This window comes from Taudactylus pleione, unplaced genomic scaffold, assembly GCF_031769625.1.
Source record: "Taudactylus pleione unplaced genomic scaffold, aTauple2 ptg000178l, whole genome shotgun sequence".
NCBI lineage: Eukaryota > Metazoa > Chordata > Amphibia > Anura > Myobatrachidae > Taudactylus > Taudactylus pleione.
Window position 1 is genome coordinate 4,155,350 of NW_028284580.1, and position 144,179 is coordinate 4,299,528.

The following is a 144,179-nucleotide window of genomic DNA, read 5'->3' on the forward strand; positions in this document are numbered from 1 at the left end:
CCTTCCGCACACCCCAACTTCCCCCCCACTATGGGACACTGTGGCCCATGGGTGGGACAGCGGGACAGTCCCAGAAAAACGGGACTGTCCTGCTGAATGCGGGACAGGTGGGAGGTATGGACTCATCTCATTCCTCCAAATTTGCATACAGACCATGGGATCTTAAATGCTCCAACACTCTTATGACATAATAATGATATTCTGCTGGGGTTTGTGAATTAATGAGGATGTCATCTAGGGATATGACAAATAACTGGTCCAAGATGTCTCTGAAAACATTGTTTACAAAGAATTAAAAGGTTCACCTAGCATTTACTGGAGTGAGCAATTACACGTTTTTGTAGCATCCTTTTCAACACACTTTGACTGCTGGCTTCTATGGGTCTTATCACGGTGGCTGAATCACAGAAAGACACCTTCAATCAACACCTCACCTAATAAAAAATATCTGCTTGATGGTTTAACAAACGTTAGAACCACCATTGCAATCGAATGATCTAAGACCGATTCTGCGTATTTGGGTCTGATTGAGAGTTGTACGCTATTGCCAATGTATTTGCGATTCCATACGCAGCTGCTGTGTGAAAATATGCAAATGTTGCAGCTGCCGAGATATCTTTGTAAATCCAAGCATCTGCGTACAAAGATGCACCATCGGTCATAGATCATTCAATGCTAGCAGTCCTCTCTATGGTCACACTGAATGGCAGTGGGAAATTAGATGCCGGAGTTATGTTAACTAAACTCGATATCGCAGATGCAGGATGTGACATGCCCTGTAATGGTTACAACATGTCTGCGTTTTTAGCTAACACTCCCCGTTATCACCCCCAAACGCTCACTGTCAATCACACTGCGAATAAATACTCACTGTGAGTGACTACAGTAATGTACATTGACGCATGCACAGTGTGACTCAAATGCCTACGCAGACAGCCAATGATCGTTCAACTGCGAAAACATCGGCATAGCATACAACTCAGGCCCTTTGTACGCAGGTGCTTGGATTTGCAAAGATGCTTTTCAATACATATCTCAGCGGCTAAGACATTTGCTTATATCCGCAAGGCAGCTGCGGTGGCAATAGCGACAACTTAAGCCCATAGTTTGTAAAGCTGTTCAATTAGTCTGTATTGGATACTTTTTCTTATTTTGGAGACGTGTAATAAGTATACATTGTATAGTTTCAATGTAAACACAGGACCCTTCCATATATAATTAACAAATATCCAACCATCGCCATTTTAAGTGTTTATCTCAGAAAGAGACTTCAGTTGACAACAGATATTACTTATTTTTATTTTGATTTTAAGTATTTATTAAAGTGTGAAATGACAACAATTAGAGAAATGAGAATAAATACCATATTACATTACATTGCAAAGATATGTGTATCAGTTATCGATATTTTCCCAATATATTCCCACTTTAACACTCTTCTGTCTCAAGATAAATTATAAATATTCCTTAGCGATAAATTTATTCTACATTGACGTCACTACCCAGGAAAATGTTTAAATTGCTTAGGATGATACATTGTGGTTTCCTTGGGTTGAGGAATACAATCTAAACATATGCTCCAAACGCAGGATGATGAGTTTGGCTGTTTTTTTTCCCTTCAGCAGTCTCTGACAGAGCAATGAGAAGGAAACGGATATTAGATAAATATACTGTATCTTAAAGTATCCAAGAAAGAGTCCCTAAGAAAGGCTTACCTAGGACGTGTGCTCTTTGGTGTTTTGGAGTTAGGATCAGGCTGAGTCTCCCATGTGCTCCTCCCCTATAGATTAAGGGCCTGATTCAGTAGTGAACGCAACAGCGATTACGGACACACATTGAACGTCTGATTGCCATTACATAAGCGTATAAGTGCACTGCGCATGCACAGTAATCGCATTGCAATTACAGAAGCACAGAGCAATCCATCGTAAAGTGAGTGACAGGCTAAAGTGAGTTTGCAGGTAGTGACCGGGGGATGGTCAGAAAAACACAGGCGTGTCTATCTGTTTGAACGCCTTTTCATGGGTGTGCATAAATTAGCCCCTGCGATTGCACATGCAGCATGAGAACTCTCTGCGTGCGATGAGCTGGTCATACCTGCTGTAAATGCTGCGTGACTTACCGATGTGGGTGGATGGTACCGATGTTTGCGCAGAAGAGCGACATTGGACGGATATGAGAAAGCAGCAGTGGGTGTCTTTATGCTGGCTGAGCTTTGGCAGGTATTAGCATATATGCGTTCTGTGAAAAATGGCAGCTGCGATCGCTGCTAAATCAGGCCCTAAGATATCTAGAGCAGTGAAAATAAATACATAACAGTTATATATGTAAACAGTTGTAGTGTCAGGGAAAGGGAAAGAGGGGAAATGACGACTCACAGGCAAGGATAATTAATTAATTACAAGTAATGTTAACCACTGTTCCTGAAATGATAAGGGGAAATTTATGAATATATATTGGCAGTGGTGGTGCTCACTAGAGTTAGTAATGGGTTGTCAAAGAACAAAAGTAGAAAGAACTCTGTTTTGGTGAGCACTCCTTATGTAGGTAAATGATTAAATAATTAAATCTTAACTTTTAATAAATATATTAAAATGAAAGAGAAAAGATCATATCTAGACGAACAACATCAAACAAAGACCCACAAATATTACAATATTACAATAAACATATAAGACAAAATATACAAATTGATGCAATTAGCCAAAAAAACAGGATAATGTCACTGTGAAAGCATCATAATAGGTTAATCCATTCAAATTGGGGCGAAATATTCAAAACATTAGACATACATCACGACTGTATGAAAAATGCAGTATTTATACACAGTGTCCTTGTTATTATTGTAATTAAACAAGGCTAGTGTTGAATAGGAACCCCCATTCTCTGTAACTCTCAATAGCAGTATCTCACCTGTTCAACACTTAGACCTAGCCAAGTTTGACCCTCTATCATTTTGTTTCATAAATTAATAATAAACATAAAATATCAGGAAAGTCAGGGTATAGAGCTGCTATTCCTCATTCTGCTGCTCCTCACCTATGCAACATGCTATTTGTGAGGAGTGAGAGATTACCGGAGAGCAGTTTACCCTTAGAAACAACAGAATAACAGGGACGTTACTCAGATTTCATTTCTGCTTTTGGGTGTCATACTGTACGCATTGGACACTCAATGAGAGAACTACTGACTAGAGATTGTCCTCAGTTAACAGAGACAAAGCGAACAACACACTGACGGTAAACGACATCTGGATAATATAATTAAGCTGTATAAGGTTTTAATAGGTGTGTTGCTAACTTCTATTGTTACGTTCAGAAGTTGACTCATTTACTAATTTGAACCATAAACCATATTGCATGATGTTTAAGCAAATCACAGAGAATCATGTAACATAGGAGAAAACATGACAATTCAGCTCTGTATAGAGCATTTCAGTATTGGTCATTAAACATTCATATATACTGTGCTAGTATGATCTGCATGTCCTCAAACCTACACCAAAGCAGGTATAAGAAATTCAGTCGAGAAATGATATAGAACAAACTGTGCACCTGTTGTGTTAATGGAAGGCATTAATCAGGTACCAATTCACATAAGGAAGCACCCCTAATGTAAATTAAAAATATAGTCACTTGTGTTAATAGAAAACACTAATTAAGTGCTCATGCATATATGGGAGTACCCCAAATGTAAATTAGAAGCATATTTACAACCATTTAAATGCATGTGTGACACAATACAAGAAAAAAAAATATATATATATTTTTTAACCATATATAGTATATTCAAAATTGATCATTAGTAATACATTGATTATGCGCTGATATGGTCTACATACCCCACGACCAATATCACACAAACAGGGTTAAGATATTCGGCCTAAATTAGTATGGAATAAGCGATTCGTCTGCTGTGATGTTTTTGTTTAATTCGACACTGATGCACAAATGGGAACACCCCTAGTACAGATTGAAAGTATATTTGCAATGATGTAAATATCAGTGCAATATGTCGAACTGTGTTCACAAGTCACTATGTAGCTAAATATGGGGGGCTGATAATATTATGGATCCCTACAGTGCATTAGATAAGTGCCTGGTTATGAATTGGATCAAGAACAGAACTAAGCCGTACTAGAAATATTTTTCGTTATGTACAATATAAATACTGAAACTGGCATAACCATCATTGTATGCAATAAGTATAGACGTGATTCTCAATAATACAAAAAAAGGGAAAAGCACTAGCCATATAAAAATAGTCCCCTATTGCTGTTCTAATGGTATAACCTCTGTGAGGGTAATAATTCGGCTAAGATCACCGGAATATGGGGAGACATGAAGTGCGTGTGCGTCCGCATGACATAGGCGCACGCCTTCCTGAATCCCCCATTAAATTAACCACTATCAGTGTAATCCCGATCTGGGTACAGCCTTGTGGTGAAGATGCTGCGCCGTGCAGCCACAGACATCCATCGGTCTCGTCCGTCCCCGACGCGCATTTCGCCGCTTGAGCTTGATCACGAGGGTCTGTCGGTCGTAGCGGGTCTCACGCATGCGCACGAAGGAGCCGGCTCTCTCGTGCGCATGCGCACTAGAAAAACATCGAGGCGGCCGTGCAGTCGTAGACCGTATGGCCGCCTCTGAATGAAGGCCTGAGTGCTTGCAGACTTAAAACACCAAGTGATGTCCACCTGTCCTCCACTTCTGGTTGATCTACTTGATCAGGCATAAATGTTCTATTGGGCCTTTCCTTTTGGCTTTTCGAGCGTAGTAGGTTATGCAACACACAGCATGCCATAACTACCCAGTCAGTCTTGTCCACCCTCAGATGGATTGGTCCGTGAAAAATGTATAATTTATTGCTCAAAATCCCAAAAGCACTCTCCACAATGCGGCGAGCTCTTGACAGTCTATAATTAAAAATTTCCCTCTCTCTGGTAAGTGTTCTTTGGGGGTATGGCTTCCTAACATTCTCATGCAGAGCGAATGCCTCATCAGCAACAAACACAAACGGTAGTCCATGCTTATTTTGGTATGCTTAAAGTGTTTGACATCAGTTTGTCATAAAATGATGTCTTCTGAAAGGAGCCACCGTCAGAAGCTCGCCCATTCTTACCAATGTCAACATAAACTCATAATTAGCATTAACCACAGCTATCAGTACAATGCTAAAGAATCCTTTATAGTTGTAAAAAAAAGATCCGCTGTTGGAAGGTAGTGTTATTCTGATGTGCTTCCCATCAATGGCGCCTCCACAATTCGGGAAATTCCAGCGAACCTCAAATTCTTGCGCAATAGCTTTCCACTGATCCATAGTTGTGAGCAACTGTAAAAAACATATATATGTCAGTGTTTTCATTTTACATGACAATTTCATAGCATAAATACCTAAAAAAATTCATATAATATTTATTTTTATCTTCCAGCCATCTGCATTGTCCACACCAACTGAGGACTTGTCGCAAGAAAGTGGCATGTCAAGAGTCAATGTTGAAAGTGACAGTCTGAAAGGTGGAGCCTCTCTACGCCGCCAAAAGAGGGTAGTTCAGCCAGAAAATGAACTTCAACATGCAGTGGATTAACTAGGGTATTTGGAGCCCAGGGTAAGTTAAAAAATGGAGCCTCTCTACCCAAGTAGTAACACCCTTATACAGTACCCCCAATAATGCACCCTTATACAATGCTCCATATGCAGTGCCCTCAGTAGTGCCACTTATACAGTACCTCTTATACAGTGCCCCCAGTAGTACCACTTATACAGTGCCCCCAGTAATGCCCCTTATACAGTGCCCCCAGTAGTGGTCCCCCCTATACAGTAGTGGTTCCTCCTTTGCAGTGCCCCTTATGCAATGCCGCCAGTAGTGGTCCCCCTATGCAGTGCTCCCAGTAGTGCCCCTTATACAGTGCCCCAGTAGTGGGTTCCCCCTATGCAGTGCCCCAGTAGTAGTCCCCCCTATGCAGTGCTCCCAGTAGTGATGCCACCTATGCAGTGTTCCAAGTAGTAGTGGTCCCCCTATGCAGTGCTCCCAGTAGTGCTCCTTATACAGTGCCCCCAGTAGTGGTCCCCCCTATGCAATGCCCCTTATACAGTGCCCCAGTAGTAGTCCTCCTATGCAGTGCCCCCAGTAGTGGTCCCCCCAATCAGTGCCACAGTAGTGCCCCTTATATAGTGTCCCTAGTTCTCCCTATGCAGTGCCCCCAGTAGTAGTCCCCCTATGCAGTGCCCCAAGTAGTGGTCCTCCCATGGAATGCCCCTTTGTATTGTGCCCCCAGTTGTAGTCCCCCCTATGCAGTGCCCCTAGTAGTAGTCCCCCTATGCAGTGTCCCCAATAGTGGTCCCCCCTACGCAGTGCCCCTTATATAGTGCCCTGTCAGGTTTCAGCCTAGGATCAGCCATTACTCACCACAGCGCCGACTTCCCCTGACTTCTCTTGTGCGGTCAGACGTCAGGTGTGGTGGTGAGTGACGCGCTGAGGATTATGCCTTAGGTGCACTTGGACATCCATGTGCTGCCCCGTGACTTGGTTACCAAGGTTGCCATCATGGGTGCAGCCATGACAGTCTTCATCACCTGACTGACCCTTCGTCCAATGGTAGCATGGTTGTTGTCAGCTGACACTGTCCTCCAATGGACTGCTACAGTACCTTGGGGTATATTACTGGGCTCTGGACAGCAGGAAGTTGCTTGTACAGCATCGTTACTACTAGTGTTTGCTTGCTGTCACTACGTTCCAGGTTCCCTTATTGTTCTACTCTCAAGTCATTTCTAGTCACTCGCCTGTGCCAGCGGTGCATCTGATACCTAGCCTGTATACTGTACATCCTCTGAGTACAACCACAGTGTCACTCTCCTGTGTCAGCGGTGCATCTGATACCTTGCCCGCGTTCTTTGTGCATACTCTGAATACAACCACAGTGTCACAATCCGGTGAAAGTGATCCTCTGTGGAGGACGTTGAGCCGGGGGGTTCAGGTGACTGTCGGAGTGACTGTGGCAAGGTCTCCTATTTGGTTTTCCGCTGCACCAAGTGAGCAGGTCGCGGCCCTCTGGACAGGTACCTGGGAATGGCAGAAGACCGGAAACTATATTACGTTAAGTTATTGCTAGAACACTGGAGATACACTGGAACACAATTAGAAATCTTGATCACCGGCTTGCATGAGATTACTGAGAATGTACTAAGAATCACTAAGAAATCCAGGAGCTGACTAGCTCAGCAGCTCAGGGAGATGTGGACACAGGCAGGTACTGGAGTTTGCTAAATATGCAGGAAAACACAAACATATACTAGGGATTGCACATACAAGAGTAGAGTGGACTCAAGGAATATATTGGGAATGCTAGAAATGTGGTACTGGACAAAGGCCCTCATTCAGAGCCGCTCGTTAGCGGCAGTACGCTCGTTCCGAGCGATGTTTGCACATCTGCGCATGCGTACGCTTTTTAGTACGCATGCGCGAACCAGTCAGTGCGGCCGAAAATCGTTTGTACGCTATATAGCGAGTGCCTGCTATTTTGAGTGACAGAATGAGGCGTATGTGGGTGGTAACAGGGGAAGGTGCTTGAAAATGGGGAGTGGAGATCCGAACGCAGGCGTGCTTAAAGGTCAAAACGGGCGTTTTATGGGTGTGTATATTTAAAACAGCAGCGTCATTGACCACGTCACTGGGTTATTTTAGAGCCAGAACTGCTCGCAAATTTGTGGTAGCAAACACCAACCACAAGAATAGCGAGCAGTTCATACGCTGGTCGATGTACTTGATTAATCTAATAAATAGCGGACATGACGTATGGTGCGAGCGGCCAGGGGGCGTTTTTAACAAATAAACGAGCGTATGTTTTGCTCGTTCGTTCAGACTTAGAGGTGTGAACAGACTGCAATGTGCGTACGGATCATTTGAATAGCCACCCCTTGTTTTTAAACGAACGACCGCAAATAGCGAACGGCGCTGAATGAGGGCCAAAGGCCAAATACTGGGAGAGCTAGAAATGCTGGTACTGGGCAAAGGCAAAATACTGGGAATAATTATATATGCAGGTGCAGATTGCACAGACAAGACACATAGAGAGGATAGGCATACACTGGGAGAGTGCTAACTGCTAGTGCAGATTTGCACTGACAAGACACAGAGCAAATTGACACAGACATGTGCTGGGAGGACCAGCTGTGAGCTAATTAATACCAGCAGGTAATCTGACACTTCAGTGATACAGGGTAATAGCCACAGGAAAGCTGCAATAGAATTAGCAGCACATATACAAAGACACACAGGGAAGGGACATGAAACACTGAAGTACTGTGAGAAAGCTAAAGTCTCAGAGTAAGGTTTAGCATGGAAGCTAATACAGGAAACTGGGAAACTGTGAGCAGGCTGAAGCAACACGCTGAAGGATTTAGCAGAGAGCAACAGTGGGAGTAACACAGCACTTGGAATAATGAAGTTGAACAGCGTCTTCCTGGAGTTCTGGAGGCGGATTTATACCCAGGGGTAGCAGATTACTGGAGCACAGCATCAGCTGACTGAAATCATGCTACCATAGGTTAGGAGTACTGTCACATGAGAGGAACTGTCATGGCGGTGCCCATGATGGGAACTCCGATCCCCAGCACACACAGCCGACCATGGAAGCTCGCAAAAAGCACCTAAGGCAGAATACTCAGCCCACATCCATCACTGCACCAGACGTCTGACCGCAAGGAAGTCAGGGGAAGCCGGCAAGGAGGTGAGAGAGGCCGATCCTAGGCTGAACCCTGACACACAGTGTTTTTCTCCTGTGTCAGCGGTGCATCTGGATACCTTGCCAGCGTACTCTGTACATCCTTCAAGTATAATTACAGTGTCACTCTCCTGTGCCAGTGGTGCATCTGATACCTTGCCCGTACACTCAGTACAACATCATAGTTTAGAATCCTTGCTAGTGCTTCTTTCAGAAGTACACTTGCTTGGGCCTTATTGGTGTTATCTCCCTCCATTTCCCACCTGTATCGGATACCTGACCAAAGGGCCGTGACCTGCTTGCTGGTGCAGCTTAAACCCATATCCTGCTTAGAGGGGTTACTGGTGAACACCTCCCAGCAGGTTAGACTCCGCACCTTTGGTCAGGTCTCACCAACATCCGATACTTGTGGATGAGGCGTTCGTACATCCGGCCCCTCACCTCCAATTTCTCCCTCAACCCTGGACCTCAGCTTTCAGCTCATCAGTAAGAGATGCTCATGAGCCAGTTGTGATAGTGCCCCCCAGTAGTAGTCTCCCATATGCAGTGCCCCCAGTAGTGCCCTTTATATTGTGCCCGCAGTAGTAGTCCTCCCTATACAGTGCACCATGTAGTAGTCTCCCCTGTGCAGTGCCCCCAGTAGTGCCCCTTATATAGTGCACCCAGTAGTAGTCCTCGCTTTGCAGTGCCCAACAGACGTACACCAAAAAACACCTGAATTCCAGCTCCTGCGCCCACCTCCATCCAGTCCTCCGTCCTCCTGAGCCATCCCGCTCTGCACTATGGGAGAGACATCATGACATCTCTCCTATCACCCACTGCAGGAGTCGGAAGATGGAGCTCATGAGTGAGCTCCAGCCCGGGTCTGGCAGTGGGCGCAGCGCAGCAGTCAATGAGAGTCAGTCTGACTCTCATTGGCTGACAAAACTTGTCAAAAAAATACTATTTTGTGTCAGCACTGAATATGAAATCTAAAGATGTTTAAATACATGCTTAATGTTGCGAATATCATGGTACTGTATAGCTCATTTTGTATTTTCTTATTGTGTAACAGACAATGCACCAATTTACTTTATTCTGCAGCACTCCACAGCTAAGTCACTGTCTCTCTTCTGCCTCTGTGGGCTTCGGGGGAGGCTGTTGGTATGGGTGTCTCCAGCTTGTATGGGGCTACTGGCAACATGAAATGGGAGCACTGTTGTCCTCCCTCCTTGTCACTCACCTCAGACCATGGTCCCCCTGGGCTGCCTGGAGGTATCGGAGCCAGCATCCCTTGTTGTCTGATCCAGTCTTCTTGACATTCGCCCTTTTGAATCCGTCCAGCCTCCGATCCCACAATGCTCCTACTGTATAGGAGTGCTAACTAGCTGGCGGCTTCTCCTATTCGGCCTCTAGCAACCACCATCTTATTGAAGCTCACTCAAGTTACCTTGGGGGTGTGCCCCCCTATAAGACCTGGTCCAGTAGGCTTCTATCTCACATGATTGGGTGACCTATTTAAACCCCTCTCTCCTACAGCATTGTCAGATGCTTGTCTGCATTTGTGCTTAACAGCCAGGCTGATTGTACCGTAGATCTACAACCCTCTCAAAAGTGGTGGCTAACAGACAGACTGATATTCTGCAAAAGGTACAGGGATTGGACTGCTGAGGACTGAGGTAAAGTCATTTTCTCTGATGAATCCAATTTCAGATTGTTTGGGGCATCTAGAAAAATGCTTGTCCGGAGGAGGAAAGGTGAGCGCTACCATCAGTCCTGTGTCATGCCAATGGTAAAGCATCCATTCATGAGTGGGGTTGCTTCTCAGCCAAGGGAGTGGGCTCACAGCCATGAATAAAGAATGGTATCAAAACATCCTCCAAGAGCAACTTTTCCCAACCATCCAAGAACAGTTTGGTAATGAAAAATGCCTTTTCCAGCATGATGGAGCACCTTGCCATAAGGCAAAAGTGATAAATAAGTGGCTTGGGGAACAAAAAAAAATAATCAAAACTTTGGGTACATGGCCATGAAACTCCCCAGATCTTAATCCCATTGAGAACTTGTGGTAAATTCTCAAGAAGCAGGTGGACAAACAAAAACCCACAAATTCTGACAAACTCCAAGCATTGATTAGGCAAGAATGGACGGCCATCAGTCACTATGTGGCCCAGAAGTTGATTGACAGCATGCCAGGGCGAATTTCAGAGGTCTTGAAAAAGAAGGGTCAACACTGCAAATATTGACTCTTTGCATAAACTTAATGTAATTGTCAATAAAAGCCTTTGACACTTACGAAATGCTTGTAATTTTACTTCATTATACCATAGTAATATCTGACAAAAAGGTCTAAAAACACTGAAGCAGCAAACTTTGTGAAAACCAATACTTGTGTCATTCTCAAAACTTTTGGCCATGGCTGTAAAATAGGCAATGGGAATTGAGCAAAGATGTGTACAGGTGGGGATCATCCCCAGGTAAAGGCCCCCCATACATCAGAGATGGATTGCAGCAATCATGCAATTTGCAATCGATTGTGTATAAAAATCTTTCCCTTTTTCAATCGATTGTGGCAATTCTGCAATCGATTGAAATAGGGAAAGATTTTTATACACAATCGATTGCAAATTGCACGATTGCTGTAATTCATCTCTGATGTATGGGGGCCTTAACTCATGTACACAGTGGTGAATACCAAACTCAGAAGAGTGTCCTAGCAGAGTATGCAGACACAGAGCTGAATTGTCAAGTTACCTTATATTTCTCATATATGGTTAATTCAGAGGGGTATATTTAATAAAGTGCAGGATTTTAGAAGTGGAGATGTTGCCCATAGCAACCAATAAGATTCTACTTAACATTTATCTAGCACCTTCTAGAAGAGAATGGCTAGAATCTGATTGGTTGCTATGAGCAACATCTCCAATTCTAAAAACCCGCACTTTAGTAAATATACCCCAGAGTGTCTATAAACAAGAAATCCTACAGGATAAGAGTTTACTTATCATTATAGCCCTTTACTGGACAAGAATAAAATGGTTTTCAAAACTGAAATTGTTACAGAACCACAGAGGGTCTGATTCAGAGGTGGATGCATTTTAGGCACCCAATGTTTTAAATCTGCGCATGCATCCAAAACGCACTGTGCATGCTTGTTGATGGTTAACGCCAGGGGATACAGATCAGAATTACATGGAGATCCATGCAATTCTGTTAGGTGTTCTGGGCAAAGTACAAAGAGGTTTTCCTGCACAGAAATATTCTCAATAATATTTATTATTGATATTGTATTCTCTTCCTATACTTCCATATTGAAATGAAGTGAATAAAAACACTGGGGCCTGATTCAATAAGGATCACTATTGCGATCGCAGCTTCGTAATCGCACACAGGTCTGCTGCGAAAATATGCTAATGATTGCTATTGCAATGCCGTCACACTGCCAGCATAGACGCCCACTGCCTCCCACTATCACTATCTCACATCTGTAATACCTCACAGTCCTGCGTATACATCAGTAACATTGAGTACCATCGGCCCCTCATGCATAATTACAGCAGCCCTGACCTTACTTAGAAATTGTTAACCTCGTTGCACGCAGTAAGCACTCAAGTTGCGTATGCCACCGCAATGGCTAATTTTTGCACTCCCATGTAACAGCGTGCAAACGCCTGCGTTTCTCCTATGATCCTTAATGAATCAGGCCCACTGACCTCGGTGTCTGTGTAAATTATTTATTTCTTACTGTGTGTTCCCAGTATATCTATATTCTATTCAGGCTCCAGTAATATAATTGGATACAATTGGCAAATTATCTCCTATTGGAATATAGACTTGTTATATTTATAACAAAATTGTTGCTGTTTATAATTTATAATACAGTATAACAATATACACCAGAAGCTCTTTTCCATCTGCTTTGTGTGTCAATTAAAGTTATTTTCATCTCTCAGGGGTAAGGGTATTTAAGATATACAGTAGATCACAGTTTCTCAAACTCGGTCCTCAGGACACCAAACAGTACATGTTTTCCAGCTCTCCTCACAGAATCGCAAGTGAAATAATTAGCTCCACCTGTGGATCTTTTAAAATGTGTCAGTGAGTAATGAATACACCAGGGAGACCTGGAAAACGTGACCTGTGTGGGGTCCTGAGGACCGAGTTTGAGAAACACTGCAGTAGATGATACTTTTCAAAAACTGCTCATTTATTTTTATATATTCTCATATATGGTCACATAATTCATATGCATGTGATTGAATAGGAGATCTATCTTTTGTCCCCTGCATATATGATTTGTAGTTATATCACAGTATATCTTAAAACAAGAGATATGGTAAGAACTTACCTTTGTTATCTCTGTTTCTTCGAAGTCCATAGGGTCCACAGGGTTGACCTTGGGGTATAGGTTGGGAACCAAATCCGGGCACCACGCAGTTAAAGCTTTTAGCTCCCAGGATGCACTTGGGTCCACTCTCCCTATAACCCCACCCCAAGCCAGAGGCACCTCAGTTTGTAAGTAGCCAAAGGCCGGAGGAGGAGAAAAAAAGAGAGAAAACTGGAACACTCGATAACCATACTCACAGAAATGGGAGACGGAAAACCGGTGACCAGTCACACAGCCCATTTGAAGCCAGGTGCGTCAGGTCGGGCGCCCTGTGGACCCTATGGACTTCGTAGAAACAGAGATAACAAAGGTAAGTTCTTACCATATCTCTTGTTTTCTACTTCAGGGTCCATAGGGGGTCCACAGGGTTGACCTTGGGGATGTCCCAAAGCAGTTCAACCAAGGGAGGGGACGCTCCTGTGCTGAGAGGAGAATCCGCCGCCAAAAAGGAAGCATCCTGAGAGGCAAAGGAAAACAATGCCTAGAACCTTAAAAAGGTGTGGACAGAAGACCACGTGGCCACCTAGCAAGGCAAAACATCCAAGGCGCCACAGCGAGCCACCCACGAGGGTTACATGGCCCGAGAAAAAACAAGCAGCCACAACAGAAAGGTCTACCCATGGGTAGGCCCCTGAAGAAGACATACGAGGCCGTCCAGCCAACATATGGCCATAGGCCGGCCATCCTTTCCTGTTAAAACCAGAAATCTCAGACCACCAATAAGGAGTCCGATTTCCGTCAGGAACTTGAATGGACCACATAAATCCACAGAGGCCGGACCACAGTCAATGAGGCCACACCAGCCGAGAGGACAGGGGACTGAATGGCCGCACCATAAGTTCCAGAATAATATGGAACCTGAAAATCACTAAGAAGAAACACAGGGTGAGAGCAACTCACACCCTGACAAGATGCCCTCCAGAAGAGGGAGCCACATGAGAATGCTCCCAATTCCGACACTCACCTGGTTGATATAAACTCCCTGATAGAAAGAGAGAAAGCCAAAGCAATAGACCATGTAATGGCTATCACAACCAGCAGTTCCATTAACTTTCCCCGGAGTTAACGAAGAACCACTCCTAACTCCCAAGGAGTCCCTAGGGAGGACAAATGGAGGCATAATCCAGAAAACACTCCAAAGGATGAACTGGATATCAGAGCGGAGCAATTCCATAACCTAATCATACTGACAGTGTAGAGATCTGCACTGTCAGGAAGGCCAGGCCGAGGGTGAAACCCAAGCCAGCCGGAAGGAATGCCAGAATATCTGGAAATCCTGGACACCAGAGGATCGTATCGATAGGTATAATACCATAAGAATTATGGCTGCCACAGTTTGTGGTAGGTCCCAGCAAAAGCTGATCCATGTGCTCCAATCATTCCAACGATGACAAAGCCATGGAAGCCGTAAGACCACTGTAGGGACATAGTCAAAGACAAACCCCAGGACCCTGAGACAACAGGTCTGGGTAGTGAAGCATCAGGAATGGAGTATCGATGGAGAGACTCCGAAAAACCAAGTACCCCTGACATCTGGGGCAATCAGGAGCCACCAGCAGGAAAGCATCTCTGTCTCGATTGAAACGCTTCCCTCGAGGAAGAATGGAGACTGGAGAACACAGGTACGCAAATTGGAAGAACCCCTTCACCGACAAAGAGTCACTGAAGGTTGCTTCAGAATCCCCAGAGTTGGACTGTAACGCCATAGTGTGATAGAGTCAGAAGGCCATGAGTGTCACCTCAGGAGGGCCCCCCCCCTGCTCACCAGGAGATGAAACCTCTCTTGGGGAAGAGACTAGTCCCCGGGATGCACGTCGTAACGGCTGAGGACTCCCGCTTCCCAATGGAGAGCACCTGAAATGAACACTGTCGAGGTGGTCGGGAGGAAAACCCTCAGACAATGTCCGAATGTATGACATACCTGACATTGCCACCCAACGAACAGTATTGCTAAAAAGGAAGCTACTGTTCTGACCCTGACGGACTGAACTTTTTCAGGTTCACCGGGAAACAAGGGCTATGCCAGAGTGAAGGCCCAAGACAGGCTAAAGTTCCAACAAGTTAATTGACAGGGTGGAATCGACAGACATCCAATTGCACTGAAATGGATGCGAACCAGACACTGTCCTTAGCAAAGAATACCCTGGACGAGATGGTCATAGTCACCCGAAAAGGGACAGACTTGCCTCTGGGGAGAGCAGCATCATTTGAACAGTGATCAGACAGAAAAAAACTTGTTCCATCTGGAGATAAGCCAATTATGGAAAGGCCTGGAATGGAACTAAGCCCATTCCACCCTTCCAAAGGCAGACACTGAATAGTGGACCATGCATCCCAGAGTGGAAAGACATATGTCGACTGCGCAGTCATCCATGTACTCCTAATGGAAGAGTGGAGATGCCGTCTTACGCCAGAAGAATTCTCAGATTCTGAGAATCCAGCAGGGCTCCTAGGTGAAGAATACCCAGAGAGGGATGCAGGGAGGACTTTTTCCCCATTGATTAAACTTTTGCACCCTGAAGAAGCCACAGTCAACCTGACCAGGCTGTAAAGTACCCCGGTGATCCTGCTAAGAGCAGGAGGCCATCCAGGTACAGGAGCATTGGGATATACTGAACAGAAGAACTGTCAGAAAATCCAAAACGCTGGTAAACCCCTGTGGGGCTGAGAACAGTCCCAACAGGCAGAGCCCGAAAACCGTAAGTGCTGTGATACAGCAAACCTCAGTCCATGCTGAGGCAAGGTCTCTGTAAGTGCCCGTAGGCACGCGTCCTGTATATCCAGTGATACCATAAAGTCCCCAGGTTCCAAACATAGTATGATGGAGCATAGGGATTGCCTCCTGAGCCTAGGTAGCTTTAGGAACTGGTTCAGGGAATTGAGACAGAGAATAGACCAAAGAGGACCATTCAGCCACCGCACCAGAAAGAAAGCAGAACAACCAGTCCCTCGCTGAGAAAGTGGGGATGGCCCAATTAGCTCCGCTTACCCCAACAACTGTATAGCTTTCTGGATTCGTAAGGCCCTGTTCGGGTCCGAATAAGGGCCTGCGTACCATCACATGGAAATAGGCCGCCTGAGCAAAGAGAGGGCGTACCCTCCTACCCACGTAGCCGCGGCAACTAGACACTAGTACCGGGCGAACTGAGAAAATCGCCATCTCCCAGTGGTAGGCCTGTCTCGTCATGCTGACGATATATCCGTAGGTTCAGAAGCAGGATCGGCTGGCAGTCCAGGCCTGCTCGGTTGAAGAAACAGACCTTTAGGCTGACCCAGAGGACAAAAAGACTTAATAGACTTAGTCTGAGGCCCTGTAGTGGGCATAGCTGAAGGCGGGAAATTTGTACTGCCACTGTCAAGGTCAGGACCCAACAAGATCTACCCTATAGATGGTATCTGCACCTCTGCATTCCCAGAGCGCAGCCATAGGGTATTACGGAGGATACCGTCACAGCCGGAACTCTGAAAGTTAGGAGACTGGTATCCAATATAGGCATGTCCACCTATGACAACTGCATATATTACGTGAGCAACCAAATACATTTGAACCCCCGACGTGTTGGTGGGGAAAAAACATTACAAATGCATCAGCTCAGTATGCAATAGTATTAACCAACCATGCTATAGCCATGGTAGGATGGGTAACAACCCCTGAAAGCGAGTATACTGATTTCAGGCAGAGTTACCACCTACGGATCAGAAGAATCCGACCACGCAGGAATGGGATGCATAGTAACGTCTGTAATCTGACGAGTAACACGCCCATCCACCCCATGAGGGGCTCGTGATGACCCTCAGGGAATTTGGGACAGGAGGCCAAACACTGTTGTAATACCTCATAACTGACAACAGCCAGAGTCCCGCCATGCGATCCCCCCGCTAGTCAGCAACAGGGAACCAGAAGGCACGCAATACTGAGGGTGTATGATACAGGTGCAGGTCAACATTCACTCTAACCAGAATGGACTTGCCACCAGCCCAAAGCAGGGATAATAATACTTGAAATAGGCTTCCCCCCGTGTAAGAGGGAAAGAGCCCAAAACAGTATCCAGTTCACGCAGAGCCAACTGGGAAGTAACCACAGGGCGTCAACCACGCCAATTTGCGTTTCGTAGCAAACGACATCCACCCAGGGTGGCCGTGGGAATCCCTGCAAGGGGAATGACAGACTATGGTGGCACCAGGGGGATTTCATATACTGCGAAAAACCCCTGCAGGGAGCAGTAGTCTGTGTCACAGGGGAAGAGTGCAAGAAACTGCGAGATACCCTGAGATGAAAAGGGCATTATGGTGAAGTAACCCCCAGGTGAGGTACAACAATGGGGCCCACAATTGAGAGGATCCCGAGAAAACAAACCTCCCAAGGGGGTCGTGAAAGGGGCCGGCACCAGATGACGCCACACACAGAACCCTTTATGAAACAAATCCTCCGCACTAACACCTGCAGCACATGACTTGCAGGATAGCAAAAATGGGTGCAGTATAACGCTCTATCTCCTGGTCAAACATATCTGACCAATCTTGGCGGAAATATCAAGCAGTGCTATACTGGTCCTGACTGATGCTAAAATTAGCCGCAGGGACCCATTTTCAGCGTATGCAACACACAGTTCCAACGAAAATGTGGCAATGTGCAGCACGCAACAGTATGTGACAAACCTCACAAATATCAACGAGTATATAAATGTGAGGTCTCAGAACCACCCTAAGTACAGCTGTATTAGGGCAGATAAGGAAAAGGGATAGATATACACTGACAGGTGAGAGAATTAAATACAGACAGTCAGCACTAGCATAAGTCACATACCATGCAGATATATACATATATACATAAACATGTCATATAATATACTGCACTATTACACTGCATTCAACTTACCCAGATTCAGTGTCTGGGAAGGCTACAGCGCTGTGTACACTGACCTGATGGTGAGGTACGCAGGGGGACTGGACTCACTGCCATCTCCGGAGCTCTGCTGCTGCACCACAAGAAATGGCCGCTGGAGACCTCAGAAGAAGCGTGGCCCGCGGAGGAAGCAGCTCAGCGACGCCAGACTATACATACTGAAAGGCGCGCTGAGCTGAGGGGAGGAGCCGCTGTAACAGGGAAAGCTTCCTCCCCTGGCCGGCTATTAACCTCCCGGGACGCCGGCTCCCAGCGCCGATCAGTAAGTCCCTGGTGGTCTAGTGGACACACGGGGTATGGGGGGCCCGCCGCCACCTCCGGTCTGTCCCCGGAGACCGGAGGCACAGGACTGCATATTAAATGCGTGGATCACCGCAAGCGGTGATCCGCGACCTTACCTGCTCCCCGTAGATCCGGCAGCAGTCCTGGGCGCCCACAGAGTCCGGCTAGTACAGACTCTGGGGTCCCGCTGAGATCCCCAGATCTGTACTGGCGTCTCAGCGCCGGTGGGGTGACGGAGCGGCAGCTTAGACGTCCTATGGACAGTCCGACGCTGCCGCTCTGAAAGTCCAAAGTAAAAATTTAAAAAAAAACTCTGTACTTAGAAAAAATAAAGCTTAGGGGCTGCTAATCAGCTCCCCACTGCACTAAACGGTGACCCGACTCCGGCCGGGCACAACTTAAACTGAGGTGCCTCTGGCTGGGGGTGGGGTTATAGGGAGAGTGGACCCAAGTGCATCCTGGGAGCTAAAAGCTTTAACTGCGTGGTGCCCGGATTTGGTTCCCAATCTATACCCCAAGGTCAACCCTGTGGACCCCCTATGGACCCTGAAGTAGAAAGATGTGGTTATCCGTGGGCAAGAATTTGTCTTTGCCTAATAGTATGTCATCCTAATATTTATTTATGGCTAATAACCAATTTTCTACTAATATCTATGCGAGTTAAAATATGTCATCTGTACCAAACTCCTTGTATTTCTATATATATTCTCACTGATAGTACACATGCAGCTTCTTTACAGGTCTATATCTATATATAAGTGCTGAGCCTGAGAATTTTATTAGACTTTACTTATTCCACATACAGTACTGTAATTTTTGTAATTTACCCTTCAACTTGTATCGTATTATATAATCACCATGGGTAAATACTTAAGCTGCATACACACACAACGATTTAGTTAATGAACGATTTTAGTAAACGATTTTCTCCCTTGAAAAAATGAACTAAAATCGTTTACTAAAGTTGTTCATTTACTATGTTCATTTAAATATAATGAACGATTTTTGCATATTAACTTAATGAAAATCGTTGAGTTGACAAGTCTGACTGAACTACAAACTACAAACGTGAACGTGCATGAACAATAATCGTTCGTTTGACTCAGAAAGTGAACGATTTTTTCAAACGATTATTGTTAAACGATAATCGTTCAAAAAATCGTTGTGTGTGTGCACCTTAAAGCTGCATACACACACAACGATTTAGTTAATGAACGATTTTAGTAAACGATTTTCTACCTTGAAAAAATGAACTAATATCGTTTACTAAAGTTGTTCATTTACTATGTTCATTTAAATGTAATGAACGATTTTTATGAAGTACAAACGATTTTTGCATATTAACTTAATGAAAATTGTTGAGTTGACAAGTCTGACTGAACTACAAACGTGAACGCGCATGAACAATAATCGTTCATCGTTTGACTCAGAAAGTGAACGATTTTTTTATATCGTTTAACGATAATCGTTCAAAAAATCGTTGTGTGTGTATGCACCTTAAATCTTATCCCTTTGTAGTTAGGTCGTTTGTGTCTCACAATACTGAGAGGGGATTTAACAATCTAGTTTATTTTATTGTCGATCAATGTATTGATACTTGTGCTGCAATTTGTCACACTGCTGGCAAAACTTTTACTAAATTCAGTGCTATTATTTTTTGCTGTATTCAGCAGTTACTTTCATTTCCATTGTAGCTGATCAGTGTATTTGTATTAAGGCTGCAGTTCAAATGGGATGTAGTCAATTTACCTACGATCAGGATGCTGGCGGTCGAAATCCCGGCACCGGAAATCCCGACAAGCAGCCAGAACACTGGTGCCAGAATCCCGACATCAGTTGAGATTACAACTGCCGGCATCCCGATTGTAATAATAACGTGCTGGGCTAGCTGTTAGCCACGGGGTGGGGGTTAGGTTTAAGCACCATGTGGGGTTAGTGTTAGCCTGTGGGAGGGGGTAGGTTAGGGTGCGGACAAGGGGGGTTATGCACTACCATAGGAACTAAGAGGGGAGGGTTAGGTACTAACTAGGAGGGTTAGCATGCGGGTAGGGAGGGTTAAGATGCAGGAAGGGAGGGTTAGGGGGTGAAGGGGGGAGGGTTGTTATTTACCTAGCCCGTCGGGTTTCTGAGCATCAGAATGCCGATGTCAGTCTTTTTACATCCTGACTGCCGGTCTCCCTTACCTAACCCGCTCAAACACCACTGACAAAACTCTTATTAATTTACTGAGTTCAGCAAATATCAATGTTAGTGTAGCTGCCGGTCAGTGTATAAGTGCTTGTGTTACACCCTGCTGGCAAAGCTTTTATTGTTTACTGGGTTCAACACTTGAGTGGCCACTCATTCCTCCTCGGTCAAGCTGCCGCTCAGGTTATTCTGAGACTCGGGTGAGGCTCACAGAAAGTGGTCACATTGAAAATCAGTATTCATTTATTAGGATATTACACACACATGTAACATAGCAGACATAGCGAAAGCGCATTTCGCCGGTGTCTTGCTTCTTCAAGGCGTTTCTAGGTAGTGGCTATGGGTTTGATACAGAGATGTACGCAATGCTGATTTTTACGCAGTTCGAGTGATTGTTTGCCATTGAGTATCTGTCAGCCGTACTGCGCACATTTAGTGATTGGTTTGCGATTACACCCACACAAAGGATCCATTTGCAAAGTGAATAACAGGTAGTCAGCAGTTTGGAGAGGTAGTGATTGGGGGTGGCTAGGCAAACGCAGGCGTATCTGACCGTTTACATGCCATTTTATGGGTGTGCATAAATTTGCCATCTAGATTTACTTCACAGCATGAGAGCTCTCAGAGTGTCATGAGAGCTGCAGTGTTTGTGGCAGGTCAGACTTGTCGCATATGCTGTATGGCTGCCCAATGTTACCGCTGTTTATGCTGTTGTATGTCGTTGGATGGATATGAGAAAGCAGCAGCGAGCGTCCCTATGCTCGGCGATGATTTCCAAATGCATTAGCATATTTTAGTAACTGCGATCCGTGAGAGAATGCAGTTGCTTTAGCATACTTTTCTGAATCAGGCACATAATGTACTTAGGATTTGTTTTTTTTGTATTTTCTTTTGCAAAGGAATTAGTATAAAGCCGTAGATAAACATAACAATGCATGGCACACATCACTCTATTGGACCTGTCTATTGTCTTTTTACATTCTGCATACTTTTTCTAAATTTTGGCTCTTACTTTGCTTATATTGTGCTAGGTATTTAGGATTTGTATTTGTAAAGCAAAGGAATTGGTATAGATTCACAGATTAATCATAAGGATGCATAGCGTGGGTCACTCGTTTTGGGACTTTTTTATCCTAGATTGTGTACTTTAAAAAAAAGATTTGCATCTTAGTATGCTTATGGTTTACTAGGTACTTATGATTATTGTTTTGGCAAGGCTAAATCACAAAGCCAATGGTGTGATATACAGGGCTATTTGTGGACTCATCTATAGGACACAAACAAAAAGTATCCCACTGTGCAAAAAAACAGTGATGCTAGACCAACAATGGGGTTATCAAACCATACAATGGAATGGTTAATAAGCACATCTGTATTGGGAAAAGGAGTATTTCTTTAAGAAGTTAATTTGATAGATAAACCGGATCAGAGCTTTCAGCCGTGTATTTATTCTTGTTTTCCTTTGTCAAATAGGATTTCTTGCCATATTACACGTAATCACTATATTCTTATCCTCTTCTTAGCTTTTCCCCAAGCAGTACCAATAAAGTTTTATATACTTTTCTTTCCTTCAGTAAAACTGCAAAAGGTGATAAATTCTGCAACTTAAGATCATCTAAAGAAGAGCATGTGTCATCTGATTGTCTCTCCACTTTTCGGGGCCTCCAATGCTTCCCAGCTATTTACAGCATTAGTGTCTCTCAAAAGGCCTACAAGCCTGCTCCTCAGGTAATGTCATCTGTAGAATAGCTTTCCCAGCTATGTCTGGCCCTATGGCCTGCTTCAGACACAGACGCGTTGCAGATTCATCCACAAGTGGCTGGAGCCGCAGTATGCATGTGCCAAGGCTCCTATCGCAGTGTAGGGTTAGCTGCAGATCATTCTCTGGCCCTTGCAGCTTAGGTGTGGAGGGCATTCTGAGCAACCTTAGGGTAATTCAGATGCCTGATGGTCACAATGTGCATCCTATGCTGCATCTTCAGACGCAGGCAGCCGAACTGAGAAGCCAGCAGTGGGCAGCATTAGCATAAATCCTCAGATCCATTGCTACCAAAGACGCAGACCGCGTTCACCTCTGAATCAGGCCCCTAGTGTGGAAAATCACATCTACAATGGCCTTCACCTGACCATACCCCGGGCCTGCACTGCAGCCAGAGGGGACAGCAACAAGAAAACCATGAGATTGGAACTGCATGGAAAGTGTCGCACTCTGACTAATCAGCGCAGTCCTAGTCATTTCTATGGAGAATGTCCACAAGTGAAAAGTAGTATTGTCATATGATGCGCTATGTTTTTACTTTTGCCAAGTACCCTGGATATCTAAATGGAACAAACTAAACCTTTCCCATTGGCTTAAATTAGTAGTGTATCGGAGTGATTAGGCGTGCGAGTCCTGTGTGTGTGTGTTCAAAGTAAACATAGCTCTGTACTCTGCCTGTAAAATAAAGTACTTGTATTTAAAGGAAGTTATCCCAAAATATTTCACCCTTGTAAAATAACTGCAAAGTCGACCAAAGGCAAAAAGGATAGGCCATTGTGTAACAATCCTAGGCCTATAAAGCAATGCCTCCATCTTCCGCAGGTTCCCTAGAGAAGCTGCAGCCTGCACACACAGGTAACCGGCAACACCTCATCACACACAACACGCCCGGCTCCTGTACACGCCATGACTGCCTCCCGCTACTATCCAATCACTGCACTCCTGCCTCACAGCACTTTAACTCTGACTTTTAAGAGCTTCTCTGCTATTGGCTGTCCCCACACACAGCCCGCTGATTGGCTGTGCGCAGACCGATAGGCTGGGAGTCAGTCAGGAAGTGTTTGCCTGGGCTGTCTGCGCTCTGCTTCCGGTACGTCCGGTGCTACAGCTGCTGACCGGCCCGGGGCCAGCTAGTACCGTACAGCTAGCACGGAGGTAATGGCAGGGAGCCCGACAGTTGGATCCAGAAAAATAACACGTGTCCATGGTAGTGGAATAAAGTGTCCAGCGCAGTCCTCACTGACATATAGGTGATAGAGGCATTTACTTGCATCACTGGTCCAATGCTCTTCCCTTACCAGCTGTGCATCACGATTTCTGCTTCAACTCACTATTCACCGGACAAGTCTGTCATATGTTTAATTTCCCATATTAAATAAATGAGCAGCGTTGTTTTTCTTATGCAAAGCAAAAACCATACTTGTAATGTGTGTGTATCTATCTATCTATCTATCTATCTATCTATCTATCTATCTATCTATCTATCTATCTATCTATCTATCTATCTCTATGTGAATTTCATCACATTCATATCCGTTCATGTTTAATATAACAGACTGGTGACCTCTGGATCTAAGTCTAACAGCACCTGCTGAGACTATGGACTATAAGGCAACTGGAAAAACACATGTCTACAATATATTGATTATTTTTTGTTCTATACTATGTTTTGGAACAACTCCCCTCACCAAAAAACAACAACAACCTAATACTGTACCTACAATCTGCTGATCAAGTACAATACAGTACCCACTAGTGTAACTGATACAGATTGTAAGCTTCGGAGCAGGGTCCGTCTTACCTCTTTTTCTGTTATTACCCAGTCTTGTTTTATTCCTGTTTTGTTCCCATTTGTGAAGTGCATCAAAATATGCTCTCGTAATATAAGAAAATATTGTTGATAATGTTGGCATTCCACTTCAGCTGTATTGTTATTTCCCTCTTTCAGTTGGAAGACTGAATACTACAGATTTAGATTTTCAATATGGGGCCGCGACGGAAATCGGTGAAACCATGCAGATCAAGTGTTGAAGGTGCAGAAAACAACAAATCCAGCGATCCAAAGGATTACATGAATCAGCTGTCTCATGAAGTACTTTGTCATATATTTAAGTGAGTATGCTAATTAGTACACAGTTGAGTCACACTATTATGACCACCTCCTACATTTGACATGGGCAGTGCGTAGCCCATGAAGTACGTCACGTGTTGTGCGCTGGCTTGGTGGGTATATAAGATGTGCATTAGGCCGTTTGCACACATATTACTCGTTGCTGTCATTGGTAAAAGGGGCGATTTATCAGAGTTGCAAAAAGGGATGATTATTGGCATTCGGGCCAAGGGTGGCAGTATTTCTGAAACAAAGCAGTTTGTGAACTATTTGCGTGCTGCTGTACTGAAGGTGTATCGTGACTGGACAAGTGGCACCATTGCGAATAACTGACATGGAAACTGCGGAGCACCACGTGCCATTAATGTAAGAGGTGAACTTTGGCTACGAAGATGCCTGAGGGCCATACGACACGCTACAGTGGAGCAGCTCACTGTCAAAATGAAGCTGGGGGCCAGCAGATGTGTGTCTAAAATGACAGTTCAGCGAACCCTGCTGCGTATGGGGCTCCGAAGCAAACGGATGGTCACTGCACCTATGCTAACGTAGGTGCATTGGCGGAAAAGGCTTACATTTTCATACCTGTATCAGAAATGGATGTCTGCTGATTGGCGAAGGGTTGCCTTCTCCCATGAGTCACTATTCTGCTTCATCGAACGGATAGACATTGGCTTGTCAGAGAGACATCGAAGAACAAACACTCTGCAACCATTGTTGTGTTCGCTCTATGGATACTCCACCATGGACCCTCCAGCAGCTCTGGGATGCACTGCAATCAGCCTGGCTCAGGAACATGTGCCAACCTACCAGCACCTTATTGAGTCACTCCCAGCCCATCTAGCTGCTGTCCATGCTGCACACGACGGTTACTCTGGCTGTTAGCTGGTGGTGATAATAATGTGACACGACTGTGTATTTCTTGTTGATAATGTGACAAGGCACTTCTTTACTTACCTATTTTTAAAGATCGTTCAATACTGTATCTCCTAGATGTTAAGAGGATCAAATCAGTCAATAATATGACTAAATCAATTAAATGTTATAAACTTTTCTGTTGGGAAAAAAATAATTATATGTTCCCAACCTACATAATTATGAGCTGGGAATATCAGTTATCAGTAGTTATCGTGTATCAGTACAGTTTTGGTTAGCTAGTAGTCCTGCTTCTCTCCTTCCCCATTCACTACAGTAGAATTTAACTTTCTAGATTACTGTTGTAAACGCCTGTTTCCTTTATCACCTTTTTTTTTATTAAGGGTCTTTATTGGCTGTAAGCAACTAAGCCTAAGGAGTTTATTTGCTCGCCTCTCATTGAACTGCCTTTGGCTGGAGGTCCACCCTCCTTGCATGCAGAATATCTCCCTTGCTGCCCAGAACGGGACATAAGGGAGCTGCCTAAATACTTTACACCACAATATAGTGGTCCGTTACAATACCAGCAGTTTTACCCCCACCTGTCGTTACCATCTTCAGATGGGCGAGTTATCCTATCCATGGACATGTGTCCAGTACTATTGGGATGTGGACTGTACCATCTGCTGTCACTGCTTAATTTTAAGAGAACCAAGTATAACTAACCATGTCTCTACACAGTGTAGTGTGAATTGCTTCAAGTTACTAACTTGTGTGTTTATTAGACCTACTTTACAACAGCTACTTTGTATCAAAATATTTGTTACAATTGGGTACTACTTTAACTGATACAATATTTTAAAGACCGCTATAAAACTGTGCAGCTATTTAGCCTTTTTAGGGTATTATACAACTGTTCATGTTTTATTGGCACTGGAATTTATAATGCAATATAATTGTACACTAATGATGTGTATTTTAGTAAATACTAAGTGCAAAACTTATGATACTATATTATGTGGAATCAGGTATTATCCTTTGGATTTTAATATTGTCTAAATGGCAATATAGCTTTTTTTACTAAATTCTAAGGAGCGCTCCTTTTTTCTTGTTTATTTGCTAAGTTTCTAGTTCTAAAACTCGGCGCTTCCGATTGTGTTTATGCCCAAAATTTAAAAAGGTGATGCTTTTATTAATTACTTTATTAACCGTGTTTTGATAGTAAAATCATTACCCTTGTAAATATTGTGCATAAACATGATTGGAAGCACTAGGTTTTAAATAAGTAAATAAACCCCAAAGTCTTTCAGAAGACGTAAATTAAGGTGATGTTGTATGTGACATGATTGACAGGCATTTGATATGGTGACTAAGAAAATAAGCAAAAAAAAAAACAGGGTTGATTCAATAAAGCTTCTAAAAATTAAGTGTGGTCTTGGCTATAGCAACCTATCAGATTATATAATTTCTCTGTTGCTATAGACATCGCAACCACTTTTTTCATTATTAGAAGCTTATGCAAATATGCTTTTACTGAGATACCCCAAATATAAGCATTTTTCAGTTCACTGTGATTGTATGACATGCATTATGACTATTCTGTCAGAATTGTCACAGCCAGGCAATGGATTCTATACACAGTGCCATAACAGGGTGATATTCCACCATATGCCGGCATCAGGAAGAACAACACTGCCTGGAGCATCTTAAGGAAGCTCCTGGCGGCTCTAAAGACTGCATCCCCGAAGCATACTTTGGACACTCTGGGAAGCTCTGCAGCAGCTCTACTGGCTGGAGGCTGCTATTACAGGCACCATGCAAGTCCGACCGTACACACACCTCTAATTATGGCCCTATACATCTATACTAGCTGTTTCTTATTGCATGACCTTACTAGTGTGTGTATACAGATGTGTCCTCATACACCTTGAGCCTCAATATGCCAAGCGGTGCGAAATGCCCGATGAGTGAACCTGCAGGTCCCGTGTGACTCTGCTAGCGAATAGTGTCTTTTTATTACCCGAAACTGCACTGATTAATTAGCTATGCAATACTTTTATATCTGTGTGCAACAATATGCAGCACAATGGAATTTGGCGTGGAATAAGCTGCGGTCACTGGATCGTAGCACTTTGTATATTGATTCAGAGTAATTTGCACACATATAAACAAGTGTTGTGTGTCATATTAATCAGTACAGTCTTGTGGTGTGTCTTAGTTGTATTGCATTATGACTAAGACGCGTTTTCAGGCGAAAAAAATGCACAAAAAGATGTTCAGTACTAACATAGACTCAAAGGGTTTGCCGCGCCAAGAATGGCTGTTTGGCGAGACTGCAGCAATAGTGTATTAGGACACGTGTATATGGTATGCAATCAGAATGTCCCTGGTTACAATTTAACATTCAGAATGTCGACCACAGAAGGTCGGTATTAATGATGCTGACATGGTTAAAATGTCAACATTACAGATTGACATTTCTGTTAAGGTTAGGCATAGAAGTAGACTAATAGCACATTGTCAACATTTCAACAATGTTAACATGGTTAATGGACATTACAACCTATGTCGTCATAATGAATGTCAACACTGTAAACATCAAAAAAATATACCACACCTATATAGATATTTATATAGAATATATTTGTGATGAGAGCAGCCCATGTCTTCAGTGATGGTCCTAATAATGGTCTGCAAGGGGAATGAAACATTGATGGTTTAAAAGTTTGACTTGCACATTGTGAAGATTTGATCTGCTTTTTGTGATGTCGGGTACAGTGACTGGGTGGAAATAATAAAAAAAAATCAGATTTTTTTTTTTTTTTTTTTTTATACAAGCGGTGAGTGCCCTATTTCACATTGAACAATTACATGTATATAAAAATAGAAGGGTGACTCACCAGATTTATAACAAAAATTCCATGTTTGTTCAAAGTCCAACATAAAGATCGAAGGAAGGACCGAAATGTTGGACTTACTGTTTCCTGTAATGTTTGAATAAACCAGGATTTTTCGCTATAAATCTAATTTAATCATCAACGTTTCGGTCCCCTTGTGGCCATTTCTAAGACAATCACTTAAGACGTCTGCCGCTCTTAAGACAAATAAAAAAAATATATATATATATTATATTTTATTGTTTATATTATTACAAAGTTTGAGGGACTGATGCGGAATTGGTTTCAAAATGAACATTGATTACTGTTAAAAAAAAATATATATATTATTTTCGCCCATGTGCAGAAAAATACACATATTAACGCGCCTGGACCTTCATCAGCAGTTTATGCATCTAGTTACTATAAGTCCTAACCAACAGCATGTATTTGCACTTGCCTTTAAGCAGGTGCAAATGATCTGCTTCTTGACAGGAGTTATATACATGTTTCTGATGAGTTGTGTTTGTGTAAACAAGCCTTTTACTGTACTTGGCCAGCATTTGCACGTCCTTTCCCTAAGTGTCCTGTCGTAATAGCCAGATATGCAAAAGTCATTATTAGCGCCTATGCGTGCATTCTCTCTATGGGCATGTGCAGTGCGAATTTGAGCAATGTCATCTATGCAAACTAGTATAAATTCAGCTCTTTATCAAGCCCTGAATGTTTAGATATTAACATAATGTATGTGTTATCTGTGCAGATACCTGCCGCTGCAGGACATCATGTGCATGGAATGCTTGTCCCGGAAGCTGAAGGAAGCTGTGACTTTGTACCTGCGTGTCGTCAAAATGGTTGATCTTTGTGCTGGACGTTGGTGGGAGTATATGCCCACAGGTTAGTGCTTCAAAACACTTACATTAATAAGAATTTATTTCTCTGAGTTGTGTTGGTTGCACGTGTTTATTATTCTTATGGCTATACTTGGACACATTTAATATATGGCAGAGAACTGTGTGCACGGTATTGAAGCATTATCTTGTGTTAGAATGAGATTAGAAAACTGAAAGCAGAGTTTACATCTTGTTTGAATAACTCTTCACCTGTGGATTTTTCTGTGCTAGGGATTTGAATCCTGGTGCAGTTTTATGGATAACATTATAACATGATGATAGCTGGTTGAGACTCATCACCACCTGGCTGATGTGATTGATATACTCTTCAGCCAGGGAAGGCTGCCATTACATGGGTCTGAGGCTTCTGGATTCTCAGAGGTGGCTGAAAGAGGAAAATAATAAGGAATGGGATGGGAAAAAAATACATTCTTTAAAAAAGAATCTATAAAAATTGTGTTTTTGAAGTAAATAGGCTACGAACAAAAGGACATTTGAAAAGCAAAAATACAGAGCATTAAAATAAGATTGGTTAAAAAAACTAAAAGAAAAGGGGAAAAAACACTTTGCTAAAACAACTTGGTTACTTATGAATACAGATGTTTCCTTACACATCGTTGCTGCAGTTGAGCTAAAAAGCCCCTCTCGGAGCGCTAGGTCCCGTGAGACTCTGCTATGGTCGGGCGCAGCGGTGGCTCCAGAGGTGGGACTGCAGCACAGTCCAAAATTCAAATGGGGGAGCCACACCAACTGCCACCCCAAACGCGGCCAAACATCGCCGGCCGGGACTCACTGGCAGTTGGTGTGGCTCCCTTATTTGAATTTGGTCTGCGCTGCAGCCCACTTCTGGAGCCACCACTAGTCGGGCGTTTTTTTTTTTTTTTGCAGAAAATGCGGCTAAATCACAATAAGATGTTACTAGAACGCACCAGCAGGCTGTGCTGATTAATTTGGTATGCGACACTTGTAATTCTGTGTGTGACTGATTCTCTGAATCTGTATTCGAAGTGCTACAATGTAGCGGCCGCAGCTTTTTTCATTCCAAGTTCGGTTGTGCTTCATAATGTATAGGCTCAGTCGCACACAGATATACAAGTGTCACATATCAAATTAATGAGCACAGTCTGCTGGCGAGTCAGTCGCAACGCATTGTGACTTGACACATTTTCGGTAAAGAGTAGTACGGGATCTGGCGGCTCACTGACGTCAGGCAAGTCGTGCTGCGTGGCGTATTGAGGACAGATGTATGAGGAAAAATACATCTAGTGTCAAGTAAATAAACCTGATGTGGTTATGAAGGGAGCTCTTTTTTATGTAGCAGGGATGATTATAGTGAATGCTGTGGCTAGTGTAGTATAGACGGATTGGGAACTATATCGCTGCTATATCGTCCCGTTTGTTGGTATGATATTGGCCAGTGCGCGCTCCCATGGGATCGTACATCGCTCCTTCAGATCTTTCTGTATGTTCAGTTGATTTGGGGAAGTGATATATTATCCCATACAGTGCTATGTGGGTGGGGGAGGGGGCTGCCGGCATATCGGGTGGTCGGCCACCCGATCACTCCGTGTGTGGGGACCGCCCAATATGTCGGCCATTGGGTTGCCCGTCGCATAGCAAGGTGCATATTGCACCGTGTATGGGGGTCTTAAGGGGCAATTCAACTGTTGCTCCAATCAGGCGCATGTGTCGCGGGCTCGCAGATTTCTGCTCGCACCCTCCTGAGGGAACGAGCAGAAATATGTGTAAAGTCTGTGCTTTTGTGCATTGAAACAGCTGTTTGGGTGCTCTAACCAGGACTTTAGACTGGTTTAGCTGCTTTACGTGGCTAAACCTTATACATATGGGTGCGATAAGTAATGGGGCCCATGGCACTTAATTGAGTAACCCCCCTCCCCCCAAGATTCAATCAGTTCGCTGCGAGGCTCCCTTGGGTTGGCTGTGTGCATTTACGACAACTAAGACCTTGCTTATTTTTGCTTGCATCTTTGGGTTACGGGCAAAGGTAAGTTTCCTTTCCCCAATATGCAGCATAGCATTAACGGAGTGTGTAAGTTATGGTTTGTGATGTCACATAACATTAGTACAAACACATCTGTTTTACAATCAAGTTCAGGGATTTGTGAGTCAAGTTGGCAGTATCTTTAGGGTTGCAAGGGTAGGGGTAGTATGGATCAAGGACATTCCTTGCTAAGTACTGATTAGTCACATGAATGTGTTTACTTTTACACCAACAAGCAAAAAGTAGAACCTGTTTTGCGGTATAGTAGTATTTAAATAATATAAAGAGTGTAGTTTGCACATGTACTGTGGCCTTCCCTGTTTTGCAGGAGGGCATACAGCCTTTTCTACTCTCAAAGGGACATTTCCATGTTCGGTTCTTATGTAATCTCTAGACTTGGGCTTGTTTTGTACCTTCCAAGTTTTTCTCTGCACTTTGTACGATGCACATTCAATTTTAAAAACATTCAAACGCCTAAAATGACAGAAGAAATAAAGTCCCACACCCCCTTGATTAATTTATGAAATAAATGAGACTCAATGAAGAGAGAAACAGAAGAGTATAAATAAACAGTATAATCATAAAGTGTCAATAAGCTGTAGATGGAAACCCACACATGATTTACAGTAGGACTTCCAAAACTGTAATATGGGCTTAAAATGACAATCAAATATGTAATTAAAACTTGCTCAATCCAAAAATATTTGGTCAGATATGGTTGAACAGTATCTGTGACAAAAAATATCAGCCCTTTTAGAAGCTAAATGGTTAACCTTAAATGATAACTTATTTCTGAGTGGTTAGCTGAGGTCAATAAATAAGAAATTCTCACTTACTGCTCTCTCTTGCTTTAAGCGAGCGTTTTTTTCGGACTGCTCAGACCATAAAACATTGCAGCTTCTACCATATTGGGAAAGATCAGGTACATTACATTTTAATATTTTTTTTATCTCACTTAACTGTGTTTAAAAATTGATAACTTTATTTGCCAATTTTGCCAAAAAAATGTGCCTTTTTTTTGTCCTATTTTCATTTTAAATGGGAAAACGTCATCTTTCGATGTGTTATAGTACAGTTTGTTGGAAATGATAATGCATAGAACTTTATTACTGAATTATAACGTATGTCTGTGTGCCCGCATGGATATGACCTGCATATCCAGTGTGAACCTGTACATGATTGTACACCCAGAAAGAAAATACTACTCTCTGTATCTCAGGACAACACCATTCATTTGAAACTCCAAGTTTTATACATTTCCATATTGAGGTTTTATAATTATTGAAGTTGCTGCATATCTTCATGCTGTCTGACCAGCCAAACAAATACATCAGGTGATAATATGCAGTATGTTCCAGTTGCAGTGAAATAACTTTGGTGGTGTTTGGCTATTCCTATGGATAGCGTTCAATCTAGCACCCCACACCTGTGTCAACCTGTGCAGTTCCTCTTTCCTGCCTGGGGTGTCGCTCTCTGCTCTGGTGCTTCTAGCACTCTCAGTTGATGCAACAAGCTGCTGAGATACAGACCTAAGTGGCCTAGAAGCACCAGAAAGCGACACCCCATGCAAGAGAGAGGAACTGCACTAGTTGTGACAGGTTCAGGGTGCTAGAATCATATATATATATATTTGCTTTTTATTATAAATGGGAAAACTTTCTATTACAATGGTCTTATTGCACACTCCAGAACTATTTTAGGTCAAAAGCATCTCTTGTACTGTATGTCTTTATACAGATGGTGTAGCTAATTGCTACCTATTTGTCTCCAATTCTTTTAGGTTTCACTGATTCCAGTTTCCTGAAATTGCTTAAGAAGATGCCAGATATTGAGCAGCTTTATGGTCTTCACCCCAGGTATTTGGAGAGGCGCAGAGTTCGGGGCCATGAGGCCTTTAGCATTCCTGGTGTGTTAGAAGCTTTGCAGTCCTGCCCAAATCTCCTGGTGAGTGCCTCTTAAGCCTAGCCAAGAAATCACATTCTGTTCATGCTGTGAAAGTCATCTGTCAGTTCAGTTCATAAGTATTTACAAAGGAATATGCTGAAGATGTGCAGTGTTTTTGTGACAATCTTTAGTTTTTTTAATATTATGATACTCCTCTGAAGACTATATTCTACTTTTGCTCCTGTCACAGGTTGTCTTTCTGTGTTTTACGCTTGCATAAACAAACTTTCTGTTTAGCTTTCCTCTGTAATGTTGAATGGACTGGTATATATTTGTTAATGGTTTCACTGGTTAACTATGTCATCACCAGGGCGTGGAAACCTCACATCTCGAGCTTGTAGAAGCTGTTTGGACATACATGCCACAGGTTCATATTTTAGGCAAATTTCGGAATCGCAATGGAGCTTTTCCGATACCACCAGAGAATAAGCTCAAAATACCCATTGCTGCCAAAATCCAGACCTTACATTTAGTGGGTAAGCATTTGACGGTTGCAGAAATGATTGTTCTATATGCATTTTTGCTTTTCTTAGTTTAATAACTCATTGTCTCTTCCACTTGTGTAAAGGAGTCAATGTTCCTGAAATCCCCTGCATCCCATTGCTGCGCCATCTATATTTAAAGTGGGTACGCCTAACCAAACCTCAGCCTTTTAAGGACTTCCTGTGCATCAGTCTGCGAACTTTTGTGATGCGAAATTGTGCTGGTAAGAATAATTCAGGCACACTACCTAATATATCGTTGTACTGTACAGCTCTTGTACCTTGTCTGTCTTGGCATATTGCTAACCTTTAATCAGAAAAAAACGAATTTCTAAAATTGACGTGCTTCTTGTTTAGGACATAAACCTAGCTAATTTATACTCAAAACTTTTTTACCAACTGTGAATACTGCGTTCTTTTCTTTTTGTTTTTTTAGTTTGCTACTGTTATTAAAATGATATGGAGGTGGTTTAGCATTTTCTCATTGCCTGGATGTTGCATAGCTGTTTTGCAATGTAAAAGATGATGGAAAATGACATGCAGTACTTAGTATGAGTGATGTTCAACATATATTTTATATTTGTTTCTCCTCTTGTGCCTCCCAAACCACATGTTTCTCACATCTGCTTTGCAGGGTACAGTGCATCCGGAAAGTATTCACAGCGCTTCACTTTTTCCACATTTTGTTCTGTTACAGCCTTATTCCAAAATGGAATAGATTCATTTTTGTCCTCAAAATTCTACACACAATACCCCATAATGACAACCTGTAAAAAGTTTTCTTGATATTTTTACAAATTTAATAAAAAAATAAACACTAAGAAATCACATGTACATAAGTAGTCACAGCCTTTGCCATGAAGCTCAAAATTGAGCTCAGGTGCATACTGTTTCCACTGATCATCCTTGAGATGTTCCTACAGCTTAATTGGAGTCTATCTGTGGTAAATTCAGTTGTTTTGGACATGATTTTGAAAGGCATACACCTGTCTGTATAAGGTTTCTGACTTGACAGTGCATGTCAGAGCACAAACCAAGCATGAAGTCCAAGGAATTGTCTGTAGACCTCCGAGACAGGATTGTCTCGAGGCACAAATCTTGGGAAGAGTACAGAAAAATATCTGCTGCTTTGAAGGTCCCAATGAGCACAGTGGCCTCCAGCATCCGTAAATGGAAGAAGTTCGGAACATCCAGGACTCTTCCTAGAGTTGGCCGGCCGTCTAAACTGAGCGATCGTGGGAGAAGGGCCCTAGGGCCTGATTCAGAGCTGAACTCTCTGACCAGAGCGCTCGCTCTGAATCAGGGTGCTCCTACCTTTTTTTGGAGCGTCCTCATGTATGCTCGCATAGCTGTGGGTTACCACCCACAGCTATAGCGAGCGTCCATGATGATGGTCGCGATGGTCTTGACCATCACGACCATCGGGCTTGCAGCGGAGACCCTGCGGTAGGTTCTCACTGCCGCAAGCCCTGGAGTGATTTTGGCTCTATCAGAGCCAAAATCACTCCCACTGACATCACTAGTGATGTCAGTGGGGCCGGCTTGAGACGGTAGGCGTTCCCATGGGAACGCCTCCGTCTGGCAGGCACGCCCCCGGCATGCCCACCAAAGGGGGCGTACTGTCAATCAACATCGACAGCACGCCCCCTTTGGTGCGAGACCCGGAGCGATGGTGAGCCCGTCGCTCGCCGGGTCTCGCGCATGCGCACGACAGAGCTCCCTCCGTCGTGCGCATGCGCAGTGGGGAACATCGACCCGCTTGCAAGCGTCCTGCCGCTCGCGAGCGGGTCTGAATGACCCCCCTAGTCAGGGAGATGACCAAGAAACCGATGGTCACTCTGTCAGAGCTATAGCATTCCTCTGTGGAGAGAGGAGAACCTTCCAGAAGGACAACCATCTCTGCAGCAATCCACCAATCAGGCCTGTATGGTAGAGCGGCCAGACGGAAGCCACTCCTTAGTAAAAATCACATGGCAGCCCACCTGGAGTTTGCCAAAATGCACCTGAAGGACTCTCAGACCATGAGAAACAAAACTCTCTGGTCTGATGAGACACAGATTGAGCTCTTTGGCGTCAATGCCAGGCGTTCTGTTTGGAGGAAACCAGGCACTGCTCATCACCAGGCCAATACCATTCCTACAGTGAAGCATGATGGCAGCATCATGCTTTGGGGATATACAGTCAGGTGCATAAATATTGGGACATTGACAGAATTTTCATATTTTGGCCTCTATTCACCACCACTATGGCTTTGAAATGAAACAAACAAGATGTGCTTTAACTGCAGACTTTCAGATTTAATTTGAGGGTAATTACATCCAAATCAGGTGAACGGTGTAGGAATTACAATGGTTTCTATATGTGCCTCCCACTTTTTAAGGGGCCAAAAGTAATGGGACTATCAACTCAAAGCTATTTCATGGACAGGTGTGGGCTATTCCCTAGTTATTTCATTATCAATTAAGCAGGTAAAAGTTCTGGAGTTTGATTCTAGGTGTGATATTTGCATTTGGAATCAGTTGCTGTCGACTCTCAATATGAGATCCAAAGAGCTGTCACTATCAGTGAAGCAAGCCATCATTAGGCTGAAAAATCAAAACAAACCCATCAGAGAGATAGCAAAAACATTAGGTGTGGCCAAATCAACTGTTTGGAACATTCTTAAAAAGAAAGAACGCACCGGAGAGCTCAGCAACACCAAAAGACCCGGAAGATCCTGGAAAACAACTGTGGTTGATGACAGAAGAATTATTTCCCTGGTGAAGAAAAACCCCTTCACAACAGTTGGCCAAATCAAGAACACTCTCCAGGAGGTAGGTGTATATGTGTCAAAGTCAACAATCAAGCGAAAACTTCACAAGAGTGAATATAGAGGGTTCACCACAAGATGTAAACCATTGGTGAGCCACAAACACAGGAAGACCAGATTAGAGTTTGCCAAACAACATCTAAAAAAGCCATTACAGTTCTGGAACAACATCCTATGGACAGATGAGACAAAGATCAACTTGTACCAGAGTGATGGGAAGAGAAGAGTATGGAGAAGGAAAGGAACTGCTCATGATCCAAAACATACCACCTCATCAGTGAAGCATGGTGGTGGTAGTGTCATGGCGTGGGCATGTATGGCTGCCATTGGAATTGGTTCCCTTGTATTTATTGATGTTGTGACTGCTGACAAAAGCAGCAGAATGAATTCTGAAGTCTTTTGTGCAATATTATATGTTCATATTCAGTCAAATGCTTCAGAACTCATTGGACGGCGCTTTGCAGTGCAGATGGACAATGACCCGAAGCATACTGCTAAAGCAACCAAAGAGTTTTTTAAGGCTAAAAAGTGGAATTTTATGCAATGGCCATCTCTATCCCCTGACCTGAATCCGATTGAGCATGCATTTCACTTGATGAAGACAAAACTGAAAGGAAAATGCCCCAAGAACAAGCAGGAACTGGAGACATTTGCAGTAGAAGCCTGGCAGAGCATCACCAGAGATGAAACCCAGCGTCTGGTGATGTCTATGCGTTCCACCCTTCAGGCTGCAAAGGATTTGCAACAAAGTATTAAAAAGTGAAAGTTAGATTTAGGATTGTTTAGTTTGTCCCATTACTTTTGGCCCCTTAAAAAGTGGGAGGCACATATAGAAACCGTTGTAATTCCTACACCGTTCACCTGATTTGGATGTAATTACCCTCAAATTAAATCTGAAAGTCTGCAGTTAAAGCACATCTTGTTTGTTTCATTTCAAAGCCATTGTGGTGGTGAATAGAGGCCAAAGTATGAAAATTCTGTCAATGTCCCAATATTTATGCACCTGACTGTATTTCAGTGGCAGGAACTGGGAGACTAGTCAGGATAGAGGGAAAGATGAATGCAGCAATGTACAGAGTCAACCTGGATGAAAACCTGCTCCAGAGCGCTCTTGACCTCAGACTGGGGCAAGTGTTCATCTTTCAGCAGTACAACGACCCTAAGCACACAGCCAAGATATCAAAGGAGTGTCTTCAGGACAACTCTGTGAATGTCCTTGAGTGGCCCATCCAGAGCCCAGACTTGAATCTGATTGAACGTCTCTGGAGAGATCTGAAAATGGCTGTGGACCGACTCTTCCCATCCAACCTGATGGAGCTTGAGAGGTGCTACAAAGAGGAATGGGCGAAACTGCCCAAAGATAGGCCAAGCTTGTGACATCATATTCAAAAAGACTTGAGGCTGTAATTGCTGCCAAAGGTGCATCAACGAAGTATTGAGCAAAGGTTGTGAATACTTATGTACATGTGATTTCTTAGTTTTTTTTTTTAAATTTGCAAAAAAACTCAAAAAAACTTTTTACACGTTGTCATTATGGGGTATTGTGTGTAGAATTTTGAGGACAAAAATTAATTATTCCATTTTGGAATAAGGCTGTAACATAACAAAATGTGGAAAAAGGGAAGCGCTGTGAATACTTTCCGGATGCACTGTATATTTGTAACACTGTTTAACAATATTGAAAGCTCTGTGTATGAATCATCTATGTAAAATGTGTTGTTCAATCTTACATCTGCCTCTCTGTTGGCCCATTGCAGAAGGCATGCATTTTTGTGATATAACTTTTTCAGGTAGTGGCCGAACTTTTAAACGCAAAAAGGAAATGAAAGCAATATTTGTCTTAGGGCTTGCTTGCTTTGTGTTAAATGCATTCATTACAATCTAGGGAGATATAATTTTACCCCATTCATTATCGCTATGATCAGTGTTCTTTAGCACTTTTTATATGGCTTTTATGCTACATTTGTGTCCTCTCATTCTAGCAGTCTTTGTTTTCTTAAAAATTAAATAAATAAATACAAATATCATCCATCATTAATTTTCTAGCTGTCTTTTGAAGACTTGCATTTAAAGGTATCTTTCCATTATAGAAAATTATTGAATTAATGAGACATTATTTTGTCTTTTAAGTTTTGTTTTTTGTTATTTTTTCCTTTACATCTAAACAGTCCAGCAATAACATATTGTAGTAAAATCCATGTTGTTTATCTTCCTATTACATATGTTTACCTTTGATTTATTTTTATTTTTCTGTTGAAGGGCCCACAAATTCCTTAAAGTATGTACCACTGGTGACTGGTTTGGCTTCTGCTCGCAACCTAGAGCATTTAGAGCTTGTTCGAGTTCCTTTTCTAGGAGGACTTATCCAACACGTGGTGGAGGACAGCTGGCGGTCAGGTACATTTATACTATATTTCTTATGGTGCATGGAATTTGACTAGTGCTCCCATAATTTATAAAATTGGATTAGATGGTCTTTCTTGTCATTTAAATAGTTTTTACATATTTTTAATAATGAATCGCAACCAATATGTTTTAAGTGTAAGACGGCTGAATAAATTCAGATTATGGATTGCATTCCTGAACTAAATACACTACATTTGCCATATATATAACCTAGTCACGAGCCTGGTATTTCCCAGGGAATATGTTGTTATGGTATAATTCCATTCTTTATTTTCACTTATGTCTTTATTTTTTTCGAAGTTCTTTTGCACTTATTTTTCCTCAGCATGTGTCTTACCAAATCATTAATTACTAAAGGGGCTCTGAAATGCAGGAGGCAGTCTCAACTCTACATATCTCCTTGTGTAAGATAAATTGTTCTATCAATTTATTAAGCCAGTGGTTCCCAAACTTTTATGAATCGCAAGATTATCAGCATTGTTTTCACGGCACCCCTAAGCCAAAAGTTTGTTATTGAGAAATTCAGATTTATTTAATTTTTTTAGTAAAGTGAAGTAAATTGCGCTTACCTGTCATCCTTAGGCTCAGTTATGTGGTGCGGGACAGGTTTGTGCTTCTGTTTGTCCACATATTTACATTACATTAACCATAAATAATTTGATTTTGTGCTGGACCACCATCCTGAGGCACCCCTGCAAATGTCCCAAGGCACCCCAGGGTGCCACGGCGCACAGTTTGGGAACCACTGCATTAAGCCATTTACTGTAATGTATTAGACCGGCCTTCATTAAGTACACTCTATACTAGCCTATAGCAAAAAAACAAAGTAAATTCAATCAGATAGGTACAGTGACAGTTTTTTTTTCAGTTTAACACCTGCCGCAAATACAGTATGAAGACCTTGGTCAGGCTGGACTGTAATCAGTGACTCAGTATAGTATGTGTTATACTCCTTATGAACTGATTGATTGTGACAATAGCCACTCAGCATGAGCAGTCTAACCTGTCAGAGTCATTCTTTTATAATTGCATGTCATTTTATTCGTGTTTTGTCACATGGATCATTCAGTATGGGCACAAATGTACAAATGTGTGTGTTCATATTGGACATTATGAAGGGACTGCAAGTATATTGGTCTGATTGTTTGTTTATGACAGCTTTTTCTGAAAAGTGCTTGGGATGCAAGTATTGAAATCTTGTTGAAAAAAGTTGCAGTTGCTATAAGAAAGGGCCTTTATTATAAATAACAGCTTTGGATCCTGTTTGAAATGTGAATTTCATATCTTATACAGATAAATAAGTATGCCCTGTATACATCTGGACCTATTTTTAGTCATGGTGAAAGATCATGAAATTTGCAGGATTAAGCACCTGAAAACTTGTATTTTGTGGGGAGTGCATATTCTTTCAAGTGGTGGATATAGATTTAGATAGATTTTTATATATCTTTTGCATCTTGGACTTTTTGCAGGTGGGTTTCGGAATTTGCACACGATTGTGTTGGGAGCATGCAAGAATGCTCTGGAAGTAGATCTTGGCTACCTCATAATCACAGCTGCTAGAAGGTAAGTCTTCCACACGCTTTAGAAGTAAGGGTAGAGAGATTTATTATTTTTTTTCCAACTTGTAAGCGCCATGTTTTTAATAAAATTAAAAAAAAGGAAATGTGTGTATAAATGTGTGGAGGAAATGGGCACTCCAGTGTCCAATGTTTTAACAAGGGTACCAGGATATAGTAGATGCAGTGTAAGATATGCAATACGGCACTCCAATTTGTGAAACAAGTAAGTGCTCAGTTACTGTTGTTGGAAGTTGAGCATGTTTGTTTCTTATTTAATTGTATTTTCTTTTTGTTAAGATGTAATTAGCAAAAGCGGTGTTCTCTGTGAGACCATCTAGGGAGAGCCAACATAAGCACGTTGCAGCACTTCTCTCTTAGCTCCATCTTCTCTCTTAGCTCCATCTTCTCTCTTAGCTCCATCTTCTCTCTCAGCTCCATCTTCTCTCTTAGCTCCATCTTCTCTCTTAGCTCCATCTTCTCTCTTAGCTCCATCTTCTCTCTTAGCTCCATCTTCTCTCTTAGCTCCATCTTCTCTCTTAGCTCCATCTTCTCTCTTAGCTCCATCTTCTCTCTTAGCTCCATCTTCTCTCTTAGCTCTATCTTCTCTCTTAAACTTCCTTTTTTGAATACGTGTGTAAGCGTTGGTGTGTACTCTTATTCATTATATTGTGAACTGGCAATTTAGTTGTTTTCTTAACATTTTAAATATATTTGCATCTACAATAGTTATTATATTAAAGTATATCTTCACTTTACAAACCACAAAAGGAAAATTAGCCAAACTAAGCTCAAATATTAATGTGGTAGCAGCCTTATTTCTTTAATTATTTTTCTTTCAAATGTTATACCTTTCTATCAGTTGCAGCCTACAGTGTGGATGTCAGGTACAGAATATTCATGCCAGCACTGTAACCCTCTCTTTATCCAGTGTACTCACATGCACAACAGTTATGCACAATGAATTCCTTCCCAATAGTTGCAAGCTCATTGATGCAAATACACGGAGATATGACGGCAGAGATTTCTGCTGCCGTAGATTGCAGCACTAGTGACTCCTGAGGCACATATTGTCTTCAACAAAATGGAAGCCAGGGCTTCATACACAGTGTCAGTTACAAAATCAACTATAAATCTACGGGATCTCCATATAAATCTACGGGATCTTCACATTTAGGCCATGAGAAGCCAGAGGAAAACTAATTTGCTTTTAGAGAAAATTAAATAGAAAGTTTATTACAGTATATAAGTAAAGCAAATTAGCTAACAAGATTCTTGAACACGTACGTGTACTACTATCGTTGTACCATGCAGAGGTTGTATTTTCATATGTCATGGTATTTACACCGTAATTTGTTTTGCTGTTAAACAATGGTTATCTATCTTTGGTGGATTGCTATATTTGCATAGCCTAAAGCTGGATACACACTGATAGATATATCCATTGAACCGGCGATATATCTATAGTACATCACCGGGTGTGTACAGCGGATATGTCTGTGAACGTTGATCGCCCGTATACATGCTGCAGGCACCCGGGAGCACAACTGGTTGGGCAAATGTAATTGCCCGCCCAGTTCAGCTGTCATGCCCGGCACATCGGGCAGACGATTAATAAGTGTGTATACACTTACCAATTGTCAGATAGGTCGGCCCATCGACCTAATGTGTACCCAGCTTAACAGAGATGTAGTCATCTTACCTATCCTTAAATCTAGATTACATGAAGTGCGTATCCAACCTTCCCTGACCAAAGATGGAGTGTTTTCAGCACTGAAGATGGCTGAGCTTGAGTTTCCACAGTTTGAAACCTTACATCTAGGATATGTGGATGAGTTTTTATTACAGTGTAAGTGGAAGTTGTATTTTAAACCAATGTTTTGCTTGTGTATTACAGTAGTATGGTTTGGCTCTTTTTTTATACCATAGGTTTTTTAACAGCCACAACTTTGGGAGTTGGTAAATTAGTAATGCATTTATTTTACTGTTGTCTACAAAATGTATATTATTGTTTTCAAATGCATGTAACACTTAATAACAAAACCATAGTTTCACACACCTTTACGCCAAGAAAGCATTTCTATATGGATTTTACTTTAAGGACTGCTTATGATTCTTCTGTTCAGCAAGATTGCTCTGTTAGACTGCATTTCTGCAAACCAAGGTACTCTCAAAACTGGTAGTGATTAAAATAACATGTCAAGACTATTTAATTTGAATACGGTGTTAAATAGAGAGAGAGGGAGCGAGCAGAGCCACCAGTAAGAATCGGAGGCCCTTAACAAAATTTTGATCCTGGGCCCCCCTCACTGTCTAGTCTTGATGCCCTTGTAGCGTTTTTCCACCACCCTCCTACTATGTCCATTGGTTCCCATTGCGGCATTACCCCCCACACCATACGTTTCCATAGTAGCATTACCATCCACTTCCACAGAGGCAATAGATCCTGCATGGCATTTCCTCCTACGGTCCTATGTCTATAGGTCTCCACTGTAGCGTTACCTGCCAAACCCTTGTCCACAGGTCTCCATTGAAGCATTAGCCCCAGCGTCCGTATGTCCTTAATGTAGCATTATCCCATGACTCCCCATAGTATTCCAGTGATCTCCCCCAGAGGCATTATCCACTCCTTCTCTTGCAGAGAACTGCAGAGCATGTCTCAGAGGGGACTGATTATTACTCCCCCCTGCTGCACAGATCATTGGAATAGTGCTTTGCCCTTTCATATAAGGTACATGTTCTCTAGAACGCTGTTTGCATGGTGGTATGGGGCACAAAATGAGCATCTTATGTCGACTGTCACAGATGAATACATCTCAACCCAGTAGAGGGCCTGTTAGAGGAAATCAGTTGTGCACATTACAGAACTGATATCTATTTCTTATTCCAAGTCATGCTCTTCAGAGCAGCAGTGTGTTTATCAGTAGCAAGCTGTCAGCAATATTGAGGAAAGCATTGCATTGGCAGGCATGTAAAGACAGTCAGGTCAGTTAGAAGGCTGTACATGGGTAATTTGTATATTGTAATAATGGATAAAATATAGTACTCCATACCAAACTTAATAAGTCTGTGGATTTTATTTCACTTCACTGTAGGTTATATGATCTAACTCTTTTTGCTTGACTTTAGCTGCGTACATTAGTGATACTGTTTTTTGTTTCCTCAGGTAAAATGACAAATGCCGATCTAATGAAGTATGGCTTGGCAGATGTTGCTGAGAATCCCGGCATTATCACTGATATTGGAATGAAAGCTGTAAATGAGGTCTTTTCCTGCATCAAGTATTTGGTGATCTACAACTGCCCTCACCTTCATAATCCTAAAAATTGGATCACAGGTATTAATCACAAACTGTTCCCAGCTATTCTGGTGGTAACATTGAGCAGTGATTAGGAACTTGTAGGTCATAATACCAGTAGAACCTTCACAAGGTGGTTGAAGATGTGCATGGGGTTACCTTGCAGTCTTAATAGTAGTTTAAATATGGTCTAACATTGTATCTGAATTTGTCTTTGAGAAGGCAAAGGGGTATATTTACTAAAGTGAGAGTTTTTAGAAGTGGAGATGTTGCTCATAGCAACCAATCAGATTCTACTTAACATTTAACTAGCACCTTTTAGATTAGAAGATAATAGCTAGAATCTGATTGGTTGCTTTGGGCAGCATCTCCACTTCTAAAAACTCTCACTTTAGTAAATTTACCCTAAAGTCTAAAGTGCTACTGTTCAATATGCTATTAACAAAACTACACCCATTTTTAACTTTTCGGTCACTTCATAAAACGCTGCGTTAAGTCAAGTTAATGGCGGTATTTATTGCTAATGGCATTTTTCAATTGGGATATCCATTTCAGCAGTGCATGACAAATAAGGGGTTATTCAGTTTAGGTTTTAATCTTACCAATATTTATTCATCACTTTGGTTTTATTTATTTCAGTAATTTAACAGTGACATGTCTCAAAACCATATGGCATCTGTATCAGCAGTTTGTCATAACACCAAAACGGCTGGAAACCACTGCATTCAACACCCACAGTTTATGTTCCCTGGTATTATGGGACTTAACTTTATGTAGCAATTATTTGGATAGGTAAATAATGTATATATTGTTTTATTGAGGAAAATCTAATGCCTTCCTAGAAATTGTCCATCCACATTTACTACTTCCTCTGCTTCATTGAAGATCACTCCCGTTGGAACCGGTTGGTAGATCTCAGTTTGGTGCGTTGCCATGCCATAAAGCTGGAATCCTTCAGTCAGTTTGTTGAATTGCTTCCCAGCTTAGAATTTATCTCTCTGGACCAGATGTTTCGGGAACCTCCTAAGGTGAGTTCTTGGGATAGACAAACTTTACCTAGTTGACTGGTGATGCTATGAGCCTGCAGCTAACTCATCTTCAATGAGTGGTTAAGGTTGAAATCCTTTTGGCCTATAATTTGAGTACAGATTCATTTCACAGGTTGATATAAAGACTGTGGTGGGGAAAGAAATGAAATGTGTTACTTTGAATAATAATGAAGTGTGCTATGTCTGAAGTGCAAATTAGCTAGACATTGGTCGCATAGACAACTGTTTTTTTAATGTTCTCTGTATGAGGGCCATGCAGTCACATAGCACATACCTGTCCAATATAAAATTTCACCACCTTAGTATTCCTGGCCGCCTAACAACATTTATTTTGTTGCATTTGTAAGAGAATGAGACCTGGGATCTTTTAAGAGTCTCCTGTTAGGTGAAACCTCCCATGCTTTCCTGTAAGTAGATTGTTAGAAACAACTGTATTATATGTTAGAAGGATGTAAAAACAATTACCTTTTACCGTTCTGGTCAACATAATTGGCAAGCTAGAATTTTAAGTATATAATGTACAATATTTCCTGGAAAAAAAGAATGTAGTGAAACAGCTTTGGTCTATAGACACTTATGTTTGGCACAGAACAGCTAAGGATAAAACCATAACCATTTGGAAAGCAATAGGTGGAATTTCTAAACACAAGACCTCTAAAAGGGTACAAGCCCATATCCAAAGACTTTGACATTGCAGTTTCAACAGTGCGCAATGTTGTTAAGTTTCTACTCATGGAACTGTGAAGAACCTCTCTGGTTGTGGGGGAAAGAGGAAAATCGATGAGAGAAGTGTTCGAAGGTTGGTACGAACTGTGGAAAAAATACCATGTAAAACATCCAAAGGGCTGAAGGCTGACCTGGAACAATCTGGAGTGATGGTATCAACCCGTACTATACGCCGTACACTAAACTTAGAAGGGCTTTATTGACGAAGGCCAAGGAGGACCACACTCCAGGAAAGAAGACATAAAAGAAGTGACTGAGCTTTGTACCTAGACAAACCACAATTCTTCTGGGCAAATATTCTGTGGGCAGACACAACCTAAAAAGAGCTCTCTGGCAATGCAGACCAGCGATTTTGTTTATAAGCAACACAATTAACTTTTAAGGAGAACAGCCTAACAAACATTAAACATGATGGAGGCCCCATAATGTTGTGGAGCTGCTTTGCTGACTCTGGTACTGGAGGCCTCCACCATATTAGAGGAATCGTGAAAGCGGAGGATTACTAACTTAACATTTTGGAGTGAAATTTGCTACCCAGAGTAAGAAGACTAGGTTTAGGTTATAGATCATGTGTCCTCCAGCATGATAAAGACCCAATAGACACATCCAAAAGCACAAAAGAAAGCTTGAAAAGAAAAAAATGTTTTAACTGGCCAGCAATGTCCTGATCTCAATCCAATTGAGAGCTGAAATTTGCCATTAGGAAAACGAATCCTGCAAACATTCAAGTCCTTAAACAAATTGCAGTGGGAGAAACTACCAGCAGACTGGTGCGAGAAGGTTATAGATGGCTACAAGAATTGTTTGGTCATTGCTGCCAAAGGGCGTGCAACCACATATTAAGGAAGGGTGTCTTTAATACTTTTCAGGTCATATTTAGTATTTTGTCTTGAACATCACTACATGTAAATTTAAAATCTATTTTTTTTTTGGTTCATAACTTTGGACATACTATTAAAATATTCTTATATGAAGTTGATACAATTACATTTATTTCTGAAGATATTGTACAGGTTTCACTTAAAATTCAGGGGTGGCCATAATGTTGACCAGAACTGTGTGTGCAAATCGTATAATCCGTGATGAAATATGTATTTTTGATTTTTGTTAATTGTCTGGAGTTCCCTTTTAAGTATGAATAAATCAGTTGCTTTTGGTATATTATTTTTCTTGGGATTACACTAAGTTTAGTATGTCAAAGGATATTACTGTAGCTTTCATGCCATCCGACATCTTGTGTGTGGCATGCCCCCTCTGCTTACTCCTTTGTTGTTACAGTTAACATATTTTTTGGGACGTTGTCCTATTTACCCAAAACTGTATTTTCTATTTTGGGTGGAGTTATCCTTTAATGTCCAAATGTATTTAGAACTAACTGAAGTACTCTGTGTTGCCCCTGTTTATATCTTCAAGTTATTAAGTTAGGTGTCTCAGACCAATTGCCACCCCTCTGTTAAGTTTTCATCCAAATCCATCCAGTAAAAGGCCCAGAACAGGCTCCCTGGGTTAAAGTTCTGCCCAGCGTACACCAACGGGAGGTCCAACTGGGACCTCAAACCCCTAGTATGTCTTCTGTGATCCAATGTTACCACTCTGTGAAGGTTTCGTCCAAATCCATCCAGTGGAAGGCTCAGAACAGTAATATTTCTGGTCAGCATACAGTGACATCCCTCACTGCACCGACACCAGCAAAAAGGGGCGTGACCTCGACAGCAGGGGGCGTAGTCTCACAGTGAGGGGTCGTGGCCTCGCGGCCGAACCCCCGTTCTCATCACTTGGGGGTGGTGGTGGGCGTTTGCCAGAGGTGCGCACTGCCCTCTGTGCAGTGCCGGCTGCCTCACTGTGTCAGGAGCCGAGTGCTGCCCTTAATGCTACAGCGCAGCACCCGGCTACTGTCACTGAGGGGGGAGTCGGCTCCTTGGAGTCACCCCTCGGCTGGTGCCACCCGGTAGGGGCCCGCACCCCCTTGTGATGCCACTGCCAGCATACACCAAAGGGAGGTCCAACTGGGACACTAACCCCCTTAAAACCTGGTCAGGATCCAACTGGACCACCTCGCGTTGATTTCATTCCAATCAGTGCAGGGGTTTCCAGACAAACAGACCAATTAATTTAATATATTGGATAGAAACTTTAATTTTTCCAACATCATTTGTCATATGTCAAAATATTTCCTAAAATAATAATAATTCTTTCCTGTGTGCAGCAGCTTTACTGAGATTTGTTCCGAACCATGTAGTGGCCACCCTGTGCGTGCCAAGGCACTTTACTATTATTAGCTTAGAAACATAAATGTAACCTTTCTATTCCCAGTCTCCAGAGAACAAAGTTCCAGACACAAATGAAAGTATTTTTTGGAAGTCTCTATAGTTTAATTTTTTGAATGAAACAATTGTATATCTTTTTGTTGGTAACATGTTTTTGCATATGTTTAAGTGTAATTACCTACAGATGTGTCCTCGTACATCTAGCCTCTACGCCAAACAGTGTGACTTGCCTGAATTGAGTGAGCCGCTAGGTCCCATGCTACTCTGCTAGCATTGGGCATCTTTTTTTGCCAAAAATGTGTCTTAAGTCGCAAAGCGATGAGATTAGGACGCATCGGCAGACTGTGCTGATTCATTTGATATCTGCGTGCACCTGGACATGCATGTAAAGCACAATGGAACTTGGAATAAGAAAGCTGCGGGCGCTCTACATTGTAGCACTTCGTATACAGATTCTGAGTTTCAGTCGCACATTGATATGCAAGTGTTGCCTATCAAATCAGCACAGTCTGCTGGTGCGTCCATGTCGCAATGCATTTCGACCTAGATGCATTTTCAGTAAAATAGATGCAAAAAAGATGCTAACAGAGTCTCATGGGATCTGGTGAGACGAGAAGGGCTTTTTAGCGTAACTGCATGTGTAAGGACACATCAGCAAATGGTTGTCTAATAACGAACACATTTTTCTCATTATAGTTTTTCTATAACAAAGTAGATTAATGGACTATAAATAGTAAGTCTTATGTTGAAAACATGGTGGGGATTGAAGAAAAGAATGAATCATATTATTTAGACAATCTATTCATTACCGCTTCAGAATACAAGTAGGAAATAGAATCAAAAATTCCAACCATAGACTAATTAGGCATGTTTTAAAGGTTGTTCCACAGAAAATTAATATGTTTAAGCTATAAAATATTGCTTATAATTACTGTGATACGTTGCCTAGTTTTTGAAAGACTTTCTTACTAACTTAGGCCCCCATTTAGTAACGAGTTTTATCACCAAAACGAGTGATAAAACTCACTGTGTATGATAAATGTTGCTCCAGCCTATCAGCTCCCAACTGTTATTTTTCTAACAGTTGATAGTTGGGAGCTGGAGCACCATTATCATACACAGTGACATTTATCACTCGTTTTGGTGATAAAACTTGTTACTAAATGAGGCCCATATTTTGATCCGGAGGACTAATATAAGAGATAAGGTATTTTTGAACTGATCATTTATTTTTCTTATTTTAAGGGTTGTGCCCGAGTCGGTCTTAGTGCAGGGACAGGGATTGGTGTATCTTCAGCCCTAGTAAGCAATCAAAACTCGAACAATGAGAATGAAAATAACAACAATCACCAAAATAACAACAACAATCTGCAGCACAATAATAATCAACAACCACACAACATTCCACCTCCACAACAAGAGGAGGGGAATGACGAGCCAGATCTAAGGCCAGAGAACCATGTAGAGGAACAACATATTGCTGCTGAAGGTGAGATTTATCTGCATACTTATATATAATGTTGTAGATGATGGGTCACAATAATTTTTATTGTAATGTGTTCTAGTTGTTCCTTCATATACTATTCTATTTTGTCCTTAAGCCAAGGGACACTCAGGCTCACGTTGTGGTAATGCACCACCCACAGGAGGCAGAGCACTTGATCAGGAAAAGAACATGGCCCTTATGTCTCTATTTAATAATTACCAACACAAGGGAGCTCCATTTTGAAGTGCAAGAATGTCACGGCTATTGGTATTTTCCGGTGTCATTTCTTTACATAAAATTTCTACAGTCAGACCGTGTCTGAATCTGGGAGCATGGCAGGAGTGTGATGGGTCACTCCACTATTCTCTTCCTTCATGGAATTCATGTGTCTTTCCCATTACATATACAGATAAAGCAGAACCGTAGAACATAGAGAGATGAGAAGGAGTGTGCATCAGTAGCATTACAGCCCAACAGGGCTGCACACAAAATGTGCGAGTATAGTATGAAATTGGGCCGCAAGGGGGCGAATTACGGTGCCGTTGTCAGCGTCTCTATACCATTGCACCGAAAAGTTGTACCCTTCGCAGCTAATTGGATTGAGCCCTTAAAGTCCTGCACAGTATCGAGCACAGGTGCTGCGCTGTCTGTAATAAATGTACAAGGTGGATTCAGTATTAACTCCCCTTTTTGGTATAGGATTTTCACGGTATGGCTGCAATCACAGGTGTTAATGCCACTCGAGCAAAATTTCTCAGCCTGATACCACTGTTTATTATCTTTTTCTGTTCTTAAGATGTTACCCTCTCTCTGGAGCTGCTTTATGTTACACTTCAGCTCTATATACGATAACGTCGGCCCTCCTAACTAATGCACCTCTGATTGTAACTTCTGTTTCAGGCAACTGCCACTCACCTGTTCTCTCTCCAACTGTCACTTTTTTGCACCCCAGAGGATTTTGGGGCTGTAGTCTCCTGCAGCAGTTCTGTGATACCATATGACTGTGGAATATCACATTGTTGGTAACCTGCTTTTGCTAGCAACTCCTATAGGTGTTTCTGTGGCACCAGACAAACAGCGATTGTGTCACCTTCAAATTAAAATGGTGTTCCCACTTGTATGAGACTAGTAATTGCCACCACAATGTTCATTCACCAGCTCCTGGAACCACTTCTGGTTGGTGTGCTTGGGTACTGGCCGGAGGCAACTCGCAGGTCTGAAAGGCGTTTTTTTTTTTCTTTTTTCAGTCCATCCTCCTGGCCGCTCGCTAAGCTGTGGGTGCCAACCCACAGCTTTGGCGAGTGGCCAGGTGATGGTCGCGGCCATCACAACCATCGGGGCTTGCGACGAGACCCTTGTCTCGTCTGCCGCAAGCCCCAGTGAGCTCTCGTGATGTCAGTGGGGCCGCCCTCAAACGGCAGGCGTTCCTTCGGGAACGTCTCCGTTTGGCCAGCCACCCCCCTTCCCGACCTGCCTACCAAACGGGGCGAGCTGTTGATCAACATCGTCAGCCGTCCCTTTTGGATGCGAGCGCTGGAGCGAGTGATTTCTCGCTCGCTCCGGGACTCGCGCATACCGCCCGGCTATCGACCTGCTTGCGAGCGGGTCTGAATCAGGCCCAGAATGTCATCCTCACATTCACCCTGCTTGGAATGATGGAATGTGAGAGCCCTATAGATAAGTGCAGGATTTTGCTGATAATTCCCAGAGAACTTGAACTCGCAATGGTAGTATAACTCAACGAGGTATTTGAAATGTATGGCTCTGAGTTCATTAAAATGTTTTTCAATAAGGAAGAAAAAGGTGTCTTATGTTCAATTCCTTAACATTCCGTGGTGTCTTGTAAATAATAATAATACAAAAGGTTCCTTTATAAAAAAATTAAAATTTATGTCACTTGGAATGTTTTTCTGTTTTTCCCTTAAGGCACTTACTTGGAAGGTAAAATCATTTTATGTTAGATGTATGTCCTTTTCTCTTTATTCAGACTGTTATTCTCCTCCTGATGTTACTTGAAGGAAGGTGGTTACTATGCGCTGAAAATTTCTATTTATCTTCAAACGAATATCTCTTCCACCTTTTCTTTTTAATGTGTTCTCATTGGCGTATGCAAAGGGATAAGGAGAAAACTGAAAAGAAAAGGCACATCTCATGCATTAAACCTTTTTATTTTGTAGAAAACATTATCTTGATATGTTTTTATATACACTGACTCTGTTGGGAGTTTCTTTTGGTTCCTTGCTCAGATGTGATACTTTTTATCCGTTCAGTTATTATGCCTTGTTGCTGTACGTAAAAATTTATCTTACTGATTGGCGTAGACCACAGTCTGTGTCCTGCCATGCTCTGGGTGTCAGTCGAAGCTTGACTGAAGTAATGGCCTGTAAAGAAAAAAAGCCACAAGAAAAATTGCGTGCCCCTAAATTACGTGTCATGGATACATGAAAAACACTGTAAAAACTTTGTAAGAGGGTCTGAAGTAGGGATAGGATTTCTTTTGTTGGCCAAGTGCCTTTCTTAACTCTATTGTCAGTCTGTGTCCTCTTTTTTGACCCCTTGAAAAAATGTTCTTCTTCGTGTTCTATAGGGCTTCAGATGGAGACCTTTGGGGTGTAGGTGGTGGTTGAGGAACGGGCACCACGCAATTAAAGCTTTCAGCTCCCAGGATGCATCGGTCCATCCCCCTATACCCCACACCCGAGCCAGAAGCACCTCAGTTTCGTCGGTGCCCAGCCGATGTCGGGTCACCATTATGCAGTGGACTGCTTAGGATTCCCAAGAAGCTTTTATTTTAGGATTTATTATTTTATACTTTTCCTGTTGAGCGAGCAGCAGCAGACTGTCCACAGGACGTCTGCGCTGCCACTCCGTCACTCCTCCGGGCGCCGCAATGCCAGCTTCGGCTGGGGATTTCAGCGGGCATCCCTGGGTCCTCGCTAGACTGCAGCCCGGACACAAGGGGATAGGTAAGGCGGGTAATCGCTCACGGTGACCCGCGGATTGGCAGTCATCCCTCTGGTCTCAGGGGACAGACCGGAGGAGCTGAGAGTGAACACAGGCTTTGTCCACAGTGATCCACTAGACCACCAGGGTACATATGGAGCTGGAATACAGCGTCCCGGTAGTTAAAAAATCAGCATGGGGAGGTCAGCTTTCCCCATTAAAGCAGCCCCTCCCCTCAGCTCAGGGTGCCATTTCTCTGAGGTCTCGCTTCCATGAGCTGCTATCCTCCTCCGACCATGCCCCCTCAGAGGTCTCTGGCGGCCATTTTCTCCAGGCTCAGGCACAAAGGGAAACGCAGGGTCTGGTCCCCCTACATACCTCTTTATGTAGCGCTATCAGAATCTATGTAGTTGATTGTAGTGCCATTCTGCAGTTATATTGTATTTCTGCAGTGTATGTGACTTATGCTAGCGCTGCCTGTCTGTTTATTTATCTATACCAGTGGTTCCCAAACTTTTTTGAATCATGGCGCCCTAGAGTATCAGCATTGCTTTCACGGCATTCCTAAGTTTAAGTTTGTTATCGAGAAATTCAGAAAAAAATTTAAGAGAGTAGAGTGAAGTAAATTGTGCTACTTGTCATCCTTAGGTCCAGTTATGTGGTGGTGGACAGGTTTGCGCTACTGTTGGCCCACATATTTACATAACATTGACCAAAAATAATTTGATTTGGTGCTAAACCACCAACCAGAGGCACCCCTGCAAGTGTCTCAAGGCACCCCAGGGTGCCACGGCACACAGTTTGGGAACCACTGATCTATACTGTCAGTATATATCTTTCCCTTTTTCTGACTTTGCCCTAACATACAGGTGTATTCAGGGTTTTTCTCAGTACCTCACATCTCTACAATAAATGTATTGGTGTGGGTTGTCACATACAGTTAGTTACTGCACAGTGCCATATTTGTGCTGTGCGCTCGTGTAGCTTGTCCAAGCCTAAGACAGGATCAGTATATTGCATTCCGACTTGTATCCTACATACCCAGTGGTTGCATTATACCCAGTGCCATATTGTGTGCTATACTACTCTACAGCTATGTCTAGCAAAGGCTAGAGTAGCAAGCAAGGAACTGCGCCCATACTGCTATCACGCAAATTATGTGATGCAGGCTTAAGTGAGGAGGATTTGAAACAAGATGGGTTATGTGTTAAATGTTATACTCCACCAGGCCCATCAGGCCCCCAGCTCCTGCACAAGAGCCCCCATGGGCTGCCTTTCCTCAGGCGCTGGCTACTATTGTGGACCGCCTAGCGGTACCGACTGTAATTTCCCCTATGGGGCTACCACAGTAGGCCATAATTCCCCTTCTGGGGCTGCCACAGCAGGTTCAGGCAATACAGGTATCTCCTGTGTCCCTCTATGGGTAGATGTATTCTCTAGCTTGTTACAGAGTCTGGTGGCTACCTCTACAGACTATATTGCAAGGCAAGGCAAGAAGCCCCTACCCAGTAAGCCTTCTAAGCGCAGTGTTCACAAATACGTGCTATAGGCTATAGCACGTATTTTACCTGGGATTGAGCACTGAGGACTCACTTTTCAAAAGTTGCCGGGTCCCCAGGGACGCGCTGTGCTGTGGCCAATCCCGGACAGCTGGCTGCAGCACAGCGTGTCCCCCCTGCAGAGAAAGACACAACGCTGTCTGTTATAGCAGCCAAGGAGAGTCAGAGACTCTCATTGGCTGCTGCTGTGGAAAGCCGTGCTGGGATCAAGTGTCTGATCCCAGCATCAGCACAGCCCTGCCCGGCGCTGGGACAGTGTGTTTGTTCCCTGCGCCGGGTAAGCCACCGCGGCGGGTACCTGGTGAAGGATCTGCCTGGTCGCTTCCACCAGCGTCGGCTGTAAAGTCTCGACGAGAGAAGCTTGGCTCCTGGCGCAAGCTTAGCAGAGCTTGCTGCCCGGAAGCCAAGAAGCAGCGGTGGTTGTTTGGCACTGGACGGTCCAGCAGCCAATAGGAGGCAGACGCGACGAGCCAATTGCGGCTCGCCGCAATATAGCCCCGCCCACTCGGGGCGTCTTTTAATAGACACCGCTGAGCGGGAAACTTTAGTACGGTGGAGGAGTGAAGACCTCCCAAAGAGAAGTGCGTTGCGGCAACAACTATGCGGCCTCGCAAGAGGCCTGAAGACCGCGTGATCAAGGAGGAAAAAAGGAAGCCGTGGTGCCACTGGCCAGGACAGGCCAGCAGCAGAATTAAGCTGAGGACCGGAGAGGACTGCAGAGGTGGAAAGAAAAAGAGCTATCTAAGGTCCCCCCCGCAGCTTCTTCCACCGTACCAGTAGGCGGCCTTGGGCCATCTGTGTTTAAACCCTCCCTAGACCACCAGGGTTGTCGGGCACTAGGCCTGTGGGATAGGCCTGTGGATATATAGGCAGGCACAAGGCCCGGGCTACATAGGGGGCATTAGACCCAATTTAAGGTATCTGCCCCACAAATAGGTGTGAGTGACCTGGGCATTAGGCCCAGGTAACTAATGGGCAAATAGGTGAGCCACTACTGGGGGCAATGCATAGGGGGGATTAATACTGTGAGGGCAATGCATAGGGGGGATTAATACTGGGGGCAATGCATAGGGACGGATTAATACTGGGGGCAATGCATGGGGGGGGATTAATACTGGGGGCAATGCATAGGGGGGGATTAATACTGGGGGCACTGCATAGGGGGGGATTAATACTGGGGACACTGCATGGGGGGATTAATACTGGGGGCACTGCATAGGGGGGATTAATACTGGGCACTGTATAGGGGGGGATTAATACTGGGTGCACTGCATAGGGGGGATTAATACTGGGGGCACTGCATAGGGGGGACTATTACTGGGGGCAATGTATAGGTGGAACTATTACTGGGGCAGCGCATAGGGGGACTAAAGGGCATTAATGTGCAGCATCATTTGTAAGGGGTATTACTGCAAGGCATAATGTGTAAATGCCGGGCATGGCTGTGTGGCATAATGTGTAAAGGCCGGGCATTTATTTTTTGATAAATATGCATATCATTACCTAAAGCGTTATTCATAGGCTAACCATACTATCACTTTAAAACGGGACACTCATGAATTAATTACAAAGGTTCTGTGACTGGCTGACTTCATGCCTGGATTCACCAGGTTTTAATGAGCCACAGAACCTGTGTAATCCATGAGTGTCCCAGTTTAATGGGATGATATGGTAAGCCTACTTATTCACTATGGGTTTTCTGAACAGACAAGTCATATTACTCCACTACCAGATATCCACACCTTCCTCCAGGGTGCCTTCCGTATACAACCTCCCTTTGTCCCTCCAGTGGCTCAATGGGATTTGTCAGTAGTTCTTTGTGCCCTACAGGGTCCTCCGTTTGAACCTCTGGAATCTGTGGACCTCAAGTGGCTCACAGCGAAGACTATTTTTCTTTTCCGGCTATGATGTCCGCCAGTAGAGTGTCGGATTTAGTGGAGCTCTCTTGACGCTCCCCATTTCTGATATTCCATTAGCACAGGGCGCGCCCTGGTTTCCTTCCAAAAGTTGTTACTAGTTTCCGCATTAATGAAGAAATTGTAGACCTGGCCTTTCAATCACCAAGGTGAGGCCTCCTTGGATGTGGTCCAGGGCCCTCAGGATCTATGTGGACCGTACCAGTTCTCTTCAGAGATCAGACTCCTTATTTGTGCTCTATGGATTTCACAAGAAGGGATGGCCAGCCAACAAACAGACATTGGCTAGATGGCTTCGGATGACTATCTCACAGACTCGCACGTAGGCAGGCCTTCCTGTACCGGCTACCGTTACTGCTCATTCTACTCACTCTGTGGGTTCTTTGTGGGTAGCTTGCCGTGGCGCCTTAGCTGACCAGCTTTGTAAGGCGGCCACGTGGTCCTCTGTTGGTACCTTTCTGAGATTCTATGCTTTCAATACTTTTGCCTCTCAGGATGCTTCATTTGGGCGCCGGATTCTCCTCTCAGCGCAGGCGCATCCCCACTACTGAATGACTGCTTTGGGACATCTCCAAGGTGTCCCTGTGGAGCCCTTTGGACCCTGAAGAAAAAAATGAGTTATGGTAAAACTTGCCTTTGTTAACTCCTTCTTCGAAGTCCATAGTGTCGACAGGGCACGTGCCCTGACGCACCTGGTTTCAAATGGGCTATGTTTCTGGTCACCGGTTTCCCGTCTCCTCCTACATGAGAGTGTGATTCTTGTGTGTACAAGCCTTCCTTCTCTCTACTCCTCTGGCCTTTGGCTTGTCACAAACTGGGGTGCCTCTGGCTTGGGGGCAGGGTATAGGGGGTTGGACCAGTGCATCCTGGGAGCTGAAAGCTTTAACTGTGTGGTGCCCAGTCCTCAACCACCACCTACACCCCTAGGTCTCCCTGTGGACCCTATGGACTTCGAAGAAAGTAAGTTAACAAAGGTAAGTTTTATCATAACTTTCATTTTTTGTTTTTTTTCTTCTCTTTTGAACTATAGGCTTTTCAATTATTTATTTTTCCATTGCTCCACACTCTATGCAAATGATGGCCATCTGGAGTTTGTATGCAATTATCCCATTCTGACAATGGGATACATGCAGTCTGAGTACTATGGTCACCACTCTGTTACATGGGCAGGTATTAAACCTTCTAAAAGGATAAGAGGGAAACCAATCCGCAACGAATCAGCTTCTAGCTATCATTCTATAGAATGTTTTAGATAAATGAAGCTAATTGATTGCTATGGACAATTTCTCCATTTGTTCTATTTGGAAGATTTGATACCATTTCCCCCTTATCATATCACAATGTGGTCAATATTGAGGCGACACCCTCTTTCTCCTACTTTGTATGGTAGAACATGTATTTGTACCTTGCATATATCTTTAAACTTTTATTGTGTTTTCCTCAAATATGCAGCTCTGAACGATATGGAAGACGTGTCACAGGATGAAATTAGACCACCAGAACAAGAAAATGAAGTTGCAGCTCCAAATGTGGCCGTTATACCAATGGATGTAGATGAAGAACGAGCAGGTGTTGTCATGTTTATTTACATTTATGTTGCATTTACAAATAATATATGAAAAGTGTAATTAGCTTCTTAGATTACAAAGATGGCCCTGTCCACTTGATACATAAATTAGTAGAATAACAATTGTAATTATATCTGTAAAGTACATGAAGCACTATATGAATAAAATGATGATTGCTTGTGTGCAATGTGCATTTGGCTACTGCTAGACAACAGCCCAATCAGTCTATAACAGTAAAGCAATCATTGGTGACTTGCATCTCCATACAGTGTATTGAGGAGTACCTGAGTGTTGCACAGTGTGTCCTGCTCACTGCTAGAAAAAGATCTTAATATATGTGAGATAACATTTTGGGGCTGATCCTGATTTGAAGGGTTGCAGATGCCACTGCATGCCCTTCACTGGTGTACAGCCGAAAGTCTGAATGTACAGGGACACCCACTGTGAGCGTATTTAAGCACTCAAATACTGATTGGTGCGTATTTAGGCACTGTCCGGCATCAGCAGTGCATCCGACTCAATCAGCCCCTTTGTCCCATGGAGCTTTTATGTGTGGGTATCAATATATGTAAGTTCTATTATTCTCTTCTTATATTACTGTATGCAGAAACACATATGTTGTGATGTTGTCTATTGTTGAATTCCAATGTCATCCATGTAAAATAGTGTAGCACCTATTGCAAATCGCTAGCATTATAAGAAAAAAAAAGTCATTTATAGTCGCATAGTAGGTGAGTTTGTAGCAAATAGCACTCAATGAGTGAGCGGACAGACAGGATCAGATTTGAAAAATGGAGACAAGGGAAGAAATGTGCACTGGTGGCAGGGTTATTGCTAGGATGAGAGAATCAAGAAAGAGGTCCCTCCCAATGAGGGATTACAGTCTACGATGGAGGGGTGTAACAAGGAGGGGGAACTGGGACAGAGGGTAGGTGGTGGTGATCATAGGTGCTGAGTAGAGAGTCATGAGGGTTGCTAGGCTTGTATGAAGAAGTGACTGACTCTTAAGGGTTGAAGTTGTGGAGTCTGGCAGAAAGTCTGAGGGAGTAATTTCAGAGTAGAGAGGCAGAACCAAAGAAATCTTGGTGAGGAGGCGGTCAATGGAGGGTGAGAGGAGTGTGGACAGAAATGAGGTCAGAGATGTCTGAGGGAGCGGAGTGATTAGAGGGCTTTATAAGTGTGGGTGATTGTAGCAAAATTGCGTATTTTGCATCTGCACGGGCATAACTGCGCAGGGTGCGTAATTGGTATAGACATGTAATTTGTTGTTTCTTTAAATTGGTATAGACATGTAACTTGCCCTTTTGTTAACTTGGTGTAATGATACTCATGGTTGTAGGGTGGCAAGCCTTTGAACCTAGAGTGAAGAGAGGGTAGGAAGTCCTGCGTTCCTGCTTCAGTAATAATTGTCAATATGTGTATCTCACATAAGATAAATTACCTTGGAAAGTACCAGCCATTTGACCAGGCTCTGCCAGAAGAAGTCATTAAGAGCTTTGTGTATTGTTCCTGAACAGAGATCAAACCAGTACTGCTTATACCAGAGACACATTGTCTGCGAAAGGTGTGTATTTTTTCACCTAAGTCCAGGGGTATGTATATTGAGATAAGCCTTACAGCTAAACTTCAAAAAAGGGATGATAGGTAATTAAAATAACCCCTGTCCGAATGAGAGAGAGACCCCAAAGATCCAACCAGCTGGACAACCCTTTCTGAGTTGACAAGGGTTAAAATTACTTCAGGGAGGGGGGTCAGGAGAAACAGGCATAAAAACTGTAGCTGGCTTCTGAATCAGTGTTCTTACTGAGGGACTTTCATCAAAGGTACAGACTGAATCGGAGTTAGTCATTAGGGGCTGCCTGTCCCCCAAATCACATAAGATAACGGTGATTTGTGTATTTTCCTTTATTTTATTTCTGAAATTGTAAGTAACGTGTGTGCAACCTTTTTTTCTACTTCAGGGTACATAGGGTATCCACAGGATACCTTGGGGTATAGGTGTTGACGTCAGGCATCGGGCACCATAGAGTTAAGTTTTCAGCCTCCCAGGATGCACTAGGATCCCCCTCCTATACCCTGCCCCCGAGCCAAGGCATCTCAGTTTCGTTTGGTGCCCGGCCGGAGTCTGATGCACCTGTTTAGAGGGGGCTAGAATTGGCCCCTGAAGTTTTCTACAAGCAGCTGTGGCTGCTCATCTGGATGTACAGCATGGACAGTCAGTACTGACGTCCATGCTGTCTTCCCTACACCCCCGCCGGTACCAGAACGCCGGTACTGATCTGGGGATGCTGGTAGGCATCTGGGGTCACCGCCAGCAGTGACCCCAGATGTTTGGGACAATGGCCGGATTCAAGGGGGCAGCAGGTAAGCAGCGGGGTCCCGCGGTGGGTCCCTGCTGAGCACATGGTACAGAGTCCCCAGGCAGGGGGCTCCCTGGGGACTGGCTGCAGCGTGGAGCCAGGTTTCGGACCTGCGCTTCCACTACCCCCCTGGGACAGCGGACCGCAGCTGAGCGGTAGCGCTGCGTCGTCCCAGGGGTTAATTGCATGCCAGGGGAGTGCGCCTTCCCTGTAACACAGCCGGCGCCTCCCCCGCTGCACACAGCCCTCTCCGCTCTGCTGACTGGCCCTGTGGCAGTGCTCCTCCCCCAGGCCGGCCTCCTCGGTGGCCATATTTTGCTGGAAGCATGGTGAGCGCTGCTGGACGCTGAAGATCGGCGGCATCGCGGTCTGGGTCCTCCGGCATACCTCTACTCCGTTGGTTCAGGTCTGTGTATGCAGCGCTGTGTCCTACCAGGCTCTGTGTCTGCGTAGTTGAGAATCAGCGCTGATAGTGCAGGAATTGATTTCTTTGCATGGTATGTGACTTCTGCTAGCGTCTGCTGCCTGTACTTTCACTTTCTACTGTCAGCCTTTTCACTGTCCCTGTTCTTCTTCTGCTAAAGCCCTTGCGGTGCGGTGCTTGCAGGGTGGTTCTCCCACTATACTAACCAGTATCAGTGAGAGGGGTCACATACTTACCATCATGTCTGAGAGTGACTTTCCTCTCCAGGTTTTGTGTACTAAGTGTAAGGTACCAATAGCGGAGGGGGAGGGTAACGCGGAGGGGCTATTTCGGCAGTGTTATTTATTGGCGTGGCCAATTACTGTCACGGCTCCGGTACAGGAGCCGCCCTGGGCTTGTTTCGCCAAAGCGCTTAGAACCCTCATGGGCCAGTTAGCTCCGCAGCCTACCTTCCCACAGATGGGATTGTCCCAGCAGTCAGTGGTGTCGTCGCCCATGCAGGGTTTCCCGAGACAATTGATGGTACCCCACAGTCTCCCGATTTCCCCTCCTCAGGTCTCTCAGGAGCCTGCGTGGGTTAATTCACTGACAAGCTCTGTACAGCATTTGTCGGACGTGTTACAAGGGGAGTCTGTGTTGCGGCCTCACAAGCGGCCGGTGGCGTCTGTCTGCTCCTTATGAGGATGACGACTGGACGTCCGATGATGGGGAGATTCTGGATCTTTCTGACCAAGAACCTCCCCGTACTAAAGAGTCGGACGCTAACTCTAAGGTTTATATTCCTGGCCTTATTCGTGCAGTCCGCACTGCTTTAGTTATTGAGGATGATGAGCCTCCGGTGTCAAAATCCAAATATGCCTTTTTCAAGGATGTTAAGGGTGAAGCCACAGTGTTTTATCTTTCGGGACAATTAGTGGACCACTTAGAGGAGGCGTGGAAACATCCAGGCAAACTGTATCAGCCTCAAAGGCGTTTAGCAGTGGCGTATCCGTTTGCAGACAATTATTTTGCTAAGTGGGAATCCCCGCCACAGGTGGATTCACTTGTGGCACGCCTGGTCCGAAGTGCCACGTTGCCCATGCCCTCCTTAAAGGAATGCCACGGACCGTAAGGTGGAAATCTGCATAAGTCCGTTTAATCCCTTGCGCGGTTAGCCAGGCCGGCTATGGCCATTTGTTGGGTAGCCAGAGCTATGGAGCGCTGGGCAGATACTTTAGAGGCGTCTTTTGACTCCGACTGTTCGGATGATCAGACCCAGTTGATAGGCAATCTCAGGGATTCGGCCACTTAAATTAACGAAGCGGCTTTAGATATCAGTACCCTGACCTCATGGATTTCTTCTGCTGCAGTGTCGTCGCACCTTATGGTTGCGATCTTGGAAGGCGGACGCTCCAATTCAGGTACGTCATCCTTTCGGCCTTACAGGGCCCAGGGTAGGCCTAAAGCACAGTCCTTTCCCCGACAGGCTGGCCCCAAGAAGTCGGCCAAGCCCCGGAAGCAGGCCTGGAGTACCAGACGTCCGGGCCCTAAGTTCGATGACAAACCTGCGGGCTGACGGTCCTGGCCTCCCTTTGGGGGATCCCAAAGTGGGAGGCCGCCTGCTACGGTTCGCCCAGTGTTGGTCGGTAACCACGACAGACAGTTGGGTTTACGAGGTGGTTGCTCACGGGTATGCCCTCTCCTTCCGGCACAGGCCCCCGTCCCGATTCTTCACCACGGGTCTTCCATCAGACCGGAACAAAGCCACGGAACTGCGGAAGGTTTTGCACACTATGCTCCAGGCTGGAGTTATAGTGCCTGTTCCTTTTACCCAGAGGGGCCTGGGTTTCTATTCCAATCTGTTTTTGGTGCAGAAACCCAATGGGTCGTATCATCCGATACTCAACCTCAAAGCACTCAACAGGTCTTTGCGGCTGCCGAGGTTTCGGATGGAGACCCTACGGTCCATCATTCTGGCGCTGGAACCTGGGGATTACATGGTGTTGGACATACAGGACGCTTATCTGCATGTCCCTATTCTTTCGCGCCATCAACAGTTCCTCAGGTTTGCAATCCGCAACGATCACTTCCAATTCCGGGCGTTACCTTTTGGCTTGGCGACAGCACCACGTGTGAGGTTACTGGGCTCCATGGTGTCCGTATTCGACATGGTGGAATATGCCCAGTTTCACTCCAGACCTCTGCAGCAATTGATCCTGTCCAAATGGAATGGACTGCCTCAGAGTCTCAAATCCCAGACGATGGTGCTCACTCCGGAGGTTCGCCTGTCCCTTGCCTGGTGGTTGCAGACAACCAATCTCAACAAGGGTCGTCCATTTTGGGTGCCGAACTGGGTCTTATTGACAACGGACGCCAGTCTTCGGGGCTGGGGAGCGGTCACGGGTCCACACTTGTTTCAGGGCAGATGGACTCAGGCGGAAAAGGAGCTTCCGATAAACATCTTGGACCTCCGCGCCGTTTTCAATGCTCTCCAGCAGGCCCATCGGGTTCTCCAGGGTCATCCCGTGCAGGTCCAGTCGGACAACGCCACCACCGTGGCTTACATAAATCGGCAAGGAGGGACCAGAAGTCGGGCGGCACTCGTAGAGGTGTCCCGCATCCTGATCTGGGCGGAGTGCAATCTCCCGGCCATATCAGCGGTATTCATTCCGGGAGTCCTCAATTCGGTGGCCGACTTTCTCAGTCGCCAGGACGTTCATCCGGGGGAATGGTCTCTGCACCAGGACGTCTTTCAACTTCCGGTGGACAGGTGGGGTCTTCCAGAGATCGACCTCATGGCGTCACAGCACAACAACAAGTTGCCGGTGTACGGGTCTCGCACAAGAGACGAAAAGGCGTCTCTGGTGGATGCTCTGTCCGTCCGGTGGACGTTCCGGTTTGCTTATCTCTTTCCTCCGTTTTCCCTTCTTCCACGGGTAATCCGGAAATTCAAACAGGAAGGAGGGATGCTCCTGTTGATAGCTCCCGCGTGGCCCAGACGGCACTGGTTCTCAGACCTTCAGGGTCTGTCCGTGGACATTCCTCTGCGGTTGCCGCTACGACCGGACTACTGTCACAAGTCCTTGTCTTCACCCGGACCTGACTCGGCTGTCTTTGATGGCGTGGCTGTTGAGATGGCCATGTTAAGGTCCAGGGGGTTTTCCAGCTCTGTAGTACGCACTATGCTGAGAGCTCGAAAACCGTCTCCTGCAAGAATATACCATCGTGTGTGGCATACGTTCTTCCAAAGGTGTCGACCGAGAAGTTATGCACCTCGGGAGTTCCGTCTGTCTAGAGTGCTAGCCTTCCTACAGGCGGGACTAGACCATGGGCTTCGCCTTGCTTCTTTGAAGGTGCAGGTTTCTGCCCTGTCTGTCTGGTTCCATCGTAGGATTGCTACGATCCCTGATGTGCGCACCTTTATGCAAGGTGTTCTTCGAATCCAGCCGCCATTTGTTCCACTGGTGGCACCTTGGGATTTGGCGGTGGTTCTGAGGGCTCTCCAGGGACCGCCGTTTGAACCACTGGGCTCAGTGGATCTTAAATGGCTGACAGCCAAAACAGTTTTCCTTCTGGCCATCGCTTCGGCCAGACGTGTTTCTGATTTAGGGGCTTTATCTTGTAGACCCCCTTTCTTGATTTTTCATGGGAATAGGGCGGTGCTGCGCACTCGTCCTGATTTTCTTCCCAAAGTTATTTCCCGGTTTCATATCGACGAGGAAATCGTTGTGCCGGCTTTTAACTCACCTGACCTTTCAGTGGGTGAGGCCACTTTGGACGTTGTGCGGGCCTTAAAGATTTATGTTGATCGCACTTCTTCGTTTCGGAAGTCTGACGCCTTGTTTGTCCTCTATGGCTTCCGTAAAAAGGGTTGGCCTGCTTCAAAGCAAACTTTGGCAGGTTGGATCCGTATGGCAATTTCAGAAGCTTATCTTCATGAGGGCCTGCCGGTTCCTTCCTCTGTGAGGGCTCATTCCACTAGGTCTGTGGATCCTTCTTGAGCAGCTCGACGTGGTGCCTCTGCAGTCCAGATCTGCAAGACTGCCACTTGGTCCTCTGTCCATACCTTTGTGAGGTATTACGCGTTTGACACCTTTGCCTCTCAGGATGCTTCCTTCGGGCGGCGGATTCTCCTTTCAGCACAGGAGCGTCCCCACCCTTGAAGGATACTGCTTTGGGACATCCCCAAGGTATCCTGTGGATACTCTATGGACCCTGAAGTAGAAATATGAGATATGGTAAGAACTTACCTTTGTTATCTCTATTTCTACGAAGTCCATAGGATTCCACAGGACTCCCGCCCTGTCGCACCTGTGCTGCAGATGGGCTTTGCTCTGGTCACCGGTTTTTCCGTCTCCCTCTGGTGAGAATGTGATTCTTGTGTGTGTCCAGATCTTTTTTCTCTCTCTTCCTTCTCCTCCTCCGGCCTATGGCTTGGTACGTAACTGAGATGCCTTGGCTCGGGGGCGGGGTATAGGAGGGGGACCCTAGTGCATCCTGGGAGGCTGAAAACTTAACTCTATGGTGCCCGATGCCTGACGTCATCACCTATACCCTAAGGTATCCTGTGGAACCCTATGGACTTCGTAGAAATAGAGATAACAAAGGTAAGTTCTTACCATATCTCATATTATTTAATATTATAATCTTGTAACTTTTTAGAACTAAGCTTTGAAGGTATTCTTGAATTAAAACATTAATTCTAGTTCTGGAACTCTGTTTTTATGACCCACACGCCTGATGTTTGGCATGTTACCTATGTTTAAATATTGATAAGTTGTGTGTACAGGTGAGAGCAGAAGTTTGCCTTACGCTTTAGCGTTAAATTGGTCTTCTGCTGGTGGCAGATACCGGAGTTAATAACCACAAGCGCTGAGTTAACTGGTATAAGTCACGGGCGGCGAATCTCAGATTGGCGTATCTGGGGAGATCGGCCGGAGGTCCGTAACAGTGATGAGTTTAAACTGTATTATGTAAGTTATGGGGAGCCAGTGAAGCAGGTTATGCAGTTCCCAGATCAAAAGTCATTATGTAAATACTTCAGAGCAATGTTGAAAGTACTAGTATGTTGACAAAGTTAAAATGCTCCTTAAAGAATTGAACTGTATCGTTAGTATAATTTTAAGCATGCTGCTTTCACAGTATATTTCAAGTTATCTTAGCGATACAGTTAAAATGCTTTTAGTAACATTTTAACCTTTGTGGAATACTGGTGCTTGCCTCAACATAGGCCTTGTTGACATAATGATTGCCGATTACAGAGGGGGGCAGCCGACACAGAACAGCAGGATAGTTAATGAGATGGGCAGCAACATAAATTATAGGATACAGTGGGGAGAGGAGAGTAAGTGGAAGGCCAGAGGGGAGAGATGGTGCATGAATGAGTTTTGGTGGAGTTCATGTTGCGGAAAGGCCTTGTTGTAGAGATCTTGTGAAGGTTGAGTCGGCAACATTGTGAGATGCAGTGTTGGATCTTATATTTAAAATTCATTGGTCTGTTTGTTTGCTTGTTTGTTTGTCCGGTTATGCATTCGGACACCCCTGCACCTATTGGGATGAAACCAACGCGAGGTGGTCCAGTTGAATCCTGGACAGCTTTTAGGGGGTGGAGGTCCCAGTCGGACCTCCCGTTTGTGTACGCTGGCCAGAAGTTTGACCCGGGGAGCCTGTTCCAGACCTTCCACTGGATGGATTTGGATGAAAACTTCACAGAGGGATGGCTATTGATCTGAGATGCCTAACTTAATAACTAAGATTTAAACCCGGGCAACACCGGGTACTTCAGCTAGTTATATATAAACAAACAAGTGTGTTTCTATGTATGTATGTGTGTATACAGAAATAAATATATATATATATATATATACTGTAATTTGTGTGCTTGTGTACATAGAGCTATATATGTGTTGTAAATATTTTACGTATATATGTACATATTTATTCTGACTAGCACGCATTCTATGTTAAAAGCTATGGTAGAAACAATACTGAAGGGACAAGAGTAAGGGTTGTCCTGACATTTATCTGTTCTGCAGGACCCAGTGGTTTGCAACCTGTTGTAAAAGCTGCGCCAATCACAGTCCACGATTCTGATAGTGAGGATGAGGATGAAATTGTCAGTGGCCCAAGTGTTGGTAGCACATCTGTCACCTATCCCCACGAGGAAGATAAAAGTGACCAGGTGGCAGAATCCCAGGACAACTCAAGTGAGTATTTGGTAGATTTTTTAAATTTAAAACGTTACACTGAAGTTCTATGCTTCCTTCTGTACTTTCATAAAAGTAAAACTGAGGGTAGGTGGGGTATGAATGAACTGTACAGAAAAACAGGCATACAGTGGGAATGCCTGGATAATAGTATGCTGTCACAATAGGCCTGATTCACAGTTGCATGCAATTCGGTCTGCATATGGATCTTGCAGTTTTGGGCACCTATGACTGGAGGCGATGCAATTGCATAGATGCAGACAATTTTTAGTATAGACGGGGTTCTGCATTTATATTCATACATGGAGAAACTGATGCAGTTTTACCCACCGTATGTGCAGCACTGAATCAGGCCCAATGTGTCTGCTAGATCCAGCCCCTGCTTTACCAGTGCTTTCAGCCTAAAGTACGAGTTAAGAACAAATCGTTTATTAGTGTGGTGCACTGTGAATTCCATGGGTTTGCATACAAATGTTTTCATCTGTATTAGTTAGTATTTAGGGTTTGTCAACATTCTCAACGTCAACATGGTCCTAATGTCGACATTCATCATGTGGACTCTGTTGAAATGTCGACATAATTTCAAACACTCCTGGTGGTCCAGCGGTGACATACTTTGTTCCACAGCTCACGGGGTGTCTTTCGGGTGCGGCGATCAGCTAACAGGGAGTTCCAGCTGATCCTGCAGCGTCAGTGAGTAATGCTAACCCCTATCCCCCCATCCCCCTTCCACGGGATTAACCATCCCCTCCTAGGGCCGAAATCTCCCCTCCCCCTGCCGCCTAAACCTAAACTCCTATCCCCGAAGCCTCATCATAACTAGGCATTTCAGATGTCGACATTGTGAACATGTTGACATCATAACTGTCGCAACGGTAAATGTCAATATGATGGCTGCAACCTGTATTTAAATTTCTACTTCAGGGTCCATAGGGTATCCACAGGACACCTTGGGGTATAGGTGTGACGTCAGTCATCGGGCACCAAAGAGTTAAGCTTTCAGCCTCCCAGGATGCACTAGGTCCCCCTCCTATACCCCGCCCCCGAGCCAAGGCATCTCAGTTTCGTTTGGTGCCCGGCCGGAGTCGGAGGCACCTGCTAGAGGGGGGCTTAGAAGTGCCCCTGAAGCTTTTTCTTCATGCAGCTGTGGCTGCACATCTGGATGAACAGCATGGACAGTCAGTCCTGACGTCCATGCTGTCTTCCCTACACCACGCCGGTACTGATCCGGGGATGCTGGTGGACATCTGGGGTCACAGCTAGCGGTGGCCCCAGATGTTCCGGACCATGGCCGGATTCAAGGGGGACAGAGGTAAGCAGCGGGGTCCCGCGGGGGGGTCCCCGCTGATCACATGGTCCTAAGTCCCCAGGCAGGGGGCTCCCTGGGGACTGGCTGCAGCGTGGAGCCAGGCGACCAACCTGCGCTTCCACTACCCCCTGGGACAGCGGACCGCAGCAGAGCGGTAGCGCTGCGACGTCCCAGGGGTTAAATGCATGCCAGGGGAGCGCGCCTTCCCTGTCTCACAGCCGGCGCCTCCCCCGCTGCACACAGCCCTCTCTGCACTGTGCTGACTGGCCCTGTGTCAGCGCTCCTCCCCCAGGCCAGCCTTCTCTCTGCTCCTCGGCGGCCATCTTTTCTGAAGCATGGTGAACGCTGCTGGAAGCCTGCATTGGAAGCATCGTGGTCTGGGTCCCCCCGCATACCTCTCCTCCGCTGTGGTCAGGTCTGTGTATGCAGCGCTATGTCCTACCAGGCCCTGTGTCTGTGTAGTTGAGTGATCAGCACTGTTAGTGCAGGAATTGTTATTTCTCTGCATTGTATGTGACTGTGCTAGCGCTGATGCCTGTAACTTTTTTTCTAAACTGTCAGCTTTATACTGTCCCTGTTTTTTCTGCTAAGCCCTTGCGGTGCGGTGCTGCAGGGTGGTCTCTCGCCTCTTAAATATATAATTAGTGAGAGGGGTCACATACGTGGTGCCATCATGTCTGAAAGTGATTTTCCCCTCCGGCTACAGTGTACTACGTGTAAAGTACCGTTAGCGGAGGGGGAGGGTAGCGCGGAGGGCCTCTGCCGGCAGTGTTTGTCTATGGCGCGGCCTCTTACGGTTACTGCACCGTACAGGAGCCGCCCTGGGCTTGTTTCGCTCAAGCGCTTACAGCCTTAGTGGGCCAGTTAGCTCCGCAGCCCGCGTTTACACCGATGGGTTTGTCCCAGCAGTCAGTGGTGTCATCACCCATGCAGGGTTTCCCACGACAATTGGTGGTACCCCACAGTCTCCCTATTTCCCCGCTCCCGGTTTCTCAGGAGCCAGCGTGGGTTAACTCCCTGACGAGTTCTGTACAGCACTTGTCGGATGTGTTGCAAGGGGAGTCTGTGATGCGGCCGCATAAACGGCCGGTGGCGTCTCTGTCGGCTCCTTATGAGGATGACGAGGGGAGGTCTGATGATGGGGAGATTCTGGATCCTTACGATCAGGAACCTCTCCATGCTAAGGACGCTGATGCTAAGTCCAAAGTATATATTCCTGGACTTATTCGGGCGGTCCGCACAGCCTTGGTGATTGAGGACGAAGTTCCCCCAGCGGCTAAATCTAAGTATGCCTTTTTCAAAGATGTGAAGGGCGATGCCACAGTCTTTCCTCTTTCGGGTCAGTTGGTGGACCATTCGAGGAGGCGTGGAAACAGCCTGGCAAAAGATACCAGCCGCAGAGACGCCTGGCGGTGGCTTATCCGCTCGCGGATAATTATTTTGCAAAGTGGGAATCCCCTCCACAGGTGGATTCTCACGTGACCCGTCTTGTCCGTAGTGCCACATTGCCGATGCCATCCATGTCCTCCCTTAAGGATGCTACGGACCGCAAGGTGCAGATCTGCCTGAAGTCCGCTTATTCCCTTGCGGGGGGGGGGGGGCAGCATGGCCGGCTATGGCCATTTGCTGGGTTGCCAGAGCGATGGAGCGCTGGGCGGATTCATTAGAGGCTTCTTTTGATTCCGACTGTCCGGCCGAACAGGCAGAGTTGATTGGCAATCTCCGTGATTCGGCCACCTACATCAACGAGGCGGCCCTAGACATTAGTACTCTGGTGTCTAGGATTTCTTCAGCAGCGGTAGCTGCTCGTCGCACCTTGTGGCTGCGATCCTGGAAGGCGGACGCAGATTCCAAAAAGGGTCTGGAGGCGTTGCCGTTTACCGGAGAAGTTCTCTTCGGTCCGGATCTGGATAAGATTGTGGCCACACTGGCGGCAGCCAAATCGGCTTGTCTCCCGTCGGCCGCTGCTCCTTCTGGTTCTGGACCATCGTCCTTTCAGTCATCTAGGGCCCAGGGCAGGCCCAAACCACAGTAGTTTCCTCGACAGGCTGGCCCTAAGAAATCGGTCAAGCCCCGGAAGCAGGCATGGAGTACCAGACGTCCGGCCCCCAAGCCAGATGACAAGCCTGCGGCCTGACGGTCCGGGCCTCCCTTTGGGGGATCCCAGGGTGGGAGGCCGCCTGCTGCAGTTCGCCCAGTGTTGGTCGACCACTACGACAGACACTTGGGTTCTGGAGGTGGTCTCCCACGGGTACGCCCTCTCCTTCCGGCACAGACCCCCGGCTCGATTCTTCACCACGGGTCTACCATCAGACTGGAACAAGGCTACGGAGCTGCGGAAGGTATTGCACACTATGCTCCAGGCTGGAGTTATAGTGCCTGTTCCATTCTCCCAGAGGGGGCCAGGGTTTCTATTCAAATCTTTTTTTGGTACAGAAACCCAATGGGTCGTATCGTCCGATTCTCAACCTCAAAGCACTCAACAGGTCTTTGCGGGTACCGAAGTTTCGGATGGAGACCCTACGGTCCATCATTCTGGCGCTGGAACCTGGGGACTACATGGTGTCATTGGACATACATGACGCTTACCTGCATGTCCCTATTCTTTTGCGCCATCAACAGTTCCTCAGGTTTGCAATCCGCAGCGATCACTTCTAGTTTCGGGCGTTACCTTTTGGCCTGGCGACAGCACCACAGGTTTTCACCAAGGTGATGGCGGTCATGGCGGCTTCTCTGCGGCTGCAGGGAGTCCGCATGTTGCCGTACTTGGACGACCTGTTATTGGTGGCAGGATCTCCAGAGCTCCTGTTACGCCACTTGGACCTGACCATTGCACTGCTGCAACGGCACGGCTGGCTAATCAACTGGCAGAAGTCCACTCTAATCCCGTCTCGGAGGATTCTGCATCTTGGAGCCTTATTGGACTCGGGACAGCAAAAGATCTTCGTGACGGAGGACAAGATCTCTGCTTCACAGTCAAGGGTGCGCAGTTGTCTGCACAGCCGTCGGGTGTCCGTACACTCGGCGATGAGGTTACTGGGCTCCATGGTGTCGGTGTTCGACATGGTGGAATACGGCCAGTTTCACTCCAGACCTCTGCAGCACCTGATCCTGTCCAAGTGGAACGGGCTGCCTCAGTCTCTGAAGTCCCAGACGATTGTGCTCACCCCGGAGGTTCGCCTGTCCCTTGCTTGGTGGTTACAGACGACCCACCTCAACAAGGGACGTCCGTTCTGGGTTCCAAATTGGGTCCTGTTGACAACAGACGCCAGTCTTCGGGGCTGGGAAGCGGTTTCGGGTCCACACTTGTTCCAGGGCAGGTGGACGCCGACAGAAGCGGAGCTTCCCATAAATATCTTGGAAATCCGTGCGGTCTTCAATGCTCTCCAGCAGGCACATCGGTTTCTCCAGGGTCACCCGGTACAGGTCCAGTCTGACAACGCTACCACCGTGGCCTACATAAACAGGCAAGGAGGAACCCGCAGTCGGGCGGCTCTCGTACAGGTCTCTTGGATCCTGGTTTGGGCGGAGCGCAATCTTCCGGCCATATCAGCGGTCTTCATCCCGGGAGTGCTAAATTGGGAGGCGGACTTTCTAAGTCACCAGGACGTTCATCTGGGGGAATGGTCCCTGCACCCGGACGTTTTTCAACTGCTGGTGGACAGGTGGGGTCTTCCAGAGATCGACCTCATGGCGTCCCGGCACAACAACAAGTTGCCGGTGTACGGGTCTCGCACAAGAGACGAAGGGGCGTCTCTGGTGGATGCTCTGTCCGTCCGGTGGACGTTCCGGTTCGCATACCTGTTCCCTCCGGTCTCCCTTCTTCCACGGGTAATCCGTAAATTCAAACAGGAAGGAGGGACGCTCCTGTTGATAGCTCCCGCGTGGCCCAGACGGCACTGGTTCTCAGACCTTCAGGGTCTGTCCGTGGACAGTCCACTGCGGTTGCCGCTACGACCGGACCTTCTGTCTCAGGGTCCTTGTCTTCACCCGGACCTGACTCGGCTGTCTTTGACGGCGTGGCTGTTGAGACGGCCATGCTGAGGTCCCGGGGGTTTTCCAGCTCTGTGGTGCGTACCATGTTGCGAGCTCGGAAACCGTCTTCCGCGAGGATATACCATCGCGTGTGGCATACGTTCTTCCAGTGGTGTCGACCGAGAGGTTATGCACCGCGGGAGTTTCGTCTGTCTCGGATTCTCGCCTTCCTACAAGCGGGACTAGATCATGGGCTTCGCCTTGCTTCTTTGAAGGTACAGGTTTCGGCCCTGTCTGTTTGGTTTCACCATAGGATTGCTACAATCCCGGATGTGCGCACCTTTATGCAAGGTGTTGTCCGCATTCAGCCGCCCTTTGTTCCACCTGTGGCGCCTTGGGATTTGGCTGTGGTCCTGAGGGCTCTCCAAGGACCGCCGTTTGAACCACTGGGCTCAGTGGATCTTAAATGGCTAACAGCTAAGACTGTTTTCCTTCTGGCTATTGCTTCGGCCAGATGTGTTTCTGAGTTAGGGGCTCTTTCTTGTAGACCCCCTTTCTTGGTTTTTCATGGGAACAAGGCAGTGCTCCGCACTCGGCCCGAGTTTCTTCCCAAAGTTGTTTCCCAGTTTCATGTTAACGAGGAAATCGTTGTTCCGGCCTTTAACTCACCGGGTCTTTCCGTGGGTGAGGCCTCTTTGGATGTTGTGCGGGCCTTAAGGACTTATGTTGACCGCACTTCTTCATTTAGGAAGTCGGACGCTTTGTTTGTCCTCTATGGCTTCCGTAAAAAGGGTTGGCCTGCTTCAAAGCAAACTTTGGCAGCCTGGATCCGTATGGCTATTTCTGAAGCTTATCTTCATGAAGGCCTGCCGGTTCCTCCTTCTGTGAAGGCTCATTCCACTAGGTCTGTGGGTCCTTCGTGGGCAGCTCTGTTCTCTCTTTGTTCTGTTCTCAGCTTTGTTCTCTCTCTTCCTTTTCCTCCTCCGGCCTATGGCCTCTGCAGTCCAGATCTGCAAGGCTGCTACGTGGTCCTCTGTCCATACCTTCGTGAGGTATTACAGGTTTGACACCTTCGCCTCTCAGGATGCTTCCTTCGGGCGGCGGATTCTCCTTTCTGCACAGGAGCGTCCCCACCCTTAAAGGATACTGCTTTGGGACATCCCCAAGGTATCCTGTGGATACCCTATGGACCCTGAAGTAGAAAATATGAGATATGGTAAGAACTTACCCTTGTTATCTCTATTTCTACGAAGTCCATAGGGTTCCACAGGACTCCCGCCCTGTCGCACCTGTGCTGCAGATGGGCATTGCTCTGGTCACCGGTTTTCCGTCTCTGGTGAGAATGTGATTCTTGTATGTGTCCAGATCTTTGTTCTCTCTCTTCCTTTTCCTCCTCCGGCCTATGGCTTGGTAACTAACTGAGATGCCTTGGCTCGGGGGCGGGGTATAGGAGGGGGACCTAGTGCATCCTGGGAGGCTGAAAGCTTAACTCTTTGGTGCCCGATGACTGACGTCACACCTATACCCCAAGGTATCCTGTGGAACCTATGGACTTCGTAGAAATAGAGATAACAAGGGTAAGTTCTTACCATATCTCATATTATAAGACCAAGATCATTAAGTTTTAAAGCAAGATATTTAAAATGGACTATATGAGTGTAACTTATGAAATAAGGGTGATTGAAATGTTTTGTATTATTTCCAAAAATTAAATGCTGTAATACCATGTATATAATTAGCTGTGCACTACATTCACCAGGTATTATTATGTATATAACGAAGTGTCAAGGTGCTATTAGATTATATACTCATTACTCTAAAGCAGGCATGGGGAACCTCAGGCCCGGGAGCCATATAAGGCCCACGGAATCATTTGGTCTGGCCCTCGGAGCTTTTTTTCTGCTAGCCTCATCTGGTACCCTGCAGCTAGAATCTATGCAGCAGTGCCGTCTGGAGCATCCTTAAGACGGTTCAGATGGTCACACCGCTGCCATCACAGCTTCCCGGAGCATCTTCAGGATGCTCTGGACATTGCTATAATCACCAATGATTGTGACCCCACCCCCGTGTGATGTCACACAGAGGGGGCGTGGCCTGCGAATAATGTTCTATATTTAAAAATGACCTTCGGCAGAAAAAAGGTTCCCTCCCTAGGTGCACGATATGCAATAATCAAACCGAACAGATATTGGAAATTAGGAGCAATTCTCATTCTGAAATGTAGTGTGTACATCAGCGTTTTCCAACCATGGGCCTCAAAGGAATCGCTAACAGTCCTGATTTTAAGAATAGCCATACTTGAGCATAGGTGACTTAATTAGTACCTCAGTGATTTTTAATTAAACATCTCTGCTCAAGCATGGATATCCTTAAAACCAGGACTGTTAGTGTGCCTTGAGGGCTCGATGGTTGTGCACATTATCAGTCCGATTTTTGTACCTGATATTTCATTTGAAGATCTTTAGGGCAGATAATCCTTCGGATCGGAAAGAGAATTAAGTAGTGTGTACTGGAAATCGGATCTTCTCGGAATCGTTTCATCTCTCAGATACAAAATAAATGTGGATCGTTTCTCAAATCTTTATTGTGTACCTAGCTTTAGTATTGATGTTATACTTCGGATTCTCCTTTTATGGGAAGTGCTCACTCTCCAAATGCTGTAAAGTTTTACACAAGGTATTATTTGTGTATTTGTGTTGGTAGTTTTATATTATAATAGGGAAAGTTCTCTCCAGCAGTATTTGCTGGCAATCAGGGACAGAGGCTGATGTGAATGGCCAAATATTCCCTGTAAAGTGCTGCAGAATATGTATGTGCTATATAAATAACTATTACTATCTTCTCCGAAAGATTATATTCGGGGGATCGTGAAAATCTAGCATTTTGGACAATTTCAACATGTCGATTCCAGCCCTAAAATGATCGGAATCTGCAAATTGGATATTTGTAAGACGTTGTAGTTTCCCGATCCCCAGGGAAATTGTCGATCATCGACTCCGCGCATAGATGACTGGTGGAATTTCCCGGCAGATGTATGGCCCACATTATTGCTTGTAATATAACCGCCTTCCTGGTATTACTGATATTATAATCATGTATTCTATGATATTGCACTGTGTAGCAGTACAATGTGTCAATCTAATATGAAATTATTGATGGAGAAATTATTTTCTCTAAAACCTGCAGACTATTGGTTTCAAAACACTTACAATGTTCATGGTTAAGCCATATTATATTTCTGCTCCTAAACTAATAGCACACTCAAATTAATTGACATGCTATTCCTACAATTTATCCCTATACCAGTGGTTCCCAAACTGTCTGCCGTGGCACCCTGCGGTGCCTCAAGACACTTGCAGGGGTGCCTCAGGTTGGTGGTCCAGCACCAAATTAAATTATTTTTGTTCAATGTAATGTAAATATGTGGACAAACAGAAGCGCAAACCTGTCCACCACCACATAACTAAACCTAAGGATGACAGATAAGCACAATTTACTACACTTAAATACTTTACTTAATTTTCTTCTAAATTTCTCAATAACAAACTTTTAGCTTAGGGGTGCTGTGAAAACAGTGCTGATACTCCAGGGCACCGTGATTCAAAAAAGTTTGGGAACCACTGCCCTATACATTAAAGATTAGATCTGCCTGATACAGCGTTCATTGCAACCATCTATTATCAGTCCAACCTTCCCAGGGTGCACAGTATATCTGTCATAGGAGGACTGACTTATGCCTATTTGGAACTCCCTATTTTCAGGGAATAGTTTTATTTTCCTTCTCTTTCTCTCTAGCTAGTGTAGCAGGTTTTAAGTGAAGCTCACATTCACTTGAGAGGGTGCCACAAAAGTTTAGAAGACTGCATTTCTCAAGAGTTCTTACAAGGACAAGGGCACTAACTCTCTCAACCTTGGTGGGCTCGGCTAAATGCCATGTAACATTTTCAGAGGGACAATAAAGTTACCTTTGCACTACCTGTACCAATATCATAGAGAAGGTGGCTTCCCTTGCGATCTGTGTACCACATTCGCTACCTAATTATCCTGGGGGAAGACCAATTACCTTGGATAGTTTTTGTCCTAGTAACTTTATGGCCTAGATTGTTTTTCAGTCCATTACAGACCCAGAAAAGTTGAAGGTCTTAAGGTGCCTTGTTCCTTGAAACAACAGCGTTCCTCTTCCCTTTGACATTTAGACTCTGAGAGAGTATTTCTAACAACTTGATTTGGGCTCTTCCTCATAATATGAAGAATGATTCTGTCAGCATCCCTATCAGTGAACTTTCAGTACTCTTAAAACCAGAGTCAACTTCCGAACTCCCTTTAACTACTTAGTTTTTTTTCTGTCAAAACAAGCCCTTAAATTAGCACTTATCAAGAGAACTTGCAGATCCAGACAAATATTGATGGTGGGAGAAGGTACTAGCACTAATCTAGTCATTTGTGCTCCCCTCAGAACAGATTGTTGTAACATTCTGTTTCAGATATTCCTAAAATCATAGAAGACGTGCACTGTACTTGCGTCCTTCTCACTTAATTGAATTCACCCCTTTAAGTATCTCCATTGTGTTTTTATGACTGGAAGCTTACTTCTTTCCAGTTGTCTCTGCTGTGTGTGATTGATGTGACCACTTTCTCCTACTAATCACCTGACATTTCACAAAGGTAAGGGTTTCTTAGGATGGTTTCTTCCTTACATCCAAAGGTGGTGAGCACATCCTACATTAGCCCTGAGCTTGGTGTGAAGTTCTGATATCTCCAGCTTAGGAACAGTGCAATGCTTCATGCCTTACAATTTGGTCCACGGTTAGCAGATGTACATCTACAGTAACAAGGAATTCCGCAGTATTTACACTCTTGGAGGTTGCTATCCCCAGATGGATTAGGAGAACTTAGTTCATGGAGTGAGAACCAATGCCATCAACGCTATTTCCCCTTCCTGGGGTGTGTCATGAAGCTTTGGTAGAATAGGTCTGCAGAGCGATGACCTGTAGGCCCACTCAAAGCCGTAACGAGACTTTTGGGTGCCCTGTGCCAGAAAGAACATTGGCGCCCCCTCATTTTTCAAAGGGACATAATGCACCCAAAAAAGGGCCATGGCAGAGATAGGAGAGGCCAGGAGATGCTGGGGATGAAATAAGAGGAAGATACAAGCAAGAATGATAATGAACAGAAATTTGACAGGCCCAAACAGCGCCCCCTGACTTGTGGTGCCCTGTGCGATGGCACCGATCGCACTACCCTAGCTACAGCCCTGGTCCCACTACACTTTTGCTGGATTTTTTCATTTTGGTGCGGCTGTCTCAGGGTGCCTTCAGTAAGTAAGTCCCCAAGGTGGTCCAATTTATGGGTTGCATTGCCACTTTCTCTGCCTCCCTTTTATGCTTAAATTATATTCTCCAGTGAGTTTCTGGTTAACACAAACTAACCCACCCAGAAAGATTTTGTCGACCTCCTCTTTCAGTGTGCAGGTTTTTTATTTTCCTTGCTTAACTACAGATAAACTATCCAGAAGCAGGAAGGGCAGGGGTTTTGTTAGTGAGCGGACATCTGATAAATGGATTTAATTGTGAGTATGAAGAAAAATGCCTTGTGAACTGGCTGCTAAGAAATTGTAAGACTCTACAATAGGTTACTTTTTGTTTATACATTTTATTTTCTTATCAATTAATTAATTAATTTTCTTTACAGTTGTAAGTGGTAAAGGCAAAGCCCCGTTACGTAAGAAGTGTAATGTTGCAATCAAGAGTCCAATGGAGCAGACCGTGCCAAGTGAAGAAAGTAGCTGTGAGAAAGGGTGTCAAGTAACCAGCGAACAGATTAAAGCTGATATGAAAGCGGCCAGTGACCCTTCTGAGAGGAACAAAGGTAAAGATTGCTCTACTGAGGTGAGTGCAGCAGGCGGGGTCATAAATGCCAGTGACACTGACCCCCAAAATCTGGACAGTTATCAGTCTTTGAACGAGAGTCGTGATGCTGCTGAAGAAGTAGACTTATGTACATGCAGTAGATCAGTGGACTGTGAGCTCAGTGCTGATCAAAGGCAAGAACCTGGCACATTGTGTTCCCATTGCTCAAAAAATATGAATCAGGAACTGGAGTCACAAAGACGAAACAGTGGCAATTGTGAAGGACAGCAGCCCTCCACTAGTCAGACCCCTCCAGGAAATGGCTGTGAGTACACACTCAGGACTCCACAAAGTGGGGCACACAGGACTAATTCAGGTATAGGGCTGGATTCTAGTGCATCACCTGCATGCTGCCGGACAGAGCAGGACGTACAGAATTCACAGAGGCCTCTCACAAGAGCACGGACAAGGCTTTCTCAGGTGTCATTGATGTCAGATGGAGGTGAGTTCCTTACAATTAATGTTTTGGTAGATTGCTTTTGGCAGAGTATGTGATCTTTCCCATTGCAAAAGCCTATAATGCAATAGTTTCCAGAATTTTATTTTTAATAGCTTTTTTCCCCCCCAAGAATCAACACCAAAAAGTAGAAAAGCTGTGAAGAGGAAACGTACTGCAGATAAATCCACAAGTACCAGTGATCCAGTCATTGAGGATGACCATGTGCAGGTAAGTTTAACTTAAATTCAGTTAAGCTGTATAGATTCCATTGAACTCCAATCATTTTACTCTTTGTTGTAGAATGCAGCTCACTTACCATACAAATGTGCCCTCATACACCTAGGGGTAAATTTACAAAAGTGAGAGTTTTTAAAAGTGAGTTTTAGAAGAGATGCTGCCCATAGCAACCAATCAGATTCTACTTAACATTTAACTAGCACCTTCTAGAAGATGATAGCTAGAATCAGTTATGTGGTGTGAAGGAAACCAGGCACCAAACAGTCAACGTTTTACGGAACCAGGATGCACTGGGTCCTCCACCATATATACCCCGCCTCCGGCCACAGGTCCTCGGTTTTTCCGTTTGGTGCGACAGGAGACGCACCATTAGAATAGGCAGGACTGCTTAAGCAGTTTTAAGTTTTTTTGGGGGGGGTTTGCAGCAAGGCGTTGTATGAGCCGGCTGTGCTGCGACTCCATTTACCCCACGCCGGCACTGCGACACCGCTAACCTGTGTGGTCTGGTGATTTCGGCAGGGTCGCGGCGGAGTTTGCTAGCCGCGATGCCTTGGCCTTGACTGCATCCGGAGGTCACCGGGAAGAGAGGGTCCGGTTCTGTCTGCTTTCAACTAGACCACCGGGGCCATATCGCCTGATGCCGGGGACGGGCTTCAGACGCTTTCTGTTGCTGGGAGGCCAGCGTTCCCGTGGTTGTGCAGCATAGGGGGAGGTAAGCTCTCACCCCGGCAGTCCCTCCCCCGGCTCAGACGCCGGGCTATGGAGGTTTCACGCGTCTGGGTCGCTCTGCCCCCTTCTTTATATGAGACGCTCACTAACCACTTTTCATCGCTCCGTGAAAGCGGCTTGGTCTCAGGAGGTGTTGGGATCTCCCTGTATACCTCTACCACGGGGGCCAGGTATATAACACTCTATATCCTACCAATCAACATTGTTAGTGTCTTGAGTAGTTGATTCAGAGCCCAGTTGCAACTAAAAGTTGTATATGCATTGTATGTGACTTTGTGCTAGCGCTGCTGTGTGTGTATACTGCCTGTGTCAGGTATTTCTATCACTGCTTTTCTACTCATCCCTCTGAGCAGGTGTGGGATAAAATAAAAAAAGTAATGTTTTGCATTATTTTGTATGTCTAAGGCTAAAGGTAAACATGCGGCTGAGGCCCCAGTGTTGGTGTCATGTATATCCTGTCAGGCAGGCCTGTCACCTCAGGATTTCATTCAGGAGGGCTTTTGTGCTCTTTGTTGTAAAGGAGCACACCCATCCACGCGAGCCCCTGCACAAGAGCCACCATGGGTCTCCTTGTCACAGCTTATGTCGCATTTAGCAGACCGCTTTGCATCACCTATACTGCCTCCTACTGTGGGAGTTCCTTCACACATAGTATGGTTCAACAGTCTGCCTCTCTAGAACCTAGGCAGGTGGATAGACTAACAACCACTAAGTATAAATATAAAATTATTGACAATGTAGAGGCGCAAATTCAGTATATGTCAGCTCCAATCTCTATCCCGGTCTTGCCCAATACAAGAAAATATAATATACACAATGAATAATTTTGGAAAAAGATCAAAGAGCGCACACTGTATTATACCCACAAATCTATATATATATATATATATATATATATATATATTTATTTGGTAATAGTCCAGAAAAAACCTCCTAAGGATCACAAAGAATTCTTCTGTATGTCCAGCTGTTTTTCTTTTCCTCAATGGCGATGTAAACATAAAAGAAAACAGAAATACCAACTATGTGTAGATTGTTTAACAAATACTCTCTCCAGTAATAAATCACACATGGAGGCATATCCCGCATGCAGAGACTATATCCAAAGTGCACAATTATGTACCGAGACTTACATTCATGGGATGCAATCACCACATATAACGGTATCTTTATATTGTGCAGGTCAATCAAAATGGGACCACCCAAAGTGTATTTATAATTTCCAAATTAGCATACCCCACTCACATTAAAACATAGTAGTAAAAGCATATCAAGGTATCTTTTCCATCAAAGATACCTACCGTACTCACACAGGGAATATGTAGATTCCTCATATAATGATATCTTTTATCATAGACTCTTCACATATAATTCACTTCAATATCCATAAAGGGTTAAAACGCAATTTATTCCAAAAAAATATCCAATGAATATTAAGAAAAAAAAAAATGTCCAAATCTGGAATTTTCCGAAAAAACATCATTCTCTTAAAAGCAATTATGGTAATGATGACACAAAGATGGTATCAAATACAATCGTCCGGATCGATGCATAACCATCTAAATACCTTTAATACTTCAAGGATCTGAGAGATTCGTTTTTCCCAAATTTGCACATACCTCACATACAACGCGTTTCGAATGTATCTTTCTCTGCGAGTGGGGTACGCTAATTTGGAAATCATATTATATACATATATATATGTATGTGTGTATGTATACATATATATTTATATATTATGCATATATATTGATATATTTGTGTGTATAATACAGTGTGCGCTTTTTGATCTTTTTCACAAATTATTAATTGTGACAACCACTAAGGTTCAGGGCCAGAAGAGAGGTCTTTGGGTCATTCCGCCCAGCCTTTAGACTCAGTTGTATCGGATGTTGCATATGGTTCCTTCTCGGAATCTGTATATAATGAAGAGGATCATCATGCCTCTGTGGATGTTCCCTCTCTGGTAAGGGCGGTTAGATCCATATTAAATATAGAGGATAGTAAGGCACCCCCTAGGTCTAAAGCGCCGCTCTTTAGACGATAGAAGGTGGTTAAAGATGAGTTTCCCCAGTCTGAACAGCTTTCGGAACTCATGGCTGAGGCATGGAATAGTCCGGATAAACGGTTCCATGCTACAATGAGGTTATCCTCTTTATATCCATTTTCTGCGAGTGAATGTGATAAGTCGGAAGTTCCTCCTACAGTAGATGCTCACGTAACTCATTTAATTAAGAGTTCCACGTTGCCCATTCTGTCTGCAGTCTTTCTTAAGGACGCTACCGATAAGAGATTAGAAACTTGTTTGAAATCAGTGTTTTCTTTATCTGGGGCGATTTCACGTCCGGCTATGGCGATAGCCAGGGTAGCCAAGGCCATGGAGGAGTGGATGGCGGTATTAGAAGAGACTATGCCAGATGCTGCGAAAGAACAATTATCTTATCTCTCTTATGCGGGAAGCAGCATCTTACGCAGGGGATGCGGCATAAGACGCAGGAATCTGCATATATGGCATCTAGAGCATCGGCAACTTCGTTTATAGTTCTTAGAGCTCTCTGGTTAAGATCCTGGAAAGCAGTTATGAGTTCCAAGAAAGCTTTTGAGTCCCTGCCTGTTCGGTCCAGAATTGGATAATATAGTGGCTACGGTGGCAGCGGCAAAGTCTGCTGGGCTGCCATCAACAGCCACTTATAAGAGACAGTCTTCCTTTTGGTCCTTTCAGCTACAGCGGGAGGTTAAGGGACAGTAATTTTCCAGGCAGTCGAATTCCCGCAGAACGACCAAGCCACAGCAGGAAAGGAACTTGGGCTGCCAGACATCCAGCTGTCAAGCCAGACGAGATGATGGCGGTCATGACAGCTCATCTCAGACGACAAGGGATCAGAATACTTCCATACTTGGACGACCTTCTGATACTGGCACAATCTCAGGAGATTTTGCTTCATCATCTCCGGCTGACAGTGGCCTGCCTAAATGAGCACGGCTGGATTGTCAATTGGAAAAAGTCGTCCCTTTTTCCAACTCCGCAGATGATACATTTGGAAGCACTCCTGGGTTCTCAGGCGCAGAGGATATTTTTACCAGTAGAAAAGATTTCAGCTCTACATTTGCAGTGGGCAAATTGCTCCACAATCAAAGAATATTAGTCCAGTCAGCAATGCAGGTCCTGGGATCCATGGTTTCCACCTTCGACATATTGGAATATGCTCAGTTCCACTCCAGGCCCTTAAAACTATTGAGTCTGTCTCGTTGGAACGGTCAGTATCAGTGGATAAAGTCTCAGATGATCAGTCTCCTCATAGGTTCGGCTCTCCCTAGCATGGTGGCTTCAGATGGCTCATCTGAACTAGGGTCGCCCACTGTGGATCGGTGACAAATGGTCGCACTTTCCAGGGAAGGTGGACGTCTCAGGAAAGTCGCCTGTCCATAAACATCTTAGAACTGCGGGCAATATACAGGGCGTTGGGTCTAGCACGAGACCTCCTTCACACAGGCCTGTTCAGAACCAGTCCGACAATGTGACGGCGGTAGCCTACTTCAACCATCAGGGATTCAAGCGGAGTCGAACAGCCATGCGGGAAGTGGCAAACATTCTGACTTGGGCAGTATGTCATCTTCCAGCAATTTCGGCAATATTCATTCCAGGAGTCTTCAACTGGGAAGCAGATTTCCTCCGTCGTTAGGGCATACATGCAGGAGAATGGGCTCTCCACCCAGATTTCTTCCAGCTCCTAGTGGACAGGTGGGGACTGCCAGAGGTGGATCTCATGGCCTAACGGCACAATTACAAAGTTCCCAAGTACGGGTCCAGAACAAGAGACCTCCTCAGCTGCCTTCCTGGATGCGCTGGCAGTGGGGTGGGATTTCAGGTTAGCTTACCTGTTCCATCCAATATCTCTTCTGTCAAGAGTTCTCAGAAAATTCAAGCAAGAAGGTGACAAGGTGATTCTAATAGTTCAGACTTGGCCCAGGTGCCATTGGTTCACCGACCTGACATGTCTCTCCAGACACTCCACTCACACTTCCCCTATGACCGCATCTGCTAGTGCAGGGTCCTTGCCTACATCTGGACCTACCTCGTCTGTCTTTGACAGCTTGGCTCTTGAGTCTTCCATCTTAAGAGCCAAAGGGATCACCGACTCAGTGATTCATACGATGCTTGCGGCAAAGAAACCCTCCTCTGCTCGCAGCTATTACAGGATTTGGCATTCCTTTTTTCAGTGGTGTTCCCTCAGAAGAGTTAATCCTAAGGTTTTTAGGGTCTCTCGTGTTCTGGCTTTTCTCCAGGTGGGATTGGACCTTGGTTTCCATCTGGACACATTGAGAGTACAGGTTTCTGCGCTGTCAGTTTGGTTTCAGTGTAGAATTGCTTCCTTGCTGGATGTTAGAACATTTTTTTCAGGGTGTTCTCCATCTGCAACCGCCTTTTGTTCTTCTGGTGGCACCATGGGATTTGTCTTTGGTTCTCAGGGCACTACAGGCTTCCCCTTTTGAACTTTTGAATACAGTGGACCTCAAGTTGTTGACACTTTTTTTCTCCTCGCTATCTCTTCTTTTTTTCTCCTCGCAGGGTCTCTGATTTGGCGGCACTCTCATGTTGGCCCCCATATTTGATTTTTCACCAGAATAGAGCTAACCTTCGCACACGGGTGGGCTACCTTCCAAAAGTGGTATCCCGTTTTCATATAAATGTAGAAATGGTTGTATCGGCTTTCAAGTCGCCAGGGCTTTCTGTTGATGAAACTTCATTGGATGTGGTTCGAGCTCTTCGTATCTACGTGGATTGTACCAACTCCATCAGAAAATCAGATGCACTGTTTGTTTTGTATGGCTTTCACAAACGTGGTTGGCCAACTAACAAGCAGACTCTGGCTCGGTGGCTGCATATGACTATATCTCAAGTTAATACGCAGATCTCCCTGTTCCTAGCAGGGTAATAGCACATTCAATTCTGTCTGTGGGACCTTCATGGGCGGTTTCACATGGCACCTCGGCTGAACAGCTGTGCAAGGCAGCCACTTGGTCTTCCGTCCATACCTTTATCAAATTCAATGCATTTGATACTTTAGCTTCTCAAGATGCTTCTTTTTGGGCGGCGAATCTTCCTGTCTGCTCAGGAACGTCCCCACCCTTAAGGGAACTGCTTTATGACACCCACAAGGTAGTTCCTGTGGACCCTATAGATCCTGAAGAAGAAAATAAGAGTTATGGTATGACATACCTTTGATAACTCTTTCTTCGAGGTCCATAGGGTCCACAGGGCACCCTCCCTGACGCACCTGGCTTCTGTGGGATCTGCTCCTTCTTGTCACTGATTCCCTCCTCATTGTGTTTCTAGTGTAATGTGTACTTACATCCTTCTCCACTTTACTTCTTCTGTCAATGGGCTTGTTTACGAACTGAGGACCTGTGGCCGGAGGTGGGGTATATATGGGAGAGGTCCCAGTGCATCCTGGGACCGGAAAATGTTGACTGTTTGGTGCCTGGTTTTTTCCAAACCATATATCCCCAAGGTATTTCCTGTGGACCCTATGAACCTCAAAGAGAAAGAGTTTTCAAAGGAATGTTAGACCATAACTCTTATTCTTAAGCAAAAAAGAGCCTAGTCACCTGGGACGTGGTGCACCAAGCGGGGCTGTTTGGCACAACTGAAGCCACAGTGCGTGCAGACACATCTGTATATAGGATGTAGTTGACATCCCTGTGGTCAGGATGCCAGCGCTCATAATACCAGCGCCAGAAATGTGCTCTCTTAGCAATTTTGGCATGTATTCTCTTATTCCTATCAGGATCCTTTAGCTCTTGCATTACAGTAAGTAATATATTTGGTAACTGTGTCCACTAGGTGGCATGGTCTCTTTGTTCTCATAAACCAGTGTTGGCTAACCTTGACACTCCAGCTGTTGTGGAACTATATATCCCAGCATGCCCTGCCACAGTTTTAGAATGCCCTAATAGCAAAACTGTAGCAGTGCATGCTGGGTTATGTAGTTCCATAACAGCTGGAGTGTCAAGGTTAGCCAACACTGTCATAAACTGTCTTTCTGCTCTATGATCTGTAGTATTTTATGCAGATGGCACAGTATGTAGCAAATACTATAGGCTAATTTTGCAGCCTTTTTTGTTTTTGTAGGTGTTGAACCTTAAATCTAAGAACCTTGTGGGTATTACTCTGACTAACTGTGGCATCACTGATTTGGTTCTTAAGGATTGCCCCAAAATGATGTTCATCCATGGTGAGTGTATTGCTTGTGGGCATTCACCTTCTGATTTCTCCAAAATATATCTTGCAATCTTACAAATGAAATCATGTTTTATACTTTGTTTGCTGGAATGCCACTTTTCCCTGAAATCAGTGGTGAATACATTTTCTCTATATGCAAAATATTGCACGTAAATAACATTTCCTCTTGATGTGTGCATATGTTAAGCTGACTACACATGTTCACTGTGTGTGGCCATAATACTAACATGATGCACTGTAATCACTTACAATCAACAGACCACTAATACAGTCATGTGTGGGAACTGATCCTACTGATGCTATACAATTATTTTATTTACATGTTTATATGTCCAATGTACCTAGCTTAAGTAGAGAATAGAAAACAAGGACAAATAAAGGTCATTCCTGAACTTTGTTTTAATCTTTTCAGACAATAAATGATTTTATTTTAAATCTGCATGCTTGCATTATTTTTCAGCAACACGATGCCGTGTCCTGAAGCACTTAAAAGTAGAAAATGCTCCCATTGTCAATCGCTTTGATTATGCACAGTGTAAGAAACTTAATATGGAGCAAGTACTGGACCAGATTCTTAGAATGCCCCCTGAGAGGAATCGCATCATCTACCTACGTCCCATGCAGCAAGTAAGTCTCTTACAGGTGTCAGACAGAACTTTGAGCCATTTAAAAAAAATGCTCTTTTATAAAGCTGCTCTTGTGGAATAAATCCGAGAAAGAAATGTCCATATACAAGTGGTGCTTTAGGCTGAGGGCCTCGTTGAGAGTACTTCCAGCTGAATGGGACCGGTTTGCACATGAGCATTCCAGATTGAGGTACAAATGCAGTTATTGTGTGCATGCAGGGAGGACAATGTCTTTTTCTGCATGTGGCAAATAAATATTAGTAGCTTTATTTAAATGTTGCAATTTAGAATTCAGCTAACATGTCTACCCCTACCAGCTCTAAGATGTTTATTTACTAAGTGTCATGTTCTAAAACCTGGCGCTTCTGATCGTGTATATGCCTGATGGCAATGATTTTACTAGCAAAAGATGGGTAGTAAAAGCATTGCCTTTTTAAATTTTGGGCATAAATCCGATCGGAAGTGCCTTGTCTCAGAACCTGTCACTTAGTAAATAAACCCCTAAATCTGTCATTTTATTCAAATCTCCACCTTGAAAAGCACAACATGTTTTGTTAGGATGCAATAAAGCAACCACAGTCTGGACTTAATCAGTATTCTAAATGAGCCCTCTAAAAGACATGCCTGACACAGCACCCAAACACATTAATGCTTCTGTGCAAATTCTCCACAGAAACCACACCCTGCAATAAGATCTGCACATTTCAGTTCAGAACTTTGCAATTACCTCATAAACCAGATATATTTCTTGAAACCATGTAACCTAAAGAATGTTTTCTAAGCTTTTATACTCTTTACTACATTGTTGCACCTTTGCTTCAAAACTGTACTTTTGACATAAATCTATAAAAATCCTACATACCAAATGGAAAATCTATGAAATACAAAACCATAGATGTGATGAATGTAGATATGCACCATATATGTCCAGCTTTGCACGCATATGCCATTCACGCTGGCACATAATTTGGGGTTGGACTGTTGTAAAAATGTTGCTGGTGGATACATTTTATTGAGAACCTTGTATGGGTTAGTGGGTTATTTAGCATTTGGGATGGTTGTCTTATGTGGAATGATGAGGTACAGTATGTATTTGGACACTTGTTTGTTACCTAATAAAGTTGTCGTTATCGTGTAGACATAGGGGCACATGGATCAGTAACTAGATATAGGTTGCTGTCCAATAGAATGTGCAGTATATTTGCATATTAACTTTTTTCTAATTATGAAGACCCACCAGCAGTAGGTAACCTTACTGTTACTCAAAAGTAATAATACTCCTACCTTTGTAGTTACCCAGTGCATTCTAGAGGATTTACAACTCTTCTGTACGAGATGTGCATCTGCTTCATGTTTTTGTTTTCCCCCTCATAACTTTGATCGCAGCGGTCATGTAAGAATCCTTCTTAGAGATCCAAATCTCTGCCGTGAGTGATGATGGAGAAAACAGAAGCTGATGCAAGGTTCACTGACAGAAGTAGTGCATATGGTGCTGGTGTAAGTCGTCTTTCCTCTTTAGTTCTTCATGGCAGCCCTTACAATGGGTTAGCTTCTTTTCCAGGTATGTAGAGACAGGTAGTTTTCTAAATCACCCCTTGTGATGGTATATATGGGATTTCCTCCTCTTCAGTGTTTCCTGTCTCAAACACCAGTACAATGCTGTTGAACCATGGATGGGCTGGATACCTGGAAACTCCTATCTGCTTCTGCTAGTACCAAATTCACTTTGTGTGTGCTATCTTGCACACAATTTTATTTAAACGCTGAGGATGGTTCGACTGGAGCTTAATTAGGAACTGGATGGAGAGAGTTAGGGTTTTGTATTCCAATTACTCCTGCACAGAATACTTTGGTCAGTTTATGGAATCCTCAGTTGTCGCTCCCAGTTCACTCCCCTTTGCATTAGCCGGTATTTCAGGAGAATACTATGGTAAATAGTAAACAAGTTGTGACCTAACCTGAAGAGATAAGGAAATTAAAGAAAAGACTGATGGTGTTCCAGTGGAAATGACCTGAAGGGGTGATCCAACAAAGACAGCTGCTAGCTTGGATAGGGAATCTGAAGTTATCTTCAGCATTATAGTTTGCAGACAAGGAAATGCGAAGGTACCAAGAGTCTTCTCACAGCACAAAATCATGAGGGCAGGAAGAAGAGACACAGGATGAGAAATCTCAAGGAAGAGACAGGTTTTCCATTATTAACCAAACAAGAGAGTTTTCTAGTAGTACAGAAAAGTTTCTGAGTGCCTATACTTATTGGACCGTACTAGTGATGATGAACTAGTGTGTTTTCAGGACATGTTTAAATCCCTGCAGGCTGGTAGACATTCTGGTAGGTACAGGGGAGTGAGTTCCAGAGCGGGGGACCAGCACAGGAGAAGTCTTCAATGTGGGAAGTGGAAATCAGGGAGGAGGCAAAGCGGCAGTCAGAGGAAGAGCAGAGAGTTTGTGAGTCAGTGTGGATTGAGATTATTTTATATACGTAGGAGGGGAGAATTAGGTGCTTTGAAAGTGAGGCATAGAAGCTCTGGCTTCTATGATATAGCTCTACAAAAAAGCAGGCTAGGACTCTAGCCATACTTTTTCTAGCCATTAACAGATGGATACATGATCGTCTACCGATTCTCAGTTTGGTAGATGTGTTAAACGGACCAGGGATTCCCACCTGACCATCTACAATTTTGATGGAATTTTACATGAAGGTTGGCATATAGGTCAGACTAACTTTGGGAAAAATGTTAGTTCACAATATGCAATAGTAGCAAAACTATGGCCTTCAAGGTGGGGGTGGGTGCAACTGTCACAGACTGCAGGACACAATCAGCAGGGGAGGGCGATCTTCAAAATTGATCCACTTGACATGAAATGACCCATACGTGTTCTCCAGAAAGCCACTTTAATAATTGTATGATTATGCAGCATATGTGACTCGGTTTTTTATTGCCCTGTTGTTTTGCTTGGATACAGCCCATTGCAAGGGCTGCCATGTAATATTGAATCCGAAAATAAGTATTTTAAAGAAAAGGATTTATCAGTGAATTTAATATTTTTTTTTAAATATATATTTTGGTATGCGGGGTTCATTCATGCAGATGAATCTGACAGTAACTGAAAGCAAATAATGTGAGACTCGTGTCATCTATTGTCAAGTTTTTTAAATGTTAGTCCTTATTTTGTTGGCACTGTAAGGGTTACATTTATTTGCTCTGCAAATATTCTACTATTTTAATGCTAATTTAGCCTCAGGTTGTCCCATTGGTGTCCTTGTAAATTTAAATGGATTGTGACATAACTTGAGTATGGGGCCTAAATGTCCTTGTTTTCTAACTGAATCTGTTTGGTGGCATACTTAGTAAATAGGTTACGTTGTCATTCATAAAGGTTCAGTGCACACAATGACTCTCATCACTATGTGTAGACAACAAGTCAAATTACTGTATGCAACATTTGCCTTGTATGGCGAACACAATTCCAAGCTTCCTTCATCAATAATCTGCCATAGAAATGCAAGGGGCCCTTCTCAGTCTTACCCGCTAATGTAGGGCAAAAGCAAGACACTGAAGAAATCAACCAATAATATAAATATGATATTCGTTACAGGCAAAATATGTTATCTTAACTGGTGATCAGGTATTATGGCAGCCATTATTATGATTGAAGTGGATGATACATTTAATTGTGGTTTTCATTGCAAAGCTAAAATTGTTCCAGGAGGAAAACATGTAAGCCCCAAGAACAATTTGCTATATTCAAATATTTTTTTCATTGTAGTGTTCAGACTATAAAGTAATTTTAATTAAAATGAAAAGTTTGTTGTACAAGTTCTTTTAAAATATGTAAAATGGTCTTGTCGATTTCTTTAATGAGACGTTATCTGTTCATGTCGCACAATATTGGTGATGGATGTAATTTTGCCTAGTTATCCCTTCTTACCTTTTGGTTATAACAGATTGGTCAATTGGCAATTCAGAACACCAGCGATTGTTTCCATTAGACTAAACAGTGTTCTTGTAGCAGAGGAATGCATTAGAAATAATTTACTGCTGTCATCCTCCAAACGTGAGAATTTCACATAAATTTGAATTAATTGAAAGTGAGATGGAGACTGACATTATTCGCTCTAGGAACCAGTATGCTGTATTTTTAATAGAATAGGGAATTAATACTAAACTTTACACAGTTCACTGCGACACCTGTCAGATCATCAACCGTTATGTTTGTAGTGTTTGTGTATGTGTTGTGTCACTGTGCACTGCTCAATGAAGGTACCAGAAAATTACATTTGACTGAAACAAATGGGTAATTTTATTTTTCCATTAAAATGAAACGATACGGTGCAAATCCAAGGAGTATAAACTTTTACTTCTGCAGTAAGGTCTTTAATAAGCAGAACTGTGGTGAAAGCTGCTTTAGAATTGCTCTGTCATATGGAAATCTGTAACTGAAGCTGTGAGTGTGCTGTCAGTGAAGCAGAACTTTTATTGTTCATTTTTTTATTTTTTTTGCATTATCTTTCTTTCCAAATAGGTGGACACACTGACTTTAGAAAGAAAGATATTCAGTGGACCATACCCTTATCACATGTGCATCATACATGAATTTAGCAACCCGCCTAATGTTAGAAATAAAGTGCGCGTCCGAAGTTGGATGGACACCATAGCAAACGTCAATCAGTAAGTATCTCCAACCATGTTCTGCTCTCATTTCACTGTGAACGATTAGTACTCCATCCAGAGAGATGGAATGTTCTGTGGTCCTAATTTCCTCTTCCACTGCCCCGAGTGTTGGTGGTGTGGGGGGGAGAATGCTCCTGTTGTAGAGCTTCAATACAGTCATACTGTATAAACTGTTGCTCATTTAATAGTTGGACAAATGTGTTTATGTAATTCTCGGCTCGCTAGGTCCCGTGAGACCCTGCTAGCGGAGCGAGTCTTTTTTTTTTTTCTGCGACAATGTGACTAAGTCACAATTTGATGCGACTAGGACGGGCAAGCAGACACTGCTGATTAATTTGATAAGAAACACTTATTACTATGCGGCTGAGTCTCTGAATCTGTATACGAAGTGCTACAGGTAGCGGCCGCAGCTTTTTTTCCATTGTGCTTCATATACAGACTCAGTACAGGCTGTTTGTGAGTCCTAGTCACATCGCATTGCGACTTAGACGCATTTTCGGTAAGAAAAAAAAAAAGATGCCCAACGCTAGCAGTGTAGCACAGGACCAGGCAAGTCACGCTGCATGGCGTATTGATATAACCAAATTACCTCAATTATAATATTCTGTTATAATAATGTACTAGATACAAACTAGTGGAGTGTACCTAGCACTTACCTGTACTGCTATATTTGCATTTTAGGCACTCCACAAACCCATTGTGATTAGGTTATTTTATTTAGTCGTGTAAAATTGGATCAGTATGTTTTGTCGACTGTTAGAATGTCAACATGGTCATAATGACGACATGCTGACAATCCTCTGTACGGCTGTTCGGGTGGTAGCGGAGGTAGGTACCCTAAGTTGGCGGATGGCTATCGTTCTGAGGATTGCGGCTTATTTTCAGAAAACTGCTGTTGCTGCGGTAAGTATGTCCCTAATCCTAAACCTAACTTTAGGATTATGAACATGTCGTCATTTTGCATAAGTTGACATGTTATCTCGTCGACATTGTTGAAATGGTGACAGCTAACAGTTGACGTGAGTGTCAACATTTTGACAGTCAACGTGCTGATCGCATCCCGTGTAAAATGCTTTTGACTCAATGTGCCATGTACTTATTAATATAAGAAGTGAAATTGTTGTTTCTCTTTCATCCACTGGGGGTCACTGAACCATAGGAAATAGAACCTCCTTTAGGACATTCACACTACATATATTTCCATTTTCTACAATTCCTTTTTATACCTTCTCATCCTGCAGAGGATTTCAATTATTAAGGTGTCCTCAATACAACGAGAGAGATGTATAAAACCTACTAAACACTGGAAAACCGAACCAGTGGAGAAGATTCCCATAGCAACCAATCAGCTTCTACCTATTATTTTATAGAATACACTAGATAAATTATAGTTAAAAGCTGATTGGCTGCTATTTGCTTTTTAGAAGGTTTGATACATTTCCGCCAAGGTGTTTTTGACTCGGCAGCCTGTATCTATTGTATGAGTTAACCACTGCAGTGGTCACGTGGGCCAGTCATCCTTGCATGGTTGTCTACAATTTGCAGCAGTCTGAGGAGGTGCAGTAACAGTACCACCATCTGCAACACTGTTTCCGACAGTTTGATGTTTCCCGGGAGACTCCTTCACTGCAGACAGAAGTAGTGACCAAAAGCCTTGTATTGTTACCATGACATTGGAGAACTGCAACAGTGCTAGACCGAGCGCAAGATAAGTGCTGCATCCGTCTGTGCTAACAATAAGCTGTTTAATGGTTAAAATGTGGTGGGAAACGGTGGTCCGCTTCTGGTTGACACCTTGGACCTGCCAGTCTGGCTATGCTTGTGAGGTCAGTTTAAAACCAGGCACAGTCGTGGCCCAAGGGGGCCATTCTCCATTGTAATGGCTTCTGACATGCTGCACCCTTCACCCTGAGTGATTTCAGCTCTCTACTAAAAACAATCTAAAGCAAGCATTGTGTCCCAGCTCTCCTCCTCTGTGCCCATGAATGCGGGGTACTACACCTGGATAGTTAGTCTGAAAATATGCTGCTTACTAGAAACAAAATGCTGGTGCTTTCCTTTCCTCCTTCTGAGCAATTAGATGAACTGTTCTGCGAGAGACACTTTATTTCTGCATGTATACTGATGATGTGATACCTGCTTCACTGCCCCATATTATGCACTTTGTATCTATTTTTTTCCCCACCTCTTTTTTCTGTCATATTCAACTGTTCAGATGGGGTTATGCTCTGCAAAGGCTGCCCCACACTAGGCATGGTGACTGCTTATTTGCTGGGCTTTGCGAGGCTTAGGCTCTGCAAAGGCTGCCCCACACTAGGCATGGTGACTGCTTATTTGCTGGGCTTTGCGAGGCTTAGGCTGTGCAAAGGCTTCCCCACACTAGGCATGGTGACTGCTTATTTGCTGGGCTTTGCGAGGCTTAGGCTGTGCAAAGGCTTCCCCACACTAGGCATGGTGACTGCTGACTTGTGTGGCTTTGGAAGGAGGAACAGACTTTAAGTAGCATATAATTCCTCCTAATTTCGGCTATTTGTTAAAAATTATTTTAAACCAAGCACTGTGCCAGAAGTACAAAAGTACTTAAAGCTGAGGTGGATTACATTTAGTGTTGTGTTATTCTTTACAAATCATGAGTTCATTTGTATCTGTCAATATCTGGTTAAATGCTGTTCCATATCTGCCCTTTTTGGCTTTGGTTGTTTTTTGTATTTTGTTTTTTTTATTTAACTACCCTGTCGTGTTTGGGGAGAACAAGGGCTTTATCTGTGTGTTTTAAAATAAAATAATGAGAACTCAACCCTGGGCTTCTGTGGGAGACCTCAAAGTCGGTCTTATGAGGTCATATTATCAGCTACATGGTCAAACGTAAACACTAGGTGGGAATAACCGTGCTTCCTTACTTGTCTCTGTTACCCAAACTTTTAATGACTATACTTTAGATCCCTTCCCCAATAAGTTGGGCTGTTACAAACAGGCCTGTCTATGGTTAGAGGATTTCCTTTTTCAACAAATTTTTAATACATAGCTTAGAAATTTCCACTCATAAATACTATAGATGGGGTAACAAGGCCAGACATTTTTTAGCCACTATAGCAAGTCACGGAAATCCTCCACCCTGCCACTTAGTCACCTGTTACCAATTTTCAAGCCATTTTGTCTCTATTTAACACTTATTATTCTTCACTATATACCCCCCCCCCTTTTCCCCAGTCAATGGATCCTGAAGAACAGGGGATTTTATTAGATGAAGCCGAATGCCTAAACTCACTCAAGACCAACGTTACATGCTGGAAATTACTGACCAGGAACTTTGAGATATTATAAAATCCTTGCCTAGCCATAAGGCCTCCAGTCCAGATGGCTACTCGGGAGAGTATTATAAAATCTTACAAGATGATCTTTCCCCGCTCTTCCTGGATTTCTTTCAGGACATTCACTGAAATGCCCTTTCGATCTTTTAATGCTTCTCACACAATTCTTCTGCCCAAGCCGGAGAAGGACCCCCTCTTCCTTAGTTCTTATCGTCCCATTACATTACTGAATATTGATTTTAAGCTTCTCCCTAACATTATGGCAACTCTTCTACAGACAATTTTACCCACTATTTTGACTAAACACCAATTAGGATTTGTGGCAGGTAGACTGGTATTTGTGCAGCTTTGGCCATAATTTTCTCTAACCCAAAGACACTCGCGCTGTAAACATGCTCCTCAGCCTTGATACACACAAGGCATTTGATACAATTCTCTGGCCCCATATCTTTGAGGTTCTCTGCCATAGTGATTTTGCCACAGACTTTGGCTGCTTCGCTTTTTTACCATTCTCCCTCTACATCTTTGTTGATCAATGGTATATGTGGTATGCCCTTAGAGTTGGGTCGGGGCACCTTTCAAGGTTGCCCTCTGTCTCCTCTCCACTTCAATTTTGCACTTGATCCCCTTCATGCTTGCGCAAGGCCATCTCCCTCTATTATAATTTCTTATGCAAGGATTTTGCTCATGACTTGGTCAGTCAGGGGATGCGCCAATAGTTGACACAATTCCCAACCCTTTCTATCATTAATTTGGTTCAGGGACTTTTGAGATCACGCACACTACTGACTAACACATGTAACAAACTGTTTTTGAATGTGCATCATAGGACTTATCTGTTCCCTCGCAGACAGTTTAGAATGGGTCTCTCCGACTGTCATGTTAGCCCCAGACGCAACAAGGAGGAGGCCGACCTCTATCCCAGTATTTGGGAATGTCGTGATCCAAAGCTTTTGGAGGAGGGTAAGGTGGGAAGCTGAGACCCACTTGGTCAATTATGTGTCATTTTATCCAGAGAGCTATTCTAAGCATTTTTCCAAGCAGGAGGAGACTATTGCTTGCCATAAGTGCTGCGGCACCAAAGAGCGTATCTGTATACCTCAATACAATCTCAAACTTATCACAGTATGCGACCAACCCAATGGTATGAAACCCAAAATCTCTTGGTTGATCCTCCTATCACGCTGCCTGATGGGTGAGCACTGGACACCTCTCAATTAATTGCACTTGTATTTGAGTATTGTATATTTACACAAGATTTGAGCTCCATTAATCCCTCTATATTGTACATGTCCTATATTTGACTGGGTCTTAACTACTGCCGTCCTTTTGTTCTCGGATAATGAGCGCCTTTGGAAACGCGCTACGTATTGTTTTTCTATTACCTGTGCATGCTGATTGTTATGTTTGATTCCTGCACATATACGTTATGTTTTCAATGGTGTTTCTGCTTCAATGTAAAAATAAAAAAAAAATAATAATCATGAGATCTCTTGCATCATAGTACATTCAGCCAAAGCACTTAGCAACATAACAAAATAAGTTGATTTAGTGTCATCCTAAGTAGAAAAGTAAAATTTAGAGAGGATTCCAGAGAGCTGCTCTAGGCTTTATTGTGGAAATGTCAGAGTTTGGTCCTCAGTAGGGCCTAAATCTTAGTGCTCCTCCCTAGAAGGTACAGAGTCAGTGATGTATGGAAATATGCTTTTTAAGAGGAAGAGAAAAATCTCTTCATTTTGTGTTTCTAAACAATTACAATAATTACTCTGCAATGCATGGACCAAACAATCTTCTGTATCAGCTTGCACACAGATTGCAGATCCATTAAACCGTTGTGTTGTAGTTGCATCAAACCTAAGTGGAAATTCTTTAGATGTGTCCTCACTTACTGGTTGTCCATACGCCATACGGTACGTGACGTCCAGCAGGACTGGGTCGCTCCGAGAGAAGTAGCGCAGCCATATCTTAAAATTTTGTGTCTCGGACGCATCACAGATGTTACGAGAAACCACTCGCAGTGCACCAGAGACGCTGCTACTTTAACCACTCATGAACTGTACATTGGGTAAGCTAGCAATGTAGTTTTGACGCTTCTATATGTTATTAAATTATGCAAATAAAAATTACAATTTGAGAAAAAAAAGTGATAGGGGGCTATTTGGCACAAGTACAACTGAAACATCAGTAAAAAAATGACACATCTCTAGTTATTGTCCACTGCTAAAATCACTTATATTCCTATTCTTATACAGTAGTGTATGAGTATGGTATGGATAGATAATTTTTATGTTGATTATGTAGCAGCTGGTGCTTCTTGAGTTCCAGTTTGGTCTCTGCTTGGAACATTAATGCAGTGGAAAAGTGCTCAGAGCAACTCATAGAAGGCTTGCAGGAGGACAGATTATAGTAAACTGGCTTGGTCATGTGACTCTGTGTAATTATCCCAGTGCCATTAGAATATGGGGACAAGTGTGTACTGAAACATTTTGTTGGTTCAAAAACTAAAACCAATGTATTTGATCCATTAGAGACAGACACAATCATTGTGATTTGTCATCAGTGGCATGAATAGGACAGGTAGAATTTTTAGGAGGTTTATTTGCATGCTTCAGGGTCTGCGCTGATTTATTTTGGATGTGGTGACAGCTTCACATGTGGATACAAATATATTATGGTCATGTCTGTTCTCCTTAGACACAGAAAGGTGATTATTATCCCTAATCTAATCTCTTCATCAAAGTAGTACCTCTGACTTTGCACTGCCAGGAGTTGGCACAGAAACTAAAGTCCTTGGATTATCATTCAGCCAGTTTTCTACTCAGAGCATGGTCTCTCTGATAATGTTCTCAAATTTTTGGGGTTATTTTTTGTTAATATAAGGATTCTGTCAGACAACATCACAGAGGCTTTTATCAATCATCACAGAGACACCAAAAGCTTTCTTTCAATGAAGTCAAATTTGTTGGGTAGAACAAAATGGCATTGACCGTGTCAAACCAGGGTCGACAAAGGGAGGCCGACTAGTTTGTCAGGCAAGTCCCTCACCCCGAGCATGTTTCAGTCTCTTTCCTGTTAGCATGCTGGCTCCTGTTTAGATAACAGGCTAAAATTGAGTTCCTTGAAGGTCCAGATTTCTGTTTTCTTCCAAAGGAGGGTGGCACTCCTACCTGACCTTTTGCATCCAGTCTTGTGTCCTCTGTGTAGCTTAAATTTATTTTTGACAGTATTACAACAACTTCTCTTTGCACCACTGATAACAGCAAAATTAATTTTTTTCCCCATGGAAAATGTTTTTCGATTGGACATTTCCACGGCCTGAAGGGTGTCAGAACTGGAGCCTCTGTCTTGCAAATCTGATTTTTCACGAGGATAGGGCGTTTCTTATGTGATTTTTCATGAGGATAGCGCTGCGGAATATGTGTGCGCTATATAAATAACTGGTAATACATAAATAAAATAAAGGTGCTGCAACTTAGTCAGCATACACATCCGTAGGTGAAGCTTGTAAATTTCTCATGGTCCAGTGTCCCCCAGTTGATGAGTGAGAAAATGGGATTGTTATATTGGAGAGAAATCCTATTCTTTGAATGCAGTGGGAGACACTGAGCTTGTTCTAGTTCTGTTAAAAGGTTTCCTAGGTTAACTGTTTTATCAGGAATGAAGAGGTTTCTCTCTGTCTTTGTTTCTATACTGTGGGACTCAGTTAGAAATATAGGGCCTGATTCATTAAGGATCTCTATTGCGATCGCAGCTCCGTAATCGCACGCAGGTCTGCTGCGAAAATATGTTAATGATTGCAATTGCAATGCCGTCGCACTACCATCATAGAGATACCCACTGCCTCCCACTATCTCACATCTGTAATACCTTGCAAACATCCATAAACATCGGTAACATCTAGTACCATCAGCCCCTCACGCAGAATTACAGCAGTACTGACCTTACTTAGTAATTGCTAACCTCGTAGCACGCAATAAGTACACAAGCTGCATATGCAATCGTACAATAAGAAATGAGGTGCAAAAGTGCTGCCAATACATACAACTCAACCACTATGATAAAGTGGTAATAGTATTTAATACATAATCTAAAAAATTACAATACAATAGTAAGATCATAAGGATAAAATGCAGTCACATTTATATTATCATATATTAAATATTCTACACAGAATTGGCATATAAGCTTATAGCTAGGAATCAGCTTAGAATGAGTACAATGGCACAGAAACCAGCTGGAAATAATGTGTATCTCGTATAGCTACAGGGTACCTCCTAATGGCTATATTGAGAATACAAAGTATCCAGTGAACTAAAAGTCAAGTATTATTAGCCAATGCCTGCAAGGTGAAAAAATGTAACTGTCCACTACTGCCAATACTAGTAGTAACGTGGATATGTAGTGATTTCTCACACACCGAATACTGGAGGTATTCTAACAAGTATAGGCAATATATGTCATTCATACACAGATCAAATCACCAACCGTAAGATGGCAGATCGGTTTGCTGTAATAAATACGTTCTCTGGCAATGCAGTGGGATCACTGCTCCTGCCAGCTGTGATGTGGCTGTGTACGTCAGCCTCACATTCTGTCTCTCCGCCGGCTCTGCTGTGGACAGCCGCGCTTGTAGAGCCGTGGCCTGGCAGCTTGTTGCAACGTGTTATACACTGTGCCAGTAATTTCAATGATGTGACCAATATCCGGCAGCGTGGTCCGTCCTTATAGCCGCACTGGTATCACTGTTAGCCGTGGCCCGGCGGCTTAGTGTAGCATGTAATTGCAGTGAACTTGTAACTTGGATGGCATAGTCACTATCCGGCAATGTACCACGTCCTTAATACAGAATCTCCAGTATAGCAGGTAGTTTGCTGGAGATTCCTTACTAAGAACGTGGCAGTAATCACGGTGAGTGACAAAATATGTGGGTCCCAGGGACCCTCCACTTTAAAAAAAAAATAAAAAAAAAATGGGGTCCTACCTGACCATTTTTGGGTCCCATCATAATTTATGCTTTAGATATCCCCAAATGCCTCTCAGACCTCCCCTAACCCCTTACAAATGATGTCACACAGCCATGCCCAGCCTTTACACATTATTCCGCACATTAATGCCCTTTACACATTATGCCGCACAGCAGTTCCTGGTCTTTACACATTATGCCGCACAGTAATGCCCAGTCTTTACACATTTTGCCACACAGCCATGCCTGGCTTTTAAACATTATGCCGCACATTAATGCCCGGTCATTACACATTATGCCATGCAGTAATACCCCTTATAAATGATGCCACACAGTAATGCCCCCTATGTAGCCCGGGCCTTGTGTCCACCTATATACCCACAGGCCTATTGTCTGAATTTATCCCACTGGCCTAGTGCCCGAAAACCCTGGTGGTCTAGGGAAGGGCTAAATAACGGTGGCCCAAGGTCGCCTACCGGTACAGTGGAAGAGGCTGCGGGGGGAAGCTTCGTTAGCTCTTTTTTTTCCACCCCCACAGTCCTCTTCAGTCCTCGGCTTCATTCTTCTGCCGCTGGCCCATCCTGGCCAGCGACGCCGTCTCTTCCTTTTTTCCTCCTTGATCACGCCGTTTTCTGGCCTCTTGCGCGGCCACCGGAACTGTTGCCGCGACGCTCTTCTCTTCGGGAGGTCTTCACTCCTCCCCTCCACTGCCGTACTGAAGTTTCCTGCTCAGCGGCATCTAATTCAAGATGCCGTAAGTGGGCGGGGCTATGACGCGACGAGCCATGATTGGCTCGTCTCATCTGCCTTCTATTGGCTGCTGGACCGCGAGCCGTGTTTGGCTCGCGGCCACTGCCAAACAGCCACCGCTTCTTGGCTTCCGGGTAGCGAGCTCCGCTTAGCTTGCACCCGGAGCCAAGATTCTCCTGCCGCCACTTTACCGCCGACGCTGGTGGAAGGGACCAGGCGGTCCCTTCACCAGGTACCCGCCGCGGTGGCTTACCTGGCGCTGGGAACAAACACACTGTCCCAGCGCTGGGCACAGATGCTGTGCCGATGCTGGGATCATTCACTTGATCCCAGCACAGCTTTCCCCACAGCTGCCAATGAGAGTCTATCTGACTATCATTGGCTGCTATATCAGACTGCGTTGTCTTTCTCAGGGGGACACGCTGTGCTGCAGCCAGCTGTCAGGGATTGGCCACAGCACAGCGCGTCCCCGGGGACCTGGCTACTTTTTAAAAGTGAGTCCCCATTGCTCAATATCGGGTAAAATACGCGCTATAGCGTGTATTTGCGAACACTGTGTGGTACATTGGGACCTTCTTTTGCTGAATAATAAATGCACCCTGTGCCACCTTTACCAGGCCCCTGTGCTCTCAGTACTGCCTTTAGCCTGCCCCTCCCTGTGACTTGCTTTATCCCACTCCTCCCCGCTCAGAGCACACTTTTGTGTGTCTCCTGTGGCCAGCCCAGGTGGGAGGTCATACTAACCGATGTCAGTAGTTGTCCTGCCCCTGGCTGCCGAGATGAGCGGACATGGCATGCGTTACCCCCAGCAGTCATACACAGCACACTTAGCTGCCAAATCTCTGTCTCATTGTCTCACGCACTACTGTTGTCAGTGTGTGTCATTCAAAAGTTGTGAGACTGGCGGTATCAGAGTCTTTGATGCTGTCCGCCAGGATCATGGTGACGTGAGTCTTTATGTGGGCCGAAGTCACCTGGACGGCAGAGCTGGATTATCATTTCATGGGCCACTAGGCAAGTCATAGACCTGAGGCCCTTCCACCTTTGATACCGCCCCTGTAAACTAACCCGTCCTGCCCCAGTCTACCTGTGCCTCTATCTGTACCCCCTTGTTTCTTTGTGTACCTCTATATGTACTCTCTATGTGCCTCTAACTGTACAACCTTGTGCCTCTATCTGTGCCCCCTTTTGCTTCTCTATGCCTCTATGGGATGTGTAGTTCTACAACAGCTGGGGAGCCGCTTATTGCCCACAACTACCGTAATGCCTCTCTGTTCCCTCTTATCCTACTGCATGCCTCTATCTGTACTGTTAGTTTTCCCTTTCTGCAGTACCCTTTCCTTATTTCACCCTCTCTATGTTCTATCCTGGCCATTGTGTCCCCCCCTGCCGAATTCCCTGCTGTCTCTTCATTTCAGCTTCCCCTTAGCTTTGGTCTAATTACCTGCTCCAGTAGTGCAGCAGCAACCAGGGCCTCTTTAGTGTCCTCTCCTCCGGTCTGTCCTGAATCTGCGAATCATCCGGGTCTCCCAACGCTGACCTCCCACTAGTCAGTATCCGGCGAGGGTACAAGTGCCTTGCCCCACCCTCTCTGGGGTGCGGTATTTCATATCAATTCCCTCTGCGCCGCTTGATATCTCAGACTCTACAGTGGAAGCTATTACATGATCCACATTTGCTGGCGTACGGCAACCACCACTGCCCAGAGCACCTGCGCCGGGTGCTCCACTTCTCTATCCCCGATTGCAACACACAAGAAAGTGTTTTGTTTTTTTCCTTTCAAACTATCAGGTTATACTTTGTTTGGTATATGTAAATCCTAAACTGAAATGTGTTGCTGCAGCTTGTTATCCTTTTTGTTTTTTCACCAGTAATATGTTTTCTTTTTCTTTATTATCTGTTCTTCTTCTTTTTTCTGTAGAGAGTTAATTAAATATGAATTCTTTCCTGAAGCCACTAGAACAGAAGAAGATGCAAAAAAATTTACAAAGTATCCTTGGGGTCGGGACATTTACACTCTTGAAGGTAGGCTGCTTGTACAGTGTTTAATCACTTAACTGCAAATTTATGTAATTTTTTACCAAATAGCCCTCAATTTTTTAGTGTCATTCATATTTTAAAAATTAAGTGCATATTGGGTGTCTCACCACCCCCCCCCCCCTCCACCACCTTGTGTCCGTAGCCCGCCCACCTCCCCCTCTCCATCTCCACTAGCATTAATCCCACCCACTAGTGGTATTAGATTCCCAGTTGTGTAACCCCACCCCCTACTCCCCAATGAACTGTTATTTAACTAATTTAAAATCCCTCCATGTCCCAGTGCCAAAGTTCTTCAATGAGGCATCACGTTCCCATTCAGTGCCATTAGAGCCCTGTGATTATTACACACACACACGCACCCCCATGAGGCATTACTCCGCCCCCACCACCACTTGCAGAGCGCAGCAGAGCTTGTTTCATGGGGAACTGATGATCAGTCTCCACTGCTGCTGCTGATCTCTGCACTTGCAAAGATCATCCAAATAGTGCTTTGGGGAGAACTAGCTATTGTAGATGGCAGCGCCGATAATGATGTGCCACTGTCATTTACCACCCAACCCCACATTAATACATGGAGAAGAAGCGGTATCAGTGCACATAACGTGCGCTGATACCACTAAACCCCCATATCATCAGTTCATACTGTACATCTCCCCATTTGTTTCTGAATCAAACCATGTTCAATGTTTGGCATGGTATGGTACAGATAGGAGTTGGAAATACATTTATTGTTTTTGCATTTAGAGCAAATACTTTTTTGAAGTGTGCCAAGGCCAGCATCTGTGTCTACTACCGCAGTTTCACTGGCCCCGGCAGCGTGAATACACAGGACATATTAAGTAACCCGTGAGTTACTCAGATGGCCGATGTTCATGCAAATGATACGATACAGCATCTTCAATGCTGCAGTGGATCAGTGAAGTCGGCAGGAGGCGTCTTTGTACACAAGAAGCCTCCTGTGACATTAGCATATTATTGCACAGCTGCTGCGTACAAAGACGCAGCGCCTGTGCAGTAGCGTCCATCTCTGGATCAGGCCCTGAATTTGAAAAGATGAAGGTTTGAACTTCAAATTTGAGTTATTTGTGCCCTCATTGTTCCTCCAGGGGTTGTGGATGGTGCTCCATATTCCATGATCACAGACTTTCCATGGCTGCGCTCACTCAGAACTGCCGAACCAAATAGCTATGCAAGATATGACTTTGAAGATGATGAGAAAAGTAAGTTAATACATTGATCAATTAATTAGCTGATGCTTCTGTATCCCTCCATAAGTGTTTTTTGTGACTACTGTTGACATGCACTCTCCAGAGAGCCATATTGTTATTAAACATAATATACTATCTTTTCCTTTTTTCACCAGCTACCATATATGCACCTAGGAGAAAAGGCCAGCTTTCAGCTGACATTTGCATGGAGACTATTGGTGAGGAGATCTCAGAGCTGCGACAGATGAAAAAGGGGGTGTTCCAGCGAGTTGTAGCCATATTTATCCATTACTGTGATGTTAATGGGGAACCTGTGGAAGATGACTACATATAGGAAGAAAATGATCACAATTATTGTGTGCATTTGATCTCCTCTAGCTGTTTAGGCTGGAGGCACGGCAAGAAAGGGTTTGATCCTAATGATAATTAACATCATTTAACATTGGATCCCTTTGTCGCAAACTAGCCACCCAGATAAAGGTCAGGCAGTCATCGTTTTGAAGACCAGCAAAGACAAGAGTACACTAAGGCAGCTCAACAACCTCTTGTCCTTCATTTTCCCACTGACATTACGTCTTCCTATACGCTTGGTTACAATGTTAGTGCTGTTTTGAATAGGGCAGTGATTCAGTTTACAAAACATTTAAAATTTACTTTGCTACCATAATTTAAAAATGATAGTACCCATAGTCTTCATACATATGCAGTTCCCTTAACCATCTGGCTACCTACAGTAATTTTCATAATGAAATGTATATTGTATGATATCTATATTCTATAGCATTCTAGCTATGACATAAAACAACGGCGATTCTTCATTACATTCTAGTTACCGATAATAAATAGGCTTTCAGTTTATAATGACGGTAAACTATTAAGAGCTCATCAGGCAATGTCACGTGAAAATATATTGATTAAGATCAGGAAGACTGTGTAAGTATCTTAGTGGCTATGCTGAATGGATTCAGTGAGCCATTTAATAGATGTGGTGAATAACTGAGGGCTGAGGCCTTAAGATAGTGTCCAGTTTGTAAAATATTATTGGTCTTAAGTAACACACATACTAGTGAACATTTAGTTTTTTATAGTTGCCAGCGAAGAAGGATGTGTACAAATATGTCACCATTTGGGGCGTATCAGTACTGATAGTCCGATGGGTCACAGGTTTATTTGTTAAATGCAAAACAGACTATTTAAGCTTTTTTTTTTTTTTTAGTTATAAACTATTGTTTGCACTGAACTGAAGTGGCCATTTGCACGGCAAATCAGATGTAAAGGGGGACTGAAAAAAAGTTTGTATTTTTTTGTATGTTTTTCTAATTGCAGAGCAGATTGTAAAATGTGTCGCAGATGCTTTCTCTGGATTTTTAACTTTACCTTCTACATGCTCCCTAAAATAAAACAGCATTGAGTAAAAACTCATTGAACTGTTAACTGTGTTCTTGTGTTTTAATCCTGAATCTTCTATAAATATATATATATATGTATATATATATATATATATATATATATATAAAGATATATACAGGAACAGGACGGCACTCAGGCTTGTTATATCCAAATAAAGCAGACACTTCAACTGCGTGATTACTTGTCAACGTTTCAGAGCGTTGCTCTTTTATCAAGACACATAAAAAACAAGAACAGGGTACATACCTTTATAGACAAAACACCCATCGTGCAAACCTCCGTTGGCACGGCTCCCTGTGAACCCGATGACGTCATCAGCCCGCGACGCCAGCTGGCAGCGTCTCCATAGGTCCCAGGGAAGCCTGCCGATCACGTGACCCATCACTTTGGTTACTAAAAACAAACAATTACATTGCTAGATGCTCTACTAACGGCATGAGATTATTTCTATCTATTAAACCAATAGTACATTCTATCCATATTATTAATTACATCAATCTAGAATCTCATTCATTGACAACTGAAATGGTGAAATAATACAACTATCTAGTATCTGACTGTAAAATCTGTATCAGTAACGCAATCATGTACAGGTCTCCATCTATACTAAGTGATTACAACTCCATCATGGTAATTAGTAATGGACACCATTCTAACCTATATATACTGTATACAAAAAAACACAGACAGAAAAAACAGACTTGAACATGAAAACTAGAGCAGTGTATGCGATAAATTAATGTTGCTAGTGTGCAACTGAATAATTACAACTCCATCCATGGTAATTAGCAATGGACACTGTTCTAACCTATATATACTGTATACCAAAATACAGACCGAAAAAACAGACTTAAACATGAAAACTAGAGCAGTGTATGCGATAGATTACTGTAGCTAATCTGCAACCACATCAGGTGAATAAATTACCTTACTGAACGCATTATTAATCACAGGATCCTATGATAATAGATATAAAAATCTAAACTACTCAATACCATGTTCATACAAAACAGGAAAAAGAAAGTTGCTCATTCAATCCATAGGGTTGGACCGTGTTTAATGTGTAGATCCATCTTGTCTCTCGCTGTAATAATAGACGTCCACAATGAGCTTCTAGATTGATGTAATTAATAATATGGATAGAATGTACTATTGGTTTAATAGAGAAATAATCTCATGCCGTTAGTAGAGCATCTAGCAATGTAATTGTTTGTTTTTAGTAACCAAAGTGATGGGTCACGTGATCGGCAGGCTTCCCTGGGACCTATGGAGACGCTGCCAGCTGGCGTCGCGGGCTGATGACGTCATCGGGTTCACAGGGAGCCGTGCCGACGGAGGTTTGCACGATGGGTGTTTTGTCTATAAAGGTATGTACCCTGTTCTTGTTTTTTATGTGTCTTGATAAAAGAGCAACGCTCTGAAACGTTGACAAGTAATCACGCAGTTGAAGTGTCTGCTTTATTTGGATATAACAAGCCTGAGTGCCGTCCTGTTCCTGTATATATCTTTATTGTTACTGGGGAAGGGCACCTGGCAACGCTGTGGAATTTGTCTGTGGAGTTCCGAACATATGCAATCCATATATATATATATATATATATATATATATATATATATATATATATATATATATATCTGTAATTTTAAGGATTTTTGGGATTGTTTTTCTAAGATTTAGTCACTTGTTACACACACACACACACACACACACGTATAAATATATATGTATATCATGTGTTGAAGGTCATATAAGACAGGTCAATGTTCCCATAGTAATGGGTTCCGTGAGTTCATGAGTAACTATTAAACATCATATTTGTAAACTTTCAGTGGTCCTAAATGTAGCAGATCAAATTAACTTTTTATTACACCTAATGTAGGCAAGATAAGTGTACAAGTTACAGCGCTCCGGAGTCCCAATAACTGGCCAAATTCTGACTTTCTCAAATGATATGGAATCATGACAAGAATAATCCAGAAGAGACAAAGAAAAATGCAGACAATAGTGTAAATCAGCAAAATATTAATATAACCCAGTTATCAGACAGAATAATTGGAAAATTATGTGATTCCTTCAGAAGGTATGAAGAGGTGCTTAAGATGGAGATTAGAGTCCACTTCACATCCTTCTGAATTCAATGCATGTAAAAAAAAAACTTAAGGAGCCGGATTCAGTACCGATCGCAGCTGCGAATTCACACGGAATGCAGCTGCGAAAATATATTAATGCTTGCCAAGCTTAGCCGGCATAAAGACGCCCACTGCTGCTTTCTCATATCCGTCCAGTGTCGCTCTTCTGCGTAGACATCGACGCACATTGGCCAGACACGCTGCATTTACACCAGGTTTGACCAGCCATAGAAACTGTAAGTCTACACGCAATCGGTGAACTCTCATGCTGCGTATGCAATCGCAGTGGCTAATTTATGCATGCCTTCTTCTGACCACACCCCGGTCACCAACCCCAAACGCTGACAGCCTGTCACTCACTTTGCACTCACTTTGCAATGAATTCCTCTGTGCATCCGTAGATGCAGTGCGATCGCTGCGCACGCGCTGTGTGGCTTATACTCAAAATAATCACTCGATGTGCGTCCATCATCACACTTGTGTATGCTACTAAATCAGGTCCTAGGTACAACGTTTTTTTCTTCCCTCCATCTGTTATGTATGAAATTATTTTTTTTAATATACAATTACTAGCAACCCTCCCCTGCTTCCAACGGGAGCAATTTCATCTTGCCACAGCTCCCTACATATCACTACAGCCTCCTGCTTCTCACTACTGCCCCCTGCATTTCATCACAGCATCCTATATTTCACCACAGCACATTGCGTCTCACCTCAACCCCCTGCTTGTCACCAACGTCACCACAACCCCCCCCCCCTACTGGTGCCCTGCAGCTGGCTGGTGCCCTGCCACTAGAATGTGCTGAGAAGAGCAGGAGGATCATGGATGAGAGAATTGTATTGCAGCTACCGTAAGCGCTATCAGCAATAATGTCTCCGGGACTTGCGCACCTGTGCATATTTCAACAGTTTCCATGCACACCCCTCCCCGGCTGCCGAACATGGTGATGAGCAATATTCTCTTTGCACAATGTACCCTGTATTTCCTGGTCTTCGTGTTGATCTTCCTCGCGTGGTGCTCCTGTCCGAGAACAAAGCTGCATTCCATGGGAGGTGCCTCCTGTTCACCGTGGGCGTGTGGCTGAGCAGGAACATAATGCTGGAAAGGGAGCACTTCATGTAGGAGTGGGGGCTGGAGTCAGCCTGCAGGTTCAGCGTAGGATGGACATCGGAATCCGATGGTTGCTAATCGATAGTAGTGTTTTTACCATTTGATGGTTGCGGTCCAATCTTTGCCTCCATCAAATCTTTCTATTGTGTTCCAATTGTTGTTTTTTTTTTTCATTCCTGATAGCTATGCCTCCCCTGGCTCCTTTCTGTCTACTGTGCCTGCATCAGAGCACCTTCATGGGTTCGTTGGAGGTTGTCTCTCACTCTCTGTCTGCCTCAGACGTGACCCTGCTCAGCCCCTCACTCCCTCCCCTCTCTAAAACAGGGAACATTGTTATCTCTATTTGGCTAATAGGGCAGTATTCAGTTTGAGGCGAAAACCCAATGACGTCATTTTTGCCTGTTCTAATTATCCCCGTATTCAATTTCAAAGACTATTCGCCGGTGTGAAAAGTCTTTATAAAAAAAAATGGGGATAACTTTTCTCCACACAATAGGTGACGAAAAAAAGTGCAGAATTGGGGTTATGGGGTGCAGGCTTAAAAAAAAATAGCCTGCACCCCTAGGAATGGCCCCGAAAATGAATGTGTCTCAAAAAAAAGTTTTTTAAAAAAAATCAGGACACCCCAAAAAATTAACTTGCATTTTGAGGTAAAAAAAAAAACTAAAAATATGGGGGACAAAATCCTAAAGTAGCGAAATAGATTCCAGAGGGGTTCCCAAGTATGCTGCAGGTGTTTTCATTGCGGGTAGTAGTGGCAGGTGCATTTTTTAAGAATTTTAAAAATGCACTTTAAGGACTTAAAAATATGCTTGCACCCATTTTCATGTACCCCAAATTTGATGTAACTAGTTTGCAAAAAAAAAAAAACTTAAGTGCTATTCTTCACCTCTTCTTCACGGGCGCATTTATGCACCTGCCGCGGCTATTTAAAAACCCTACTTACCTTCCGCAGGCCAAAACGGGGGTACCCATAGTGATCCCCCCATGCCAGGACATCATTAGGGGGGTCCCTGGATGATTTCTCAAAAATTCACCATTTTTTTTTTCCATACTTACCTTTCCACCAGGTCCCGATTCCACAGCTTCTGGAATTGAATAAGCGAGCATGAGCCCGATACGTTATCCCCGTCAAAAGCTCTGATGTGGTGCAAAAAGTCCGTCATGCAAAAAGCTCAGACTTTTCGCACCCAATTGAATACCCCCCAAAGTCTCTTGCTGATTCAGCACCCTGGCCAGCAGCTTGGTGAAAGTTATATTTTTGTGACTTTGAGTCACTAAAATTGTCACTGCTTGGCTCTCTTTTGTCACAGATGAATGGTTCATAAACCTAAACCTTCCTCGACCAGTGCTGAGCAGAATAGTGAAAACCCCATTAAAATTTGTACAGTGGTTCAAGAGATGAGCTTGAACGAACAGGCAGACCTCTAAACCGGGAAATTTAGTGTGTGTGTGTATATATATATATATATATATATATAGAGAGAGAGAGAGAGATATAGATAGAGATGTACAGTATGTTGAATTAGCAGCTTTATATTGAAATTATGTAAAAAATGCTTCACAATACGCTATGTCGTAAAATGTAATGGAGTAAAACCAAAATGGCAACAAAAAAAAATTCTTCGCAAGAAAATAATCACACAAGAACTTCATATTAATGAGCATAAAAAATACATTATACCGAATAGCATTGGTGGCCAAACTCAGACCAAGGGACTCCTAAACAGTTCATGTTTTCCAGACCACTTGTGGATCTTTTCAATTGTTAACCTGTGCACCAGCAAGAAACCTGATGAACTGTTGGGGGCCCCTGAGAACTAAGTTTGGCTACCACTGATATATATAGGGTCGTTCACAGACATATCGCTGGTACACACTGGCCGACGGGCATATGATATATTGGCCGATCAAATGATCGGCCAATATATCTGCCACTGTGTACCCAGTATTGCGACTCAATATACCTCCACCGGGCCGCAACATCAGTAATTGTGCTGGTGATATTGGCGGGTCGTGGCTGAGTTTAGCTAGCTGCGACCTGGACTGCACCGGATGCTTGGAGATGTCAGGTAAGGCGATTCCTCACTTACGGGGAATTGCACGTGGCAGTCCTTCTGGTGTCAGAGACAAACCAGAAGCCACTGCTGTAAGGACCAGGGATTGTCTGCATACTTACTACACCAGCCGGGGCCCTATCGTCTGATGCCGGGGATCGGCAGCAGACATATCTACTGCCACAAGGCCAGCGTACTCAGTTGGTTAATGCAGTTTAGGAGAAGAAGGCACTCCCCCGGCAGACACTCTCCCGACCAGAAGCAGTCCCTACGAAGGGTATTGCGCATCTGGGTTGCTCCGCCTACCCTTCGCGTGCATGAGACGCTCATGGTCCATGCTCAGTGCACCCTGTAGCTGTTGGTCTCAGCAGGGTCTGGGTCAGTCTCACTGTATACCTCTCCTTTGGTGCTCTATGTCCTACCATTCCTTTGCATTGTTGTAGTTGATTTAGAACATATTGTAATTCTATTACAAATGCATTGTATGTGACTGTTGCTAGCAGCTGTATTGACACAGTCTTTAATTTCTGTCTGTCAATTATAACTATCACTGTTTTCTTTCCATCCTCTTGGGGTTGGAGTTTTTTCTGAGTACTTCACATTCAGTAAGATATTTGTGAAGGTGGTCACATTGCATTGATCCCTTTATACATATATATGCTAAGCGTAAAGGGAAACAGGAGTTCAGGTTTCATTTATGACTGTCAGTTATATCACTGCTATTGCTCCATTTGACCCTCAACTACCAGGATGTGTAGGGGTTAAATTGTACTTCACATTTACTTGTGAAGACTGAGCTGCCACCCCCCTCCTAATTAATTGGAGACACTCAGCTGCAATTAATCATGGAAATGTCTACTGAGGGGTGATTTAGGCTCTCTCTGAGTATACCCTTTCTCCTAGGACCAAGGTATATAGCACTGGAATCGTACCAACTTTTGCAAGATGATTCGGTGCCGACTTGTAAGTATATTTGTATGCATTGCACTTATATCCTACCAATGTGATTGCGATTTAGTGCTCATTTGCAAATATATTTATATGCATGTAGATCCTACCAAACTTATGTGTTTAGGTAGTTGATGTTAAGGCCCTTTTGCAAACATGCACTTTATGTGACTTATGCTAACTGCTGCAAAAAAAGTTTTTTTTGTTTTTCCTAACCCCCAACTACTTGGTGTATAGGGGTTAGAGAGTACTTCACAGTTATTTCTGTCTGTGAAAAGGGTCACATTGCATTGTTAACCTACACTGGTTGTAGGTTACTTGCAAGTATTTACCATGTCTCAGGATAAGGGTAAACATGAGACTGTTGTCCCTGTGCTGGATTCATGTAAATCCTGTGCAGTTGGCCTATCAGGATATCATACAGGATGGACTGTGGTTTCATTATTATACACCACAACAGTCCACCTCGCCAGCACCTGTTCAGGGGTCACCTTGAATGTCGTCCTGGTCTCAGGTTATGACGCAGTTAGTGGGCCGCTTATCAGCCACAGTGATTACAGCCTGCTATGTTTCCTCTTCCCATACATCCTTCCTGGATGGAAGGTTATGTCCACTCAGTTCAGAATCTGGTTCTTAGCATCTACTATATGCAGGTGTTACAGGCGAATAAGGCATCAGCCGTCTAAGCATATAGATGGACCGCACCATCCTTTCAGTCCACCCTGCTTGTATGCAGCTTTTAAAATTCTGTCCTAAGCTGAATCAGGCCCTATGTGCTTCCTTGTTTTGCATGATATCCACTGAGGTCTCTGCCTCCCCCCATGTCTGCCACACAATACTGATTTGATCAGTTTTATTATTGGCACTGTGGAGCACCCTAAGCTTTGGGCCCTCTCCTGCCCACAACAGACGATGATGGCTGTTGTGAGGAGGATAATGGAATATTTGTGAACAGTCCAAAGCTTGTGAGATTCCAAAGTCACAGGATAATGAAATAGTTTCTTGTTTTCTGATGTGAGGTGAGAAATTCAGACTCATTTCAAGTTCTGACTCGGTTTGGTAAATGTTTAATGGTTATAAAAACAACAATGTTTTCAAGGATTTGAGGGTGTGATCACTTGTGAATTCCACAATGTATAAAGATGGCTTTGTAACACTAACAACTGAATATTTATGGCTGTTGAAAGAAAATCCTTTATCCATCAATTTAGAATTTACTTTCTGTGCTGCCAGTTCCTAAGCCGAAATATCCTTCCACTTCAGTCATTCAGTACTTCCTATTGAGCATATCTGCTAAGCAACAAAATGGTTTATGGGTTTCAGATTTATTTAAGTCCAAGATTTTGTAATGTGCACAATTCTAGGTCTCACTGCTTTAAAGTTAAGGCTTATTTAAGAATTTTTTATAGCCTGATGCTGCATTAGATTTCCAAGTTTGCCCAATTACTAGCTTCTATCAGTTTTAGTCTTCTCACTGCTTGTGTAAAGCACCAAGTCAGTCCATCCAAGCTGTGTATTTAACAGTTAATAAGGTTTTGTTTGGGCTCATTAATGAAATGTAATACTACTGTATTACCATTCATCTTAATAACAGGGGAGGTAAAATTGTATTTCAAATTGCACCTAGCTTTATTGGTTGCAGCATAAAACACAAATACTGTGAATGCAGAGGAATTCTAATATTTAAATGTATGGCAGAGATGGATCATAATGTTTCACTGCTGTACATAATCTTTTTTTCAGGTGGTTCAACCCTCATCTACCTGTCCAAACAAGCTGCTGCTTCCTTACCTCTCCATCAGGCCCTATACTAGCTTTCATTTCCCTTCAGCATCCAATTCAAATTTCTAACGCTCAGCTATAAAGCCCTCAACCAATCCTGTCCTCCCTAAATCTCCATCATCCTCGTCTTCCACAATTCTACCCACTTAATTCCGCCAATGACTGCCACCTCTCCTCCCATCCGATTATATCCTCCCACTCCTGCTTCCAAGTTTTTGTTTGTACTGCTTCCCACCCCTAGAACTATCTAACTAACAGACTCTCCATCCAAAGCTTCAAATGGACTCTCAAAACCCACTTCTCTATTAAAACTTTCCAGCTCTCATCCTTACTCACCTCTTTGTTTCTCGCTCACTGTCGCTCTCCTCTTTCATCTCTGACTTTCTGTCCCTCCTTTTTAGATTGTAAGCTCTCAGCAGGACCCTCTAACCTCCTGTGCTTTTCTTTCTTGCATTAAACAATCATCTCCTCCCCATTGCCAACAGTGGCACTGAACCATTTGATTTAGCCAGCGCTGTATTTGTGGGTATTATGAATGCTTATGTAGAAATGGATGTATAGCTTGTACTGCAATGTTTTGTTCTGTCAGCTGATCTGCAGATACAGTCAGGTCCATAAATATTGGGACATTGACAGAATTTTCACATTTTGTCCTCTATTCACCACCACAATGGCTTTGAAATGAAACAAACAAGATGTGATTTAACTGCAGACTTTCAGATTTAATTTGAGGGTAATTGCATCCAAATCAGGTGAACGGTGTAGGAATTACAACGGTTTCTATATGTGCCTCCCACTTTTTAAGGGGCCAAAAGTAATGGGACAAACTAAACAATCTTAAATCTAACTTTCACTTTTTAATACTTTGTTGCAAATCCTTTGCAGGCAATTAGAGCATGAAGTCTGGAACGCATAGACATCACCAGACGCTGGGTTTCATCCCTGGTGATGCCCTGCCAGGCCTCTACGGCAAATGTCTTCAGTTCCTGCTTGTTCTTGGTGCATTTTCCCTTCAGTTTTGTCTTCATCAAGTGAAATGCATGCTCAATCGGATTCAGGTCAGGGGATTGACTTGGCCATTGCATAACATTCCACTTTTTAGCCTTAAAAAACTCTTTGGTTGCTTTTGCAGTATGCTTCGGGTCATTGTCCATCTGCACTGTGAAGCGCCGTCCAATGAGTTCTGAAGCATTTGACTGAATATGAGCATATAATATTGCCCGAAACACTTCAGAATTCATTCTGCTGCTTTTGTCAGCAGTCACATCATCAATAAATACAAGGAAACCAGTTCCATTGGCAGCCATACATGCCCACGCCATGACACTACCACCACCATGCTTCACTGATGAGGTGGTATGTTTTGGACCATGAGCAGTTCCTTTCCTTCTCTTCTCTTCCCATCACTCTGGTACAAGTTGATCTTTGTCTCATCTGTCAATAGGATGTTGTTCCAGAACTGTAATGGCTTTTTTAGATGTTGTTTGGCAAACTCTAATCTGGTCTTCCTGTTGTTTTTGTGGCTCACCAATGGTTTGCATCTTGTGGTGAACCCTCTATATTCACTCTTGTGAAGTTTTCGCTTGATTGTTGACTTTGACACATATACACCTACCTCCTGGAGAGTGTTCTTGATTTGGCCAACTGCTGTGAAGGGGTTTTTCTTCACCAGGGAAATAATTCTTCTGTCATCCACCACAGTTGTTTTCCGTGGTCTACCGGGTCTTTTGGTGTTGCTGAGCTCTCCGGTGCGTTCTTTCTTTTTAAGAATGTTCCAAACAGTTGATTTGGCCAAACCTAATGTTTTTGCTATCTCTCTGATGGGTTTGTTTTGATTTCTCAGCCTAATGATGGCTTGCTTCACTGATAGTGACAGCTCTTTGGATCTCATATTGAGAGTTGACAGCAACTGATTCCAAATGCAAATGTCACACCTAGAATCAACTCCAGACCTTTTACCTGCTTAATTGATAATGAAATAATGAGGGAATAGCCCACACCTGTGCATGAAATAGCTTTTGAGTTGATAGTCCGATTACTTTTGGCCCCTTAAAAAGTGGGAGGCATATATAGAAACCGTTGTAATTCCTACACCGTTCACCCGATTTGGATGTAATTACCCTCAAATTAAATCTGAAAGTCTGCAGTTAAATCACATCTTGTTTGTTTCATTTCAAAGCCATTGTGGTGGTGAATAGAGGACAAAATATGAAAATTCTGTCAATGTCCCAATATTTATGGACCTGACTGTATATCTGCAGATGATGGATGTTCATACACACTGAACAACCATCATCTGTCATCTAACTGTGGGTCCTGCTGGACAGGGGTAGCGCCGTGACTCCCTCCCCGCGGCCTCTGCTGCAAGTGTATGGTCAGTCAGCTGACCACCCATACACACAGCACGATGAGCAGATATATCTGCCATCGGCTTTGCAGCACAGCAACTCGATATGTCTGTGAACGTCGCTCAGACATATCAGTGGTACACACTGCCGATGGGCACTCAATATATTGGCCAATCAATTGATTGGCCAATATATCTGCTAGTGTGTACCCAGCATTTGTCTTGCAGTTTTATCTTGTTTTGTTTGCATTGCTTCTGCACTTTGTAAGGTGCTGCAGACCCTGTGGGGCTTTATATAAATAAATAATAATAATGGTAGCCTTAAAATATCCCAACACTAGATGTAGCTGCTGTACAGTAGACTTTATTTTGTTCAAATATTATAAATCTCCCTGATAGGAAGATGTGACCTTTTATAGAGCAGTGCAAAATAATTTGTGTAATTGAAATTGATATGTTCAACGCAAACAACAGAGACTTGCTGCCAAATATTCTGCAATAGTCTGGTTTCATTCTGTAGCTAATGTGTTTATTATTTTTAAACCAGTGGATTAGCTGCAGAACATCATACCTCCCGATAGTCCAGGAATTGTATCTTCACACACATCGATGTTTGGCTCGGCAGGATCATTTTCAGTAAGTTTAGCTTTAAAAAATGGTTTTAGGTATGGAACAATCGTTCTTCTATTTAATTGCAAATTGCAGCTGAAAATATCCAATAAATAAGAATGACCATTTGTTTTTAGTGAATTATAGCAGAGCTAAGCACAGATAATAAGGTAGAGATGCTACCCAGATGACTGAGGATGGGGGGTGTGGCATCCCATGGCACGAGCTTGTAGATGATTCGGCAGGGGCAAGGATGTCACTTAAGCAAACAAGATGCAAGGATGTTTTACTAATGATAGTACAGGTAATAACTAAGTAGAGATAATGGCAAGCTGAGTATTGTGAAATAGGCAATGCATGTGTTCTTAAATGGTTCCAAGTCCTGGTGCATGTATAGGCAATAATATCAGTAGCACAAATTCTGGCAAAAGCATTGTCAATGACAGTTCCAGATGTCTAATGCATAATGCTGGAAAGTAATAACAAATGATCAGGCAGAAGCGTGGCCTGTAGCAAGGATTGGTTACGCAGTGCAGCCAAATAGTAGCAAAATATCAGGAAGAAGCACGGTCTACCACATAGCAGGGGCCTGGTACACAATGGGAGCAGCAAACGTACTGGTAATCCAAAGTCAACATTGGTACACCAAGAAAGTTTCTGAAGAGCAGTAATCAGCAGCGTGACTAGAAACACCCATTATAATCACCTAGCCATGAGTGCTAGGTCGGGGCCGGTTTTATACCCCATGGAGTGAGAACTAGATTTTGTAAAAAGCTGCTAACAAACTTTTTCATGCACAGTCTGATTCCAGATGCCAGGGCAGAGAAGATTACCATGAATAACCTAATGGTAGTTATTTTCATTATTATGTATGAAAACAATGAAGGTAAAGTGTTGAAAATTCTAATTAAACTTTTACAATTACTTTAGATCATTGATCCAGTTTGGTAAATATGGTCTGTGTAAAATTTGTGGGATAATTTGGGTAGTACAGTACTAAGCAGGAGCAGTTCTTTTTCTTCATTTACAACCTCACCTCTCGGTAGCCCACATAACACTTGAGATTGGATTTCTTCTCAAGCTAGTAGAAACTTTTGTAGAGTAGATAAAGCGCTTTCTCTGCTCAGAGAATGCTCTATGATTTAACAGATTTTACAGCATAACTTTCATTCTAAGTACATGAATAAATAGGATATTGTAAGGCACTACAGTGAGATGCTATTGCAGTTTTGATGCATTATAAATTGATAAAAGCAGCACAGTTATTCTGTCTTTGTTGAATCTTTATATTATATATAATTTCTTGGAATTTTCACTGAAGATAGATGTTTTTTTCTTTGCATCACTTCCTGGGCATTGTGATGATGGTGTTATTAATCTTGTAGATCTTTGTCTCAATATGAGAGCTTCTACAATATATGAATACAGTATATTGGTGTAAAGGGACATGCTTTGCACACTGATGATGAAATAAAGAGACAAATATGCTAATAACCATATAATAACTATAAATTCATTGCAAAGGTTATTTTCTGTTTGAGTAATACAATTCATTTTTGTTATCTAAATTATCTGTGTTTGAAGTATGCAGGGCCGTAACTAGGGTGGGGCGACCTGTGCCATGGCACAGGGCACCGCAGGGCAGGGGGCACTGTTTGGGCATGTCAATTATCATTCTCACTTGTAGCTTCCTCTTCTTTTATCCCCAGCATCTCCTTGCCTCCCCTATCTCTTCCCTGGCCTTTCCCCATGAGGCCATGGCCTTTTTTAGGTGCATTATCTTATGTCCCTATTTGAAAAAAAAAAAGGGGGGAGCACCAATGCTCTTTCTGGCACAGTGCACCAAAAAGTCTAGTTACGGCTCTGGAAGTATGTATCACTATATTATTATTGTTATTGATATTTTTTTATTATTTGGTGCCACAAGGTGTATTCAGCATCATCCAAAAAATAGTCACTGGGGAAGGAACAACAGCTCTCAATGACACAGTATCCATCGTAGGAGAAAAGGAAAAGTACAGTGGTGGTAAAAATAGTGCAAGAGAAGAAGAGGGAGGAGGGTCTGCCCAAAAGCTTACATTCTGCAAGGATGTGGTAACCAGTTAGTGAACTGGGAAAGTGACCAGGTCGTTAGGAGAGGGAGTGATTAAGATGAGTGCAAGGTAGGCTTTAATGAAAAGGTGAGATTTTAGGGAACACTTAAACCTGGTGAGACTGCAAGAAACTCAGTGTGTGTTCCAGAGGATGAAGAACTGTAGGGAAAAGCTTGAAGGTGGGCATGGGAGAAAGTGATCGATCTGAGGAGCAGAGAATGAGTGAGGGAGGGATGAGAACACAGATAAGGTTGGAGAGTAGATAAGGGAGGAGTGATTAAGGGTTTTATTATTATCCTTTATATGGTGCCACAAGGGTTCCGCAGCGCCTTACATAGTACATAGAACTAATAGGTGAACAAGAAACAAGTAACTTACAGTACATTACAGTGCAGGACAAGGACACAACTTATATACATTGCTGAAATAGTGATTAAAGCACTCACAATAAGCTGCCGGGAGTTGGTGGTCCCGTGTTAGGTGCCCTAATGGGGAGTAGAGAGTAGAAGAAAGTGTAAAGAGAAGCACATGAGGGAAGAGGTAACTGCTCATGAGAGCTTACATTCTAAGGGGAGGGGCAGACAGACAGGCGTGACACAGAAGGGGAAGATAGGAAGGAATGAGCATGAGGTGGGTTAGGATGAGTGCTGAAAGGCCTTGATGAAGTAGTGGGTCTTGAGAGCCCGTTTGAAGATTTGTAGAGAGGTGGAGAGTCTGATAGGGAGAGGGAGAGCATTCCAAAGGTATGGAGCAGCACGGGCAAAATATCGGATGCGGGAGTGGGAGGAAGTAATCAGTTGGCAAGAGAGGCAGCATGCATTAGTTGAGCGAAGTGGGCGGGCGGGAGTGTGAAGGGAGAGAAGGTCAGAAATGTATGCGGGAGAGGATTTGGTGAGGGCTTTGTAGGCGAATGTAAGAACCTTGAATTGGCATCTGAAGGGGAAGGGGAGCCAGTGTAGGGCTTGAAGGAGAGGGGAAGCAGATGTAGAACGTCTGGAAAGGAAGATGAGCTGAGCAGCAGCATTGAGAACAGATTGTAGTGGAGAGAGGTGAGAGACTGGGAGACCAGCTAGGAGAAGGTTACAGTAGTCCAATCTGGATATGACCAGTGAGTGGATGAGGGGTTTTAGTGGCATCCTGGGTGAGGAAGGGTCTAATCCTGGAGATATTTTTTAGGTGAAAACGGCAGGACTGCGAGAGGTGCTGAATGTGCAGTTTAAAGGAGTGGGAGGAGTCTAGCATAACTCCAAGACAGCGCACTTTGGGGCTAGAGGAGATAGTTGTGCCATCAATAGATAATGAAATTGTGGAAAGTGATGTAGTGAAAGAGGGTGGGAAGATGATCAGCTCAGTCTTAGACATGTTAAGTTTAAGAAAGCGCTGGGACATCCACAAAGAGACAGGATTTGCAGGAGGAGAGGGTGGTCTACAGTGTCAAATGCAGCAGAGAGGTCAAGGAGAATGAGCAGAGAGTAGTGGCCCTTGGATTTGGCAGCAAGGAGGTCATTGCTGACTTTCGTGAGGGCAGTTTCAGTGGAGTGGAGAGATCGGAAGCCAGATTGAAATGAGTCAAGTAGGGAGTGGGAGGAAAGAAAGGTGGTAAGGCGGTTGTAGACAATACGCTCAAGGAGTTTGGAAGCAAAGGGGAGAAGAGAGATGGGTCGAAAGTTGGAAAGTATGTTAGGATCAAGGGTAGGTTTTTTAAGAATGGGGGAGACAAGAGCATGTTAAATTTATTATCTCTTCCTACAGTGCTGCCCTGTCTCTCTCCAAACAAACATATTTCAAGAACCTCATCTCCTCCCAGTCCTCAAACCCCCGGCGTCTCTTTGCCACTTTCAACTCTCTACTCTGCCCTTCCCCTCCTCGCCTTCCCTCCTCGCTCTCTGCCCTCGACAATGGTGAGGAGTTTGAATTGGATTCGTATGAAGGGGATAGGTAGCTGGTGATTGAGGTTGCAGAGGGGGAAGGAAGATGCAGTGTTGCAATAGAGGAAAATGAGTTGGGCAGCAGCATTAAGGATAGATTGAAATAGGGAGAGGCACCATAGAGGGAGGCCAGAAAGGAGTATATTAGTGTAGTCAAGGTAGTAGACGTGTGCATGGACAATGGTTTTAGTGTCATCTGTGGTGAGGAAAGGAAGGACTGAGCGATGGACTGAATGTGAAGCAAGAAAGAGAGCGTGGAATTAAGGATTACACCATTAAAGAGAGAAAAGAAGGCGGCAAAGCACAGCACCTTTGGGGTACACCTACAGGTAGAGCAAATGAGGTGGAATTTGAGGTAGAGATTGAGAATAATCAATTAGATAGTTAGGAGTAGAACCAAGACGGGACAGAGTCGTGGAGGCCGATGAAATGGAGGGTACAAAGGATATGTGGGTGATCAAAATTAGTCAACAGACATATCAAGATGAATGAGGAGAGAGAAGTGATGGTGAGAAGGTAATTGTTGATCACGGTGAGAGAAGTTTCAGTATAGTGGAGTATAAAGAACTCAGCGGCACTCCAAAGTCTTTTCAAACAAATAGAGGCTGTACTAACTCAAAAGCATTTATGTACCAGCATGAGTTAATACAGCTTCTATTTGTTGAAGAGATTTTGGAGTGCCGCTGAGTTTTTTATCCTATATATACAGGGTGGTCCATAAATGTGGAAACACCCTTATAAAAAGAAAATGCGTTTGGCAATATTAATACAGTGTCTACACATATGATATGGGAGTGGGGGAAACTCTTTAGGGTACGTCACCAGTATGGTGGCCATCTTGAAGTAGGACAACGTGGATGCAACTCTAATTTTTTAATTGGGAAGGTAGTCATGTGACATATCAAATAGATGCAGAGTTTCATACAAAAAAACAATAGTGTTCTTTGTTTCATTGTATCTTTATTCTTTCTCGAGTTTTAACATAAAGATTATAGGATATGTGCAACGTGCTGTCCACCATGTTGCAGTGTTAAGGCTATTCTCTTTTCCCATTCCTGATGAACCTTAACCAACATATCTGGCTGAATCTGAGCACAAGCATCAACAATTCAGAAAATGTCAGCTGACGATGACATAGAAGCCTACCTCGCCACTTTAGAGAGAAAGGCAAGTCTTGGTGGAAAAGCTGGCACCATACTTGTCCAAAATCAGAAACAAATGCAAGTGCACACTCTAACTATGCTGAACCTAATAACAATACTGCTAAATTGTATCCAAGAGGTTCTTGGCATAATGATGGCCATAATTATGGGCCTGCCCAACATATCCAGGTGACCTCCATCATGCAGGTCCCTAACACTCCTATGGAACAAATACAGGACACGGGACCCCCTAGGCCAACCCAGCAGAACCACCCCATGGCATCACACTAGTGAGAGATTTAAAGTGAAGGTTAGAGAATAATAAAGAAATGCCTATGAGTTAAGTCCTACATAACTAGGAGGTTATAATTAATAAGTCCAGTAAGGCCCAGTAGATTTATATGGACCTCGAGGACAGGGACAAGTCATAGTGTACTCAACTTTAAAAACGGAGATACTGGCTGAAGTTGGCGTTTCTGATCCAGGCCGAGCACAGTGCTTCCATGAGTGGCGTTTCTCCAAAAAAACCATGGTCAGAACCTGCTTGGTTGACTTCAGTGCATCTCTTTCCAGTAGCTGAATGCATGTGAACATGAACTGATTAACCAGAGCAGCTGTGAGGAACTCCCTTAAGAAGGCAAGGTGAGAGTGTCGATTGCCTGTCAATCTGGGAGGGGTAGGAGGAGTTTAAGATATAAAAGAGTGTTTGTGGCATTTATCTGTGTGACCGACGCTGGAAAAGCCAGATGGTGGCTAGAGAGAAGGTCTCTGTTAGTCAGTGATAGGGCAGTTTGTGAAGGCTCTGTGTGAAGCTTGGAACCTTTGTCAATGGCTCACATGACCTGTATAATGGTTACTGGTCTGAGGTCATCCTAACAAAATAAACCACAGTGCACAAATCCATAGTCAAAGTGTGCTTCCACTACATAGCTGCGGCTGAGAAGACTTGCAGCCACCGTGAGATCATGTAGTAGCAGGATGTCTTTCAGAGATGTCCTTCATTTTCTTGTTAGGCTGACACAGTGGCGTTTTCCAGGTGCCGTCACCCTTATGCAGCTGCCTAATGGCAGAGACGGCCCTGCTTATACTCCTTCCTTGTTTTGAAATACATTGTGTTGCGCCATGTGGTGCAGGGAAGGAGTGTAGAAAATAATAATCTTATCTTGCCTTCTCATAGTCCCATGTGTAAAGTAAGAGAAGACTTTGTGTTACCCTTTTTTTGACTTATTTTGTTCAGCTGCGTGGGAGAAGCACTGTACAGGTGGTTATCAATCTATGATTTGGGTGCATGTCTTGTGTCTAACAAAAGATCATATGCTCCTTTGCCTTGTGTGTTTTGTGGGGGGAAACTAACTGTTTCTTATGTGTATGGATCAATCAATTGCACAAGATAACTGACAGGGAGAGGGATGCACCCTCAACACTTTGTATGATATTTTTAAGTAGAAAAAACAATCTATAAAATAAAATTGACTGCTGATTAAAATTATGTCATGATGCTGACCTGTACTGATAGTTGGTCTGAACTCTGACCCCTCCCACCAGTGTCTGTGATGCACAGTAGAGGGTGAGGAGGGCAGTGATAGAGAAAGACAATGAGGGTAGGAAAAGGAGATGTGTGGGGAAGAGCGAGAAAAGGCGAGTAAGAGAGAGGCATCACATTTATTACTGTATATTGGTGGACATGTGGCCTTGAACAGGGACAGATATGGCCTTCCTGCCAAATCAATGTTGTTTCTCTACTTCTCTTTCTTGTGGTTCCATTTCTGATATATTTCTAAAGTTTATGTAGCATATTAGAATAATTGGATAGTGCTGTTTCCCCACCAGCCATGGGTCAACTTACTGTTTGTACTTAATGCTGCACTGATTTAAATGTGATGTAATGCTTCTCTCCCTAGGTCAGGGATGGGGAACCTCAGGCCCGGGGGCTGTATAAGGCCCGTGGAATCATTTGGTCTGGCCCTCTGAGCTTTTTATGTTAGCCTCATCTGGCTAGTGGGGTGCCTAGAATGGCACCCTGCAGCCAGAATCTATACAGCAGTGCCGCCTGTAGCATCCTTAGGACGCTTAAGATGGTCACACTGCTGCCTTTACAGCTCCCCAGAGCATTCTCAGTTCGCTCCAGGCATTGATGTAAGCATCGGCGATTGTGGTCCTGCCCCCATGTGACATCACAAGGAGGGGGCGTGGCCAGCCCACCCCTGCTTTAGGTAATGTGAGGATAAAAGACCAAAGCCTCTTAAAAATACTTTGTTACCTAGGATTGACGCATTATGTGCATCTGCCATTCTGATCATGGCAAATGACTAGCATAAATACAATTTTATTTTGCATTTAGTTTTCTAGTATATATAAAAGAACATTTTGTATTTTTAACAAAGAGGACTGTGTGCTGTAAACATGTTTTTTGACGTACTTCCTGATCTTGATACAATCTATGCCATCAATATAAAATGCTACTTATACCCCTTTCAGACATACAACCCGGGAAATTTCCTGCTCAGACCCGGGAATTTCTCCTGTGCAAATTCCCGGGTATTTGGTCGAGACCCCCCTTTCACACTACAGTGTCTACCCAGGAAATTCCCAGGTAGACCCCTTTCAGACAAGAGCAGGGTTTTTCTGCTTACCTGCCTCTTCTCTGCCGTCTGCTCCTCCTAGCCTATCATCGATCTGACTGATGATGATGATGTCATCATTCAGCAGCCAAAAGCCGGCCAATCGTAATGCAGTTTTTTTTTTATTATAATTTTTTTAAACATATATTTTAATTCCCTGGTGGTCCAGCGGGAGTGCGGGCAGCCCGCTGTGGCACAGCCGGCCGGTGCTGGGGGTGGTGAGCAGCAGCTCTGAGCGTCCTATGGGACGCTCTGTGCTGGCAGCTCAAAGCAGCAGCGCTGAGCGTCCTATAGGACGCTCTGTGCTGTGGGCTACATGCAAAAGCTGCTTGGTGCTGCCCGGGAGTAGTAAATTCCCGGGTAGCACCATTCAGACAGAAGCAGGGTAATTTCCCGGGACTTAAGTCCCGGGAAAAACCCTGGTCAATTGCAGGGGCGGCTAGCCGGGAACGTGTTCCCGGGTAGGTACCTTTCACACAGACATGAGTCCCGGGAATTTTGGCCGAGGTAGGCCAAAATCGAGGGAATCTCAGTATGTCTGAAAGGGGTATTAGTAAATTGTGACCAGTAAATCATATTTGCTGCTAAATTACAGTAGGTCTATTTATTCCAACTTGTCTATCATAGTAAATTGATTTTCTTTCCATTGTGAATGGCAACTTCAGTCATATGCAGCGTGTGACCTCAGAGGGTGTCAATGATTTTTAGGAGAACATCAGACATGAAAGAATTGTGCTCCTGTCTATACTAAATACACTGATGGCTCATTAGCTCTTTATATATATTATTATTATATATATTTAGCAAAAAAAAATAAAAGGCCCGCCATCAGAACTCACAAAAATATACACCTTTATTGATAACTGTGTTTATTTTGATACTCAGAAATCACATCATACTGCCGTACTCTACTGATAAGCATCATGATGTTGCTGTTTTCATGATATAAGTACAGATGAGCGGTTCAGTTTTGACACTTTTCTAGCCAAATTAGCGCAAGTTTGGATTTATCTTAATGGCTATCCAAGACACGAGAGAGCTGTATAGCCAATATAATGCTGTTTTTGAAATCCGAACATAACCGAGTAAAACTGAACAACTCTTCTCTAGATATAAGGGTGTATTCTATGTATTTTTACAACACAATTGTTCCTTTTGCCTGAGCTATCATTTCTGCTGTTTAATAAAATGCAAAAGACCAGGGGCGTAACTGGATCTAGGGGGGCCCATAGCAAAATTTTCATGGGCCCCCCTAGGTCCACGACCCACTCCCATGCACCCTCCTCACTCCCCTCTTCTTGACAGTAGACTTACCTGCTCCATGGTCGCACTTCCTCTGCTGGTCTGCTCCATCTCCTCAGTCCTCACTGATTGATGCTGGGAGGAGGCGCCACGCCTGCTCCCAGTATCAGTCAATGAGAAGACAGAAGAGCCGGAGGCGGAGCCGACGTGGAGGACACTGCCACGGGGGGGGGGGAGGCTCGACCACGGAGCAGGTAAGTCGACTCGAGGAGAGGGGAGTGAGGGTGCGGAGGGGGGGGATACGGACAGAGGCCTGGCACCATAGGTGCAGGGAGAGGGCTCTGCCCCGGGCGATCCAGGCCCCATAGCAGCTGCACCTACGGTAGTTACGCCACTGCAAAAGACTTAAGTAATTCAACTCTAAAAGCATCAAACTGATCTTTGAGTTAGTTTTTGACTTGTGTATTCAGATACAATAATAGCAACACAAAAAGGATATTCTACTTTATCCTTCATTACCATAAAGCAGAGGTTCTCAAACTCGGTCCTCAGGACCCCACACAGTTTATGTTTTCCAGGTCACCCAGCTGGTGCACAGGTGTAGTCATTAATCACTGACACATTTTAAAAGTTCCACAGGTGGAGCTAATTATTTCACTTGTGGTTCTGTGAGACCTGCAAAACATGCACTGTTTGGGGTCCCGAGGACCGAGTTTGAGAACCTGTGCCATAAAGAATGCTCCAGGTATTTAAGTTTTATTTTGTATCATTCTCCAGAGTATACTGTATCTGCACCATTTTCAATGTAGATTGGACAAATAGCCTTTAAAAGCCATAACACAAACTACAGAGCTTGGGGGGAGATGTATCAAACCTGGAAAGAGATAAAAAATCAATCAGCATCTAACTACCACTTTATAGGCAGTGTGTGAAATATGACAGGAGCTGATCACTTGGTACTTTATCTCTCTCCAAGGTTTGATACATTATCTCACCCCTTGTCTAAATTATCTACTTCTGCGGTGCTTATTTATGCTGTAGCTAAGCAGTTAGTGAATTTGTTTATATGATATACAGTAGTAGTAATCAAAGTGAACTGGTTCCTTTGGGTTTGTGTATTTTAAGTGAAGTAATGAGTTTTAGACATGTTGAATTTCACTAGTGTGAGAATATTCAAGTAGCTGGTGATATACCAACAGAGTAATGTGTTTTGTGATATTTATCACAAAGTACATTACTCTGTTGTTATATTACCAACCACTTACATATTAAACATGCTGAATTTCTCTAGCGTGAGGATCTCACCTAAAATACATACAGTACATCCAAAATGGTTCAGTGTGTTTTGATTACAGGTTGAGTCTCCCATATCCAAAATGCTTGGGACCAGGGGTATTTTGGATAATGGAATATTCCGTATTTTGGAATAATTGCATACCATAATGAAATATCTTGGGAATAGGACCCAAATATACACACAGAATGCTTTTATGTGTTATATACACCTTATACACACAGCCTGCAAGTAAAGTTATACAATATTTTCAATGGCTCAAACAAAATGTGTGTACACTGAACCATCAAAAATCAAAGATTTCACTATAAGAGTCATGCCAAAACAAAATCCGTATTTCGGAATATTCCATATTTCGGAATATTTGGATATGGGAGACTCAACCTGTACTACTATTAAAATTAGATACTGATTCAAAGTAGCAGAGACCCTTCAGAAGGAAGCGTAGACTTGTACATACATGACTTTGTTCTTAGACTATATTATATATAGGTACTGCTTCAACAGGATTTCTTACTCCATTCAAAATAGCTATTTTATCTTGAGCCACTTAGATAATTTTCCGAGCTGCAGAGAAAGTATTTGATGCCCTTTGTGACAGAAATAAGCATTTTTTTTTTTGCCTTGTGTCCAACTGGCATCTTTAATTAATGCAGACATGAAATTCTTTAAATGTAATATAAGTACACATGTGCTCATCACAGTGTTGTCTGTCCCAGACACAAGTCCATCTGTTGTGTAGCAGTGCAGTAATGCCAGTTATTGTGGAATCAGTATGATTTACTGCTGGCCGCATGGCCGGTTGTTCAAATCCTGACAGCGGCATCCCGGCCGTATAAATCTCGATCGTCGAAAGGTAAGTATTCACTGACCTATTTTCCCCCCTAACCCTCCCTTAGGGGTGCCTAACCCTAACCTCCCCCACCCCCAAGTGCCTAACCCTAATCCCCCCCAAGTGCCTACACCTAACGCCCCCTTCCCCGCCGCCTAACTCTAAGTCCCCCGGGGGGGTGCCTAACCTTAACCTCCACCCGAGTGGAGGTTAAGGTTAGGCATCTAACCCTCCCTTCCCCTAGCCTAACCCTAATCTCCCGGAGCGTTGCCTAACCCTAAATCCCCCCCTGAAACCCTAAACCTAACCCTGCACCCCCCTCGGCTGTCGGCACCCGGCTTACCATAAATTAATGAATTAAAATATATTCATTCAAATAGTTTTCTAGTGGGTGGCAACTTTTGAATAGCATTTTTTTATTTGAATAGCAGTTATTTCTTTTCAGTATAATATATATATATATATATATATATGTGTGTAGAAAAAAAGGGGGGGTAGCACTCACCAGTCTACTTAAAAACATCTCTTTATTGCATCTCAGTAAAAATGTTACAACATTTCAAAATCTGATGTTTCGGTCCTGTGCATGGACCTTGACATATAGGCCCTCATTCAGAGCCGCACGTTAACAACAGTACGCTCGTTGCGTTCCGATGTTGACTAACCGCGCATGCGTCGGTGTTACACTGCGCATGTGCGTGCGGCAGATTGCGAGTTTTTTTTCTCTCGTTCCTAAAATAGCGTACAGGAAGTGACATGTCAAATGTGATTGACAGAACAGGGCGTTTTTGGGTGTTGACGGGGGTGGAGATGAAAAAACGCAGGCGTGGCGAGGCGTTTTTGGGGCGTACATACATTAGCAGATGCGAACGTCAAATGTGTTCGGACCGTCTCATACGTCACTGGAACATCCGCTTTCCCTTCAAAATGCTCGCACAGCTTAGGGTCAGGATTACTCGACCACATTGGCGATGGCCTTCTCCTCCGTCCCGGGACTCAACGATGGTGCTGCGATTAATCGCGGCTGGTCAGTAAAGTAATTAGTGTTGGATTGAAAACCGGCTTGGTATGTGTTTGGAAAGCAGTTTATTGGGATAGCACAAAAGCGTACGCAGGTGGAAATCAGAGCTGCTAATGTCATGATTACACAATCAATTAGCGTACATTTTTGGTGTTTTATTTTGGCCACAATTTGTTGGTTATGGCCTATTGTAACAATAATGTCATCATGTTTTAATTAGCTCCCCTTTTTTTTGGTTTACTGTGGAATTTGCATCGCTATGTGATTTTTTAAACGTTCCTTAAAGAGGCCTTTTTTTTTTTTTTAAGAGGGTCAGTTTTTGCCTTTAGGGCCAGGATTAAATGTAACCCATTTGTACAATAATGTCACAATACAATGTCAGTTTTTTGTTTTAAATTTATTGTTTAAACACAAACAAATTGGCCTAATATTTTGTTGCCTTTTTTTTGTGGCAAAGATATTTTGAAAAAAAAAAAAAAAAGCCATAACTGGTAACATAAACGTAAATACCAAATTTAAAAAAATTTCACAAGAAAGGAGAGGGAAGTTTTGACCAGAAAGGAATATGAGCCAAGCACAGAAGGAGTGTGGGAAAAGTCGCCATTGCTGTCACCGTTTTCTCGCCCGTTTGGCTGGGTGAGGGTGGGCGCCAGACCGGGTCCGGGATGCCATCGGGCTGGCCTGTCCAGAGGCAGATGTTGTGGCCTCTGGACTAGGCACAGGGCTAGGCACATTTGGAGGATTGGCTGATGTTGTGCCAGAGGTGGAGGATCCGGATGTTCCGGCAGGAAGGGAGGTCGTCTCCACCATGTGCTGGCGAACGAGCTGCTCCAGGGCATCGGCGATGCGGATGTTGGCCCTGGTATTTTCCGCCAGGGTCTGAGCAATGGTCACGTTGGCCGCAGCATTTTGCTCCAGGGCCTCAGCCACCCGTATCAGACTGGCGTCCATCCTCTGCAGAATCTCCGTATGGAAATCCGATTTAAAATTGAGTTCTGTGAGGAGGCCCACTGCCTGCGAGGGGGCACGCCCTGGACTGGCTTCTGCAGGGTCCTCAGCCGGATGTACTGGTTCCTCCCCTGCAGAGCCAGCAGAAATTCTGCGGCCAAGGCTCCCCTCTGGAGCAGACTCATCCGCCTCTGTCTCTGTTAGGAAAAATGCGAAAAGACTCACATTAGAATCTACATATTGGCACAATAGCATTTCAGAGTTGGTGACATCACAAGACTTACCTTGGCCAACATGAGGAGCCGCAAAGTCTGGCATGTCCGTATCCATGTTGGACACGCCAAACACCTCCACAGCCTGCACACACCCCTGTGCCAGCTCTTCTAAGTCTGTCAACTCCAATGACACAGGGGTGGGACCCCCACCTGTCCCCCTTGCATGCCTAGCCCTGTCGGCAAGTTTTTGCTTGAGACGATATTTGAAGTCTGCCCATCTGTGGAATGAAATTGGAACCATTATCCTTTTTTTTTACAATGGGGTTTGTTTATAGGATGGGAAAGTGTTTACTTACCGCCGTTTGACATCCCGGGCTAGACGGACATAATCACCCACCCTATTGACAGCAACGGCGACCTCCTCCCACATTCTCCACTTCTGGCTTTGGCTCATATTCCTGGCTGCCTGGGGCAGGATGTCAACGCACTTCTGGATCAAAACCTCCATCTCCTTGCTTGTGAAATGTGGCTGCCTTTTTTTTTTGGCAGCTTTGGCGGGTTGACTGGGGCCAGCAGTCTCTTCCATGTCATCCTCCTCACCTATTTGGGTAAATATGCAGATTTAGCCACTTCACAACTTGCACAATATTATGTTTTAAAAGAATCATTGAGACAAAATGCATGAAGGCCTTACCGCCGGAATTTTGGCCATTGTTTCCCTGGTCTGAAGCCATGTCTCTGCTTCCAGAATGAAATCAACCAGAAATTAAATGTGATTTCGTGACGTATTTATACATGCGTCCTTAGTTTGCGGCCGCATCATTGATTGTGCGTCCCTATGATTCATCCTTAATTTGTGCGGGAAAATAAACACTATTTATGGCTTGGTGTGTGTGGAGTCGAGGTTGCGTTGTTGGATTGTTGGCGGTTAAGTTGGTTGGATTTGGTTGTTTGCGGTTGGAGGATTTGGCGGTGTTTGTATTTTTTTGGGTTTGCTACAGTTGTTTTGGTTTTCCGTTCGCATTTTTTTGGTTTATTTTTTGCCATCGTTTCCTGATTTGGTAGGTTTTGTGCAGTCTAATTTGTGGCCAATTGGTGTCTACTTCTGGTTTTTTGTTTTATATTTTTTTTTTTACACTAATTTCATCTATTTTAGTTTGTTTTGGCTTTCGGACCCAAAGACCTTTTTGAGGGAAATCTTATATATTCGATTTTGGTAAGTCCATTATTTTTCTGGCATTTGCGAACTAATTAACGCATTTTTGACTGTTGGTGTAGTGACTTGCATTTGCGAATTAATTAACGCATTTTTGACTGTTGGTGTAGTGACTTGCATTTGCGAATTAATTAACGCATTTTTGACTGTTGGTGTAGTGACTTGCATTTGCAAATTAATTAACGCATTTTTGACTGTTGGTGTAGTGACTTGCATTTGCGAACTAATTAACGCATTTTTGACTGTTGGTGTAGTGACTTGCATTTGCGAACTAATTAACGCATTTTTGACTGTTGGTGTAGTGACTTGCATTTGCGAACTAATTAACGCATTTTTGACTGTTGGTGTAGTGACTTGCATTTGCGAACTAATTAACGCATTTTTCGAGGCTTATTCATCATGTAAACCAGTTTTGCTTTTCCCTTTTCCATTTTTGGGGTCCATTTGACCCCTATTTGACGTACGGTGTGCAATGTCGTTTTCATCGATGGCCAAATGTGTGTTTCGCCTATTTTATGTGTTGGCTTGCACCAATTTGACAAACATAAAATGACCCTCTAAATTTTTGATGTCTCATTTTTGGCTTTTTTACAGTTTATACGTATCATGACAATACCCCGGCATGTAAGCAGCTATGGATGGTATCATAAAGCTAAGTTGTTTTATGTTACTTTTGGGGTGGCTCAAAAGCCTTACATTGTAAACTTTGAATTTCAGGTAGATCTGGGGCGAATTGTTCTGGCCCTGCTCCCGGAAGACGACCAACCTCAAACTCGTCCCAGGCGTAGGCATCGTAGGCATGCAAGGCCCCAGATATTTCGAACACGTGTCACCCTTTTTGGAATGCCCGATGATGAGGTTTTAAGACGCTACTGTCTACCTCCCAAAATCATCATAGACACTCTCTCATTAATAGAAAGTGATCTTGAGCGGCAAATTGACAGTCCAACAGCAATACCACCACTGACGCAATTTATGGCGGTGTTACATTTCTGTGCCTCAGGATCGTTTCAAACAACGGTGGGAATAGTGGCGGGCATCTCCCAATCCTCCTTTTCCCGGATCCTGAGGGCAGTGATGGAGGCACTTTTCAAGCACCTCCATCATTTTATTAAAATGCCTTTGGATATGGGTGCCCTTAGTGTGGCCAAGGCCAATTTTTACCAAATAGCTGGCTTCCCACACATCATAGGGGTTGTGGATGGTACTCACATACCACTTCAGCCTCCAGCACGGCTGGAGGCAATATTTAGAAACCGTAAACACTATCACTCCCTGAATGTAATGGTGGTATGTGATGCCTCCCTCCAGATCCTGTCCCTGAATGCTAAATTACCAGGAAGTGCTCATGACTCCTTCGTCATCCGGCAATCAGGGATATGGCAGAAATTAACCAACCTACAAGCTGGTGATGCGTGGCTTCTGGGTAAGTGGAGACCTTTAGTACATAACAATGTTAAGCTTGATACACAGTGTTCCTGATGTTGTCTATTTTTTTTCACAGGAGACAGTGGATACCCTTGCATGTCCTGGCTGCTCACTCCTTATTTGGCTCCCACACCAGGGCCACAAAGTGCGTATAATTCCGCACTTACAGCCACCAGGCAAGTGGTGGAGCGCTGTATCGGCCTTTTAAAAGGCCGATTCAGATGTCTCCACCGCTCTGGTGGCGAGCTCATGTATGTGCCGGATATGGTGTCTAAAATTGTGGTCCTGTGTGGGATATTTCACAACATTGCCATAAGGAGTGGTGTCCCAATGCAGCCAGAGGATGCCTTACCTGAGGATGGCCCCCCCGAGGTTGGTCGGAGGTCAGTATGTGGGGGGGCCATACGCGATGATGTGGTGGCCAGATTTTTTAGGTAAGTTGTAACAAAACTACAGTGTTTATACCTAATGTGTTTGTGTTTGTTTGCGAACATCTAATTTTGTGTTTTTTTTCTCACCATCTTCTGTTTGTTCACATAATCTTTGGCACTCCAACGCTCACTACTTCCTGCTACCCTTACCAAACCTGGATCTGGTCCTTTTGGGCATATATTCTGGAACCCATATCGCAACGCCATGTTTGTGGAATCATGTTGGCATGGTCCTTCGTCAACCAGTTCTTGATTTTTTGTTTTTATTTAATTATTTCTTGGTATGTGTTGTATTTGAATTTATCACTGTGTTCTTTTTTTGGGAGTGACCACTTTGTTTTCTCTGTTATGTTGTGAATAAATGTTTGGAGAGTGAAATGGTCTTCCTTTTTTGGGACGTTAACAGCAAGTGTAACCAGGTTAACACAAGTTACATTTGACTAAGGGGTAATCCAGTACTGACGCCAGTTGAGCTAAACTGAAATATGTTTTCAGCTTCCCAACCCACACCAAAAGGAAGCCTGGCCCAACCTTGGGATTTGTAAGATTGGCCTAAGCAGCTTGCGCACCAACTAGGAACCTGTAAAATGTAGAAATATGTAATTGACACTACACCCAAAAAGGGAAATGACATTGTTACTGTTATGTGTTTCTTGTGTCTGTTTGACATACAAAGACAAAACACAATCTAACTTTTAAAAAAGGGAAATCCTTGCAGGAACAGTCTACTTATGTCATGCTAAACTATCTTGTTTTTGGATTTAAAAAATGAGCCAGAACGTATATTTGTCTGAAAAAATGTATTTAGAAAAGTGAACAAAAATAAAAAAACTACTGGCGAAGGAGGCCAGACAGCCGGTCGAGGGCCACAAGAATGCCAATTACATGTTGGCGCATCTGGCCAACACAATCCGCCACCTCTTGCCGACGCCTCTGTTCCTCTGTGGGTGAGAAAAGTGTGTGGGTTAATACAACAATAGGGAATCCACATTAAAAAAACAAAAACACAACGAAATCACTCCTAAACCTAAAAAAAAAAAAAAAAAGGGGGTGCTGCCAAAAATACAAGGCCTATGTACAAATTCCCACAGGTATGATATGTGTATGTTGAAATCACCAGGAAGAGGTAAAGGCAAACTGCAAAATCACCAAAAGTCAAGCCACAAAAACACGAAGAAAGGCACGACACATGATTACATACAAACAGTTTGTGCTTTAAAAAAAAACAAAATAAAAACATACCGGGAGCCAAAACGGGAGCTCCGGAAATGCCTCCATGATCCTCCTCGGAGGATCCGTCATTCCCCAAAGAATGGGGAGGAGTTATGATGGACTCCGGGGAGGGGGTAATTGGAAGAGGGGTGGGTGGAGGAGAGGGGGAAGTGGGACGGAGGGGAAGGAGGCCCGACATTTCCGGGAGAGGGTCTGGGAAGGATGGGGAGGAGTGGGGAATAGGGGAAAGATTTGGGGTGGAGTGTTGGCTGGGGGTTGGGGATAGTGGCCGGGAACGCCGTCTGGACGGACGGTGACGGCGGAGTCTTGGCTGTCCCCCTAAAATATGTCAAAGAAATTGCGGTTAGTTTATGGACAAATCCGGGGACCAAAACTAAAAACAAAAAAAACCCCCAAAAAATAAGCCAAATAGGAGTAGAATGAATAAATCAGAAATAGAGGGAAAACATGCACACGCAGATATGAGTACAAATAATAAATAGGACAGACAGGAAAACATGCACACGCAGATATGAGTACAAATAATAAATAGGACAGACAGGAAAACATGCACACGCAGATATGAGTACAAATAATAAATAGGACAGACAGGAAAACATGCACACGCAGATATGAGTACAAATAATAAATAGGACAGACAGGAAAACATGCACACGCAGATATGAGTACAAATAATAAATAGGACAGACAGGAAAACATGCACACGCAGTTTGCCCCACAAACACAAACATTAAAACCACAATACATAACACTTACTTTCCTCGATCTGCATGCGAAAGCATGCCAGCAAGCGGGGCGTTCGCCGTTGCAGGTCGGACCACCTGCGCTCCAGCTGCCCGATGTTGCGGCGTGAGCCGAAGGACCGCAGGCGGGACCGTGCCTCCGCATACGCGGAGCGCTTCTGCCGGTTGGTCATGGGTTGAGGTTGGCTGGTGATCCGGCGATCCATGACCTCCGTAAGCACCAGCAGCTCGCGCCTGGTGAATGCGGAGGCTCTCATGATGGCAATGGTGTTTTTCTTAAAAATCATTTTTGATAAAGTGTGTAAAAATTTACTGATTGGCTAATGTATTTTGGAAATTAACAGGAGCAATTTTATTGGTTAGTGTATGAGTCATGTGTTCGACAGGGCCAGAAATCTCTGGAGAGTTATGATAGGCTTGATGCAGTGACATGCGTAAGCAAATTTAAATAAAGAAATGAACCCAGGGAAATATGCGGGGATCCACAGCAATAGAACAATTGTTTAATTGTGGTTCACATGTTTTTTGAACAATAAAAGCGAATGTTTCATCCGTACGTATTCTGCGGGTAAACACAAACACGGACAAGAGTAAAGTTTCTTGCATTGTGTTGAAAAAAAACAAACAATTAAGCTAATTGATACATTGATTGGCATGATACGATTGATGGAGGTAGGCAGAATAAAGGAGCAGGTAATCGACATCTGACAAGGCCACTTCCTGTTTATACTTGTGCGTGCGTTCCTTTCAAGCCATTTCGGGGATGTACGCTCGCTATTTCGTACGCTCGTTAGTTAGAGGAGGGGTCGTCAGAGTTTAGGGAGGAATTTTAGATGCGAACGAAAATACGAGCGAGCCATTGAATTTAAATATTTTTGTACGTACGTGCGCCCGCTTGCGAGTGGGTCTGAATGAGGGCCATAGATTGTAAGCTTGCGAGCAGGGCCCTCCTACCTATATATCTGTCTGTTATTACCCAGTTTTGTTCTATTAATGTTTACAATTGTAAAGCACAACGGAATATGCTGCACTATATAAGAAACTGTTAATAAATAAATAAATAATATATATTTGCTAAAGCTGCACTTGCTAGTGTGGATTATTTTTGGAAATGCAGGAATTGGGATGAAGGTGACTGTGTGATGCGATCCAAGATTGCTGCAATACCTAACAGTCCTTCTATAGGCCACAGACTGGCATCTACTGTGCTAGTGTCACAGACTTACATAGCTAAAGTACGGAGTCAAGAGAGCCCCAGTTGCCATCAGGGCATCAGCTAATGCTTGCAAGAAAAAAATGGGTAGTATTATAAAATGGGGCAATCAAATAAGCAGTATATCCTAAAATGTAACCTTTATTACATTAATTAAAAGTGAATTTTAAAACAGAATGTGAAGTGATATGCAACATGTATTTAGTTTATATTGTCAGTTAAAAAACGGACACCTCAAATATAGGGTATTTACCCCAGTCCTTAAGGTGCCTACACACTTACCGATCTGCAGATGATCTGACATCGTGTATGATTTCCCTTGAAACTCCTCCCCGGCAGCTCTGCACACGGTGTTTAAAGTGTCCAATTTACAAATGATCTATCCTGCATCCAGACTTTTTCCAGTGAATTTGTGTCCCAGATTGGCAGATCTGCCCTACAGCACGGCAGATCTGATGATGCGATGTGCGACCAGCGGGGACATGCATTGCATCGTGATCGTGAGGGGGGACTCACGTTTTGGGCATTTTTTACACGATCTGTTGTTCCGATGCGTTGGAATCGGCCAGATCGTGTAAAAAATGGGTAAGTGTGTAGGCACCTTTAGAATGTGGACCTTAAGCTAGAATGCACATTTTGGTAATGGGGTTATATTATTATCCAGGTCAATTATCACCCTCAATTTATTGGTGATTACCTCTCCACACCCTCTATGCCTAAATATACACATCTATCTGTTAGTGGATCTTATAGGGATGTAGTTATGAGACCATCGGCCGTGTTGCCTTCTACAATAACCAGGAAACCCTGTGTAATTCACTCATGTTTTTCAACAATCTGTGTTATAGAAACCAGCTACAGATCTGGCACACACTTTAACACAATGTGTGTGTGATCCAGTAGATTATCACATTGCAGTTGTAGACTGCTAAGGCAGTGTAAAGGGCATGCAGTCAGAAAGCCGATGGTCGAAATGCCGACCGCCGGCTTCCCGACTGTGTAATCCCGATAGGGGACTAATGACAGGCGTCGAAATCCTGACGCCTGTCATTAGACCTACGCCAGGAGACCGACGCCCGGCATACCGAACAAAGGTAAGCCAGGTGCAGACAGCCACAGGGGAGGAGGGTTAGGTTAAGGGCTCCTGGGGGAACTTAGGGTTAAGCACCCCCAGGAGAGTTAGGGCTAGGCTGCGGGTAAGGGGGGGTTAGGTTTAGGCACTTACAGGGGGGGTTAGGGTTAGGCCCCCACTAAGGGAGGGTTATGGGGGAATAGGGTTAGTAATACTTAAAAAACTCACCTGTCGGGATCTTCTCTTGCTGGTCTTCCAGCATCGGGATTTGAACATGTGTCTGGCAGTATTTCATATCGATCCCGTGTAAAGTATCAGTCTAATTTCATGTGTATAATATTCTCATGGGCTGCTTAGATACCCTTACTATGTTAACAGAAATGTTTCACTTTTCACACTGATAGGGGTAAATTTACTAAGATTCAAGTCTGGTTGAGTGTTTTCTTTTTTAATCTCGATTTGCATTGCCGAACTGGGAACTGCCAGGAGCCAGAGCCAATCAGCAGCCGCTCTACAGTTAGAGGCCGCTGATTGGCTGGTGGCTCCTGACAGTTCACACTGATCAGTCAGGAGCCGGATAGCGGTGTATGTGGTCACACACATACACCGCTAATGTAAGTGTGACCGGACGCCTTTCGCCTAGGCCAGCCCTGGTCACGGGTTAGCTCTTTTGGACTCCCACTCACCGTCAGTGACCGCCTGTCACTGACTCCGTGCACTGCGCCGTGGGCATTTAACGATGCTGCCACCACCAAACTCTACCATCGGCGTTTGGAACCGCTTTTTACGTACCATCAGGCTCCTACGTTGGCACCTGGAACCGCTTCTGCTGCATATGCGGTTGACTAACTGCGGACACACCTCCTGTTTGGTGTCGGCTGTTCCCACAATGGACCAGGTCTGCATGGTAGCTTGGCAGAGGGCTTGAACTTGGAGACACGGAGCTCTTACCCAGAACAACAGAAGAACAGAATAGCGTTTTGCGCAATTCTGTTGGTCGCAGGATACAGATGTAGTAAAATTTGAAGGCAAAGGTGTTTATTGCTCTCAGTCTTAAAAAAGACCCTCCCTTCAGATTGAAAGGGAATAATCAGCATACATAAGATGTTACAGCAATTCTTCTCCACACAGGATTTACAAGGATGTACCACATACAGGAATCTTATCAGCAGCTCTTCTCCTCAAAGAAGTTACAGGGTTGTACACACACAACAGAGGCTCACAGGCCCTGTATATATAGTCAGAACAAATAATACAGCATGGTGACATCCACCCACAGTTGGTCTTGTAACCCAATCAGACCATCTATCCCAAAAGTAATTACAACTCACATTCCACAGGAACTGGTCATTTACTTTCATCCTTTGATACATTTATCACACAGTGACAAAATATCTATGTAGGATGACCAGCAATAATATTCGCTTTGGTCTTCCTGCAATAATCATGAAAAAACTAACACTTCTCTCCCCCAGAAGTGCACACACACACACAGGAGAGATAGTCTCAGGCCATTTCACCCTCTTCACACCACACAGAAACCTTCCAGCCAGGTCTAATCTGGAATGCACTTCAAAGAAAGCTTTGTTACACACTATCATAGGTCAGGACAATTAACATATCACTTCCTATGTCAGGAGGTGAGTATGTCTCATAACCATTTGACTTAAATGTTACAGCCTTCTAAAACAAAACAACTTATACATTCCTTATAAGTGCATTTTCTCTACAAAATATACATTTAAACCATATAGTGCATAGCCTATTAAATATACGTTGCTTCATGCACTAATGCATTGCAGATCAGCTGCAGTGCATTACAGCAATACATATATACTTTAATACAGTTTATTATAAACCATGTACAGTGTGCTTTTACACTTTCCTTGGCAGCCGTTTTAATAACGTGTGGTCGGCCTCCGGCCACAGTAAGTATATGGATCGGGTGCCGGTTTGTTTTTTTGCCAAGACCCCTGGATGCTATGGAGACCAGTGCAAGGATGGAGGTGAGTATAAGATCTTTTTCTCCAGGTACTCCAAATGGGATCTACGGGGACAAGTGGACATGAACATCTGGCAGCAGGTAAGTATGTGTGAGTGAGGTAGGTATGTAATGTAGCTCTACTGTATATGGTGTGTGTGTTCTGTCTTTTTTTTTAAACTATTTTGCAGTGGGCGGTACGGTTGCTGGCCACCTGCTGGCACTTGTAGTTCTACAAGTGCCAAAGGGCAGGCATGCTAGCACCTGTAGTTCCTCTGTAAAATACAATAGTTTTATACTATTTTACACTTTATTACCCCCGTACCCACAGCCCAGGGGTGAGCCTCGAGCTTCAGACCAAGCCTGGGGTTTGGGGAGAGAGGGGACCCCCTTTTTGAGAGGTCCCCACCTTCCCCAAGATCCCCAGCTTGGCCTGGCCTGCTTGGAGTGAGAATGCTTTGGCCGTGGAGACCTGGTAATATGGTCTCCTGGCTGTGGCATTACACCCCAGTTGGTTTGGCTCTGGTGCTGGTATTAAATATAGGGGGACCCCTATGCAATTTTTTCCCCTTATATTTAAAACCAGCACTGGCCCTGCAGCCAGGTGCTGGTTCCTATATTACAGGGGAACCCTACTCGTTTTGGTCCCTATAATTTTTGGAACCAGGACTGGCTGACCAGTCTGGGGCTGGTTATGGCTTTTGGGGGTGGGACCCTACGTAATTTTTTAAAAATAAAAACACTATACATTAACTGCACATGCAGAAACATATATAAATCATACTGATCTGTGTATGTTTCTGGTAAACTCGCAGCTCAGGGGGGTGAGTATTTGAAACTTCAATTTCTCTGCGAGTTTGCTGTAATCTCACCCGAGATTGTAATCTCAAATTTTAGTAAATTTGTAAACTGCATCTCTTTCATGGAAAGTACTTCCAAGTTTGCCCGATGGTGAGAAGATTCGAGTTTGTGATTAAAGAACTCTCTCCCAAAGTCACCAGAGTTTGCCTTTAGTAAATTTGCGAGATGAAAAACATGCCTAAACTCACCCAAGATTGCAATCAACCAAAATCAAATCTTAGTAAATTTACCCCTCAGTCTCAGGTAGATTCTTCTTGATGCTTATTCGTGACCACAGGCAGATGCCAGACACAGTGATTCATTTATGTGCTCAGGTTAAATGTCTGCTAGTAACATGCATATAGTTCTATTGAGAACACTTTCACTCGATCCTAGCTATATGGCAGGAATGTGTCTGGTGTCACTCTGGCCAAAATATAATTACAGCAAATTAGTGGGAGTGTATATCACCTTATCAAACATATACATATTATGGCCCTTATATTTGTGGAGTAGAGATCTTTACATCAGATCTACTGTTAGGTTCATTCTGTTGCTGTGTCAGCTACAGTGTAATCAGGAAGTGTCACTGCAGAGTATATTACCAATCCTGTCTGTAAATAAAATTGCTGCTGTGTTTCCGGTGATTTGTTATCTAGGTAAGTATAACTCTAGATGATATAGCCTGTTAATTAAGGCATTCAGTGTGTCTGAGGATCCTCCATTCAACTGGCACGCTGATCTACTGTAGGTTCACCTACTGGCAATTGCTGAATAAGTTTGCAGGTTAGCTAGTATATCATTCTTCTGTCTCTCCGGTACAACATACTGTGTTACAGTCTATTTATGACTTATTTGAATAGTGGATTTTTCCTTGCAAAAACAAATTTTTAAATAAGTATGTAAATTTTTTGTTAAAATAAAAAGTAACTCCACAATCACACTGAAGACTAACATACTATATGATAGAATGATATGTATATTAATTTTAAACCTATAGATATATATTTTATTTACCTTGCTAGTGTGAATTATTCTTGGAAATGCAGGAATTGGGATGAAGGTGACTGTGTGGTGCGATCCAAGATAGCTGCAATACCTAATAGTCCTTCTATAGGCCACAGACTGGCATCTACTGTACTAGTGTCACAGACTTATATAGCTAAAGTACGGAGTCAAGAGAGCCCCAGTCGCTATCAGGGCATCAGCTAATGCTGACAGATGTGCTTTTTCAGAAGGAATGGCTAACGCTGTGGGGACACACGAGTGATTTGTCCACCGACTCAGGGATCTACAGTCTGAGCAGCCGATTGGTTCGCCAATACGCACTTACTAATTTGCCGTTCGTTGTCTCTGCACTGACATCACAACTGGGCAGGCATTTAAATTTGCATGTCCCTGCATCAAGTGTACGGTTGGTCGGCGGGTCACCCATACACACAGCCAGATGTGCCAATATACAGTATCTGCATGATATATCAGCATCGGCTGTGCTGCAGGGCTGATGTGATACGTCTGAATGACCTTGTTCAAAGACATATTGGCCCTCATTCAGACCCACTCGCAAGTGGGCGTACGCACGTTCGCCGTACGTAAAAAAATATTTAAATTCAAGCACTCGCTCGTTTTTTCCTATGCAGCTAAAAATCCGCCCCAAACTCAGGCGACCCCTCCTCTGACTAACGAGCGTGCCAAATAGCGAGCGTACATCCCCGAAATGGCTTGAAGGGAACGCACGCACAAGTACAAACCGGAAGTGGGACTGTCAGATTCCGATTACCTGCTCGTTTTTTCGGCCTACCTCCCTCAATCGTATCATGCCAATCAATGTATCAATTAGCTTAATTTATTTATTTTTTTCAACACAATGCAATAAACTTTAATCTTGTCCGTGTTTGTATTTGCTCGCAGAATACGTACGGCTGAAACCTTCGCTTTTATTGTTCCAAAGACATGTTAGCCCCAATTAAACAATTGTTCTATTTGTTTGTCTCCCCACAATTTTTCTGTGGTTCATTTCTTTATTTAAATTAGCTTACGCATGTCACTGCATCAAGCCTATCATAACTCTCAAGAGATTTCTGGCCCTGTCGAACACATGACTCATACACTAACCAATAGAATTGGTCCTGTTAATTTCCCAAATACATTAGCCAATCAAATTTTTTTTGGGTGCTTTATTAAAAATATTTTGTCAAAAAAACACCATTGCCATCATGAGATCCGCCGCATTCACCAGGCGCGAACTGCTGGTGCTGACGGAGGTGATGGACAGGAGGATCACCAGTCAGCCTCCACCCATCTCCAATAGGCGCAAGCGTTCCGCATATGCGGAGGTACGTCGACGCCTGCGCTCCTTCGGCTCACGCCGACATATTGGCCAGCTGGAGCGCAGGTGGTCGGACCTGCACCGGCGGCCGCCCCGCTTGCTGGCATGCTTTCGCATGCAGATTGCGGAAAGTAAGTGTTCTGGACTGTGGTTTTCAAGTTTATCTTGTGGGCCCTAACTGCGTGTGCATGTTTTCATGACTGTCCTATTGAGTCATTGTAGTCATATCTGCATGTGCATGTTTTCATGTCTGTCCTATTTTTTTTTTTTTTTTTTTGGTTTCCTGTTGAAACTAACAACAATTTTTTGGTAATTTTTTAGGGTCACAGCAAACACTACGGCGGCATCGTCACACAAGACGCCGGTCCCGGTCCCTCTCTCCAACCCCCAATTCCTCTATTCCCCCCTCCTCCCCAGACCCTGTGGCCGATATTTCTGGCCTACTTCCCCTCCAGCCCAATTCCCCCTCTCCTCCATCCGTCCCTCCTCCAAATACCCCCTCCCAGGATCAAGAAAACACCTTGCCCCTCGGGTTGGGGAATGTAGCCACCTCCGAGGTGGTCCAGGGAGTGGCTTCTGGCTCTCTCGTTTTGGAGAACGGTATGTTTTTAAAGTTTATTTTGGACACCACAAACTGTTTGTATGTAATCATGTGTCGTCCCCATTTTTTTTGTCTATTTTTCGCCTTAGGGTATTTTTGGGGGTTGTCTTTACCTGTTCCTGCTGATGTCACCATACACATATCACACCTGTGTGCCTTTTTTTAGGGCCCTTGTATTTTTTGCATACGACATTTTGGGGTTCTGGGTTTTATCCGTGTAATTTTTTTGGGGCCCACAAGCTTGTAAGTTTGTGTTTGCTTGTTTTTTGATTTTTTACAATGTTGCTTCATTATCGATTTATTAATCCCCAAACTTTTGTCACCCACAGAGGAACAGAGGCGTCGGGAAGAGATTGTGAATTGTGTGGGCCGTATGCGGGAGCAGGTCACCGGGCTAATGCAGGGCCTTGACCATCTGTTGGTCCTCCTTAGGGATTAGTTTTTTTTATTTTTTATTTTACAAATTGTTTCTTAATAAATCTGTTTAAAATCAAGCTCTGTCTCATGCGTTTGGAGTAAATCCAAGATTCTTTACACTGACATAAGTAGACTCTTCAAGCAAGGTTTGCCCCAGAAACTCACTACAGATTGTGTGTTGTATTTTGAATGCAAACAGGCACAAGAAACACCTCCCAATACCAATGTCATTTTCCTTTTTTGTGGTGGTCAACATGATAGTTTACACCATTTTTCAGGTTCCTATTTGGTGGCCAAACTGCTTAGGACATTCTTACGAAGGCAACTGATTGTACACGATTCCTTGTTGTGTTGGTTAGTACCCCGAAAACATATTACATTTTAGCTCCACTTGCTTCATTACTGGGTTACCCCTTAGGTAAAATTAACGTTTGGGAGTTTGTTTACACTTGCTTCTAACGTGCCCAAAAAGGAAACAAATTACACACTCCAAATATTTATTCACCACAGAAATCAAAATACAAAGTGGTCACTCACAAACAAAACACACAGTGATAATCAGAAAAACTCCACATACCAAAAAAACTAAACAAACACACAACAAATCAAGAACTGGTTGACGAAGGTCCATGCCCACATGATGTCAAAAATATGGCGTTGCAATATTGGTGTCAGAATATATTCCCGAAGTTTCCACAGAAAGGTTTTGGAAGGGTGGCAGGAAGTAGTCATCATGGGAGTGCCAAAGATTATGCAAACAAACAGAAGATGGTGCAAGAATTAATATAAAAAAAGATGAAAGTTAAAAAAACGTAACACATTGGGTATACACACTGTTGTTTGATCAATAATTACCTAAAATATCGGGCCACCACATCATCGCGTATGGCCCCTCCACATACTGACCTCCGACCAACCTCGGGGGGGCCATCCTCAGGTAAGGCATCCTCTGGCTGCATTGGAACACCACTCCTTATGGCGATGTTGTGAAATATCCCACACAGGACCACAATTTTCGAAACCATATCCGGCAAATACATGAGCTCGCCACCAGAGCGGTGGAGGCATCTGAATCGGCCTTTTAAAAGGCCGATAAAGTGCTCCACCACTTGCCTGGTGGCTGTAAGTGCGGTATTAAACTCACTTTGTGGACCTGGTGTGGGAGCCAAGTAAGGAGTGAGCAGCCAGGGCATGCAAGGGTATCCACTGTCTCCTGTGAAAAAGAATAGACAACATCAGGATCACTGTGTATCAAGCTTAACATTGTTATGTACTAAAGGTCTCCACTTACCCAGAAGCCATGCATCACCAGCTTATAGGTTGTTTAATTTGTGCCATATCCCTGATTGCCGGATGACGAAGGAGTCATGTGCACTTACTGGTAATTTTGCATTCAGGGACAGGATCTGGAGGGAGGCATCACATACCACCATTACATTCAGGGAGTGATAGTGTTTCCTGTTTCGAAATATGGCCTCCAGCCGTGCTGGAGGCTGAAGTGGTATGTGAGTACCATCCACAACCCCTATGATGTGTGGGAAGCCAGCTATTTGGTAAAAATTGGCCTTGGCCACACTAAGGGCACCCATATCCAAAGGCATTTGAATAAAATGATGGAGGTGCTTGAAAAGTGCCTCCATCACTGCCCTCAGGATCCGGGAAAAGGAGGATTGCGAGATGCCCGCCACTATTCCCACCGTTGTTTGAAACGATCCTGAGGCACAGAAATGTAACACCGCCATAAATTGCGTAAGTGGTGGTATTGCTGTAGGACTGTCAATTTGCCGCTCAAGATCACTCTCTATCAATGAGAGAGTGTATATGATGATTTTGGGAGGAAGACGGTAGCGTCTTAAAACCTCATCATCGGGCATTCCAAAAAGGGTGACACGTGTTCGAAATATCTGGGGCCTTGCACGCCTACGATGCCTACGCCTGGGACGAGATTGAGGTTGGTCGGCTTCCGGGAGCATGGCCAGAACAATCCGCCCTAGATCAACCTGAAATGGCAAGATTGGAATGTAAGGCTTTGGACACACCCCAAAAGAAAATTCAAAACAACTTAGCTTGATGATACCATCCATTGCTGCTTACATGCCGGGGTATTGTCATGATACGTCCAAACTGAAATTAATCACAAAAATTATTTGACAAATTTCACTCGGTGCATTTTTGTTTCTAAATTTTGTGCTAGACCAAACTTAAAGTATGCGAAACACACATTTGGCAAAAGAGCAAAACGACATTGCACACAGTACATCAAAATGGGTTGAAATGTTTGCACAAAAAGCAAAAGGGCAACCTCAAAAATATTAAAATGATTAATAAGCATTTTAAAAAGCGCAAATTAGTTCGCAAATACAAGTCACAATAGTAAGTAGTAAAAATGCGCTAATTAGTTCACAAATACAAGTCACAATAGTAAGTAGTAAAAATGCGCTAATTAGTTCGCAAATACAAGTCACAATAGTAAGTAGTAAAAATGCGCAAATTAGTTCGCAAATACAAGTCACAATAGTAAGTAGTAAAAATGCGCAAATTAGTTCGCAAATACAAGTCACAATAGTAAGTAGTAAAAATGCGCTAATTAGT

The 144,179-nt window shown here is 43.8% G+C and overlaps 1 protein-coding gene across 3 annotated transcripts; it reads left to right on the top strand.

Moving 5' to 3' along the window:
• Positions 1-8,674: 8,674 nt before the first annotated feature.
• FBXO38 (F-box protein 38) lies at positions 8,675-103,753 on the top strand. 3 transcript variants are annotated; one of them, XM_088475770.1, is made up of 22 exons: positions 8,675-8,729; positions 24,172-24,335; positions 28,825-28,958; positions 32,737-32,900; positions 33,211-33,376; positions 33,469-33,606; positions 38,451-38,588; positions 40,070-40,163; positions 41,875-42,005; positions 43,323-43,493; positions 44,340-44,482; positions 48,742-48,985; positions 56,853-56,969; positions 65,767-65,937; positions 76,913-77,572; positions 77,700-77,797; positions 84,669-84,771; positions 85,240-85,406; positions 89,933-90,078; positions 101,027-101,130; positions 102,252-102,365; positions 102,509-103,753. In XM_088475770.1, the coding sequence occupies exons 2-22, from the start codon at positions 24,208-24,210 to the stop codon at positions 102,685-102,687; spliced, it is 3,510 nt and encodes a 1,169-aa protein (XP_088331896.1). In that variant the 5' UTR covers positions 8,675-8,729; positions 24,172-24,207; the 3' UTR covers positions 102,688-103,753. The 3 variants fall into 3 exon arrangements, with proteins under 3 accessions (XP_088331896.1, XP_088331894.1, XP_088331895.1); XM_088475768.1 differs by lacking the exon at positions 8,675-8,729 and adding an exon at positions 23,264-23,473; XM_088475769.1 differs by lacking the exon at positions 8,675-8,729 and adding an exon at positions 23,264-23,378.
• The last annotated feature ends 40,426 nt before the right edge of the window (positions 103,754-144,179 follow it).

What these genes read in the sequence shown, in the direction of transcription:
- FBXO38 (XM_088475770.1), top strand. Translation starts at nt 24,208, where the DNA reads ATGGGGCCGCGACGGAAATCGGTGAAACCATGCAGATCAAGTGTTGAA. An exon ending in AGTCCTGCCCAAATCTCCTG is followed by an intron (nt 32,901 to 33,210) that starts GTGAGTGCCTCT and finishes TGTCATCACCAG; the next exon opens with GGCGTGGAAACCTCACATCT. An exon ending in TGTGATGCGAAATTGTGCTG is followed by an intron (nt 33,607 to 38,450) that starts GTAAGAATAATT and finishes TTTCTGTTGAAG; the next exon opens with GGCCCACAAATTCCTTAAAG.